Here is a 137,466-nt window from a genome sequence, read left to right as displayed (position 1 = left end):
CGTGTATTCGGAGACTTGACAACGACGGTTCATTTCGCTGCCTGCCTGCTCGCTCGTTGTGGTGCGTTATCCCGCACCCTTCGTTCGTCTGCGGTGTACTTGCCCGTGGACGGGCAGGTTTTCCTACTGCCGAGGTTGCGGCCGCCGACGATGTAGATGCTTGAGGTGCGGTCATGTTCGTCGGCGTCGAAAGGAGAAGAAGCCCCCGAACGCGCGCCGCCGTGTTCCTTTTACCGGCGCGGGGCCCGCAGCGCCCTGGGGTTGCCTTCCTTACAACTATGACGCGCCACAGCCAATGGGAGCCTCGTTTCTTGAAACTATGACGCGCGCCAGCCAATAGGAGCCTATCCATCACGTCGCTGCTAAAGACGACAGGCTTAGCTCCCTTCAGACGGGAATTTACATGCCGCTTAGCGCGGAATCAAAACGTGATGACGCCGGTTCGCTCCATGGGACAGTTGATGCTTTTCCATTCAAAATGAGGGGTAGACCTCAAATCATCTAGCACTGAGGTCTACCCACTATATTTTAATCAAAGCAATCAGTGCTCGGTGTCGTTTTGACGTCACCGCAACTCCTCTGCAGAAAGCAGACGACTTGCTCTCCACATACGTTCAGTGCCTGGCGAAAAGTCGTCTCGAGGCCTTCGCTTCCCCCGCTTTTGGCGACCGGGTGAGGGCGCCAGGCTAACAGGGTATATCATCATCATCATCAGGCGTAGTGTGTCTAGATTATAGAGTGTATCCAAATGCTCGATCGGGGTCACATAGTCGCGTTTGCAGATGAGCAGCGAGGAAGGGAGGCAAGCGTTCATCGCTTGCAAACGTCTCAGCCATTCCGCCCGCTTTTCTTGCCACGCGACGATGCTACGCATGCGCACTTGAAAACATTCTTTAGGGTTTCAGTTGCTCCCTCTCTTAAATCTAAGCTCTCTAAGTACGCGCTGTGTCTATGTGGTCTGCTTCGGGTGCCTCAGTCCGTTTTGCGGTTTGGTACTCGGAGTTTGACGACGACTGCCTGCGGTTCATCGCATAATTTGTTAAAATAGCCTACCGTTGTGAGCCCCGATGCAACTGGAATGAGAAATATAATTCTATAGGGCTTTTTTTTCATGAAGCCTCCGCTGGCAATGATTTGCAGCACTCCGACGAGAAAACTGGACATCGACTGGGACGTCGTTGCATTATTGCCAATGGTTTTAACATTGGCCCAACGCAACCCCATTGCGCTCAATTGCATGAGGCCAATATTAAAAACATATTTTTTCGCTTTTAGGAAATAGTATTTTATTTAAACTTTGGCCGTTTGTTTTGCTAGTTACAAGCTGCATATAGGCGTAAAGTACGTAGTTCTAGCCCGAATACTTTTTGATTTTCGCTTTGAAAACTGCATATTTTGCAACGCTTTTAAAACTGGCAAATAACAAAAATAACAAAAAAATCTGCTTTTGCTTTGAACATTTAGCTATTTTTTACGTTTGCTGATTTGTTTTCTGAATTCTACATTATTTAAGACCGTTGAGTATATATTAATGCGAAAGCCTTAACTGTCCCTGGAGAGAAACGGCGTAATCTGAGGGTGAAGCCGACGTTGTCGTTGTCTGTAGCAGCGATAAACGGTACCTAAATTCCCGGGAGCGAAACGGGACTTAATTCCCATTGGCTGCGACGCGTCATGTGGCTCCATAGCAACGGCGTCATCGTTGCAGAGGAGCCAGCCGACCTGCTGACTGTGCAGCGCGAGGGAGGGACGCGGGTATGCACTGGCCAACGTTACTAGAACACTCAGTTGGGAAACTCGCCGTCGAAACCTTGGCCGCTGGCGTCCACCGCGACCGAGCTAAATGCGACAACAGCGCCACTCTTTATCGTTTGTCCGTACTGCGGTCACCTTGAGCTTTTTGAAAGCCTGTTTTTGCGTAAGAACAAACGGAAAAGACTCTTTTTGCATTAAATTTATTGGAGTTCAGTACAAAAAGAGGGGCGCGTTATGTTTTTAAAATTTTTAGTTTGCAGGGTTTTGCGGTACAATAAATATTGTTTTTATACAACCATGCCTCAGTGGGGCTTTCAGGTAGCGCGTCCCGACCTAGGTGCATTTTAACTTCGATAGTACGACGCGGCGCGTCCGCCGGGGAGACGGGGGTGGCACCCCTGTAACCTCCTCCGCTGTACCTGTTCTTAAAGCCAACATAGAAGTCACGTGCAGTTCCTCGAGTGGCCGCTGCGGGAGAAATGGTGGCGTTGTGTTCGTCATTAGCTCGGTGCTCGGAGACAGATTGGAGCCACTTTTTCAAAACTGTCTCTATGGGAGTTTCCCAACTGAGTGTTTTAGTAACGTTGGCACTGGCCTGCCGTTAGGCCTAACCTTAGGCCTATCATTACGCATTGAAGTCTGACGTCGTCAACCGGTACGCGCAGCTGTTCGACGTGACGCTAGGACGTGGGTATGTGCTTGCCTAACGTTAGGCCTAACGTTACGAAAGTCGAACAAGCCTTGTGCAATTTTCACGACGTGCGCGTTGTTCTTCTGTTTCGTTAAAAAAAAAAAAAAGAAAACGCGACACGGTGTAGACACGTGTCTACCGGCAACTCTCTCCTCCTCCACATTTCTCCTTCCTTTCCATTTCAGTTTCGGCTTTGAGCAGTTGCGTTCGTTGAATTTATTAAAAACATACGTGATGCTGTGGCAAATATTGATTGGGTAGTGCTCTAAACCGTATTAAATCGCCTGTCAAAGTAATAAATCAATTCGTTTTGAGGGGTGTCAGTGTTCTTTTAAGCTCAAGGTGCACTTCTGCGATTTCGGCGTTCTAACGGACTCCATCGTAAGAGATCAGATTGTCGATGAGGTCAGAGACCATGAACTACGTAAGCGTGTCCTCGAACAGGTTGACCTGACACTCAAAGGAGCAAATTGAATCTGCAACGCCGCTGAACAATCTTCAGAACAGGCAAAGGCTTGGTTGAGTCAACCGTCAACACCCGAAGGCGAAGTAGACGCTGCAGAAAGATCACAGCGTACCGCGACTGAGATGTCAGAGGTGCAACCGGTTTCACTGACCACGCCAATATCCAGCTTTTGGCAAGACTTGCAATTCATGCCAACGAAAACATCCTTTCGCCATTTGTTGTGAGGTAAAGCCCCGGGTTTTGTTATGCGGTCCGCAAGTTGAGGAAGTACTGAGGCACACACTTAGAAAAAAGGGTCCGTAATGTCCTCTCTAAACGGAGGACCGCTCTTGACACATATGTTCCTTCCGAAAGGGAGAAACTTTCGTCCCTAAGCAGAGGAGCAAAAGTTCTTCCGTCGCCTCCATCTCAATCTGGCGGCCACGAATCAAGAAAGTCGAGCTCAATAAGACTTAGCAAGAACACTAGGTCTATTGTACGGAGCGAGAGGAGCAGCATATAAAAACGTAACACGAGCTTTCCGTGAACTGTATTTATTTCCGAAGCCGGCTTCCCCTGCAGGTAAAAAAACTTTCGTTTCGAAAGCGTGCAGTCACTCAATCTTCTCACCGTCAGCACTCCGATGTGAAACGGAGACAACCGGCACCCAGTTCGCGCACTTTATGTCTTACCTTTGCTATTTCTTGAGCCACAATTCCTTCGTCAACCATTGCGTCAACCGCACATCACGGAGCAGTGGTAAACCATTCGCCCGCAAAACCAAAAGCCGCTCTCAAAACAAAGCAAATCCGAAGCAGCCTCTTAGCTCATTTCAGCACGGTAACACACGAAATGATGGTGTAGCCGCGTAGACTAAAAGGAGGTTAAATTGCTTGCCACCAGATGGCAGGGTCAAGCAGAGTAATCGCAAGTAGATAGGCTATAGGTGGCGCTAGGTGCCGCCCATTTCATGTTCTACAGAAAATATTTTTATTTTCTTACGCCACCATTGCGCTTCGGGATCCTCTATTATACACAGATTTAGACACATTACGCATACAGGCATCAGCTGAACATACATTGAGCGCATACACATGCATCGCACATGCAAACATCAATAGAACAGCACACGAACCCGAACACTACTTCCAAGCTCTGCGTTTCCGTCATTTATACTGGTCGTTTCGAACGTACGGAATTTCTCGGTGAGCAATAAGAAATATTTCCAGCATGTAGATCTTTTTCCAGCAATGTCATACATCTGAGAGCATTTATAATGGCTCAGGGGATGAATCTCTTATTAAAAAGAAAACGCTCGATCATGCCGTAATTATTTGAAAGCCAATAAATCGAGCCGCTCCAATGCGGTTCCAAGCTATGAGTTCGTTTCTCCGCACAGCACTTCGCGGCCAGTATTTCGATTGTAGTGTTTGCTTCTCTATTTGTGCTGTTCGCGCACGGCTGCAATTGCCGTCTTGAATTAATCTATGTAGAACGGATATTCACTCAGCTGGAAGTGATTCTTCACGGGCAGAGGAATCGCTTTTCGATAAACTTGAATGCAGTCAAAGCCACGACTTGCGGCAGGTGTTAAGTGTACGGAGCTGCGCCGTGGCGAGCTCGAAAACTTCTTGCGCTCATCCCAGCGCGCCACTTGGAGGGCAGTTTCTCTAGGAACTGTAGTATAATTAAACAGCAACATAAAGGATAGCTTCTTTTTTCGATTTTACCTGTTCTTTCTTTTTTTATGCTAAAATTTCACTGTAAATATACGTACTTTCCGTCATAATTTCGTACTGTTCAAGTCTTTTCCCCAGAGCGTTTCTATGTTTTTCTGGCACCCCTGAGGACCACCCGAAAAGAGGGTAACCTTTCTAATTTGTGCTGAGCTTTGAACACTAAATTTGCACGGAACCTCTTTGCCACAAATATAAAGTTATGAGAGATTACATGGTAGTAAGTTACACACGCAATATTCTTCCCAACCGATTTTTCCACATGAGCCAGATTAAACCTTCCTAACACCTTGAGCACAACTCTAGCAATTACATCCTGGTGATGGCCCGCTTCCAAAAGACAAACTTTTGCAACTCATCAGCCTCTCTAACGAAATGCATACAACTTTATATTACAGGCGTTACCTTTCAAAGACGCAATGATACCCCTCTCACCCACTTTCGAGTGACAGCTGTTAGCTGTCAACAGAGGATTTGCTGATTCCTTGCCGTACCTCCAGCACAGGCTCTTTTCTGTGTGCAACAGGAGGTCTAAGTATTGAATTTCACCCTGAAGGCTACATTTTTCCGTGAACTTCCAATTCTGGCATTCGTCTACTATACACATTTCAACCGTCTCTACCAACCCTTCCACGAAAGCACAAATCAAAATGTCGACTACAGAGCGACGGGCAACCAAAGCTACACTCGACATGTACTGGACTACTGTGCAAACGTCAACATTCATCTCGTTTAAAGAAATCTCGGACAGCACTTTAGCAATGGACGATCCGATGCACACTTGCACTTTTTGATAAAAAAAGGACCATCAAAGTCCAGAACGGTGGACTCTAAATAAAACTTCAAAATGCTTAAAAATCTGTCTACATCAATTCCAAAGGAAGACTGAAACTTCACTAGATTATCATCACACCACAACCTGACCCTTATTAACGGCTCCGACATGGCCATGAAGTAGAATAAGTCCTTGATGTCCAAGGTTGTCACATCACACCTTTTCCCATGATGAGGATTCAATATTTCAATCAATTGCTCAGAGTTTTTAAGTGACAACGAACTGTAGAGCTCCACTCCTGTCAGATATTTCTGAATAAAAGCCGACAAACCCTTCTGCCAAACTCCATTTTCGTTCACAACCACACTCAAGTGAAAACCAGTCTTGTGGCCCTTCAACAGAAATTTCAAAATTAAGGTGGCTTGTGATACTTCTCCTAATCTCTTTATCACCGTCAAAAATTTACAGTCCTTAAGCACTGTTACTACCTTCCTTTTTGCTCTTTCAGGTCCCTCACATGCGCTTTAAAAAGTCTATCAACCGCTTCACAAGCTTTTGCTCCAAAAAAAGTCGTTCGCTGGGACAGCAAACTTTCCTCAATAGTCCGTTTGAAGCAAAGTAAACTCCTTCTGTTCTAGCTCCCTCATTACATTCCTGAACGTCTTACAGTTTACCCTGTCCATAAAAAAAGACTTATCTACTAACCTAGATACACTCCTTTTGGCTCATCAATAAAATATTTTTCATATTTTTTCAAAGATATTTCTGGCAATTTTTAACACATCACATGCTGTGTCCACTGTATAAGGTCTCACGTTAACGGAGATACCGGTCGTTTAGCCAGACAAGCTTCCGTTGTTGTTTTTTTGTTTTCTTTTTTTGACCAGGTGCTTTCCCGACAAGTTAAGAGGCTTTCCTTGGCGAAGAATTCAAACATTTGCTGCAGCGCATTCAGTTCGCTTTCATAAGGATGCTAGTACCCCTGTCAAACGGCCATTTTAAAGGCTTTTAGAACAAGCTCCATTATAAAATTGGCGAACCAGCGCACGCCGTAGTGCACGTGCGCACTCAACATCGCGAGCTGACTGACTGATTTTATGATGGGGCTTAGTAAAAAGGAGCTTGAAAAAGTCGTCTGACAGGGGTATTACACTTCCTTTCTAATTCCGCTTCATAGCGCTTCCCGTTTTGACGACAACACTAGATTATCATCACACCAGAAGGTGGTGTGATGATAATTTATTTAAGTTTTAATCCGCTTCTGGGATTTACGTAGAAAAGGTTTTGAGCATTTTGGAGTTTAATTTAGGGTTGTAGACTTTGGTGGCTCTCTTTTTATTCAAAAAGAGGGAGTGTGTATCGGGTCATCAATTGTGCCTGTGTTGTCCGAAATTTTTTTTAAACAAGATGGATGTTCACCTTGACACGGTAGTGCAGTCTTTGCCGAGTGGAGCTGTTTTTGTCCGTCGCTATATAGACGACATTTTGACTTGTGCTTTCCAAAAAGGGTTGGCAGAGGCGGTTATGGTAGACAAATGCCAGGATTTGACGTCCACGGAGAAAAGTACCCTTAAAGGCAAACTTCAGTACCTAGGCCTCCTGTTGCACATGGAAAAGGGCCTGTGCTGTAGGTACAGCAAGGAATCAGCAAAGCCCCTGTTGGCAGCTGATATCTGTCAGTGGAAAATAGTTAAGAGGGGTGTAATGGCGTTCGTGATAGATAACGTCTGTAAAAAATCCTGTGTGTTTTGATTAGAGGGGCTGTTGAGTTGCAAACATTTTTTTTGGAAGCCGGCCATCACAAGGATGTAATTGTTAGAGTTGTGTTCAAGGTGTTGCCAAGGTTTAATGCGGCTCCTGTGGAAAAACCGGTAATGAAGAATGTTTCGTGTGTACCTTACTACCATAGAATCCCCCATAACTTAATAACAATGGCAAAGAGGTTAAGTGCAAATTTAGTTAAAGCTCAGCACAAATTAGAAAAGTTAACTCCCTTTTTGGGCGGTCCTCACGGGTGCCAGAAAAAACATAGAAACCCAGATGTAACTTTTCATGTAGGAGTGGTGTACGACATTTCTTTGTGGTGTGAGTTTTCTTATGTTGGACAAACTGGTCGTAGTTTAAATGAAAGGCTGTTTTACATAAAAGGGCAGTAGAAGATAAGGCTCAGTACTTGGAAATCGCTAACCATGTTGTAGACTGTAATGGCGCTCAGCCTGAGTGGAGGGATACCCAGATTTTTCATGAAGATAAAGAAAATGTTAGGAGAGTTCTGAAAAATACCAAGCGTATTTTGACCTATGGCAGTTGCGTAAGCACACTGTCCTTTGCATTGGATAGTAAAATGAAAAGTTTTTGTGTCTGTAAGTTCTTGTTCTGAGGGCTTTCTAAGAATAGTAAGGGTAGTGTTTGAGTTGCTTGTTATGGCTTGTGGCTGGTCAGCCCTGAAACAAGGTCGTCGGGGTGGCTGGATGGTGTGAAAGGAGGGGGCACCATGAATCTTTTGGATCTGTCCAAGTGTCCGGCTTTCGGTGACTTAGTGGATTGGAGACGTGTTTCTTATTTGGTGTGAGGGTCTTGACGTATATATAAGAGCGTTCGTTGTACAAATAAACTAGAAGCTTTGTTTGAGACTTGTTGTTATTTCCGTTTTTTATCGATCCGTGTCTCCAGTTACTATGGAAATTCTTTTGGAATGGCGAACAATTATAATACATGCAAATAAATGTGTCGTTTTTGTCACAGATTGGCTCTGATATTATCTGATTTTGGTTATTTCGGGGAACGCTAGATTGTAAAGGTGCTTTGAGCCGAATTTAGATTTTTTGTAAACGAGAGAAAACAGTTTGTGCGGTGAATAAAAAGGGTAAATGCTACTTATCCTAAAGTCACTGCATTCTGGGAAAGTAGCGTCACTGTCTTTCCTGCCTGCTAGCCGAACACCTACAGATACTAACATAAATACCACCAAAACCTCTCAAGGTGATTGGCTAATCGGTCTCCATTGCTGTTGGGATCGCCATTTTGGCTCCTTCAAATCTTCGAAGAGTTTAGAGGGTCGTTCTTATCTAGCCGTGCCAAGATCACCACGGAGGATTGCCCTACTGAAGACATTCCTCGGCCAATGCAAGCGTCTTTGGCACTGCGCATGCAATCCACTTATCAGTAATGCCTATCTCCATGGATCGCTTGAAACTATATTGTTTTTCTTGCATCTTTCAAGAAAAGTAAAATTATTTTTCAGTTCCGGCAAGCACCGACACCGTATGTGGTGGTGATACGACGATGTACGATTGTATCGCCGGCGTGTAGATAGCTAAATGTGGGTATACAATTGAATATACAAGAATGAAAAGGTCACCAAGAAATTGCTCATTTCATGAGCTAAAATGGCGACTGTACAGAAAGCTTGGCGATACTTTCCCATTATCCAGCTACTTTACATTATATATCAACCTTTATTCTCAGCCTTTGTCAAGAATGCAGAGATCACAGTGCCAGTTTGAAAACCAACAAACCTCTATAAAAACTGACCAGGCAATGAGCCTGACATTCTTTCGTCTAGCTAAGTAGCGATTGTTTCATTCTTTGTTTTTAGCAGGATTTAGAAGCTGATTAGGTGGACATATCACAGCAGGTTTAGTTTTACATGTGGGGACTACGTATTCGTAAACTTAAAAACCGAAGGGGTTGGGAGTAGGCTGATAAAACGGTAATGGTTACAAGTAATTTTATTACTTTTAAAAGTAATCGAGTTATTTTTGTGATTACTACCTAGTAAAAGTAACAAAATGACTACAAAATTATCTACAAAATTAATCGAATACGAGAAATTTGATTACATGCAATAGGTACCGTACAAATCTGATCTTACTCCAAGAACATCAAATGGCCTCTGCGCGGACAGCTTTTGTGTAGTTAGAACTGCTGGACGCGCACAATCTTGGTGTTTTCTCCTTTAGCTTGAGGGGGTGTCTTCGGCCATGTACCGTCGTGTGAACTCGCGCGTCGAGACAGCAGAAACAGCCGTCTCCGCTGTCTTGGAAAATCCGGTGTCTTGGTGCGTCGGCGGCAGCCCTCTTTCTCGGCGCAGCCCGAAAGTGCGACAGCTTTGACAGCGCGGTGCGCTTGCGTCCTCTCGTACGGAGGTCTTCAAACCATTCGGGGAGGTTTTGGCACTAAAGGCGTACTGGCTCTTGCAAACGAGCGAAGTAAAATGTATTGCCTGAGGAAAGTATTTAGGCTCTGCCTTGAGCCCTTAGTGCTCTTGGAATGCAAGGAGTCCCTTGCGGTAAAGAGGATAGTATGTTATCGCACCCGCTAATCTACTATTGAATGTGCGAAGTCGTGGCGCCATATACTCGCTGTGCTATCCGTTGATGCGTTGTCATCTGCCCCAAGATGGTATTGTCACGGGTGGTGACCAGAATAACAATAAATAAACATCCGGCCTAGAACGTTCGGGGCGTACACTCTTAGAAAAAAGGGTATGGATAGTGCTCCCTTAGGGGAGGAACGGTCTTGTAACCTATGTTCCTTTAGAAAGGGAGAAACTTTCGTCCGTGAAGCAGGGGAGCAAAGTTCCTCCGTCGCTTGCATCTCAATATGGCGGCCCCGAATCGAGCAAATCGAGCCCAATAAGGCTTGACGAGGACGCTACGGCTCTTGTACGGGACGAGAGGAGCAGCAAATTAGAGCGTAACACGAGCTTTCCGCAAACTGTGTTTATTTCCGAAGCCAGATTCCCCCCCACAGGTACAGAAACTTGCGTTTCGAAAGCAGTTACTCAGTCTTCTCGTCGACAGCACTGCGATGCTAAACGGAGACAACCGACACCCAGTTACTTCGCGCACTTTGCCTGACTTTGCGTCTTACCTTTGGTGTTCCTCGAGTCACAATTCCTTCGTCAACCGCACGTCACCGAGAAGGGCAAACTCAATCCGGGAAACCAGAACCCGCACTCGAAAGAACAAACTCGAAGCCGATGTTTATCGCGTAGCGTGAAAGAAGGTTAAATCGCTAGCCACCAGATGGCGGGGTCAAGCAGAGTAATTGCAAGTAGCTCGGCTAGGTGGCGCTAGGTACCGCCCAATTCATGTTTTTACAAAAAATAATTTCCTCTTTTCAGAGCCACTACTGCGCTTGGGGATTCTCTACTATCACACGTTACGCTTATTTCATGCTTCAGGTGAAGATACATTCAGCACATACAGGGCTCACACAAATATGAATACAAGAGAACACCACACTAACCCGAACACTACGCCCGTGCTCTGCGTTTCCGTCTTTTATACTGGTCATTTTGAACGCACGGAACTTTTCGGTGACTCCCTAAGCAATAAAAAATATTCCGAGCATTTTTATTTTTTCCCAGCAATGTCATACCTCTGAGAGTATTTTGGATGGCTCAGGGGATTAATCTCTTATTAAAAAGTAAACGCTCGACCATGCCGTAATTATTTGAAAGCCAATAAATCAAGCCGCTCCAATGCGGTTCGAAGCCATGAGTTTGTTTCCCCACACGGCACGTCGTAGCCTGTATTTCTATTGTTTTTTCTATTTGTGCTGTTCGCGCAAAGCTGCAATTGCCGTCTTGAATTAATCTCTGTAGAGCGGATATTCACTCAGCTGGAAGTGATGCTTCACTGGCTGAGAAATCGCTTTTCGATCGATTTGAATGCAGTCAAAGCCGCGACTTGCGACAGGTGTTAAGTGTACGGAGCTACGCCGTGGCGAGCCCGAAAACTTCTAGCGCTCATCCCAGCGCGCCACTTCGAGGGCAGTTTCTCCAGGAACCGTAGTATATTTAAGCAGCAAAATACAGGGTAGCTTTTTTTTCAATTTTACCTACTATTGTTTTTTAATGCCGAAATTTCATACTGTAAATATACGTACTTTCCGTCACGATTTCGTACTGTTCAGTTCTTGCCCCAGAGCGCAATCGCTCTCGGGGACGAGACAATTCCGACAGTCACATTGGTCACTGTACGATAGCGATAGGAGCTTCTACTGTTCAGACCAGCGTTCCAACATGACTATCCGCACGTTGATCGATTGCACGTAATCCCTCAAGTGGTATTAAACTTTTTAATGTAAAGCGGAATGTCAACCTGCGACACCCCGCCCCCTCCGATCACGGCCCGACCAACGGCATCAATGCTCGACAGTTTACGATCTCATCTTGTTACACCACTGATACGCGAACACACGGTCACATCGGCGATAATTCCAGTCTTCTGTTCACAACCCACAACACTGCCATCACGATGTTGCAGCTATGTTGCTGACACGCACAAATACAGAACCACGTTGAACGCCGGTTGCACCCGGCATCGGAAAACAGAACCGAACTCAGGACGGAAGGCACCCAGGCAGCCGGCAGCAAAACCTGCCTGTCTTGGACGAAGTTCCTGCGGTTTCCATAACGTCGAAAACGTCGACACAGTTCCGCGTAGTTTCGCTACTCTAGTTCCGTGCCGCGCGACTCCCGCAATCCGGAGACGGCCATCCCCCAGTGTACTACGTGGCGCTGCTGGCACTGCTCCGGAACTTCGCTGTTTCTAGCGGCTTCGTTAGCTTGTTTGATAAAATTAGTGGTAAAAACGTTAATGCAACCGAAATGTTCTGCACGTTTGGACTAGAAGACGGAATTACAGGCGGCCTTCGCTGCCGCTGAAGCTCAATCAACTCAACAGCTATTTATTAAACAACGTGCGCGACCTGCTCGAAAAACGAAACCGAAAGAAGATGAGTCGGGAGGGCGAAAGCTTTCTCCCGTCTGCCTGGAGAAGGAGAAAAACGTTTCGTACCTCCCCTTTTCTCGTGTCCGCTTGGGGGCGCGTCAGTAGAAGGGAGGAAGACGCGCCGTTGCTACTTTCTTCCTCCATTTTTTCGTAGAGTGTAGAACATTCTTAACTAGGTGAAACGAGAAAGTTCTCGAACTTGCGAGAATGACAAGTAGGAAGAATAATGAAAAACACCTCTCTCCCAGGAATCGAACCCTGGCTCATCGCGTGGGAAGCAAGCACGATGACCGTTAGGCCACGGCCGCGCTGCCTACTTGGCAGCTGCGCGCGCGGCATTACCCCCCCCTCAAAAAAGTGCATCGCCCCGATGCAACACAAAACTAAACAAAGCAGATAAGAAGAACGGCAAACTAAAGCGTCATTCGGAACACATAAGGTCCGCAGTCCTATCGAGCGTAGTACGGCTTCAGGCGCACGACGTGGACGACTTCAGGTCGCGGTGGGCGGCGTGATGAAGTCCGTATACCGTCGGGCTTCACCTCGTAGTTCAGATCCCCGAGACGACGAAGTACTCTGTAGGGTCCGAAGTAGCGTTTCAGCAGTTTCTCGCTGAGACCGCGGCGGCGAATCGGTGTCCACACCCACACCCTGTCTCCGGGCTGGAAGTGGGCGTCCCGACGACGAAGGTTGTAGCGGCCAGTGTCGATACGTTGTTGGGCTTGAATCCGGAGTCTGGCGAGCTGACGGACTTCTGCCCGTTGGGCAACCACCTGGGCGTCGTCGCTTCCGTCGACAGCCGGTACGTGGGGTAACATCGCGTCCAGCATTGTCGTCACTTTGCTACCATGAACCAGTTGAAAGGGTGTAACCCCGGTGGTCTCTTGCACGGCCGTGTTGCAGGCAAAAGTGACGTACGGCAACACCTCGTCCCATGTCTTGTGCTCCACGTCGACGTACATGGAGATCATTTCGACAAAAACCCCGAGACTGGGACAGAAAAAGGGACGGACAAACACAAAGAAGATTCTTTGTGTTTGTCCGTCCCTTTTTCTGTCCCAGTCTCGGGGTTTTTGTCGAAATGTTTAACCACCACCAGCTCGTTTGCGCCCTTACCTTTTGTTCACATGGAGATCATGTCGGCGATGGTCTTGTTGAGTCTTTCCGTCAGCCCGTTGGTCTGAGGGTGGTACGCCGTGGTGCGACGATGGCTGGTGTGACTGAGACGAAGGTCTTCTTGTGTCAGCTGGGCCATGAACGAGGATCCATGGTCTGAGATCAGGACTTCGGGAGCGCCGTGCCGGAGGACGATGGATTCAATGGAAAACTTGGCAACTTTTACAGCAGTCCCGGGAGGAAGGGCTTTCGTTTCGGCGTACCGCGTGAGATAATCTGTGGCGACGATGATCCAGCGATTTCCCGACATCGATGGCGGAAAAGGGCCAAGTAGATCCATTCCGATCTGCTGGAAAGGTGCTGTTGGCGGAGGAATTGGCTGCAGGAGTCCGGCCGGCCTCGTCGGAGGTTTCTTGCGTCGCTGGCACTCGTGGCATGATCGTGTGTATAGGTGGACAGTCTTGGGGAGCTTGGGCCAGTAATACTTTTCACGGATACGGGCCAGTGTCCGGCTGTAACCAAGGTGTCCGGACGTTGGGTCGTCGTGGCAGGCTTGGAAAATCTCCTCCGGAAGATCGGTTGGAATTACCAGCAGTCACAGCGAGTTGTTGTTCCCGAAGTTCTCTTTGTTGAGCACACCTTGTCGAATGGCAAAGGTCGGCAGGGCGCGTGAAAAAAACACGTGGTATGGCACTTCCGCGCCCTTCCAGGTGCTCTATTAGTGCGCGCAGCTCAGGATCGCCTCGTTGACGTCGGGCCATGTCGTCGGTGTTCACTGCGCCCAGGAAACACTTGTCGTCATCGTCGTCGCTGCTGCCGGAAGGTCTTTCGACGGGAGCTCTGGACAGGCAGTCGGCGTCGCTGTGCTTGCGGCCTGATTTGTAGACCACGGTCATGTTGAACTCTTGTAGTCGGAGACTCCATCGAGCGAGGCGTTCTGACGGGTCCTTGAGGTTCGCAAGCCAGCAGAGCGAGTGGTGGTCCCTGACTTCACGGAACGGGCTCCCGTATAGGTATGGACAAAATTTCGTGATTGCCCACACGACCGCAAGGCATTCTCTCTCAGTCGTGCAGTAATTTCTCTCCGCCTGGGCAATGTCCGACTTGCGTAGGCGATGAATCGCTCGGTTCCTTCTTGTACTTGAACCAGTATACCGCTCCAAGTCCTGCATTACTAGCGTCCGTGTGAATCTCGGTTTCCGTATTCTGATCGAAGTGTCCAAGGACAGGAGGAGTCTGGAGTCTTCGCTTCAACTCGTCGAATGCCTGCTGCTGCTTCTCGGCCCATTCGAACTTCTCGGCGTCCTTGGTGAGGTTTGTGAGCGGTGCGGAAATCCTTGCGAAATCCCGAACGAAACGTCGATAGTAGGCACAAAGTCCGAGGAATCTTCGCACGGCCTTCTTGTCTTTCGGCGCTGGGAATGCCGCGACGGCGCGAGTCTTCTCAGGGTCTGGGCGGACGCCTTCGTTACTAACCACGTGGCCTAGAAACTTCAGTTCGTCATAGGCGAACCGGCACTTTGACGCCTTGAGGGTGAGCCCGGCGGTCTGTATGGCTTGGAGAACAGCTCGGAGTCGTCGCAAGTGCTCGTCGAAGTCAGTTGAAAAGACTACGACGTCGTCAAGGTAGACGAGACAGCTCTGCCACTTCAGCCCTGCCAGTACGGTGTCCATGACACGCTGGAACGTTGCTGGCGCCGTGCATAGTCCGAAGGGCATCACTTTGAACTCGTACAGTCCGTCCGGCGTGACGAAGGCTGTCTTTTCTCGGTCCCGTTCGTCGACTTCGATCTGCCAGTAGCCGCTCTTCAGGTCCATCGATGAGAAATATCGAGAGTGGCGCAACCGGTCTAGAGTGTCGTCGATGTGGCGAAGCGGGTAGACGTCCTTCTTTGTCACGGCGTTCAGCTGCCGGTAGTCCACACAGAATCTAAGCTTTCCGTCCTTCTCCTTAACCAGCACGACTGGAGAGGCCCACGGACTATTTGAAGGTTGGATTATGTCGTCTCTCAGCATCTCTTGAACTTGCTCCTGAATTACCTCTCTTTCTTTAACGGAGACTCTGTACGGCGATCGATGCACAGGGCGCGCGTCGTCCTCAGTAACGATGCGGTGCTTCGCAACGGCGGTTTGGCGTACCTTCGACGACGTCGCAAAGCAGTCACGGTATTCGGTGAGGAGGTTAAGCAGCTGCCGTCGTTTCGGGCTCGGAAGCTTAGGGTCAATGTCGAGCTGCGCTGCCGACGTACTGTCTTGCTGAGGCGGCGAGGTTTCGGCAGTAATCGTGGCGATTTCGGCGGCGTTTCGAAGTTCCTCGACGTGGCCCACGGCTGCACCTTTCGTGAGGTGTTGCGTTTCATTTCGGAAGTTCGTCACGAGGTCCACAGTCCGCCCATCCTGAAGTTCAGCTACTCCTCGTGCGACACCTATTCCTCTTCCCAGGAGAAATTGAAGGTTGCCTTCCAGGACAACTTCACTGCAGGTAGCTGTGTCGGCCACGACGGGTACGACAACACTTGATCGCGGCGGCAGGTTCACGTGGTCGGTGGCGACTCGTACGGCGGCTGACGCTGTTTGGGGTTTCTCTGAAGGCGGAACAGGCTTCCGCAGCGTCAGTCTGTTCTCACCCAGGTCGATCACGGCGCCGTATTCACACAGAAAGTCCATGCCAAGAATGACATCTCTGGAACAGTCTTGTAGAACGACGAACTTTACCGGACACGTCTCGCCGTGAATCTCGACGCGAGCAGTGCACCTTCCGACGGGCGTGATGAGATGTCCTCCTGCGGTTCGTATTTCGGGTCCATTCTATGGCGTCATGACTTTGCGAAGGCGGCAGGAGAACGTCCCACTCAAGACTGAGTAGTCGGCTCCGGTGTCCACGAGTGCTGATGCGTCGTGGCCGTCGATGACGACGTTTAGATTATTGAGCACCGTTGCAGGGGTGTCGTTTTGGTCTCTGGTAGCGCTCGAGTTGGGGGGGGGGGGGGGTCCTTTGACGTTCGTGGAGGATCTTGGCGTCGGTCGTTTTCGGCAACTCCACCTCCAGGGGTTGCCGCACCTCGTTTTCCCGGCGAGGAGCGAGGGGTGACAGGCTTTCACGTCGGGGTCGGTGCATCGGCGAAGCTGGACGTCGTGGCGATGGCGACCGGAACTCCCGGCGGGACGCGGGCTCGGGGGACTGAGGTCGTCGCAGGTACTCGTCTATCTCCCGAGGTCGTTCACCATAACGAGGGCGCGGGTCGTTCGGGTGGAACCCGCGCAGCCCGAGTCGTCGGTATGGGCATCGGCGGTAAGTGTGGTCTGCTTCCCCGCAGTGGAAGCACAGAAGGCGTCGGTCGGGCGTTCGCCACACGTCGGTCTTCCGGGGTACGCGGGGCTCCGTGCAGGCGTACTGGACTTGGTCGTCGTAGCGTCGGTCGTGCTGCGGCGCAGGAGACTGACGTCGGGGCGGCGCGACATAGGCGCGAGTAGGACGCGGTGGCCGTCGGGCCACTGCGGCTAAGTTAGCGTGGGTTCTTCGGGGACTGCCACGCTGATAAGAGCCTCTGGTTGGATGACTCTCTGCACCCCTTCCCGCACGACCTCGGCGATGGAGATCGAGGCGGGGCGATCAGTGTCGGGTAGAATTTTCCTGAGCTCTTCCTGGACGATGTCCCGGACAATTTCACGGAGGTTGTTAGGGCGGATGCGGCCCTCGTCGATTCGGGAAGATGCCAGCGTCGAAGCAACAGGCGTGTCGGCGAGTCGGTTGTAGTGGCTTGGCTCGGGCTTGCAGGGTACGCTCGATGTTCGTTGCCTCGGCAACAAAATCTTCGACAGTTGTCGGAGGGCTGCGGACAAGGCCACCAAAGATGTTTTCTCTCACGCCCCGCATGAGGATTCGTAGCTTCTTTTCTTCTGTAGCCCGAGGGTCGGCGCGGGCGCTCAGGAGGAGGACGTCCCCTATGAAGCCGGTGACGCTCTCGTTGGGGCCCTGAGTTCTGGTTCGCAGTAGGTCCTTGGCTCTCTCTCGGCGGTGGTGATTTTAGCCTTGAGATCGGTCTTGAAAATGTCCCACGACGTTAGGGAGGACTCATGATTCTCGAACCAGTGCTTGGCGGTCCCCTCAAGCGAAAAATAGTCATTGTGCAGGCACTGCTCGTCGGTCCAGAAATTGTGGCGGGCAGCGCGTTCATACTGGTCAATCCAGTCTTCGAAGTCTTCGTACTGCTTGCCTTGGAATGAAGCAACCGTCCGCGGTACGACGGGCAGGTAAACGACGGCAGGAGCGGCCGGGTGTCCGACTGGTTGGCCATCGTCGTCCTCCTTGTTTGCTTGGTCTTGGTTGGCAGCAGTCCGTATTCCGGGTCTAGGCCCTGGATGCGGCGACTTACTCGGGTCTCGGTGGTGTCTTCGTTGGGTCCTCGGGAGCTTGGGTTGGGACTCGTGCTGCGGGAACTCGGAGGGGTGCGCTGCACGGACATGCGGTACCCCGCGCCTCCACCAGAATGTCACAAGTGGTGACCAGAATAACAATAAATAAACAGGAAGAAATAAACGTTGAATGTGTCGAACTTGTGCCCAAAACAAAAAGGGAATAGAAAATAATAACAAAGCGTCGCGAGCGTCGAAGTCGGCGAGACAGCAGGGTCGAGCGCTGGGGCGAAAATGGTCCTGGCTCGCCACGCGGAGCGCCTTTTGTACCGGCGTGGGTTTCTGGAACATCCGGCCTAGAACGTTCGGGGCGTAGAACATTCTTAACTGGGTGAAACGAGAAAGTTCTCGAACTTGCGAGAATGACAAGTAGGAAGAATAAATAAAAGACACTTCTCTCCCAGGAATTGAACCCTGGCTCATCGTGTGGGAAGCAAACACGATAGGTCTGTTCGATTCGGCTAGAAAGTTCTGAACTAGTTCTGTCCGAGTTCAGAGGAGTGCAGGAGTCGTGCAGCGGCGGCGCAGAACCAGTGCAGCCACCGCGTTAGGACTGGCGCTGTGATCGACTTCCGGAGTACCGATAAAACGGATGCGCAAGACGTCGTCTGATTTTGCCGTCTGGCTGCGTCGCCATGGAATTTTGTCTGCTAGCGCTTGGATATTTGCGTTAGTTTTATATTACTTTTTTTTACAAAAATATTTTTCATGTATGTTTCTTTACATTACAAAGTGCGTGCAGCATCTAATGAAACATGTCTGCATTTTATATCGTCTTATTTCGTGCTGCGATCGCTTTCATAGACATTTCATCGACCACGTACCTGGATACCTTCGCGAGATCAAGATGACGATGCCCCGTCAGAATTTACTGGCCGCTGCAGTAGCGCTCATCGAAGACGAGAGCGACGATGAGCTCGACGACATCATCGCCCTCGCCTCGATTGTTTCGGCACGGACTGACAGGAACAGGGTTCCCCTGTACTACGAAAAGGTGATCGACACCTACTTCGATTTCGAATTTATGCGCTTGTTCAGGCTTTCGAGAGAGACACACGCGGAGCTGGCTGGTGGATATGAAGCTTCGGCGTTTTACCCGGATTCCGTTGGTGGACGACCGCAGAATTCGGCGGAGAAGACATTGCTGATTGTGCTTAGTTACGTAGGCACGAGAGCCACAATGTACCAGATTGCGGATCGCTTTGATATAACGGAGTCGTCCGTTCACCTCTGCATTGAAAGAGTTTTGAACTTTCTGAACAGTATCAGCGCACAAATAATCACCTGGCCTGACCAGGAAAGACGTCGGAGGAGCCAAGCCGGCTTCCTGAGGAAGACTAAGGGGAAAGGGCCCCACAAAACGATCGGGGCGATTGATGGATGCCATGTAGAAATCCTGCGACCAACAGAGTCTCCGAACTCCTACTACAATCGGAGCAAGTTTCATTCCATTGGTCTGCAGGGTATCTGCGATGATCAAAATCAATTCATCGACGTCTACATCGGGTTCCCCGGTTCAGCGCACGACGCCCGCATCCTGAAGGAGAGCCCCATCTTCGAGGACGCGGAAGCCAAGTGTGCGAGTGGGTACCTGCTGGGGGATTCGGCTTATCCCCTGCTGCCATGCGTCATGACCCCCTTCAAGTCTTCAAAAGCGGCCCTGCCGTCCTGGAAGACTACGTATAACACGAAGCACGGTCAACAGAGAGTGACAATCGAAAATACTTTCGGGCTGTTCAAGCAGCGATTTTGGAGAATGTACTTGGTCGACAGCGCCAGCATCAGACAGTGCTGCCTTGTCGTTATGGGCGCCTGCGTTCTCCACAACCTCTGTAATGCAGAGAGAGACTTTTTCGACGACCTGAACAACGCCCGCCCGCCTGACCAAGTCACCAACGACGACGACCACGCGATCCAACCGGACGACGCCACAAGGAGTCTCTCCGAGCGGATCCGAGAGGCCATTGCTAAGACCGAATGTTAGGAAGCGATATCTACACCTGATCCTCCAAAAATATTCTTTTTTTTATTTTGTGTGTGTGTGTGTGTGTGTGTGTGTGTGTGTGTGTGTGTGAACATACAAAGATGGTACTTGAGCTTTGGAAAATGAAGCGTACCGACTTCATGAAAACACGATTAAACAAAGTAACGGGTTACTTCGTTCCTTCATTTCTGCGTACAGTATTATTTTGATCCAATATCCTAGTACGTTCGTATACCAGAATACATATATGCGGGCATGCACAGGTAGTCAGTGCCAGTGACTCCTAAAACGTAACAATGTTCCCAAAGCTATTTTCAACCTAACAATCAACAAAACCTAAAATAAAAAAACAAAAAAAAACTAGATATGGCGGTAAAAAAAATACATGCTGCAAAACTCGGAAATAATTGTAAAAACTAAGAATGAATCGGGGGACTACAGAGGAGTGGCAAACAAAATCAGCAAGACAATTTGAACGAATTTATTCGTACGGCACAACTGTGCACCAGTCAAAATAATAACAAAAGAATAAATAAAACGGCCTGCGAAACAGTGAAACTGTAATCAAGTTCATTGAGGTGCATGAAGCACGTCTACTGTGCCGGCGCGCTCTTTTCGATTGCAGTCACCAGGCGCTCGAGAAGAGCCATCCGGTCCTTATGTCGTTTCTTGCGACTCTCCTCCATGTCGGCGAACACCTTGAGCAGCGAGCCCAGGGCGGTTTCCCTCTTTCTCTTGCTCGGTGTACCGGCCGGAGCACGCTGGTTTGAGGGCGGAGCCACCCCTAAGGCAAGGGAGGAGGGTCCTGCCTCTGTTCCTCGGGAGGTTTCAACCTCGGCGCTGAAACATTTTTTTTTTTTTTTATGTTACGTTCATTGTACGTTTCTTAAGTACTTACCTGGTGTCTCCTTCCTTTTCAAGCACTCTTCCCGGCGCCAACAACACAGTTGGTGAAATATGGTGCTCTTTCTCGAGGATGTCATGAAGCTCGCTAAACCACAGAAACAGCACGTTTACAAGTGATGACCTATATAAAAAAATTAGTGAACGTACGTACTCCTCGTATTCAAAATGCACCCTAGAGTGGCCCGACTTGTTGTTTTTTGATTTGGCGTTCTTGTACGCTCTCTCCAAGGACTTCCATTTGTTTTCGGCCTGGTCAGCGGTGACAACGCCGCCGAACTCTCCGACGACGGTGTCGGCCAGCTTGTGCCAAAGGGCTCGTTTGGTCCTAAACATGATGTTTACTACGTATTAGCATGTATTATAAAATATATCCTGACAAAGACATACCTGAAACCCCCCTTTGCTTTCAGACGCTCTTTTAGTTCCTTATAACAGCCGATAAACAACTTCGTCTTCGCGGCACTCCACAGCTGCCCGTCGACGTCCGTTGTGGGTGGACGCGCAGGCTGCAGGACAGTTGGGTCTGCGTCCGGCTCAGAGGCAAAGACGAGCGTAACTCGTTCTCCGTCTTAAAGAATAGAATGCGAACATTGTAAACATCGATGTATAATCGCGAGGTGAATGACTGGCTTAAGCAAGTCATTCACGAAACGTAAGCAAGGCTGCGTAAGCAAGCCGACGCAGCCCTCTTACGATTTTTAACGTATTTAATTCGAGCTTATTCCTACCTTCGGTAACGTACACCATCCCGCTTCCGTCCACTACGGGTACACCATTTTCGTCCACAAGTGGGAAGACTTCCGTTTCTAGGTTGTTGTGTATAACAAACATGCTTTAATGACCGAGCACAGCGAGCAAGAAAGAGAAGAGTCGTCTGCTTTCGTCGTCTGCTACTGCACGAACGCTGAACTGGCTTCGGAGCCGGTGCAAGCATTTCCGGAACTGGGACTGAACTCGTTCAGAACTAGGATGAATCGAACGCGCCAGTGCAGCGGTCGTGCAATTTCCGGTTGAATCGAATGCGCCAGTTCTTGCACTGCTGAACTAGTTCAGCCAGTTCAGGCGAATCGAACAGACCTGATAACTGTTAGGCCACGGCCGCGCTGCCTACTTGGCAGCTGCGCGCGCGGCGGTATGGTATAAGGTGGGGAGCTGCGCCTCACCACACGTGAGCCGAATGCACGCGCCGACGTCCACCGGTTTGCGCAGTCTTTTGTGAGTTACGTTTCGTCCTCCTTTCGTGGCGCCAAGCAACGGCGTCGTGATGTGGATCGCGCAGTCCGGGGTTCGATTCTCACTGAGCCGCTTGGTATATGTCACTTGTTACACAATTAAATTCGCGTAATAGACCAATCTCACTCACCGCTCATTCACACTGAAAGCGGATCCGCGTTCGCAAAGGGGTTGCGAACGCGATTTATAAAGATCCAGTACAATTGTACACGCACTCGATGACACCGAGTGCGCGTGACATTGTACTGGATCTTTATACAACCGCGTTCGGAACCGCTTTGCAAAAGCGGATCCGCTTCCAGTGTGAGTGAGCGGTTAGTGTTGGGCGCATGCGTGACGCCGCGATAACTTTAGTTCACAGCATACTTGGGTAGTAATTCAATTAATGTAATTTAATTACCTTCTTTGGTAATTTGTAATTGTAAATAATTACTTTTGGCTGAAACGAATTGTGATTGAAATTTAATTACTTTCTATGGTCAGTAATTGCAAAATTTTAAGTAGAATTACAATTACTTTCGCAAAACTTTGCGGCGCCGACGGAACCTCTCTGAAAGCGTTCGCGCAAGCGGCCTAGGTCTCGGTGAAACACACAGACACAAACTCACACACACGCACAACATAAATAGCGTCGCATTGTTTGTGGTTTTTTTGCTTACACTGCGGGGTGAGAGGCAATCCTCTTTGGAGCCTCCCTCAACAGCGCCGTGTAGCGCCGTCTGCGGTGCGAGCAGAAGATATTAGCCTAAGCATGCCAAAATAGTAAAAGAAAAAGATTGAGCTCCAGATTTCAGCCGAGGTTGGGAAATTTAATTGTCTGTAAAGTTATTTTTCTTTCTTTTTTGCCAGTTTTTTTTTCGTCCCTCTTTCAGTACTTCACATATCTTATCTTTGTAATATTTTCAAGTTTTTTCATATAGGTTTTCCTTCGGATAGTATTTGCATGAGCGCTTTGGAGACTGACCTCGCACCAGTGAATATTGTCATCAATGATCGGGGGCCCCGATTCGGTACTTATATATTTCTGAGCCATTATGAGCTCAACTCAATGTAAATAATTTACAATACCATGATATTTGTATGTGAATGTGGTCGTATTAGCGCATGTGAACTTTACTTTTATATTAACACATGTAAAATATTCCTATATGACTAATTGACACATTTTTATTTGCCTGGCTAACTAAGGTTTGTCAACGCAATTTGTTCTTTAGCGATTTGGCATCTTGAGCGTATCAACTAATTCATTATTATTTATTCAAAATATAAGAACCTAGTACTTCATTTCCCCACACTGTCAAGTTCCATCATGAATTTAACAAAATTCATAAAAAGAAAGTACAATACGTGAACATTTGAATAAGGTATGAACAAATACGTTGCATTCTATACAACTCGTTTAAGGTCATATGGCTCAAGTTGGGTCGCTCTATGAAATAAGTAATTGTAATGTAATTTCATTACTTTTTAAAAGTAATTTGTACTTGTTATTAATTACTGTCGACATAGTAGTAATTGTAATTGTAGTTAAACTACTTTTGAAGCAAAGTAATTGTAATTGTAATTAAATTACCCTTTGGAAATAATTTACCCATGTATGGTTCACACGAGACAGACGGCCGTGCACGCGAGGGCTCGTGCCTTAATTCTCGAGCTCTACACGCGCAGAGCTCCAGCGAGGTTGTCGCATGTGCAGAAAGACCAAGGTTCCTTCGATGCATTGCGGCAGCGATGACGTAGTCAAACTGGCTGGTGAGATCGGTCTATTAAGAGCATGCAGAACTAATTATAAATTCCTTGTCTTATGACACTTATGCACAACATACTATGGGCTGTTTGAGCTTTATGTTGCCTTGGCAGGTGTATGACGCTTCTTCGTCACAATCGAGCGTGACACTTTTCGCTTAAAATTTAGCCCATAAACACATTCTGTACTAAAACAAAGTTCGTTTGTAGTGCGTCCACCCTACCGGCGACGATAACGGCTCTTGAAGACGGGCTGGGACTGGACCCTCACCTGGTGAGGCTCCTTGCCCCTGTGGGCGTCACCTTCAACATGGACGGCGCCATAATCTACATGTGCGTGAGCCTGCTCTTCTTTGCCCAGAAGAACTCGGCCACGCTGGGAACATGGGAGTACGCGCTCGTAGGGTGAGGAAGATGTTTGGTGTCTGAAAGCGTCTTGTTTCCAATGGTTTGTGCAGAAGGACATCTCCCGTTTCGTGGGGAACGGGACTTTTCTTGTTTCCGTTCACCATCGGCCGGAAACGATTTGCGTCCTGCTCTTTAAAGCGATAAATTTATAGAGAACTCTCCAACGTTTTTTTTTCTTTTTATAGAAGTGTAGAGACGAAAAAAAAAAAATGGGGAGAAAGACGACAAGGGGGGCGACGAGAGCATGTGGGAGCAACGCTAGAGGTCAGTTCGCTTCCGGCTAGAGAGAGGAGGTCATCCTGAGTCGTTTCTCTAAAAGGTATGTTGGGGTTGATTGGTTGATGAGCGCCTTGGTTTACAACAGCAGGAAAAGACAAGGACAAAGTAAAGAAGAGACAGGCGACAGCGCAGCGCTGTCGTCTCTCTCGTCTTTGTCTTTTCTTGCGGTTTTAAAATAAATCGTTTCTTTCCTTAGCAAGTAAAATATCTTTTGCCGCATCTTTTTGTTGATGGGTGACTTCCTGGGAGGCAGTCAGGGTTCGGCCAGATCTGACCCCAAAAGCCCAACAGTTGCAAAGCGCGAACAGACGAGGATAAAAACACAGAAAAAATTGTGGAGCTCTTGCACTTCGCGTGAAGATGGAGGACCAGCGAAGCTGTTATCTTGACGGCATCTAGGACAATGCCTAGAGTAGGACGCCTCGAGGACGACGACCAGAAAACGACGTCTAAAAAGACCTCAAGGACGACCTCAAAGGCGACTTCTAGGACAACCTCGAGGGCGATGCCTAGAAATGATAACAAGGGATCAAGACCTCACTATCTAATAATGCCAAGGAAGGCTGACTCACGCTGGTTGTCCCCTCTTTTTTTTATTTATTCATACTTGCCACGACCAACGGGGAGTTAGTTTTTTGTCGACATGTGAGGACGCATTTTTCTCAGACCCTACCGTATAACAGCTTCGCTGTAAAAGCAAAGGAGGAAACTCACACACACAGAGCACTTCTTCGTCACTTGTCTCTTCTTTTTGTCCTTTTCTTTTTTGCGTTTTTGCTGGTAGTATAAATCGCCAACTCGCTTAAGCTTCAACAGGCCGTGTGCGTGCCGTCGCCATATCACACGGCCTGTTGGTGTCGCGGCACATACATGTTCCTCCAAAACATTAGTGGGGAAATTGACGTAACAGCTAGAGTTCGTGGTGTCACCTAAGCTGACATGACGTGGTCACGGGGCGTAATGTCACGGTGTCACGTAACTTGACATCACGACGGTAGGTAATGTGTCGTCGATATTTCTCCTCTTAATTTAGCAGGAAGTATACCCGCTAAATTCCGGTAGAAAGTACACTGTTAGCGAAAATGTAATATTTCGCCTGTTTACACCCCATTTTCACTCGTTAGCATATTTTTACACGCTCTGCTAGTGATAAATCGTCAAAAAATTACTTGGGGTAGTAAAAATTGGTGTTTCGGTTTCGGTTTACACGACTAGGCGTGTAAGCAACACTGAAAACACCCCAGCCCAACACCCCAAAACGTCGAGCGCCATGTTGCTTCTGCCTTGAAGCGGTACGGCGGACGTAGCAGCCGAAGGTGAGTGTTTGATTTTTTTTTATCAAGTTTGTATAGAATGTAGCACGTCTCAGATTTTTATTACATGACATTCAAGAACGTTAGATTTGCTTTGAGCAAGCCGGCTCAGGCGTTAAGCCCGATTCACACAACCGGCGTTTAGCCACCCCGTCGATTGGAAACGACTCGACTGCTCGCCGGTTCTTTTGCGCGAGCTTTCGCTCGGGCGCTGTGAACCCTATGAAGTGTGGTGCTCAAAGCTAGCACAATTAGGCACGGCTAGCGTCCCGGTGGAAGCTGCAGAGAGCGGAAACCGAAGACGCCGTCGCATAAGAGTGGCGAAGCCGCGATCCTGCGCTGATCGTTGTCCCGCCGCTCTCTCCGGCAATATCGACACTTCGCTGCTGGGTGTCTCGTATTTCGACGTTTTAGAGAAACTTGGCATTGGCAAGCGCGAGGAGTCTCTATATCGTTTTCTCCGTCGCCTGCGTGGAGGAAACACGGTGGCGATAGAAACATATGCTCATGCAGTCAGTCAACTTGGACAATCCCCCTGTTCCCTCAATCCTATCGCGTTCTTTGACTGCGTTTGTGACAACAACGTTTCCCCAGTGTGAAAGCTTTCAGTCACAACGGGCTACAAACTGGGTTGTGCATTGCATGTAGCCCTGAGGGAATTCTTCGCCGGAGACACCAGCACATTAGTTTCATTGGTAAGGTGACCGGCCACTAACGTGTTTGGCAAATGAAGCGATCACGGGTAAGTAGAAATGCAAACAATGTTGAATGAATATTAAGGTGGTTGTAGCCAGAGCCTGCCAGTTTAAATCAACCTTTAACAATATAGTCTGCGGTAACTTCTTTTTGCACTTAGGATTGCAATTTTAAACACAAAGCCACTCCACATAGCTGTCGAAAATCGTGTTAACAACAGCAGTCATCGTCCCCGGTTCGGATGAGCGAAGCCTTAGCTTGATGAAAAGAATGGCGGTCTATACTCTTGGTTGTTTCAATCACAACCTCGCACAGCTGAACACACAAACAAATCAAGGAAATATATCCCACGCTGCCTTGCAAATCACAGCACACAAGCAGGGTACATAGCAGAGCAGAAAACACTGGCAATGAGCACACGGAGGCATGCAGCTTCCTTTCTTTTTCCCTCGGCGAATGATTGGTTTGCTGCAGCATTCCGTAAGCACGTCGACATTCAAAAGTTGAGCCTGATCTGTCTTGCAGTGCCTTGCGGAACGGCAAGTATCGCCCACCATTCCACAAGGCACTGCAGGACTCACAAATGTGTGAACAGTGCTTTGCAATAAAGGCCATGATCGGGCAGCAGGTGCCCATCTAAAGACATTTAATATTGATTGGCATTGAACTATCCTTTGGGCTTCATCACGTAGCAAGCATGGGTGAGGTATAATTCAAGAACATTTAATGTTCCACGAGTTTAATACGTTGTGGTGCTTTCCCATCTGTTTCGGTGTCACGGAGTGGGGTTCAAATTAATAAAAATAATTCAATGATCCACTCTGAGAATAAACGAGAAATTACGGGAAAAGAACAAGAGAGCTAAGTTCGACCATTGACTAGCGCTAGGTCCACGCCTGGTGTATAATCAGTAGAGAAAGATGATGACACAGGGAGGATAAGCAAACAAAAGATTCGATTTAATAAAGTGAAAAACTAAGCTGTACACGGCAATAGAGCACTCAACACAAACCACACTCCAGCTCAAAGCTATGGAGCCCTGCGAGCCAGAAACTAATACTAAAAAGACTCGACGCTCATAAAACCGGAATAAGCCAACAAAACAGTGACGAAAACCCGACACTAACAACGAGAGCAAACCGAGATGGAGCTCGAACGTTACCGCTACACACATGGGATAATCCCCCAAAACAGTCGCGACAGAAAGTAGCACTGTGTAAAAATCTTCCCAACATTCAACAATTCGTACTTCAGAGCCAGAGAATGCAGTAGACAAGTCCTAGAAAACCAGGCTTAGCTTTCCGGTAGGTGCCGAGTCCAGAGCAGTCAGTAGTCTGGAGTTGTCGGCCGAAGAACGGCGTCTCGAAGTCCAGTGGTCCAATTAGAGGCTTGATGACGTCGACACCGCGCACCACACAGCCACACACGCTTCAGCACAACAAACTCAAACACTTGTCCGACAGGCAGGGCAGAAGCCAAAAATTACACGTTCCAAGACTCATCTGCAGGGAGTAACCACGTTGAGTAGCGACCCGGCCAGCTCTGGGGTTGGACTACCTTCTTTGTTCCCGAACCCCCTTTTATAAGCTCGTCTACCGACCAACCTCCCGTTTCCCCGTCTTTCGGGTCAGTCAACTTTCAAGAAAAACAAAGCTACACAGCAACGACCCAAATGGCAAAACCTATTACATTTTTCAGACAACCAAACATATGTGCCCATCCATTACCCCGTACGAGTCCAAAAACATCAATTATCGCCGATACATAGAACACGACAGGCGGCAGACTGAGCAAAGCCGCCGCCTTCAAAAAGCGTGCTAGCCAGCGTAAACATCTTTGTATCCCGGCGGCGCCCCTGCATGTCAAATCGGCACCATACGCGAGCCAGCATACGCACCCCTCCGTCCGCGAGGTCAAAGCCACAAACTGTGACCTGGGATGATCTACGTCGCCCGTTAACAAAAACCCATTCCGCAAACGAGCAAATTCGTTAGGGACTTAGAAAGGAACTACGACGGGACGAACTGAGATTAAAAGTGGCACCACACTCCCCCTTTTTGACCGTACCAACACTTAAAGTGGTCCAAAAAAAAGATCATAAAAGTGTTTAAAAAAATGAAGAGAAGCCTGAATTTGTGACACCCGGTTTCTCCATCCTGTGTTTTTTTTGTGCTTTTTCTATTACGAAGCGAGACATTATTCCAGCCGTAGGCACCAGATGTAATTCCCGTCTGCGATCATAAGATTATAGGATCCTAACTGCCGGCAGCTAAGTGTCAATTACATCCGGCTTGTGCATACAGTGCAACATCTTTTGCTATTCAGCCGATCATCACTTTACAGCCTGGGTATCTGTTCTTGTAAACGACAGTAGTGCTACATGTTAAACGGCTCTAAAGCGATAGAGCAAACTCACATCTCATTATCTTTTAGCTGAATAAACTGTTTGTTTGGTTATGCTTGTTATCCAATTTTTGTTTTAAATTTAATTTTCTCATATAAACACCTTACATTATAGAAAAAAAATCTTTTTATAGTACGGAGGTGTCCATATTAAGAAGACATGACTGTATCATCTTTGAAACTAGTTTGCCACAGCCAGTGTTATAATATGTATTGATTTTTTATGCAGTGCCTGCCTTTCCTTGCCCCTTGTGAGGACGACTGAGAAAGCGACTTTGCGCCACAACGACGGATGGCAAGTGTCCCAAGTGTCGTCACCTATAGTGGTCATGTGCTATGTGTTCGCAGCACCGTGGAGCACTTTCAAAAGGGAACTTTCGCCATGTGCACAGTATGGCCGTGTACAATACGGGGCACGTACAGTCAGAAGAATTATGAGAGGGAACATGCGGGCGCGTGTCACTTGGTACAGGCAGAGCAGCCTAGCAAGTGTAATGCTTGTGCACTGAGGGGCCCTGGTTTGAAGAGCCGAGGCAGAAGTTTCAGCGGCGGTGTCACCGCCCTGGCGGCTTGTCGCCGAAGCAGAAACGGGGTTAGCTAGCTTTGCTCGTGGCTGGCTTTGTGTAGTGTGTGTAGACCGGGAACGTAGGCTTATGAACTTCGGCAACAAGAATACTACACGGCTTTGGTGTTTTGGTACGAGCAACAAACGTGACACTATCTGCTACGACTAGCTACGACCACCCACCGCAGCGGTGAAGGCATCCAAGAAGCAGAACCTGTGTATTACGCCGTTGCCGTAACCCAACAGTGCTCATTTGTCATGGAGGGCTTTCCGCCCAGAGACTTTGCTCGTCACTGAGTGTTATTTCCCGTGTTTCTCTTTGTGTGCGCAGTGGCTGGACGGGCCTCATACAGCAGTTCTTCAGTCTCAAAGGTGACTAAAAGTTGAGGGTGGATGGACTTGCAGCAATCCCCTCGGTTGGTGCGTGTGACAGAACCTTTGTACGGCATCATCGGGAGGATGCTGTTGTGAGTTAGCAAGTTGTCCAATTGTATGTTCATTATGCTAATATTTGAAAAGGCTTGTTTAAAAGGATGCTGGATCAAAATTTGGATTTCATAAAATAAGGCCGCGGAAGCTTTGAATGGGAGCTCTACAAACTCCGAAACATCACTCATACATTAATATCTCAAACGGATGGCCGTATTCTTGGAAAGGAAAGGGCACAATCAAACAAGAAATGTGACATCATACTTCTCCTGGTACACTTTAGAATGAGGGGAAGCGGCCTCGCTTCTCTCATTCCCGCTTCGGTTCACCTGCTTAAGGGGATGAAGCCTAGAGGAGAGGGAATGAGAATCGCGACATCACATGTCTCGTCGGCCTTGTTGAATCCCACATGTTTCCAAAAATACGGCCATCCGTTAGAAATAATGCTCTATGTGTGATGTTTTGGGGGTTTTGCAGCGTCCCGCCTACCGCCCCAGTGTTGTTTTGCAAGCTTCGAATTTCGGTTTAGCGTACCTTTTAATATGAATAATTGTGTCATCAGAATGTTAGAACATGTCAGTTCTACACAGCTACTCTCAAACATTTTCGAGTGGTCTCGCCTGCCAGATTCAAAGGGGGGGAAGGGCAACATGTACATGTTTTTATGCCTACAGCACAAATATTTCCTATCATGCAGTCTAAATAGCTGTCAATCGACAGACTGGGTAAAAGAGTGAGCACAAACAAGTCCAACTACCAACAATGCTGTCCATGGCGAATCTTGGACACCATGTCTTACGTTATGTGGCCTCAGCGGTCTTTCTATAGTTCTTTTCATTGTTGCCGGTAGAGCAGCTACCGATAGGGGGGGTTGCGAGGACGTCAACTTTGAAATGCAGTTTCTTCACATAATGTTTGCACTTTGGGAAGTTTCTACACATATACCTTGAAGTCGCTATTGTACGGATGAAACAACTTTATAAGAGTGTCTATGAAAACTTGGGCAGGGTTCTCTTTAACGTGCCTGACTTACAACAAGGCTGTCCAACTTGAGAAATTTCACTGGTGGGAAGCTTATTTTCATATAAGAATGGTGTACTTCTTCACAGCACTGTATGTATCCAACAGAAACTCCAGATGTGTTCAATAAAAGTAGCATTTGCTAATATTGTGTTTTCTGTGTATCTGATGCACTAGGTTGTATTTGTTTTGAACACTTGCTACGTTTAGGCTATAAAAAATAGTCTAAATTTTATGCCGACAAGCTTATTGAAAAAGAAGTGTTCGGTCTGAATAAAAGATTCCAGAAATTACACTAAAATAAATTGCTACTTGGGGTAGCAAAAATGGTGTTTTACAGTCGACTCATTATTTCAAACTCCAGGGCCCGTTTGCTCGGAAGCGCTAACCGCGGCTGAAGTTAGCCGCAGTACCTAGGAGAGGGATTTTCAAATCACGTGACTGGCTCGGTAGGGATGCGGGGAAGCGTGGCGGTGCCCCGGTGAGTGAGCGCCGCACGCTTTGGAACTAATATGTCGTAGCTGCAATACCGGGCGCGTTAGTCAGCAACGAATGGTGCAGGAGGCTTTCGCTTTGCCTTACCTCACTTCATGACAAAGCATGAGCAAGGCTCTTGCCGCATTTTTTAGATAGTCTTTCGACTCTGGCCATTCCTAAGCCTAAATGAATGTGGCAATTGTCGGCTTAGCAACATCTTTGGAAAGCGGATTGTCTTGACTCTATCGGTCGGGTATTGATTGCACACAAAAGCAAACAGCATCCCTATAGACCTTTTTCTAAATTACCCAAGCATCGAGAAGAACGCTGGAAGTATAATTCTGCGGTCTGCGCGCACTGGCCTTCCTCTTATAAAAGATTCGAAGTAAATAATCATAATAAATATTTGACCAACGCACGTGCAAGACAAAATTTGTTTTAGACTTTTTGCTTTAGAACAGTTACTACTTCAGACGCCAGCACGTGCAACGCGTGTAACTACACTTGTAGCATGCACCTCGGTGCTTGGGAAATTTAGAGAAAGGTCTAATATGGTCTATTGGGACGCTGTCTGCTTTTGTGTGCTATTAATACCCGGCCGATTGAGTCAAGGCAATCCACTTTCCAAAGACATTGCCATGCTAACATTTATCGCGTTCATTTAGGCTTAGGAATGGCCAGAATCGAAAGACTATCTAGAAAATGCGGCGAGGTCATATGCTCATGCTTTGCGATTTAAGTGATGTAAGGCAAAGCGAAAGCCTCTGGCACCATTCATTGCTGACTAACGCGCCCAATATTGCAGCTACAACGACATATTAGTTTCAAAGCGAGCGGCGCTCACTCACCGGGGCACCGCCATGTTTCCCTGCATTCCTGCCGAGCCAGTCACGTGATTTCAAAATCCCTCTCCTAGGTACTGCGGTTAACTTTAGCCGCGGTTAGCGCTTGAGCAAACGGGCCCTGGAAGCCACACACTTTAGTTTGAAATATCAGAAGATTGAATTATCAAAATTCATCTAAATATTGTCACGAATAAAAACATACTTCTTTATTAAACTTAAAATCAGTGTGTAATGCGCCGAACTTGTGCTGAGAAACATAAATTAACAAAGACTTTTGATGGTGTCGAAAGGACAACTGCCTCACGCAGCCAAGCGAAGGTACTTTTGTAAGCGCGTGAGTATCTAGAAGTTTCTGAGCTCGAACAAAAAAAATTTAGAGTCGTCTCATCATTCCAGTCACGCAAACAATAGAAAGAAGGACATGCGCTGGCGGGGTCAGCGGCATGCGAGTCGATCACGCTGCTGACTCGGCTATTTGCACGTGGCATTACTCCCCTCTTGTGAAAGACTCATCGTCTTTATGCAACACAAAATTAAATTAACAGCTTAAACAAGACTAGGTCAAAATAGAGTCTCGTAAATAGCAGATTTTCACAGTCCTACCGAGCATACCTAGTTCAGTTGAGTCGGAAGACGTGAATCGCCTACGGGTCGCAGAGGGCAGCGTGACAATGTTGATGTGCCATTGGCCAACGACTTACAACTTAGGTCTCATGTAGCGAATAACCTTGAGGTCGAAGCACCACTTTAACAGTTCCTTGCTGCGACGATGAATTGGTGTTTAGATTCACAGTGGGTAGCCAGGCTGAAACTGGGCGTCGTGGTGACAAAGATTGTAGCAGTCATCGTCGGAAAGTTGTGGCTTGCATCAAAATGCGACCAAGCTGGCAAACTTCCTCCGTTCGTTGAGTGACATACCAGGCGTCGTCGTCCTGTTCGTCTTCGTGACAGATACCACACTTGCCGTGGGTATTGTCATCGGGTTCATCATCAAGGTCGCCGTCAAGTTTGTAGTCGTGGTTGTCGTTAAAGGGCAACTCCGGACCATACTTTCAATTTTGGGATTATGACTGTTTTTAGTGCAGTCGGCGTCCCTGAATTGCAAGGTGTAATTTTTTCCTCGTTATTGTGCGTAGTTTTAAAGATATGGACGCCTCAAAGTTTTGTTTGGGGCACGGCCAACAAAACCGAAACTAGCCGCTCGAGGCCCTGTCAGCACTAGAAATCAGCCGCTATGTGAACGTGACGTCAGGAACGTTCTCGTTCAACGAGTATGCAGGTTGATCAGCAGCTACTTCTGTTGCGCTAGCCGTCTAAAGGTAGGAGGTAAGCTGATTTTATTTTAATTCTGTATATGTGTTAGTTATCCAGCACATGTAGGAAGAGTTAGTGCGTATACCCAAAAGCTAGTGACTGGAAAACCCGTAAACTCGTACAGTGCCGTACTCGGCGGCCGCTGCCGCCGTGCGTGTGCCATGCCGTACTTGTCGCTAGTATACCCAAAAGGTAGCGACTGGAAAACGAGTGAACTCGTTCAGTACCGTACTCAGCGGCTGTCGCCGTGTGTGCAGTCTTCCGTACTCTGTCGCTAGGCCTAAATTGTCATCGGGGCTCCGTGGATGGAGCGGCGTTGCTCTACGACGCGCTGCCAGTGAAGTACAGTACTGGGGGCCCTCTCGCTTTCGCGCTGCGGGTCAGTAACAGACACGAAGCTTTGAGGCTTTCCGGCACGGGCTGCTGCGTTAGGGCTGTACATGTCTGTTTTTGCATTCTTTTTTCCTTGGGCGCGTAAAAGCCAAAGTCCACTCGTCGAACAGCGTTTACCCACACCTTCTTCAATTTCTGGTACGTTGGAAACTTGTGAAAAAGCACCTCCGGGTTGTGCAGCGGGTTGTTTGAGCAGCCCACAGCACTACAAGTTCTACTCGGCATCCTTCGAGGAACAGCTGGGCAGTCTTGGGCGCTACGAGTTGCTCGCTAAAACCAGTCTTTGAGTCCTCACAAGCAAATAAACAAAAGGCTATACCGAAGCTACACGGGCTACAGATAAAAGCAATGGCTAAACATGACAATCACAAGTCCAAGTAGCGGTGGTAGCGGCTCAAAGAAGCGCACTCCGCGTAACGCTTGGAGGAAAAAAAGAACGATACTGACGTCACGGCCCAATGTTGCTTTAGTGATCGGCAACCCGCTAGCCGACCGCCAAGGTGCAGCGGCTCGCGGCGGGTCACATTTTTATTATCGGCATTAGTTGAGAATGCGGCACCCCACGGACGTAATATTTTGGCTGGGGTCGTATTTTGTGTCACTACAGCGATACCAGTAATTTCTTTAATTTCGAGTTTTGGCCGGAGTTGCCCTTTAAAGTCATCGTCCGGATTGTCCTTGGATAACTGTCAAAGCCGTAGTCGGGATCGTCTTCCATGAAATTGTTTGAGTCTTCGCCTGGGTCATCATCAGCGTCGTCATCAGTCTCGTCACCACGGTTGGTTGTTGACATTGTAGCCGGGTTTGGTCTTTGGAGTTGTCGTCCGTTTCATCATCAGCGTAGAAGTCGTCATGATGTTTTCGTCTAAGTGTGGTAGCCAGGGGCTTTGTCAAGTTCATTGTCCGGGTCGCTTCCGAGGCCATAGTTGAGGTCGTCGTTGGTGTCAGAGTTGGAGTCGTCCTCGGATGATTTCAAGGACGTCGCCTTCACGATTGTCGTCTTCAGAGTTATCGTGTTCACAGATGGTACGCTTTATGGGCATAGACTGCGTTACCCTGCACATCCACCAATATGTTATGAACAAAAACAAACTTGATTAATAAAACTTCAGATCAATGTTAAATGCAGCGAACTTGTGCCGAGAAACATAAAGTAACAAAGACCGCACATACTTTGACAGCGACAAAAGGACGACTGACTCGAGCAGCCATGCGAAGCTCTTTTTGTAAGCCCGTAGGTATCTAGAAGGTTCCGAGCTCGAACAAACAAGATTCTCGAGTCATCTCAAACATTCTAGGCGTGCAAACAAACAAAAGATTCCCCATTCCACCCAACTCCATTGTAGAGAATTGGAATTTTCTAATACTAATTCCATTCCTTTGAACTCCGGGAAAGGAAAAACTGGGCCCATTCCCACTCCTGGAATGGCTGAAGTGCTGCATTCCATTCCTCTCAATCCCTCCCAATTGTGAAAATGGCACTTGACAGCTAGTACTAAGTTACCGGAAAATAACGTCGGCGTAAAGCTGGCGTTGTGAAATGCGTAGACAACTGCAAAATTCAAAACCCTACCCGCAATCATTGATTTTACTAAGTTGAGCTTTGGTCGCACACAGCACTAGTGGCAATTGGTATGGGGGCACTGCAGATATTGATCGCACCACCAGGTGTAAAAGCCTCGTAACAGAGAGGAAAACTAAGTCGCCCATCTTTTCCACAAAAGAACCGTATATGTCCTCCACTTTTACGAGATACATAATAAGTGAGGAGTCACGTGTATTAACGAAGTGCGGGCGGTGTGACATTGTCCCTGCCTGGTGGCCTGCAACTGGTGCTGTAATCACACATGGTCCCAACAGCCTTATGGTTGCATCTCGCAGCACCAGGAACGACACTTTGGCTGTGTTCCAAATCTTACCCAAATAGATCCGAGTTACTCCGGTGGGTCGTGTCACGTGACAACACAGATTGAAAAGTGCTGGGCACGGGTAGTTTTTGGAACGCTGAGGTGCAAAACCCTTACCCTGGATTAAGATCGAGTAAATTGCCCTTGTCAGCCTACAACTCTACAGTTTGGGTTGCTTCACTGGGGTTGCCACTTTCATCCTCGAAAGAACATAAGCAGTCAGATAACCAAACCGTCAGTTACCTAAGTGCAATAATGCCGTTTCGAAAGCCCCTTTGACGGCATCTAAGCAGCTCGCATTAGAACAAAGCCTATTCCATTCCTACTCTATTCTGGGCAAAATGTAACTACTAATTTCATTCCCATTCCATTCCAGTGCTGCCACCATTTTATTTGCATTCGATTCCAGGGTTGTGGAAGTGCGGAATCGTTCCAACTCTGGAGTGGCAACTCCTCAACACTGGTGATAGTCACCAAGGCACCCAGTTCAGTGTGAATGCTGTCCTCACAGCCCATCCAAAGCTGTTATTACTGTAACAAACTCCAGTACGACGAAGTAGTTGAATTCGGAAGCCTGTTCTGCAGATTTGTACCTTGCATTGTTTCTGGTATTTTTTATTTATTTTGTATTTTATAATGGGCAACAACCGTTGTAATCTCGGTAGGGTTGCCAAACCTGAAGGTTTTATCATCGGTGCACTTTTAAATAAATATATGCCACAGCCGCAGCTCAGCGATGAGCACTTACACTGCGACTTAGGTGTTTCGTAAGTATTCATTTTGATTGCGCGATAATGATGTTTGTCTTCTGTTAGAATTAAAAAAACCAAAACAATATTCAACATGATGGATAATTTTGGACACCCGCGGCATGTGTGATCTGAGCATTTGTTCTTTTCATCTGAAGTGTGTCTCTTGCTTACTACCTATAGAGTATACGATGTTGTGGACGGAAAAGATGCTGCGACCGACTCCGAGCAATAAAAACATTCTGTTTATTCTCATGTCGTTGAGCTCGTGGCGACGAGTATGAGTAGCACTGTCATCTTTGGCGATGCCAAGGCTGAACCGATAGACTGCCGCAGAGCTATCGCCCTCAGCTCTGCACTGTGAGGAATGGCACGATTTTGTTGAAGTGATTGCGGCTCCAGAGAGGTGTCGTTGCTGTTGACATGTACCGCAAGCAGGATGACATACTAGAGAGCAGGAAAGAGAGCGTTTGGAAGCCGTGCATGGTAGTTGACGCCGAGGTCAGGAAATGAGGCAGCAGACGGGGGAAATCGACCCTGTCGTGCTTTCAGTCCGGCTCGATCAGTTTGGAGTGTACAGCCTCGAACTGAAAAGGGGATGCCGGCCGACTGCGGGGCCGATGCAACATCCCCTAAGATGAGGAACCGAACTGAGAGCGAATGCCTGACATGGCAACGATGAGGAGACCCTGGTCGGCTAGCAACATGCCTTGTGAACAGTGTGAAGATGTCTATGAATATTCACTTGCCAAGCCGGTGGGGCAAGCAAGGTGGTCGCAGCCCATTGCTGGGAGATGCCGGTGCTAGATGCGACAGAGCAGAGGTGGTTGCGGAGGCGCTGCAGATGTGGAGGCTGAGAAAGTTGAATATGTGCCTACTGCATTTTCGTCCGAAAAGGCAGAGCCATTGCCGTGCCCTTGGCCACGAAGAACATTCCCCTGGATAGCAGGTGCTCGGAGTCAATCATCATGTCCAGGTCACCAATCTGTAGCACTTTCGATCTTGAGGACGGAAGAGACGGTGCAACAGACTCTGAGTTTAACTGTGAAAACATTCTCTTTATTCTCGTACCGTCAAGCTCGTTCCGACGAGTAGCTTGCTTTTATACACTGCAGTCATTAGCATTATAGTTGATCTAAGTATTTTGCAACACTATTAATACGGCAGATTGGGCGAGTTGGTACGGCATAATTACGAACCAGCACACAGGTAGACCAGTTACTCAAAATCCAAATACACAAAAATATACACTCGCACAGCGCTGATGTGAGTTTTTTGTGTTTGGATTTTTGGTAACTGTCTACCTGTGCGCTGGTTCGTAATATTGCAACACTGCCGTCTTTAGGCGGTGTGGAGGCTGAACCGATGGACCGCCAGAGGCCCATATCTGTATCTGTTTCATATACTGAATGCCTTTTTGCACGGCTCTGTGTTTACTTTTGTCTTCCAGATTTTTACTGCTCACTTGTTTTTTTAATTTTATTTAGAGGATACTACTGGCCATTGAAGGCCCAAGTAGGAGTGGGGTACAACATATGCATTCACACACCTACAACAACAAACAAATAACACGACATTAAGAGGTTTACAACAACTAACCAGCAAATATACAGGATATATATATTTAAAAGGGGGGGGGGGGGGGGGGGGGACGGCACAGCATGCATCAAGCAGCATGTAATTCAATCATTTGTAATAATAGATGTGAAATTTAAAACTCATATTTAAGATTGAACATTATCAAACAAATGTGAATTTAATTAAGCTATAAATTTTATATAGACTGTTACTTTTTATACAATTTTGTCTAGATTTGTCAGGATACAATCTGCAAGTATGCATAAAGTAACTGGAAAGTTGAAAGAAGCAAATTAGAGATTGCAAAACCTATAGCTTCTCAATAGATATTTTTTTCCCAGAGTATTTACGTGATAGTGCAGCTGAAATAAGGCTCCTTTTTCAGTTTTTTTTTTTATTTGAAACACCTTAAAAATACATTGTTTTCTAAGATTTTTTTTTTATTATTATTATGCTTGGAAAATTAAGTTACCGATTGTGTTCAGTTTATTCTAAACTATTTATATGAAATTCCAGAGTGCTTTTGTGCATAACAGTGGCTAGATAAGGTTTTTATAATTTCTGATAAAACAAACTGACTAGTTTCTCTTTAGTGACCGTTTCGCCAAGGTGACTGCAGAACAAGTAACGGATCCCGACGTCAAACTGCAGGAATTTGAGATATATGTTTTCTTAGCGAATGCACGCCACTGTTGTGACATATTTGAATATCCTTATCGCTTGCTTGGGCTCAGCGGGTAATGCAGGTCGGCACTAGCGTGAGTATAAAGGCTGAACTGCATAAAGCGATTTAGCGAGCGACGGCGACAGCGACGAGTCAGCGACGTATTACAAAGATTTCTTACTATCGCTCGTCGCGTCACTCGGTTTTTGGACTTCTAGAAAACATCGTTCCGCTTTCATGCGGCTTGCGTCGTCGCGCGAGTGACCGAGCGTCAGCGAAGCGGGTCGCCGTCGCTGTTCTCGTCGCTCGCAAAATCGTTTACATTCGGTTTATACTTCACGCTGTCAATAATATCGACTCGAGCGCGCATAATTTCATTTCCACGGGAGCGCGTGTAAATCAAACCCTAAACCAAGACGGGGGCTGCAGCCAGCAGCTTTGAGAGCGTCATACAATGGATTATAGTTTGACACAAGCAAGCACACACTTCGCTAGCGCATTCCAGCCTTGAGCGCTCGAACTTCCGAAAACGAAACCAGATTTTGCTACATTTTGGCTAGCTCGAAACATTTTTTTTTAAATATAGCGTGTCTTTTAGCTATAATCTAGACTAACAGAAATGTGTAACTTCCCAAATTATATTTATGTCGCCGTACTATATAAGTAATAATTGTGTAATATCGTTACGTTCGTATAAAATACGGGGGGTGTCACCGGACCTTCGGCTGAAACAAAAAGTCTGCTATATATACCGAGCGGGTTTCTATTGCAATTGAGTAGGAGTGTCGGGTTGATAGTGCCTCTGTTCGTTGTTTGTGTATGTAGATGCTTGTATGTTGATCTTGTGGTATGTGCTGTGATGTATGTGTTGGTATGCTGCCGTCCGTGTTCGCGCGTGTCACTTCCTCAAATCCCAAAATGTCCTTCATTTTTGTAGTTTTCCGCATACTCACTAGGTGGCGCAAGCAGCCGCCCAATTTTATTTTAGCTTTGTTTGTACATAGTCCATTTATGTGTAAAGAACCACACCACATAGCTACAGTCTAGTAGAAAAGTAACCGCGTGTTTAATGGCGCATAGCGCCGGCGTTCAGTTCGTCCTCGTTAGCTGGCCGTTTCGGTAGCCGATTCGTACCCGGAAAGCCGCAAAATTTGCGTACACACGAGATATGAGTGGATACTGTGGATACGTCGAAACGTCGCGTACAACTTTGCTCGCGGTAAAGAGGTGAGCGGGACGTCGGTAACGCCGGTCGGGTAGGGTCGGTGTCGGAGCTATTCGTCGTCGCTCGTGGCAAACGGGCTTTTTCAATAAAGTTCACGTCTGTGGTCGCGAAAAGATAACTGCTGTGGAAATTACCCGGCGTCGGTGACAATGCAACCGGCTTGAGGCCTCGGCGATCGGCTGAACCGCCACGCGAACGAGACCTGCTCGATGGGGAAGCACGCTGCTGGATGCAGTCGATGGTCGCTCCCACTGTCGCGTAATCGCCGTAATGGATACGGCGTCGGCGCTTGGGGGTGAATGCTTGCGGTAGTTCAGCACGTATGGACGATTACGAACGAACACGTGCAAACTACGCTTTCGCTGCGGCGAAAAGCCGTGTAAAGCGCTGGGCCTCGCTCGTAGAACCCGTCTTGCGTCAAACGGCCGCCATTGTAAAAAAACACCCCTAGACGTGTGATTGCAGAACGAAGAACACGTTCAAAGATGTTCATTTTACACGAGACCTCGGGTGCAAACGAAATACACCGAGCCTCGCGTGTAAAACGAACACCATTTGGGGAGTCCGCCCTGGGACAACGGTTTACACGTCCAGGGGTGTACTTTTTCGCTGTGTGTGTACTGTTCCTTTTTAACTCAATAAGGTGATTGCACCTTTATTGCATTCGAGAATTTATGTAAAAATAAATTCCCTACGTGGATTTTTAGCGCTTCTTTGTTGGCATTTTCGTGAGCGTGCAAGCACACGCTGGCATCTGCCACACTGAAGGCGCGAGCATAGAGCGCTTTGGGATCGCACCAAGTTACCAAGAGAAATCCGCATAAGTCAGGTGATACTGGTCCAGAGCCCAGGCATCACAGACACGTTTAAAAGACGTCGAAAGAGCGTGATGACGTCAGAAACCACATGCCGAAAGAACGTCGAAACTATGAACGTCGGGTCCCTTCGACGTAATATGGAAAGGCTAATGTCTGGAAAAAACGGTGGATCTTATGTCAACATAACGTCTCACCTAAGGACCTTAGAACGTCGAGTTCACGTCTGAATTGGACGGGACGTAAAGTGATAACGTTATATCAATGGTGACACAATGTCCCATTTAATGACCATTTAACGTCGAGTACTGTAAAACCCTTAATGTTCGCGAGCCCTCAATTTTCGCGAATTTCACGAATTGAAGAATTCGGGAAATTTAAGGGCGCGCGAAAATATCGGCCCTTAAGATTTTCAATGCAGGCGTCTGGAATTCGCGAAATTTAGTGGTCGCGATTATGTCATCTGTGACCGATTCGCGAAAAATAGGGGCCGCAAAAATAAAGGGTTTTACAGTATACCTCTAAACTGAACGGGATGTCAATTGAGAACGTCATATTAATGATAACATAACGTCCCATTTAACGACATAAAATGTCGAGCGCACGTCTGTGATAACGTTATGTGAACGTTGAAATAACGTCCCATCTAACGACCATAAAACGTCCAGCATACGTCTAGACTGAACGGGATGTCAATTGATAACGGCCTCGATTTGGGTCACCGTGGAGAAATGGAGTGAACCGGATCTGTCTTCGTTGCTCCAAGGTATATTCGCGGAATCATGTGTATTCGGATGGAATAGACCATTTACTAAATCTCCCAAGCGCCCCGGCCCGCAATCCAGGAAACGGTGTTCCTTGCCTAGTGATCGGCAATTTCGACCACTTCCATGGTTCAACTGTTTTGGGTGTAATTCGGAGTCACCCTAAACAAGCGTCCTATAGTGCCCAAGGACCTGTCATAGGACTTTTCAGATTTCTCGTCAGTGACAGCGTTTTCGATACTGTGCATGCTGTCCACCTGTCAACTTGGCTCAGCTGCAGAAATCCCTTACATCATTATCATTCTCTTACAGCTTCAAAGACGCTGATATTAAGTTAGAAAAGCTAAAAATGCTATAAACAGCCCCGCTGACTCCGAGCTAAATCCTGGTTTTTGTTGCTGTGAATTCTCCGTTTTTAAGCAATTTCTGCTAAAACAAAATTCTCGAGAATGACAATATTGTAAGAGATTTCGGCAGCTCAGCCATGTTGGAGGGTGGATCGCATGCACAGTATGAAAAATACTAACATTGACGAGAAATTTTAAAAGTGATCTGACAGCACCTGGGTTCTATAAGGCGCTTATTCGGGGTGATCAAGGTGTTCGCTCAGACACTTTTGGACGTCTCGCGCTCAACGTTCAAAGAACCTCCCGAAAAAGAAAGAAAAACGTAGAACTTACATTGAATAATGTTTAAGACGTCAAGGTGTTGCTCAGGACATGGTTGGTATGTCTCGTGCTTCAAGTTCAAAGAACTTCCCGGAGAAATCGTAGAACTGACGTCTGATAATGCCAATGACATCAAGGTGTTGCTCAGACATTGTTGGGAGGTCTCGCGTTCAACGTTCGAAGAACCTCCCCCAAGAAAACGTAAAAATGACGTCGAATAATGTCGATGACGTCAAGGTGTTGCTCAGGACATTGTTGGAGCGTCTCGTGCTCCACGTCCGAAAACTTCCCCCGGAGAAAACGTAGAACGGACGTCTATTATTGCCAATGACGTCAAGGCGTTGCTCACACATTGTTTGAACGTCTCGAGCTCAACGTTTGAATAACTTCCCGGAACAAACGTAGAACTGACGTCCAATAACGTCGATGACGTCAAGTTGTTGCTCGGGACATTGTTGGGACGTCTCGTGCTCGACGTTCAAATAACTTCTCAGAGAAAACGTAAAACTGACGTCGATTAATGTCGAAGACGTCACGGTGTTGCTCAGGACATTGTTTTGACGTATCGTGCTTTTTATACAAGACATCGAACGGATGTCGATTACTGTTGAAGACGTCCAGGTGAAGCTTATGACGTTGTCACTACGCCGCGTCTTTGACGTTGTCGGAACCTCTCCTGTAAACGTACAAATGAAGTCGATAAAAAGTTTGTTAAGAACTTCGACGTCGCCGAACGTCTAGGACCTTATCTCGAAGTCATCTTGACGTCTTGTGCTACCTGGGAGATGGCAGTAATGACATTCCTGTAATGTGATTACAGTAATTAAATTACTTTTTGGAGTAATGAGTAATGTAATGAATTACTTCTTTAGGCTAGTAATTTAGTAATGTGATGATTCACTTTCACACAGTAATTTCAAGAAAATTACTCAATACTTTTGAAATTACTTTTGTCCTAAATGAGAAAATTCGTTTGCAAGCTTTAAAGAAAAGAGAAAAATTATTTTGCGTGGTGAAATGTTGTGAAAGAGCATTAGTGAAAATAAACGACAGCCACCAGAGCGCAAAGCCTTGTACGAAGAGCTGGACAGACGCGTAAACAGGGGCTGGAAAGGCGAAGGAGAAAAGCTTACGTGTGGACATCGCTGGAAGGCAACGGCTTACGAACTCCAGGCACGACAGATTCATGGCGTCGCGTCATTACGACAACACTTTACTTTGTTCATCACTCAGCTGATATTGCGGTGGAAGGTACGAGCTAACCATAACTAATCAAGCAGTTTCCTTTATTCACTTGTCCGGTTCGTTTGTCTGCGCGTGTGTAAGAACGAGAGCGTGGTTACGTGGCGAAAAATTGACGCGTGACTGCTCCAACAAACACGTAGCTTCCACCGTTCATCCCTAAGCTGACAGTGCGTCAGCTTAGGGATGAACGGCTCATAGGCTACAAGGCGACGGGCATATCACCAGTGAGTTACACATAATTCAAAACCTGAGAGAACAGGACAAACAGAACCCCAGCCTTTTACTTTCGACAAGCAAGGTCAAACCGTAAGCTTCGACCATTGTGAACAACAGACGACAGGAATAAATAGTTAATTCAAAATGCCTTGTCGAAGCCTCAAAACGTTTCGTGCGTCCTCGAGCAAAGCAGGTGCCGCTCACGGTATGCCTCGCTGCCTTCCCTTCGGAAGTTCATTCGGGAAGAAGCCTACAAGCAGATATCGCCGACGTTTGTTGGGGAAGTACACAATTTCGGAAGCTCGCGCCATTCCTCAACTGGCGACGTTTCTGCTTAGCAATTATCCATGTCCTTTGTGTGACAATGCGCAAAAACTTGGGCTCTTCGGGTGTTTGAGAACAATGCCCCTTGAAATGAATGACCGAGAATAGGTCAACTATACTCGGCGACAACTTTCCTTAACAATGTAGTGGAGAGTACTGGCACGCGTTCTTTCTCCCATTTTGAGCGTTGGATAAAGCTGTGCGCGTGCTCTCCTCCTCTCCAATGCATTGCTAAGAAAAGTTGTCGCTGATTGTAATTCTCTTGAGAGAATAGTGTTAAAATGATCCGAGGCGGAAGAGAAACGTTTCACGTGAAGACTCCTTGGCAAACTGACACGGACTACAACTTCTAAATCAGGAAGACGGAAACATGTAAGGAACTTCAGCGTGAATGAACAGCAAAATTGGTGAGTCGTCTGTCTTTCTGAGTCACATCTGAAGAAGCTGTTCATCATGTTTACCACTTACGTCGTGTGCGCCAGCAAAACGACTGTTAGTATGGTTCACTTTGAGGCACATAAGGCTGTTGCAGTGTAAACAGGAATCTCTGAGTTTTAGTACATATAGACCAACTCAACTCTTTGACGTGACATCCCTGGGGTGGCGCTGCTGTCAGCACTGCGCATGCGCAGCGCCTCGCTCCTCCCGGATCTAGTTCCTGCACACGCGGTGTCTGGACAAACGAGGGTTTGTTTCGTAAACACTGTGTTGGCGTATACGATAAATAAAATGAGCACGAATTAATGCGTCAATAGATTCAAAAGTAATGTCAAAGTAATTTCAAAGTGATTTCACCACTTTTGGAAAGTAATTGTAATGTAATATCATTACCTTCAGTCTGCGGTAATTTATAATGTAATTTAATTGCATTTTTGCAGTTTTCACAAAAGTAATTAGTAATGTAATTTAATTACATTTTGAAAGTAATTTTGCCACCTCTGTACTGGTCCTTCTTGCTGGCATTGCAGGGCCCTCTTCACCCCCCCCCCCCCCCCCCCCCCTCCGCTACCCCGTCCCCCCTTCTGTAGACTATTATGACAATATAAAAGGAGCGCTAAGAGCACGTTCATGGTAAAACATATGCACCCGTATTCACCAGGCGCGAGTAGTGCCTGTTTAACCACTGACTAGCGACGTCATCGACTAAAATGATCACGTGGCAAGCGATAGTCGCCGCTAAGTGAGCGCTTGGTATTCACCGGTCGTGTTTAGGGCCTAGTCGCCCCGTCCGACTAAGGAGTCGACTAACAAATCTTAGACATGGGGTAGGGCTAGTTTGGCCGGTGTTTAGCGGGCGACTAGCGGCTTAGTGCCATGGCCGACTCGTATCACCGCTGACCGCCAGCGCTATAACAAAGCACTTACTGTCTCGGAACGCTGGGGGACATATCTAGAAAGAATCGGAGGAGCAAATATTGACTAAATAGCCATGTTCAACGGCCAGAGACATTGCTAAAGCGATCTCGGCAGGGCGGTGGACGGCGCGAAGAAACGGATTTACGGGCGCTTCCATATTCGTTTATGTCGCTGGCAATGCGGCTTCCGTGTTTCTCCCTGGCGTTGTTTTGAAATTTTTCGTTGTAAAACTCTGTCTAAGACAATATGTCTCTCATTGTAACTTTGTTTTTCTGATAAACATTTAAATATTAGTTTTTATAGGATAAAATACCCATTTACGCAGCGGCGTTGAAGTTCGCGTGCCCGTGACCTATCTTTTTGTGTCACTTCCGCTTCTTAGTTCTGACTAGATAGTCACCCGCTCGCTTCGCGCTCGTGAATACCGCAGAACATAATCGCTCGTTAGTCGCGGATTTCTCGTTTAGCTCGCAACTACTTAGTCGTGCTACTAACCTTAAAACGCCGCTAGTTAGCCGCGCCTGGTGAATACGGGTGATGGTTTTGCCGCTTTCGCGGGACATACATACTACGTCTAAACAACCTGAGGACGTCTAAAGAGCCATGTATTTTTACAAGATGCAGAAAAACAGTGACGCCACCCTCCGTGTCTGCTTGCAAGTAGGTATGAGAGCTTGTCGATATCACATGTATAAGATACACCGTGGAAGCACAAGACGCCCCTAGCAAGAAGTTTGTACGCTCACGGAGTGCCGTATTTTTCGTACTACACTCCGCACTCGGTGTTTTGTCCGCTGGAAAATATTTTGGATGAAAAAAAAAAGCTTTTCTTTAGATTCTGCGCACCTGGTGCATAGTCCGCACGTTGTAGGTAGTCTGCACCTGGTACCCAGTCCACGCGTTACACGTCTCATAAACAGCATATTTCCGCAAACCTCTGTTTTATTAACTTAAAAAAGTAGTGTGTAGCATGCATTAATCATTATTTACAGATTATGTCGGTGACAAAATTCCTCACGTCTCGTGAGAATCGACGACCAGGAAAAACAAATCCTGGGATAGTCCGCGCCGGCAGATTGTCCGCAGGATGTAGAATTTCAACTTTTAAACATGTATAGTCCACTGAATATGGTCTGAAAATATGATACCGGCTAGATTATCACAGCTCACTTTGCGTTTTTATATCGGCTTATGGGAATCTTGACACTCGTAAATGTTCCACAAGAAGCATAATGTAACGAATCTTTCTTACAAATCGACGTCAACGATACTGCGGATGACCAACGTAGCTTCATGTGCATAGCTGCAAGCCTGGATGCGCCGCCGGTGGCACAGTCATCTGTAGCCGTGACGCTGTACCTTCTACGGGCATTGAACATCGAGGACGCAGACGTGGGCCTCCTTCTGCTTACAGACTGGATTCTGTGAGGACACTGATTCGACTCCGTGTTCTTCACTTCCTTAGAGCCTTCCGGCACGTTTGCTCAAAGCTGGTAAACCCTAACCGCGGATAGAATGCACCCGCGTTTCCCTACAACGGGGTAATTTTGGTCACGTGAGCGGCAGAGTATGGACGCCGGGGCAAAGTGGTACCTAGCGTCCGACAATATGGCTGCTACGGCTACTCCGTACCAGCCATATTGTCGGATTTTTTTTGTCTTTACATTTATTTTTACAAAGATGAGTTGTTCATGTGTCACGAAAATGACATTTCACACAGAGTCTACAGCCGGAGTCGACGCCAGCTCGCCCACCCTCTGACTTTATGCTGCGATCAGCTGAGTTAAGCTGCTGCGCGACGGCGAGCGTGCTGTGGGGCAGAGCTACGCTTGACTGGGTCACGTCAAGTTCGATTAAGTTCGACTTGACGTGACCCAGTCAAGCGTAGCTCTGCCCCTGACGAGAAGGTGGTCGAACTTGACGTCAAGTTCGACCACCTTCTCAAGTGAAGGATTTGTTTCATTGAATGGTGCAGTCAGTGGGACCTTCAAAAATAATACTTAGGTGAGAGCTCAGATGTTTCACGAGCAACTTGGTACGGGATACCACCGCTATCAAAATGTCGTGTCAGCAGATCTCTCGTTATAATCAATATCCACCTTTCTTTTTTTCACTATTAAAACCTACCTTGAGCCGTAATCGCATGGTGGAACATTGTATGTTTTAAACGGCCGCATCTGGCGAGCGCTCGAAGAGCAGCCATCGGAGAGTGCGGTGCGTCGCGGGGAATTTGGTGTCTCCAGCGCGTTCGTGACGTCATCTTTCACTTCACGAGCAAGGCTACGGCGTGGCTGGCGCGCTTATGAGTAGGGTTCCGTGTTTTCGCTAAATATCGATAAACCTCTAAAATTAACCTCCGAGTCGGTTTATTCATATCCGGGGAAACATTCAAGCTTCACGGGGAAGACGTTTTTGACTACAGCTTTTTTTCCGAGTCACCCGGAACACAGACTTTATATGCACTGTCCTCCAAGCTGCTCTTTTCTACGACAGTACACATTATATTGGCGGGGACGTTTTCCAAGCATATAGGGCACGTGTATCATTCCAGAAGGTAGTGGAGTTGAATGTGCGAGCACTCCTGTTTTCGACAAAAGCACTGATAAACCCCGGTTCTTCGTACAAAACCAGAAAATGAAAAAAAAAAAAAAAAAAAACGAAAACGTTAAATTTTTTGGAAAAAAAAACGAAAAGAAGCACCCCGATTCTGCTGAAGCAATAAACCCGTGAAACACGGAAGGCTAGCTCTGAGCTTTCCCACTTGGTAGCGTCAACGGGCTGCAACCTTGAAATCCGAGATGCCCGAGGTCTCTTGACCGACTCGGTAAAGACAAGCGGAGGCGAAGTCTGTTACCTGCGCCCTAAAACTAAACCGACCGCCTCGTCTTCCCGGTCTCACCCCGTCTGCCCATCTTCCTTCTTACTCCCCAGCCGAAGGAGTTGAACTGGCGCGACAGAGAAGAGAAATCCGTTTCGGCCAAGTTTGACAGCCTAAGCGCGCTTAGTCTTTGACGCAGCACTTCCGCGGTGCGGGACTGCTTTTTGGGGGAGCTCGACGTAACTATATTTTTAAGTTGCTTGAAAAACATGCTCGAGGTGCACTTCGGTAATTGCTTTATTCGTGTCAAACAAAAGTTTGGTGTTTGTTCTAACAAGAAATCTGGGTCTGTTGTGCTGCCACAACATAGTTGACATTTCGACACTAAAATAGGCGCTATAATTTTGTTTCAGTACCCGTTAAAAGCACGCACTAGTTGATACACAATGAAGCCCGTTTTTGACTCTCAGGTCGTTTTAATTAGCTTGAGAAGCCAATTAAAAGTGCGCAGACGGTTATCATACTGCCAATTTTGTGTTCAAGATAAATTAATTTGTGTTTTACCATTACGCAATTGTGTAACGTATTTTGTATGCTCGAGCAATGCCTATAATAATAAATTCCGATATATAGAGATTTGTTTAGTAATCATAACGGGAATGCACTTTTCCTAATTACGGCATATTTTGTGTCAATAACGTATTTCACCGCACGGCGCAAGCAGTTGTGGCGCTATTCTGATCTAGGCGCGCTACAATATATTTTATTACACAAGCGTTTCAAAACGAACACAGTAAAAAGAGGATACATATACATAAACTTTGTTCTCTTTATGTCTACTCATTCACGTGCCGTACATCGGATTATAGTGATGCACCGAGAAAACGGTAGGGCGCACACATATATTCGTAATGGTGAATTACTCAGGCGGAAGCCCACTGATACCAAACAACAAGACTCAAGATTCATACGCACGTAGCTGGTAGTCTATTTTATGGGGGTGCGCAACACTGACGCATGCGTTTCGTTGAGCCACTATTCTCCGCTTCACGATAACTTGGCCAACTGTGGAGGCTGTGGCTCCCCGACCCAATAAAGGCCTGTTCACACATACAGCGGAACGCTAAGTTAGCGCTACGTGAGCGCTCCAGGGAGCGCTCATGTGGCGCTTCCAGCGCGTGACTTCGTTCTAATATAGCGCGTGGTTAGCGCTTTAGTAGCGCCTTGTTAGCGCTCCAGTAGCGCCTTGTTAGCGCTCCAGTAGCGCCGTGTTGCGCGTCATTAGCGCTCCTTCTACCGCGGTGCTGCGGATTAGCAGGTGCACTGCGGTTTCGGTTCCTGTGGTTGGGTGTGCATCAGCAGCACCATGGCGGACATGTGAGATGCTCAAATATAAATGCGACAAATGCTCTTACATACGCGAATTGTGCATATCTGTGTGGACGGCTTAACTCCCAGAAGAGCCTTCTGGGTGCGCGAAATCTTTCGCCACCAAGATACCGACGGGTCCCCGGCGAACCTTGTTCCTAAGCTGAGGGACCGAGACACAGAGCTCTTTCGAAGGCGATCATGTTTACCTGCGTGTCCTTGAAACCAGCGTCACACATATGGAATTGAAAGATATGAGGTCGTACCCAATCAATTAGTGGCTCAGAGTCCATGACTCTGGGTCGCCTGCCCGACCCTCTGCTTAGAGAGCGGCTCTTTTACTTCCTCTTCTTTCAATGCCAAAGGAAAAACAACAACAAAGGAATCGCCGTGCACGCGCTATTCCGCAGCAGCAAGCACGGCACAAGGGGCGTGAGAGCGCTAACAGAGCGCTTCTGTAGCGCTAACAGAGCGCTAACAGAGCGCTTCTGTAGCGCTAATGGAGCGCTAACAAAGCGCTTCTGAAGCGCTAAAGGCCTGTTCACACATGGAGCGGAGCGCTACAAGCCTAGCGCTGACCTCGCGCTAAGCGCGTGCTGACGGGGGCGTTCACCAGCTTTGTGTCGCACCGTCAATACTGTTGTTCATGGCAGACAATAAGTAGCAGACGACGCGTGAGAAGCGCTGCATTAGCGCTTCGCTGCATGTGTGAACCGGCCTTTACAGAGCGCTACATCACGCGCCAGGAAGCGCCACATGAGCGCTCCTTGGAGCGCTCACGTAGCGCTAACTTGGCGCTCCGCTGTATGTGTGAACCGGCCTTAAGGGTGCCAGAGCAAGGAGCGCAACAGAACTCCTCGAGGCGACGGAGTCCTCGTTACCGCCAGAGTAACAGCGCCATCCGCGACAAAAAGTAGTTCTAGACATTTTCTTCTTTTTTTTTTTAAGTTTTAACGGCGATTGAAGTTGCATGATTGCATTTCTATCGACACTACGCTACACGTCACGAAAGAAAGAAAAAGAATGTTACTTTCTAACGATATTAAATTCGGATCAAGCCTTTTCCGAGGACAACGTGGCTTTTGAAGGTCGTTTGAACGATCGCAGCCCTAGAGGCGTATTCACTGGCGGCCATAGCTGTGCGCGCGACTGCTGACGGCGAGCTTCCACAGTTCTTTTTCAGCTTGCATTCCACACCATCAAGCTTGCCGGTCTTAGCAGCCTATTAATGTGACCTCGCTCTAAGCATGCGCTTTAAAGAGCACCCACAAATATGGATGGCGTCCAGTGAATACCCCCTATAGCTCAAAACGTCGTCCTGGCATTAGCACCCGCCACCGATTCGCGGTTAAATTGAGCGCATGGTTGTCTCATGAACTGTTCCTGAAGAGCTCGCTAATCTAGCGAACTACAATGTTGCGGAGGTGGACGTTCATCCGAAGTTGGTTGGTTTTGCAACAGACGACAGCCGGTTCCTCCGGGCCTCGCATTTGGCGCAGTGGCACAAACGCTCCCGTGACGTGGTGTGACGTGCCTCGCTCCGACGCTCTTATTGGGTCGCGGGGGCCGTAGCTTCCACAGTTCGCCAAGTTATCGTGAAAGGAAGTATAGCCATGGTTCACAGAGAACGAATAAACCACCGAAATGGACGAAGGACTGACATTCAGTGTTCTTTGCGAGTGCCTGTCCTTCGCCCATTTAAGTGTTTTATTCCTTCTGTGTGAACTATAGTTTCTCCAAGGCGCTCTTCTACGGGCACCAACCATGGTTTGGGCCTTCTTTTTTGTTACGCGCTTCGGTGCGTGAAGTTTTGTACCGTCACCACGGTAACAGTAGGAACTGCTGTTCGCATGCACAGGTCTCGGCGAGGAGGGTATACCGGGTGTTTTAGCGCAAGCTTTAACAAATTCCTACCGGTAGTGAGTTTGAGAAAAAAAAAAATCTTTTCGGAAACAACCTGCCAGCCAGCGCAGACCTCAGGGATTGCAAAAACATTTTAATTGGCTAAATAATCATGAATTAAAAGTAATTTTTATTAATCATATATTTAATTAGAGAAAGCAAATACCTGGTTACAGACCGACACGCGTCGAGGCTCTGTTTACCAAAACGGCCGGAAGACCGCGCATGCGCAGAAGCTATGTAGGCGGAAGCAGCCAGGCTCTCCCTGTTTCTGCCATTGCGTTGTGTGGCATGCGCGCCTTGCTGACGTTATAGAGACGCTTCTAGCTTTATTTGTGCGTCCTGTTTTCTGCCAACGTATGTCGTATGCTATGCCCGACTATTTGAGCTCTCTACCCGAGCCTGAACGGCCGCGGTATCGGACAAACTCTGCATGGACGGCGTTGCCTTAGAGTCTTAGACCATCCGTCCGCCGTAAATAAGGACTGCTTGACTTCCGACGTGAAGTTGCTGCCACCGACGTCGGTGGCTCACGTCGTCGTCTATTTAGTTGTTTCGCCAAGGCAGTTCATGGCCCACACGGTGCAGGCGTACAAGTCTCTCGAGGCCTGCTATTACTTCGAGCCAGTTTCCGCGCTGCCGGCGGGATCAGCAGACTGCGGGAATGCGGAACTGTATTTATTAATTGATTAAATAGACTCAGCGTCCTTCGAGTCAAGGTATTATACTTTTCTTGCCACCATAACCACACGACACGACAAGCGGTAACACTTTGTCCGTTCTGCCGCCGATCTCCTTGCGCTTGGTAGCACTGGCGTAGCGATCCACCGACGAGCGCTTGGCCGCTGCTTTGTGCGCGAACACCGAAGGAAAAATGACCGCATTACCACGTGGTGTATGATGTTGATTGGGGCGAAACTCTGGTGGGTGCTGATGATACTGATTTCGTTCATAGGTAGTGCTAATGGTGCTGATTTTTTTTTTTTTATGGCTTATAAGTAGTGCTCAGTTCCGGTTTGCCGTTTCGACTTCATTATTACTACTTTATGGTTGGTGAAACGCAAAGCCAGTGGTTATTCTAGCGGATCAGCTTGGATCCGCTAGAAGCCCTGGGTACGGATCTCGACCGCTTAAGTCAACGGTCCATGTCAGAAAGAGAATGTGTGGTATGTATCGTGGTTATATACGCAGTTGAGCATTTGACCGCAACGCCCTCTCGTCTATTAACGTTGAGCCAATGCATGCAAAGTTTAACGCGATTATAAACGCATTCGACCGCAGCGCCCTCTCCTGTATAGACATTAAGCGGCTAAGTGCAACGTTTCATTCATGACATCCCCAGCCCTTGAGTTACTACCACATCTCAGAGCTCCCTTTTGGTCCCGCAGTCGTGGCCGAGGGGTTAAGGCGATGGACTAGAAATCCATTGGGATCTTCCCGCACAGGTTCGAATCCTTTTCCGGGGAGATCCCAATAAATTTCCTGTGCGACTGCGCAAACTTTTTTTTTCTTTTCTTTTTTTAAGAAGACAGATGGGATGGCAATCGATGTGAGCTCGGACGCCGGACTGACAAGGCTGGACCCTAAGGAGCTTCGCCCTTAAAAAATCGGTGTGGTCATGATCAGACGACGGTTTCCCTGCACATAAGCAAGCCTCAGGACGGAGGTTGAATTGGAAACCGCACTTGCCATCAAGAAAGTGCTTGCCGCACAAATTGTCGTCCGCCCGAGGCGACCATTCTTTTTAATCGACGGGTATTATCCACCTTCAGCGCCTTTCAGAGTCCGCCGGTAACTTGTGGAAAAACACCACGCTACTTTTGCTGTACCTCTCGGTGCGATTAACGGCTACACAGCTTTCCGGAATGCTGAAATGCTCTGACGCCCATGCGAAACGTGCGCCCTTCTGCCCGCACCACCCCGCTTGGGCGCGATCGCAGCGCCGCTGCAGCTCTGTGACGTCAAGCCCGCGTGTCGGTCTATAACTATTAACTTAATTGACGCCATCCGAAATCCTTTAATAAGCTAAGTTTAGCAATACTTAAAGCAAGTCTGAAGCGCTCTATCCTGTCTCTACGTTCTTCCTCCTTTAGCTTTGCGCTAATTTTACCAAGAGGTCTGAAGCACGGGAGTGCACTAAAGTTACCACTCGCGCAATAGGCAGAAGGCTGGCGATGTAAAAATGAGCATGATAAGCATTTCATTCATAATTAATTCGTATAGTCGGGTCGCCGTAAAACGGCTAACCACCCACAGCCTTCATATAGTCCGGGATTAAAGTGATCTCCAGACATCTAACCCCTAATCCCGAAGACGATTTTATTATTCCGGGAATTTCGAAGACGAGTTTCTAACTTCATCAGTTCTGTGTTTGTTACAGAGACCGAATGGCGACGGCGGTGAACGTGCTGGGCGACGCGGTGGTTACCGCTTCAGTTCAGGAGTACAGCAAAAGCGACTTTCGATCCAGGGACGACGTTGATCACGGACACGTCCAGGACTGCCATACTCCCCCACGACAGCTCTAACGTTTGTCCTGTTATAGTTGATTCTGTGACGATTTCTGCTACATATTGTGAATGAGACACAATTAACTATTTATTTCACAATAAAAATGCCTACATTTTTGGTATATCCCGAAAGAGTTCTGAATGCTTAAAAATGACGTGCTGCTTGTTTCTCGAAACGTGGGCCAAATCGTTCCTGAAAACAGTACGCATCGCACAGGAAAACAGGATGATATTGTAATGGTCTCTGCCAAAGGCATTACGTAGGAAAAGTAAAAACGCTCGGCATACTTAGGTTTTTCATTTACTTTTGAGTAATCATTATTTTAATGATTAATCTTAAAGGTGTGCTCCCAACCAAAAACACTTCCTGGGAATAACTGAAAACAACTAAATTCATGTACTTTACAAATATAAAACAAACAAAACGTCTAACAGCGTAAAAAAAATCTTAATTGGGACAGGTTTTGTAAGCTTCGGTTTTCTATCAAAACGTATCTCTGCGCTGGCGGTCCTGTTTGTCTATTCTAAAAAAAGCGATCGAACTTCGTCGTGACGTCGCCGGTGGGAGGAGCTCCAACTTCATCACCGGCCAACTCCACTGGGGAGCCAACTTTATCGGGACTTCGGACAACAGAAACGATTAAGTTCAGACTTCGTGGGGAATTCTCCATGACAATGTCCCTACACGGAATTGTGAAACACCGAGTGAAGGGAATTGTAAAAATATTACCTTTTAAAGTTTGAAAAACGTAGAACCCGTTTTATTTCAAATAGGATAAGTTGAATATTGTTTGCACCAATGATGCATTTTACTTGAGTGGCAATAGTAATTATTCGCATGAACTGCAGCCGTTTGTGAAGATCGGGGTCTTGACAACGTTGGAAAAATCCGGATTCAGCAGTTTGCTCAGTTTGTTGTTGACACGACCAAGTGTCTTTTGAGAGTTTGATTCGGAACTATGACCACTCCGATAACGCCGCCAAGAGGAGGAGGCTCGTGGCCCGTGTCTCCGCGGGGCAGTTCGCTCTACTCCTCGACTACCTGTTGACGAACCCTGTCCTTGTAAGGGCCGCCACAGAGAGTCCGCTATCCAAAGAAGAGCGAACTTCCCTGTGGGACATCATTGTTCGGGAGCTAAATGTCGAGGGCCCGTCTGCAAAAAGCCGGGTCGAATGGAAGGCGTACTGGAATGCGCGTGTGTGAACGGCACGACGACGGGACTTGGACTGTCCGGTGCTACCCAGTGGACCGGTGGGAGTGTCGACCCCGTCCCTTCGCTAAGCGCTTAAGAAAAACGGATATTGGCTCTCGTGGAGAGAGATTCCTCCCGAGGCTGTGGGGGGAAGGCGCCTGGCACCGGTGTCACCTCGACCAAAGCCACAGCCTGGCCCATCGGCTGGAGCCATGGTAAGTACTTGGCATCGCAGGTGTAGGTAAGGTACTATCGGGGAAAAATGAAATGCGAACAGAGGAGCGCGTGGCTCTTGGTACAGGCTGCGCCGCCTGGAAGTGAGCCTAGAAGCGAGGGTGCGTGGCCTACTGCGATGCGTTCACGCCCCTCCCTCTGCGCTTCCCAAGCTTCAGCAGTGCGCCTCTTGGTGCGCTGAAAGCTATCACCGCTATCTTTGCTGGCTCAGCGCGTGCGGTGCAAAGAAGCTCGCCCCACTCGCCGAGCAGGCAAAGATAGCGGTGGCAGCTTTCAGCGCACTGAGAGGCGCACTGCCGAAGCTGGGGGAGCGCCAATCGAGGGGCGTGAAAACGTCGAAGTAGGTCACGCACCCTCGCCCCTAGGCTCACTTCCAGGCGGCGCAGCCTGTACCGCGAGCCACGCGCTCCTCTGTTCGCGTTTCATTTTTCCCCGATAGTACCACAGTGTCTGACCTCGTGATATGGGAATTGTGAACGGAAAGCGCAGTATCTGTTGTTAGGGCTGACGAAAATGCCACAGTTTATCCTGACAACTGTACCTTCATAGGTACAGTTATTACTGAATATACCGTACAGTACATCGACGCATAACTGTGGAAGAACAACCCAGTTGATGCACTGTTTTTCTAACTCAAAAAATGTTGAACATCTCGTCTTAACATAAACAAATATAGTGAAAAAACAGGGGCAAAAACAAAGAGGATTGACAACGTAGAAACTTCAGTTGCACCCAATATACAGGACTCCCCAGCAGATGACAGCGAGGCCGAGGACACGCCAAAAGCGGCACTTCTTATCGAGGTGGCAGCTTTGCCGCCACTAAACGGTGCGAGGAAACGCAAGTTTACATATCTTGAAATTACATGAGAATGTGCTTCGTGTTGGCAGTGCACCATCCATGTACCCTGGCTCCTCGTCCTGTACGAGCACGGGCTGGGCAAGCGTGCACGGCCAATAACCTGCTGGCCACACACTAGCAGCAGCTGGCTGCCGAGCTTCAGCTGCTGGCCGCAGAGCAGGGCATCCGTGCAGCACTGGAGGAGATCCTGCGGTTGCAAAGAGGTACAACCGAGGCGCTCACTCACCTAACTAGTTTAAGTATTTTTTTTTCTGTTCGGAGAGCTAGGAAAACTTAACCTACGCAAAGTTCTAATTTTCTGACAAAATGTTTGCAAACAACAGGCACATAATCTACAGTTCGCGATGGTATTGTTTTTGTCTTTCATTTTTGTTTTATACGAGCTCCTCTGCATTTTGCCGAGTGATCAGTGAAAACCGTGAAGACAACCTGCTATTTCTGGAAAGAGGTTCAGCTTGTAAACACTGAACAGAGCGGTGCACTATTAATGTGAACAAGCAATCGCAGAATTCTCCTGTTTTTTCTGAGAATCGAAAAGCTGTCATCAAAGTGACTATTGCTACGGAAAGTGCTTAATTGGTTTTATGATGTAGGCGGTAAACGTTTGTGCGCTGCCCCCTAATGCTCTTGTAAAGTAAATGCAAATATGTGCCAATGACATGTTCGCACTGACAGTGTTGCGATGTGTAAAGGGGGCTGCAATATGAGCAGGCACATCTAGGGTTTACAGTACAGAACAGAATAAAAGATTGAAAGCAGAACCTACCGCCACGAAAAAACCAAACTGTGGCAGTTCTCTAGAATCTTCTTTTTTACAGCTTAACACGCATGGAGCTGCCTGCATAGGATTTTCGACGCTCCGGCCAGAATGTTTGTTCAAGTTCATATTGCCGCCACCTGCACAAGTTCTTACACCTATACAACACAGCACCTACGAAGTCTGTTCAAAACTTATGCGACCTGAGTTTGTTCCACGGAAACAAATTAAGCGCTTCCTGCTTCCTCTGGAGGGGAGGTTAAGAGAACATTAATGCGCATACGTGAATTTTACCAGGCCCCCAGAAAATGCGGGTCGTGGCTAGTCAGCCCGAGTGAGGAGGTGTAGTCAGCGCTCGTCAGTTTTTCACGTGACTCAAATCGAATTTCTTTCAGCGTCATTTTTATCTTCGGGAAGAGTCAGGCATCACAAGGAGTCATGTGGGGAGAGCAGGAAGCATGATTCTGGCCAAATAAACTTTGAATCAAATAAGAGAAATAAGCTGGTGCATTGTCATGATGCAGCCCCATCGTGTGCAACTTCGGCATGAAATTCGGAGACATTCTCCGCAGATCCCAATCCTCCTTCACCATTTTAATATACCCGAGCCGGTACTTACCTCAGCCGCAAGTTCGTCAATGGCGCTGTGCCGGTCCAGCACTTAGTAAATTACCTCGTTAGTTTCGTTTGTTGAAGGCCTTCCAGAACGTGCGTCGCTTCCTACCGATGTGCGGCCATCTTTGATCCGGTTTTACCACTCCTTAATTTGTGTAATGCCCATGGCATCGTTGCTGAACGCCTCCTGAATCTCTCCAGTTGTTTCCGCTCCAGCTTGGAAACTCTTCTTTCCAAGCTGGAAACAAGAGTTTATGCAATATCTCTGTTTAAGTCGTTCCGTCAATTTGAAAAAAAAAAAAAAAAAAAACGGCGAGCATTTTTTGCATTTTTTCACTCAGAGGCTGACTGCCAGCGACTCAGAATTTCTGCGGTCCTCATAAATGCGAGCATGCACATTAATGTTCCCTCCACCTCCCAACCAGAGGACGTTGTCCGCACTTTATTTGTTTCCGCGGAACAAATTCAGGTAGGATACTTTTAGACCCGAAGCGAGGAGGAGGTGACCAGGCGGGATAGAAGGGCGCCGGCACGAGAAAAACCGGTTTCTTCCCCGACTCGCCGGTAAGCATCTGCTCGAGAGCAGCCAAGTTTTCCGAGGGAAGATACAAATGCAGGAAGCGACATCACACCGAAATCTGTTTTTCGGTATTTCAAAAAGAGGGGCCGTAGTGCGTTTGCGTTGCGTTAAAAAGCATGTTTTACGATTGCCGTTTTTAAATGTTATAGAAATGTCGCCTACAAAGCTTTCAAAAGAAGCAAGGAGGTGAGCGCGGGAAATATAAACGCCAAAAATAAAAAGGCGCGAGCGCGCGCGGAAAACTTTTTTTTTTTTTGCGATGCGGTTTTTTTTTTTTTTTTGCGTGTCTATGACTATAACTTGCATCGTTTTAGATAATAAAAAATAATACGACCTTTGGGGTGTCAGTGCCCCTGCAAGCTCTTGCTGAACGAGAGGCCTCAAAGTGCTTATCCAAGTGTGCCTTCGTCCATGTTCAAATTCTTGCTGCTGCAGGCTGGATATAATGCAAGGTAAAGGCAGTAACATGCCATACACTACTGCGGGCCACACCATTAACCATTTAGCTAGCATGCTGTTCAAGAAGGCATTCTACTTCTCACTCTGTTTTCAGGCTGTGGAGGGACTAGCGGCTGCTAGTACCCGGCAGTCTGCGTCCCTCACGACACTTGTGCTCCACCTGATGGGCGTCCGAAACCTCCGCCCCCAATTTGAATCATAACTGTCTCCGGAGGCCATTTTGTTTTGGCATTTATTTATTCTGCACACAAAAAGCATGCTGCAGATGTTATACAAATTCCAGATCTATTTTGTTATCTATCACAAAGTCTTTAAAACTGAAAGAGTGAAACATACCTGGTGCAGGTGGCAAGACATATCATACGCTTGTATTTGTGCGTGACTTCATGTCATGGTTGCGGTACAGAAACAAAGCCGACATGCACGAATAAGTTTTTTGTGTTGATCATGTAGAGTGAGCCAAAATGTAGTCCTACGTAATTTTGACTTCATCGTACGAAGTCTCAATAGTTAAATTGTTACGAGTATAAATATGAAACCAAACGCTAAATTTCGCAGAAATAAATTTCCGACTCCCCCCCTTTTGTGCGACGTCGGAACACACGTAGAGTCAATATCGCAGGCGTTGAACAACTATGTTACGGGTGTTCAACAACAGTGATCAAAACACGGAGAGAAATAGTCAGAAATCTCTTTGCGTGATGTGATGTTGGAGCTTTCCGTGTTTCCGATCAAGAACGCCGTTTATTGGCGAACCTGATTTGAGCACTTCCAAAATTTAATTACTCGTGGCGTAAGGGATAAATTTAAATATTGTGCGGAGTGTGTTTCTACAGTCACTGATAACCAAATTAAATAGTTTTCTTGAAGAAACAATATCTCCGGACAATCACTTTAAAATGTAGTCTACCAATAAGGAGAAATATTTTACGCTTGTGATAATTTGTCCTTAATATGATAATTATACTGTGACCAACATGGATAGAAAGGTACTTAAAAAGTTAAGAACGACATAGGTGAAGGAAAGGTGCAAACAATATTAATTGGCCCTAACTTTTCTATGGCACAGTCTGGAACGTGTCTACATATCGTGCTGCCGCCCAAGACTGGGGGGTGACCACATTAGGTTTCTTCTGCGACTGGCATGGGGGCAAAATAGGTGGGCACATGTATTTTGCTTCATGGCTGTGCAGGGTAGCTCCGGTGAGTGGGGCGTGCTCGGCGAGTGTTGGCAACCACCTTTCTCACTTTTTGCTGCCGCCTTGCCAGCCCCCTGTCTCTCAGGCTCCTGGTGTCGGTGCCACTGTCGCTAGTGTCCAACTCTGAGTCCTCCGAGTCGGACTCCTCGGACGCGAGGGGCTGGGTGGAGGCTCTCGAACCGGGCTGTACAAGCACACATTGTGCACAATGGCACATGCCGTGGCGATGTCGCATGCCTGTCCTGATCGTAATGCAGTGCGCGGTACCTCTGCAGACACCTGAATCTGTTCTTCAACATGCCTATGCGGCGCTCCACAATGGAGCGTGTGGAACGATGCCTCTTGTAGAGTTCAGCCTCAGGTCTGCACAGCGGGGCTGCCAGGGATCGGAGTGAGAAGCCACGGTTCCAGGGGATAACCGCTGCTACCTGCGCACAAAAATGTGACGAGGTTTGACATGAATGTTTAGGCAGAACTCCGAAATGACACTTGTGTTAGAGACTTTTAGGGCTGATGCAGCCTCTATTTGTAGGGTGTTATGACATGTCCAAAGAACCTGCAGTGCGAAAACTCACTCAGAAGAAAAAAAGAAAGTATTTTACTTGCCCCGCCAAAAACATGTCTGTATCATTGTGATAAACAACAAGAGCACAATGTGCTGCTCCACATTATGTCTCGTAACAGAATAATGTATAAATAACGCTTGCACAACATATTCTGTGCTCTTCAGGTTTATCGGAATGATTAAGGCAAGTCTTCAAGTTTCACGGCCATAAAAAGAAACTGAAAAAAAAAAAAAACGTTTTTTTTTGAACAGCTTAATTTGGACAAGCATGTCGAAAAACAATTTTTCCACAAGAAACAAAATTATTTACAGCAATATTTATTGCGTGAGACCGATTTTAGTTTGCGGCTATTTCGTCCGTTTTAAATCGCGCGCCACAAAGTTGGTGTTCCGTGACATTTAGCTCCAATTGGCTGCTATCCTTCTCATTGGCTAAGAGTTTGATCGACAGCTTAGATCTTCGTTGTTAAGCCTTTGTTATATGTTGTAATTTCCTTTTGAGCGGCATATTTTACGTTGAAAGAATAACGCATGTAATGAGAGTTATTATTTTTTTTACAAAAGGTTTACAAGACGGGCACTTCCGTTTGGATTCATACAAACAAAAGCTTCGCCATTCTTTCGTGGCCGCCGAAGTGTCTGCTCCTGCCTGCCTCGCCTACCTCGACTAGTCGTTTCGCCGAAGTGATCAGTGTTTCGTGTTGACCCAGGTGCTTGAGTGAGATTTCCTGAAGTGAAGTGGTGTGTGTTGAGCAGCTGTCGCCAGTGTTAGTGATGGGAAGCGACACGGGATTTTTAGCTCTCATAGCGCGGTTTGTAACTTCGGTTTTCCCCTTTGCATTCTTAGCGTATTTTCTTTTTTTTTTTTTACTTGCGCGTGTTAATGTCGGTTTTTTGGAGATGTCAGCTTCTGCAAAGTGCTGCGCGATGATTGATCGCGACAGCGAGTCTTCCAGCAACCACGTCACCCCGAAAGATCTCAAGCTCAATGCTATTTGGCTGCAGGCAACCGGGCGTTCTCGTAGCGACAATCGAATCCAGGTATGTTCTCGTCATTTCGCTCCGGAGGCCTTCGAGATTCGCACTGGGTACACCGAACGTCCGCGACTGAGGCAGAGCTGTTATGTAAAAGACCTGACACAGCCAGGTTATTACGTAACAGCTGTCCGGAGAAGCCTTCGGACGTTCAAGTTCTGCTTTAGACGACAGATCTTTTTTCTCGGCTTCCGAATCACTTTACGTAATTATCGTGAATCTTGGCTTGTGATTACGCCTTTGTAGATCATCTTACTCGTTTTGCTGGAGAGATGCAAACGACGGGGCATAACAAAATCGTTTGCATATTCCGCATACCTCGCAAACGAATTTCCCCAGTCCTCTTGCGAAACACGGTGTCCGCACCGTCCTGACTTCCCAGTCTTTTACCTGCTTTAAAGCAGTTTGTACCTGCTAGTAGGAATGCCTACTGAAACTACAACTTGGGGCAGTGCCAGAGAGCAAAGAGACAAAGTTTGGCAAGCTTGGTCGCCCTCTCCAATTCCTGAACTCTCAAGTGATTGTACCGTAATAAATGCACCAACGCCTCTTCCCAAAATAAAAAAAAACACTATGTTTACTACGTAAAAAATGGTCTCAGTTCATACATCTGTGGGCAGGTAGGAAATCTTGCCCAAATTAATTCACACCGCATGATGAGCGCTTCAAACTCGCACGAGATTTACATGAAAATATCGGCGGTGACTTAAGTTTCCCTGAAGTTGTATATAACCGGTCGTTTGCGGGACCAAATCATTTACTTGAGCGGTGTGAGTCGTTGTGCAAACAGGTCGCTGTGCAAACGCAGTCTAACAGCACGAAGCATAAAAACGGCAGATTTAGGACAACAATCCGGAGCCCATTTTTCAATTGAAACGACGTAATTTAGTTGAAAACTTCCTACAACTTTTTACTCACGGTATGCGTCGGGAATCTTCCAGATTTTGAAACGAAACTAAGGAAGATGTACTTTTAAAAACGCTCGCTGCCACAGCTCGCGGTGTTTCATCGGACCAGCTGGACCGGATTAGCTGACGATGACGGGACTGAACCAGTTGAACGTCAACCCCACAACAACCAATTTGCTCTCCGTGTTAATGTGGGTTTCTACTTCCAAGCACCGCACCACACACACCACTAACGTTTCAGTTCTTTGTCGCATCGCAACTTCCTATTATGAAAAACGTATCTGCGGACACGCTTGGAGCACCTTCGAGGTAGGCTTATTTTTTGCTTTTGTACGCTTCGAAACTGTCTGCAGACAGGTATTGTATGACCCATGGGACAGGACCGTGATACGAGGAAGAAACACGCCTTGGGCAATGCTTGCGGGCTGTCTTCCGTATAATGTGGTAGCAGTGTAAACGCGGTTTCGAGTGAGTCGCAATGGCTTTCTGCTGCTCCGGCGCTTGCGTTAGTATCAATCTTGGAGGAAGCAGCATTTAGCGAAGAAGCATCGACGAAGAAAATTTTATGTTTTTCTTTGTTCTTTTGTCCAACCCTTATACCCTATCTAAGGCAGTGTGCCGAAGAAAAATGTATGCAGTGCCAGGCTAAGAACTTAGTAGACGATCCGCCTCCATCATGCATTCGTTGCCTTTTGCCAGCTTTTGGATGCGCGTGCTACGAAAAATTACTAAAGGCGGACAGCTCGTGCTAGAGTCGGAGCATTTACTGTGTTGTTAACGTAGCAGCTTGGGCGAGTTGGTTGCTCATTTTCACACACACTACAGCGCACTATAACAAATAACACTCGCTCCTTACACACGAAAAATAAAGCAAAATTCAAACAAACCGCGCTGACTAACAACTCGTTTTTATATATACTTTGTCTTCTTCTACCTCTTGCACTACCGAATTTCCCGAATCACGCGCACCGATCTCCTAGACGCCTAACATTTTTTCTATTTTTCTGTCAGGTGTAAAAATGGTGTACTAATACAGTTTTTATAATTCCTGGCGATATGTCCAGCTTCAATAATTTCTCTAGTTATATGGTTACTATTCCTACCTAAAATTGTACAAGATGACACGTGAACGTTGCACCCACAATCACGGCAGTGTATGCCTGGATGGTCAGAGTTACTCCGAGAAGTACCGCAGGCCTCCTCTACATCTACCAGGAGGGTGGCTAAATATCTACAAGAGCTATTTCTTTTGCCTGCAGACAAAGAAGGAGGCTTCGCTGTCATGCACCAAGATATGTTTGGGACAAAATCCATCTCAGCGATCGAGTCAGTTTTCCAATGTCATGAAGATGTCTCCCTGAGTAAGGCCGAAAACTATGATAGGCAATTGTGCCAGTCGTATGTACTGAAAAACCTTTGCAACCACATCGATCGTAACAAGTTGCTAAGCCTCAGTGTATTTTTCAGTGGCAAAACCCAAAAACCCGGTTACTCCTTCAGAGTTATTGTATCCGAAAAGGGAACTTGGTAGAAATCACTCGCCCCTTTTCTCAAAGAAAAATTAAATCTTCTTACAATTGACGGCCCTTTCTTAATTAGGAGTTCCAACGAAGTCATCTAATTCCTGGCACAGCAGAGTTATAATCACCTAGAAGCTTTTTCCATCGACATAAAAGACCTATACTACGAACTGCCCCAGGACAGCCTTTTGCGACGTGTAGAAGAGAGTATTGATTCTTTTGGTGGCATAGCCTTCCAAAATTCCGCGGGTATTTCCGAAGACAATTTCCTACATCTACTCTCGGTTTATCTACACTCGACCTTTATTACCTGGAAAGAAAAAACTTCTCTACAGAAGAAAGGTGTTTGCATTGGGTCGTGTGTAGCTCCAGTGCTAAGTGATCTCTATCTCGCCCACCAAGACAGACTATTGAACAATTGGCTTGACTCCCCCAGAGTTGCTAGAGTATTTCGGTACGTTGACGATTATTTGATCTTTCTTGACCCCGAGAACAGCAATTTTCTAACCACTGTAGCCGGCGTTCTATCAACTTTTAAAAATTGCCTGAAACCATTGGAAATTACTCATGAGCTTCCAGAAGAAAGATCAATCCGATTCCTAGATCTCAGGCTCAATTCCCAACACACTCATATATGCTGGAAATTTTTTTTTTTTTTTTTTATTTTAAAATTATTAATTATTAAAAAAAAAAAAATATGCTGGAAATATGAGCCAAAGGGTAAAAAATCAATTCATCCGTTCAATTCGGCACATTTTAAGCTGGTAAAACGAGGAATCGTAAAATTATGTTTAAACAACTCTCTTCAAAAATTCTGTGAGCACTCTATTTCAGTAAGCTTTGATGCGCAAATTTCAAGGTTAAGATCCACCGGATGTCCCATCTCGTTATTCACATCGACTGCAGAGAGCATCTTGAAAACAAAAAAATAAGGGAACATCTGTCACACCAAGAACCAGAGATAGAACCACGAGACCTGTCGTTCTTCCCTACTTCCACAGGTTCTCCCATGGCATCGAGATAATCGCTAACAAGTTCAACATCAACGTCGTCTCCTCTGCACCTAATAAGCTTGCCAACTTGTGCAAACAAGTCAACTTGCCTAATTGCCACCGAACAGTAAGCTGTACCAAACAACATCAGAACAGCTTCGTTGAGTGCGCCGAGGAAGTGGTGTACTCATTTCCCTTTTCGTGCGGGAAAGTGTACATAGGGCAGACCGGACGATGCCTTAAAGGGGCCCACCAACAGTTTTTTGACCGGTTTGAAGTTCGCGCTTAAACGGAGCTCCATGAAAGCAGGAACACCGAGGAAAAAAAATATTACAGAAATTCGCGATATTTTGTGAGTTATTAGCAAATTAAATATTGCAGAAAGCAACTTTAAATAAGCAAAACATTACGCTTCATGACGTAAAATGAAACAGTTTAGCGATTGGAGCAAAGCGGTTGGCCAATTGGACGCGAGTTTGGTTGATAGCCTGTCGGCCCGGTCGGCTCGTCGGCCATTAGGCCTAGCTGCAACCATCGTAGCTTTGGGATCGGGTTGACATCATCGATAAATTTAGCGGGCTTATCAGATTTTGAGTGCGGATCTGGGCGTCGCGCCGTACGAGGACACTTCACGCAAGCGCCGCGTCTCTGCCTCAGTCCGCTTCGACAGCCGCGGAAGACTCGTCTCCCGCAACTGCGCCACCGGAGCCACCTCGGCGAGTAGGAGGTACAAACTGGTGAGCGGCACCGTTGGGTACCATATAAGCTGGATCCCGTCGCCGCACTTCACTCGAACAGTGAAAAGTCTGTCACAGCACTAAAAGAAAATAAGGGTTCTCCTGGCTCCTCTTACTGCTTTTAGTTGACCGGGACCAGGGGCGCACAAGGAAAAATACGATGCGCGCTGTCTACACGGATCACTTGTCGTCTGCTCGCGATGGTACGTCGCGGACGCCGCTGGGAGGCGCGCATGGCGCTCTGACGAGGCGTACGAGGCGTTGTTTTCACCCTTTTTGAACTTTACTTTGCAACTTTATTAGCTCTATTAAAATGACTTGTTAGAGAAATAATGACGGTTAACGTGTGATATACTTTATTTCGCTTCAAAATTCCTGGGACGGCTCTCGCCAATCACGAAACCCAGAGAATGTGACGTATAGTGAAAGGGAGCGCCGTTATGCGCGCGCATTCGGCACCTCACGGCGCCACCGTCGGAGGAGGGGTTTCCGAGTTGTCAAATTAAAATACGATGCGCTAATATTTTCAAACTCTTTCGTTGTCCACTGGGTTTCCGGGACCACTAGGGTGTAGAAACCGCAAAAAAAAGTCGACGCTCAAATACTGTTGGAGGGCCCCTTTAATAGAGAGTTTTAGTAAATCGTTCCCATGACTCCGATAACGATACCCGATACTCCGCCACCGCCTCCCTTGCGCATGCATAGTATTGTTATCGGGGCTATCGGAGGTATCAGAACGATCTACTAAAACTCTCTAATGATAGGCTCCGTGAACACAAAAATCAAAAGCAGTTGAGCTAACTCTGGCCATCTAGGCATACACTGCCATGATTGTGGGTGCGACGTTCACCTGTCTTCCTGTACAATTTTAGGAAGGAATAGTAACCAATTAATTAGAGAAATTATCGAAGCTGAACATATTGCCAGGAATTATAAAAACTGTATTAGTACACTATCTTTACACCTGACAGAAAAGACAAAAACATTTTAGGCGTCTGGGAGATCGGTGCGCGTGATTCGGGAAATTCGGTAGTGCAAGAGGTAGAAGAAGACAAAGTATATATAAAAACGAGTTATTAGTCAGCGCGGTTTGTTTGAATTTTGCTTTATTTTTTTTTTGTAAGCAGTGAGTGTTATTTGCTATAGACGCTTTACACACGCGCCAGATTGAACCGCCATAGCCGCCCTTCTCTTGTCTTACCGAGATGCCGAGCCACTGAAGCGAGCGTTGACGGGTCTTCACAAGGGCCTATGCTGGGCACAAGAACACAGTAGCATCTAAAATGGCAGTAACCTGTCCTGCTGTGGTAATCTTGAAGTGAAGCGAACGGAATAAGAGGGAACAAAAACTGAAGGTCAGTTATGGCGGCGCCCATGCACAGCTGCTACAAAGCGTCTATAGTGCGCTGTAGTGTGTGTGAAAATTTACTGTGTTCTTGATCGTTCACCGACTATAGGATTGCATTGTTCCGGAAGTAAGTACATCCCGCATTTGCTGTTCAATTTAAGTTTGTATTTTTGTTATGTGAAAGGCAAAGACAACCAACATCTCGAGCACTTTTCGGGCTAAGGTTTTACCGTCCTTGACACTTTCGCTTCCAGAGCGTCTGCTTATTGTTGGAAGAATATTTAAAGGGCAACTCCGTCCGAAACTCAAAATGAAATAAATTACTGGTGTCGCTGTAGTGCCACAAAATACGACCCCAGCCAAAATTTCACGTCCGTGGGACGCCGCATTCTCAACTAACGCCGATAATAAAAATGCGACCCGCCATGAGCCGCTGCTCCTTAGCGGGCGGCCAGCGGGTTGCCGATCGCTAAAGCAACATTGGGCCGTGATGTCAGTATCGTTCTCTTTTTTTCCTCCAGTCCGGGCGTTGCGCGGAGTGCGCTTCTTTGAGGGGCTACCACCGCTACTTCGGTTTGTGATTGGCGTGTTTAGCCGTTGCTTCCATCTGTAGCCCGTGTAGCTTCGGTATAGTCTTTTGTTCACGTGCTTGTGTGGACTCCAAGACTCGTTTTAGCGAGCAACTCGGTGGGCCCAAGACTGCCCAGCTGTTCTTCGAAAGATGCCGAGTACAACTTGTAGCGCTGTGGGCTGCTCACACAACCCACTGCGCAACCCGGAGGTGCTTTTTCACGAGTTTCGAACGGACCGCAAATTGGAGAAGGTGTGGGTGAACGCTGTTCGACGAGTGGACTTTGGACTTCGGCTTTTGCGCGCGCGAGGAAAAAAGAACGAAAAAACAGACGTGTACAGCCCAGCACACGTGTGTTCTGGAGCCGCGACCCACGCCAAAGAGCCTCAAAGCTTCGTGTCTGGGACTGACCTGCAGCGCGAAAGCGAGAGGGCCCACAGTACTGTACGTCACTGGCAGCGCGGCGTAGAGCAACGCCGCTCCATCCACGGAGCTCCGATGACAATTTAGGCCTAGCGACGAGTACGGAAGACCGTACGCACGGCGACAGCTGCCGAGTACGGCATCGAACGAGTTCACTCGTTTTTCAGTCGCTAGCTTCCGCGTATACAGGCGACGACTACGGCATAGCGCACGCACGGCGGTGGCCGCCGAGTACGGCACCGAACGAGTTCACGGGTTTTCCAGTCGCTAGCTTTTGGGTATACGCACTAACTCTTGCTACAGGTGCAAGGCAACTATCAGCTTACCTCCCATCTTTAGCTGGCTAGCGCAACAGAGGTAGGTGCCGCTCGGTTTGCGTACTCGTTGAACGGTAATGATCCTGACGTCACGTTCACATAGCGGCTGATTTCCAGTGTTGCCGGGGCCTCGAGCGGCTATAGTTTCGGTTTTGTTGGCAGCGCCCCAAACAAAACTTTGAGGCGTCATATCTTTAAAACTACGCACAATAACGAGAAAAGATTACACCTTGCAATTCAGGGACGTTGACTGCACTAAAGGCTGTCATAATCCCAAAATCGAACGTATGGACCGGAGTTGCCCCTTAAGTGTCAGACCTTAATTAGGAACAGTTGAAATGAAGATTGCTCACGGATACCTGTTCCCTTATGGTTTGAGTTCAAAACGTCTTTAAAAATATAAATTGAAACACTCAAATCTTCTTGCCTTTAGCATTTTTGACGAGGAGGTGGCTCATCAGCTGGACAGATTGCATCATAAGTTTTCGAGTTTTCAGGGTTGGGGGGCTTGGGAGGCAGAGTGAGGGCAGCGACGTCGGTGTCGAGATCGCGGGGAGTAGAGAGGGGAAAGTCGGGGTGCCTCTCTGATCTGTTGAGACGAGGGGTGAAGGAGGTGCCGTAGGGATGGGACATCACCTCGTCCGAGGTTCGCGAGTTTTCACGGCGTCTAGTAACCTTTTTTTGTATGGCATGAAACACGAAGTGAAAGCCTTCGCATTTTCAAACTTCTTGGTGTTAGCGTGGAGTGAAAGACGTAACACGGAGGGAGCTCCTCTTCAGGTTCGTAGTGGCGTGGAGTGGAGAGGTTAGTGTAGGGGTAAGGTGTGGCGTAATATTAACGTGGGGTAAACAGGCAGGCGTAGGGGTTCAGTGCGGTCTTTCTGTCGAGGTTTAGGTAACTGATGCGCCGCTCGCGTTGGTGTAGGTGACACGGGTCGTGCCGAGTGTACTCGTGGTCTGGAAACTCGCGAGACCGAGCTAGAAACCCTAATTTAGAGTTTTCACCAGGTTGTTTGTGTTCTTTTGTGACGTCCTTATTGTGATGAGGCTTAACTTCTAAATACCCAGCGTTCAAGCAATATGGGGGTGATATGTCTTCTGCCTGTAAAGACTGCGGCCATTAGTTTCTGGGATATTGTCGTTCAAGTAAGCATGAGGGCGATATGTTCTCTATTTTGAAGTCTGGGACCATGGGCTTCTGGGCCGTCGTCGCTCAAGTAAGTATGGGGGCGGTATGTCTTCATCGTGTAGAGATTGAGACCTTTAGCTTCCGTGCCATTGTCGTTCAGGTAAGTAATAGTTCGTTTTATTTCCATCAATGTACATCAATGGAGGAGACCAAGGAAAAACGTCCGTGTCGAGACAGCTTGACAGGTCCTTGGCCGCCTTATTAACGAAACAGAGCACATTGGGGCGAAAGTCATTACGCAAGGATAGCAGAAATAAATTATTCAGTCATATTAGAAGCACTCACTACAAAGAGAAATAAGCACACTCTTATGGGCGGTATATGTTTATATTCTAAAGACTGGGACAATAGCATTCGGGCTAGTCCGTCAAATAATTATGTGGGCGGTATGTCTTCATATTGTGAAAACTGGGATGATTATACTCCGGGCCGCTGTCGTTCAAATAAGTATGCGGGCGGTATGCCTTAAAAGTGTAAACGCTTCTGCCATTAGTTTTTGGACCGCTGTCGTTCCAGTAAGTATGGGGGCAATATGTTTTGATCCTGTAAAGCTGATGCCGAGTCATGTCGAACGAAGAACGACTGCAGAGCACAAGCCTAGTGGCCCATTTTCCACCAAGTGCACCTACGAGAATCTGCAGCACAGAATGCGCGAGCTTCTTTCACTGGGCACTGTCAAAGCCGTAGCTTGCCACAAACTCGCTGTAGTTGTACACCAGCTCGTTGGTGGGGATTCAAGAGCTCCAAAGCTGGCTCGCTGTCGTAATTGCCGCAAAGTTCGTACGTTGTGCTCTGATATAGGGGGTGCACCTTAATATTCAAATGTGTCATTCAGTGAGGGTCATTACTACTTAGCTACCATAATATCAAAGCCTTCAAAAGAAATCTGGTAAATCTGGTGAAATTTGTTGGTAGATATATGCGTCGCTGTTGCTGAAGTCAATTGAGTAGTGTTTGTTTAAACTTCATCATTTAAGAAAAATGACCTCCCTTCTTTGCACCCTAAATTGGAAAAAAAGAAGTGTAGAAACAATGATCTATCGCAACTAGGAAGAAGAAGAAAACTTACAAAATTAATACAGACCACTCAGAATAACACTGTGAAACGTACTTTATTGCGTAAAATGTCGGCCGTCGCCTCAGCGCGCGTATATACGCGTGGTGGCGGTTGACTTGGTTATTGCCTAATCGACTACTTCTCGTATGGGACGCACTTCTCGGGAACGCGGACTTGCTCGACGTGGGGCGTGGTCTCCAGATCGATGGGCAGCTTGCCCACGTTGCCAAGCTTGCGGACCTTCTTGGTCAGCTCCTTGGCCATGGAACTGCTGCGGTCCAAGCAAACAAATGGCACACTCAGCTGGACGCTTCCCTTTCCCTTCTTGCAGCCGGGCTTGCAGGACGGCACGGGCACCTGGCTGTAGCAGATCATGCCCTCGTGGTCGCGCATGATGGTGCGTTCCTGGAAGCACTTGCTCTCTGCAGATGACACAAGAACAAAAATATAAATAATTAGGTTAGACTGAACGCCCCGCAAAAAAACCTCATTTATAGGCGTCGGCATCTCACTCTTCTGAACACCCGTAAATAACTCATGTTATTTCTTTCCAAACAGGACTGACAATTCGTAAGCAAATCGTGAGCGGGATAGCACGCTTCACTATTAAAAGTCATATAGTATTCTTTGACGATAATAAGCCCGGTAGAAGGGAAACAAAGGACAAGGAGGACAAGGACAAACATTTGTCCCCATTTTTACCCTTCTCCACAGATTATTGTAAGCCTTCTTGTCCAGCTCGCTTGCACTTTTGAATTAATCGCATTATCATCATATTATTCACTGTTGTAAATAGGATAGACCATTCTGTATTTAAAGAAATGTTCGAATACCCACAGAGCAGGTGCGTGTAGACGTATGCATAGATAATCTGTACAAAGGAAAGTTAACTTCTGCTTGCATAAGTGATGCCTCCCTCCCGCTTAATTCGGTTCGAGACGTTCTTCAGAATAAGACAGAAATCATGAAGCGCCTTACCTTCAGTATCCTCGTAGTATTGCTTCATCATCTGACCCGACTTCAACTCCTCCGAAATTTCGGAGCGCTGGAGGTCCTCACTGGGGTAACGAGGAGTGAAAGGCGTGGCGTAGTGGTGCTGCTTGGAGTGGTGGTGGCGAGGAGTGAACGGGGTAGCGTACGGGTACGGTGTAGAGTGGTGGTAGCGGGGAGTGAAGGGAGTGGCACCAAGCTCCTCGTCGGATTCATAGTGACGTGGAGTGAAGGGAGTGGCGCGGTGGTAACGGGGAGTGAAAGGCGTAGCTTTGTAGTGGTGGTAGCGGGGAGTGAATGGAGTTGCACCGAGTTCCTCTTCGGATTCGTAGTGACGAGGAGTAAAGGGAGTGGCGTGGTGGTACCGGGGAGTGAAAGGCGTAGCTTTGTAGTGGTGGTAGCGAGGAGTAAAGGGAGTCGCACCGAGCTCCTCTTCGGATTCGTAGTGACGAGGAGTGAAAGGAGTTGCGTGGTGGTAACGGGGAGTGAAAGGCGTAGCTCTGTAGTGGTGGTAGCGGGGAGTGAAGGGAGTCGCACCGAGCTCCTCTTCGGATTCGTAATGACGAGGAGTGAAAGGAGTGGCGTGGTGGTAACGGGGAGTGAAAGGCGTAGCTTTGTAGTGGTGATAGCGGGGAGTAAAGGGAGTGGCACGGAGGTCCTCTTCAGATTCGTAGTAAAGGGGAGTGAATTTCTTCGCCTGGTGGTGGTATCGTGGAGTGAAGGGAGTTGCTTTGTAGTGGTGGTAGCGCGGAGTAAAGGGGGTGGCACGGAGTTCCTCTTCGGATTCGTAGTGACGAGGGGTAAAAGGGGTGGCGGCGTAGTTGTACTTCGTGGAACCGTAGTGACGAGGAGTGAAGGGAGTTGCGCGACGGTACTCCTCAGACTCGTAATATTCTGGAGTAGCGTAGTGGTGGTGCTTAGAATGCTCGTAGTGGCGTGGGGTGAACGGGGTAGCGTAGTGGTACTGCGTAGAGTGATGGTGGTAACGCGGGGTGAACGGTGTGGCGTAAGGGTACGGCGTAGTCTTGTGGTGCTGTGGGTACTTGTGGTGAGGCAGCAGGTGTTCTGGGTGGAACCAGGGCAGGACTCCGTCTTTGACTTCGTCACTGTTTTCCTCTGGCAGCTCGTGGTGGTGGTGTTGGTGGTGGCCCATGACGTTGAACCAGGAGCGACCAAGGTGCGCAGGGCGGGCGGCCCAGGTGGCGAGGAACGCTCCCTTGAGCACCTGCAGCTGGCTCAGGGTGCTCAGGACAGAAGGCACGACCTCGTGGCACTGGGCGCCGCCAAAGCCGTAGCTGGCCACGAACTCGCTGTAGTTGGACACCAGCTCGTTGGTGGGTGTGAAGAACTCAAAGGCTGGTTCGTTGTCGTAGTTGCCGCAAAGACCGCACGTCTTGCTCTGGTACAGAGGATGCACCTGGAATTGAAACGTGGGGTGTGACCATCGGCAGTGTAGCCACTCTTTCGTTCCCGACAGCTGACATCAGTGAACGTAAAAAAATATATCAGCGCATCAAATAAAACTTCCAGCTTAATGACAGATAATAACTACACATCAATGTGGAGCGTTCCGTGTTCGTGTCGTCTATAAGGTATAGTAAATATAAAAAATACGCAACCTTGATGATTTGAAAAAAACTTGTTTATTGTGAAACTTTTTCAATGCAGCCACCACATCTAGATTCAAAGGTTGCAACGGCAGAGGCGCGCCCGGGAACCGTTCAATGTTCTCGAGAGCGACTGCTGCGTTGCATACAATAACTTTTACATCTTTGATACTATTGTGAGTCGTGAACAGCTTGCCCCCGTGAGGCGCGCTTTGTATCCTATAAATCATTTCCTAGGTCATACGATCACAGTAACGCAGGCAAGTAAACTAATCCACTGTAGGGTACTGCTATCAACATTTCAGCAACAAATTACAAAGCTTGGCAGATGCGGTATCTGTTCGACACCAACGTTCTCGGACACTTTCTTATGCCGGTAGCACCAGTTGTCCACTGCAGTTGGTGCGAGGCAGCATTCTAATATCCGATACAAAAAACAATGTCCTTATTTCTACTATCCTACCCCTCACTCCTACATGTTGCTTTATTAACATCTTTATCGCGACGAAATTGGAGAATTCTTACATCAATGTATGCCTCAATTTTGAGCCCGTTTAAGCGGAACTTAAATTTGTTAATTAATAAAAATTCCTGTATAAGTTGAAAGTAGCCAGCCCAGCCTGAAGGGCCTATCTGGGCACACAGGGAATAACTACTGGCTATTGACCTCCATTATACTGATCTGCGTTTTACGCGCTAAATAGGGAGATATAATTGTATATATATATATTTGTGAATAACAATTAAAAGTTGAGAACACACTAAAAACTGCTTACGTGTAAGAATGCGAAAGCATTCGATGCGCATCCCTACAAGCTGCGCGCCACGTCTTCCTTTCCCACACTGCGCTCCGGCGGTGACGTCACGCTCCCCGACTGCGCATGCGCGCCACCCCCCTCGGCTCAACAGCTTCCGTGACCAAGCATCTGCGTTGCTGTGTTTTTCTTTGTGTTTTACTTTTTTTTTTCTGATGCGTGCCCGCTTTCACATTTAGTGGCCCGGGCGGCTTCCGTGACGAAGCATCTGATATGACGCGTCGCAGCCAATGGGAATTTCTGCCTCAATTCGCTGCATGGGCTTCGCTCCGTGGGACAGGGGAATTTAGGGGCTGTCAATTTAGGTGCCGTTTGGGGCGGCTTCAACGCCGGTTCGCTCCATGGGACAGTTAATGCTTTCGCAATAATAATAGGCGAATGCAAACTCAAGGATAGAACAAAAGGTTCCGTCATCCCATATCTCCAGACAATATTGCTCCGAAATGTATTGTCATGCGCTTTGGTTCCATTCCATTAGTAGGCCCGTAAGGACAGCATATGCAGGAATCTGATTGTCGCTGTCCCTTTTGTGGAATATCGTCTAGTCTGTCGTTCACACACATCGTCGGGGATTTTAGTTAGCTTTTGCTTTTATTTGACTAAATATCCTGTGCGAAATCGTGTTGCGAAATTGGCCAATAAGCTAGTTTCTTCAGAGCTTTAATAGGACCTCACTGTAAAAATTCTAACACAAGGAAAGCTCACTTACCGGTGTGTGGATCAGAAGTACAAAGTTGGCCTTTTAGTTTTTACTTGGGCTCGCACCAATGGTGATTGTTTGCGGACATAACTTGGTGTTATATTTTTTACCTTTCTCAGTGTTACTAGAATATGCTCGCAATGATGCTATAGTTAGAAAAGACGGCGATGCTTCGTAAAGTTACGCAGAGTGGAGAGTGGCTAAAATTGGTGTTTCTGCCGTCTATGCGACGTCTATGCTTAGTGACGTCGCAAGGCTGGGCTTGTGGTTTCCGATATAAAACTTTTGCGTAAAAAAACATATTTTAACCTAAAAAAACATGAACGGTAACCAGTCAGAGGCTACTGACGCTTGGGAGATTGAACTTTGAATTTTTAGGAATGCTTTATTTCGCTCCAGTGAATGGCGCACACATTAGGAAGCTCAGCCATGAGCAGGGAGAATTATCTTGAACGCACATTGAATATGCAACGAATATGCTTATCAAAATGCAAACAGTATGCCAAGGAGGCTTTACATATGGACGCGGACGAGTTATTTCAAAATGCAACATGTCGCAATCTTTGCCGCACGAGAGCGTTATTTCAGTTGCAGAAACACCGCGGCCACAAGAGTTTTGTCACGGGATCACGAGCCTTAGTTCCTCTGTGGTGTACAGATGGCAAATGTCAACCATCTGACCTTACAACCACGCTTCTTTTATGCTAGTAGTCAACAGCATTTTGGTGTCGGGTCTCCGGTTCACGCGCGCCCATCTTGGTTCATAATCTACCAGATACAGTTTAATATTTACTTCTATGTGAATATCCCTTTATAGAAATTTCTGTGGCAGAAAATCCGAGGTTGTCCTAGCTTGTTGTCTTACAAGAAGGAAGGCGCGGACAGCAAAGAGAAACAATCGAATTGGTCTAGCGCTACTACGTGCAATGAATCGTGAAGTTAATTTTGCTTAAAAATAGTTGAGCAGTTTTTAATTTTTTTTTCTTTGTGAGTCTAATATAGTTTTACATTGTTCCTATGATTTTTCTAACGACTGATGATGAAACATAATTAAAGATAATAATAATAAACATAAACATTTTAATTGAAAAACTAGATTAGTCGGATTTGTAATAGAGAACGCAATCTGAAAATTGGCAATTTGTATCCGATTTTTATTTGACGCATAAAGTATCTCGCACACATCACTGCTAACGACAATGCAAAAAAAAAAACTATCGCATTAATACGCACGATGATCCATGCAACATACATTTTATTACGATCACACACCGTACACCGCGTCAAAGTCATCGTGTGTGTGTCTGGTCGTCGCGGCGGCGTGGGCGACAGAACCTAAGCACCTAGATCTTGTGGGGCACGCACTTCTCCGGCACGCGAACCTTCTCAACGATGACACTGGTTCCTACGGTGGGCAGCTCGCCAACGTCTCCGGTCTCGCGGACTCTTTGCGTCAGCTCCTTAGCAATGGGACTATCGCGCGGCAGACAGGTGAAGGGCACTTCGAGCTGGGTGCTTCCCTTCGCTTTGCGGCAGTGGGCCTTGCATGTGGGCACAAGGAACTGGCTGTAGCAGATCAGGCTCTTGCGGTCACGCATGATTGTGCGGTTCTGGTAGCACTGTTCAACTGTGGGCGGGGAGAGAGGGAGAGGGGAAACGAGGATTACGGATGGGACTCAAGATATTGTAACTCTATAAGTTAATAGCCTAATTGGTTAAATATTCGTAAAAAAAAGCAGCGCGATAGACAAAGAACTAGTAGAGCAATGAATAGAACAAGTGCTACTCTCAATGAACGTTTTAAAGAGAAATGTTTTTGGTACGCAAGTGCTGGCACGTTTTTGTTGTAGACCGTGTGACTACGTTCCCAAGTGAATCTTTGAAGATGCCGTCACGTAATCTTGTCCCCTTTCGTTATTATCTAAGTTTGTGTTCAATGGATCAGGGTTAGCCATTTATTTCAAGATTACACCGAGTTCATATTTTTCTGCAATGTTTTGCAGTGTTTTTGTTTACGCGATGTTTACAAGTTGACGGTACTATAAAATACGAGAACAATCAATAAGACCAGTGAGGTTAATTTCTTGCTAACTTTGATGTTCGGAAAGAGGCTACTGCTACACCAAAGGCACAATTCGTGTAATCATTACCTATTTTAAGTGTCGTTCACATACATATAGCTAGTTTAAACAATGCATCTAATTTGTCACTATCGTGAAAGAATACACGTTGGTACGAGGCACCTCACAAAAAAGAGCAAGCTGCTTGTGTGGATAGGTCTACACCACTTTGACGAGCAGAAGCGTAACAAAATATATTATTCGCGCTCCTAAGAAATCTACAAGCATAAGAAACGCGTTCTCCTGTACGCATAAAATGTAGTAATAAACAGTATTTTGTGTGCAAGATCTTGGTTTTGTGAATTTATCGCTATCTGCATCAGTGCTCAGTACAAAGTAACACAAGCTATAGTATTTTTTCCAGTTCGCAAGAAACGCAATTAAGACGTAAATGTCCAGTTATGCCTAGTTTTACAGAAAAACCTAGCAAAAGATTATTACAATATTAAAAACAGCCCGAGTGGCGGAGAAAGCAAAGTAAAAGCAGCACACAGTACGGACGCATTTTGTATATTAAGAAGATATATCCTGAACAATATAGCGTTGCACTGACCTGGGAACTGGCGGATCATCGGGCCGGCTTCGATTTGCTTGCTGTCGCGAACCCCCATCTTGGAACCGTATTTTTGGACACCGTCCGTCTCCCAACTCTCTTCCTTGCTCCACTTGTAGTGACCGTGGTTCTCACCGGAATGTGGAGTCACGTAATAGTGTGGCACATACTGGGCGCCATAGGGTGGGGAGGTGTGTCCCGGATACGAGGGATAGTGATGCGGTTGCTGGTGATGACCCGGATACGTATGTCCCGGATACGGATGTCCCGGGTAGTGTTGTTCCGGATAGGGATGACCCGGGTAAGGGTGATGAGGGAACTGGTGGTGGGGCGGGTAGGGCTGCTCTGGGTAGAGGTGACCCGGGTGATGGTGATGGGGGTGATGAGGAGGGTAAGAATGTGGCGGGTAGTGGTGTCCCGAGTAAGGGTGATGAGGCGGGTGTGAGTGACCGGGCTGCTGAGGGTGTTGGTGAGGGTGCTTATGACCGTGGAAATGTTGAAGGCTGGGATCCTGGTCTTCGGGCGCCTTGTGGTGCTGGTGGTGATGATCCATTACTGTAGGGTATTTGCGCTCCGGTGGGGCGATGATTTTGATTCCAAGGTTACCGCGAAGGATTTGCTTCTGGAGTGCGACGGCTAGCAGAGAAGGCACGGACTCCTGGCATTGGGAACCTCCAAAACCGTAGCTGGCAACGAACAGGCTGTAGTTGAACACAAGCTCGTTTGCAGGGGTGAAGAACTCGTACGCTGGCTCGTTGTCGTAATTGCCGCAAAGACCGCATGTCTTGCTCTGGTACAGTGGGTGGACCTTGAATTCGAGTGTGCAAAAAAGCAGCGTCATTGGTTATTCGTAACATTGTGAGCTGTCAGAGCCATGACATGTCGCGTCTTCGTATCTAGATTGTAATTAATATAGCCCGTAATAAATTATACTGCAGCATACATATGGCATTATTCTTACAAAGCATATCAAATTATTGACGATGAACGTCAAAATTCGGAGGCCAACTGGTGAATTAATGCTATATATAAATACCCAAGATCGGGAGTATTGTTGGATAGAAGGAGGAGAAAGTTTTTGGAGATGAATAATGGGGTTCAGTGAAATGACATTGTAGTGAGGGTTTATTCCTTTGTTGCCCATGCATGTAAATAGGGGTCAATCCGTGGCAGTTGTTTCTTGTTGTGCTCATTGTTACCTTGTCGCGAGTAGGTTGGCAAACTTTGAGGAAGTGGTTGAATGTATAAAAAAGAGGATATAAAACAATATCCGTTGCCGTGTTTTAGGACGGTATGTTTGTTGTCCGTTATTTATTCCGATTCTCGGGTCTTTCCGTGTGAATATCAATTTTTGTTTGTTTCTCAGCTGTCTAAGACATTACTGCATGCGTCAGTGCATGCATCAAGGGTCCCAAAGGTAGCGTCCGCTTGACTGCTTTAATATTTGCGGTCAGTCTACATCTTACCATTAAGCGAAAGCATGCAAGCCTTAGATTTATACCAATAAGTAACAGCAGCATATCTGATCAGGTATTTTCATACGTTTGATTATGGTTTGTGTAACTTTTCACATAAAATCAAGAAACATATTTCCCTGCGCAACTCTTGGCTTTGTACAACGGAATATGTACAAAACCATCTTCCTTGTAGGAATGTGGTAACGGTCTGCTTTATTAATTAGACGATTCCTACACATTACTTTGCCAAATTCTGTCTGTGCGTGATGCAGATCATTAACTTTTGTAGCCCGTTCCAGTCTTCAAGGAGAGGATTACTTACTACGTACTTCTGCGCTCCGCCACGAGTTACAGTAGAATCTGCTTTGGCGTTGCCGCGTGTACAACTCGGCTATCAGAATGGCCGCACCTCTCTAGATACTCACCCAGACGTAGGCGTTCACTCCGTCGAACACAACCTTGAAGGTCCTCAGGGTGTTGGTCAGCTGGACCACAGGAGGGTCGTGGGGTCCGCTCGTCGGGTACACGGTAATGAAAAGCTTGTGGTAGGCCTTGTAGGGCAGCACGACGTCCTTGTACTCGGTGGCCACGTACGTGGTGCCGTTGACGGTCAGGACAACCTCGGCCTTGTACAGGTCGGGCGGTGGGAGCACAACAACGGTGTCAAACAGTTGCAGGGTCAGTTTCTGCAAGAAAAAAGGAAAAAAAAAACGCCATTGTAGTCACTGACAGAATTGGAACGGCAGGACGTGTCTTTCGAACGCCCAGCCACTAGCACACCCTTCATGCCTCCAGCCGTGGTGTGGCAGCGCGCGCGGGCTCGAGGTGCACGAGGCGTTAATATGTTGTCGAAGGAATGAAGCCTGCCGTTGTCACTTTGTCAGTGACATATGTAGCTTACGGCACTAAAGCCGATCAATTCAAGGGTATACATTTACCGCACATATGACAGGATGTATATTAAACAAGGCACTTTGTGAACTGTTCCTGCGTTGACATATCTTTAACTCATATATTATTGGTTTATGCTTACATTGTCAAGACAACAACGAATACTTGATTTAGAGGACTCATGATTTACATCATAAGACGCCGGTTATACCGACACATCAAATTTACTTCCGTCAAAAATTAATCGAGAATCGGCGAACCACTGTATGCTACAAAAGTGGCCAAAAGTAATATCTTAATTCATAAATAGTGTTTCAGATCTGGAGTCATGTTCGATACATATTGTGTGTTATTTATTCACATCTTCCTGGACGACTTTCAGACAGCGACTCTAGGACCTTTTGTTGTAAGTCCGTGAAAGGGCTCATGTTGAACTATATTAAAGTCCAACCGTATCTTTGCTATATTCAAAGTAATCGCAAAAATACTAAAATTTCTTGTTCTAGACTTACTGTAGTTCAGCTAGATCTAGAAAAACCGCTATTAACGATTACGAGAGGCTGGACAACGGTTCAGTCGCTCTCAAAAAAGTCACGGCGGCGAGAATGTTTTCTTTTCTGTGCTTGCAAGACCATGTTTATGAGTTCTGATTGTACCGCACCTTGGTGCCGACTTCGAGGTCCAGGGGTTCAAGGACGACCGAGAAGTCGCTCCTGGTTGTGCAGTCTCCAGTAAGCAGGTACTTGCACTCGTCCTTCAGCTCAAGAGGGTAGCTCACGTTGTCGTACGTGCGCAGGTAGTTCTTGCCAACGCCGCAGGGCACTTAAAGGTAAGGAGTGGGATCAGGTTCACGGCAGGTAAAAACTTGACTTTTATATTTCTTGAACAACGGAACTGACTGTTCTTGCTAGCTGAATAATTCGGCGGCTAGGGCGTTAGTCGCACATGTTTTTGTTTTTTCTGCCCTCGTTTTTTTTTTAAATATTTTTCCCGCAGTTCCAAGTGGTACGGAAAGTTTAGGCGAGTATTCTCATTTTTGCTCATACATTTCTAGGGACGAAGGCGCCAGCGACGTAAGGTTTTTATGTTCTCAGAAAAGAAGCTTCCCAAGCGATTTTAGCAAACGAGATTAACAATACTGCGGTTGCTTTAATTTTTGCAGTATTGATTTTCTACAATTATAAATATTAATCTGCAGAGGTGTGACTAATAAAGTGCAAGCGATTGTTTCTAATTTTTTTTAGAAAGAAGTAAAAATAATCAAGAACTCTGAACTGAATAAATTCCTACTCTTCGAGATTCAAAACCATTACTACAGATCTTGATGCGTACTGGGTACTCTAAAGGAAATCTTGTATAGTTTAATATGTAAAGAAGCACGCTCGAAACTTAATTGTACATTTAGGTAAATAGACAGACAGTGCACAGACTCAAGGGCTACATGCGAAATCAAGGTTTGGACACCTGCTTGACTTGGAGATACAAAGAAAGCTGGTATACACTCGAGGGCATTACAGTGTACTCACAGTAAGGGAAGCCGTTGTAGTGGGAATGCAGGAAACGGTCATAGCCGGACAGCAGCAGGTTGGGCGAGTAGAACTCGGAAACCTTGAGGTTCTTGACGGTGAGCTTCTCTCCTGGCAGGACGACAACTCCGGAGCCGACGGTCACGAAGGGGTTGACGTGGCTCTTGTTGAAGTAGAGGGTGAACTCGGGCTCGACCTGGTGTGTCAAGTGAGGCAAGGCTTGGAAGGTGACGTAGGGGAACAGCTTGTACTTCAGGTAGTTGAGGGATTTGAAGGCGTACTTCTTCAGGACAAGATCCTCCTGTTGGGCGGGAAATATGAATAAAACATTAACCGATATTGATGAATGCGGTTCATCGTAAAGATTCCCCAAAATACAAAATTTTGTGATCTTGATCAGGGCCACTTAAGATGGATACTACGATATGCACATTGAAGTTTACCTATCTTCAGAGGGCAAGGGGATGGCAGAGAAGTGTCGCTCGTCAAATATTGAGTTCTCATACGCATCCCTGTTGGCTAGCCTTAACTTATTATTGAATTTCGTAGGGGTATATAAGTATTATGTCCGAGCCTCACCCATAACGTAAGCTAAATAGCAGCGTTTTTTGAAAGTGTGCTTAATATTCTGTCGCATAGGTCGTGCTGATAAAATAAATGTGCTTCGGCACTGCACAAAAGGCTATACACGCTACAACCACAAGATCGATAGAATATGTTCAACGTATATACCACTTTTTACAATCGCCAGCATTTGCTTCATACTCGGACTTAAATCAAATCACGCCTTAAAATGTACTAGGGACGTCTCGAAAGGCTCTCGTGCATCCATGGCCTCTCTTCAGACGCCTCGGCGTGCTGCCTCGAAACAAAGCAATCACATAACGGTCCTGAGATAGCTTTCCTAATGACGGAACCTCTCCAACGTATGTCATCTACTTACGGCAAAGTGCTGGGGCACCTTAACGTGAACCACTTGGTGGTTGAGGTGGGCGTCGAAGGTGGTTGCCAGACGGCAAGCGTAGCTGACCGCGAATCCGTTGTGCTGGTCTTCAAGACACTGGGGCACGAACCACTTCAGGAGAGGTGCGCCATCGTATCCGTGGACGCCAAGGACTTGCTCCTCAGTCTTGGTGGCATTGTACTGCAGCGGCGACAAGGACACAGTAACATACTAGGTTAAATATTTGGACATCTATCGATTACGCCACTAATTGTGGTCACTCGTGGTCAGAGGACCACGAGTAACGGCAGGTGTTGTGAGAAAATATCAAGCCCTCCCTGTTCATGGAAGCGAATGCATTGATGAAAAACTTACGGTGACTACGATGGGCTTGGTGAGGTCGTCTCCGTAACGGATGTAGAGGGTGGCGTTAGCGACGTCCTTTCCGAGGAAGGAAGGCACATAGTAGAAGGGGCTTGGCACGACGGGGTGAGTCACGTTCAGGAAAAGAGACAACTGGAAAGGCAAACGAGCATTAGCTACAATGATTTAATTCTTCAGCTGTTCGTTTGAGTGAGGTAGCGCTATTGTATATCAATAATGCAAAACTTGCATTTTCGGTTGCGAAGTTGATAAAAATTTATAAGTTCGCTTTCAGTGCCGTATATTCGTAGTATACTTATCAGTTATGCTTTTAGGATGTATCTTGTATAACATTACCTCCGCAGTATTTCTTTAAGCTTAAAAAATATCCTTCAAATCTGAACAACATATGCTTCTGCGTAAACTTGCCCAGAGTACGTCTTTCAATGTTCTATGCTTTCTAACGCCTATTTTTTGTTATTTGGTGGCTTTCACAATTTTCAAACATTATTAATGAATGAGACTAGACAAGATGAACCGAAAATTGTCATAAATGATATGGGTTGACATTTTTTTTGTGCCATGTGCTCGCACGCAAGTCTAAAATTATAGATCGAACCGCACGTTGGCTAAAGTTACAGCAGTGGTAAACTGAGCAGTCATGGGGTCAATTTCGCAATATTAAGTAATTGGTTGGGGATTATATTTAGAATGTGGCACCAGGATCACAAACTACTTTCTTCCGAATATTTTGGAGTTAATCCTATCTAACACTTTTGTCTAACAGAAGTGTGCTTAATTGAGCCAACATACCTTTGGAAGGAAAGTGGTCTCCACATCGAGGTAGAGCTTCCTGGACGACTTGTCTAGGGTGCGAAGGCCAACGTAGTTGAGCTGGACTCCCTTCTTGACGGCTCCACCGTCCTTGCCCTCCAAGGTAACCGTAAGAGCGTGCTTGGTGTGTGTCTTGTTCAAGAACGTTGGCACGGTCCACTTGTACTGGGTACGATGCGTCTTGGGTGTCTTGTGATGCGACTTGTGGTGCGTGTGGTGGCGCGTGTGGTGGTGGGTGTGGTGAGCCTTGCGGACCTTGGAAAGAATCGGCATTCCAGAGATTTCTTCGTAATCCTCAATGGCTTCCACGTACTGAGCCGGGAACTCCCAGTGATGCTCTTCCTCCTCGTGGTGCTCTTGCTCATGGTGGTGCTTCTTGCCATGGAAGGGGTTAACCCTAGCAAACCAGCTGGCCTCCTTGGCGGCGTTCACCTCTGGGTACAGGCCTTCTTCCTGGTGCAATGTCGCCTCAACCAGTTCCTTGAGGTTGTTCTGGTACTTAAAGGTGGCGGTCCACTGGAAACATAAAGCGATTCATTGAATTACCGCTGCAATATCTAACCTTATGACCATCAAGCATGGACCTCAGCTTTTAAGTTCACCAAACATACCTCAGTCACGGGGTCAGCAGCGTATGGCTTCACGTCAACGCTGAGGACGGTGTGCTTGTAGGTCTTGCTTGAGATCCATTGCAGCAGGGCGTCCAGACGAGTGGTACCTTCTGGAAGAACCTTGTAGAGCGGCGGCTTGGACCACGGCTGGTGGCTCACAGCGCTCACATCCACGTTCAGAAACTCGCCGCCGTAGGTCTTCTCGTACTGCAAACAGGATGATAACTAGTTGGCTAATTTTGGGAAATACACCCAGATTTAGAACAGAAAATAACCTGTTGTGTCAATTAAAAAAGTTCCTATAATTAGGTGGCCACTCACGATTCGGATCGTGACATTGATCTGTTAATTTTGTAATCAATTACTGTTTTTGCTTTATATTAATTAAGTGGAATTTTTCATCGTGCCTACTTAGTTGACATAGCTGCTCCACTTGTAGAAAACCTACAGAGTGTCAAATAGGTCATCGTGCAGTAGCCTGCCTGCCTGCTCTTCAGTAAACCTGAGAGGTTTACAGAACGGATAACAGGAAATAAGAACTACCAAAATTGAGCTGCGAAACATGAGCAGTCAACTAGAGTCGTGGTGTGCAAACGCGCAAAGTCGGCGTAAGTGCGGAGTTTATCACGGGGACTCCATATTTAAGCGACCAAGAAATACAAGAGTTCATTTTGAAGGCTACTCGTATGACGATGTTAGCTTCCTCTGCTACTTCCACCTTTCCAGCGTTGCTCATTTTATTTATGAATTTCTACTGCATTGATAAAGCAATATTGCACCAATCCTACGTTTCACTGTGGCTATAAAATAGGAGTGTAAGGAGGATCGGGTACGCACGGTGTAGGGCACGGCCATGCTCTTGATGCACTTGCTGTATTCCAGGAAAGGAGTGGTCAGAGGCTCGAAGATCTTGTTGGTGGTCAAGACGTGCTCCGTGCACTTGGCGCTGAGGAACACGCGTCCGTAGTGGGGCTTGACAGACACCTGCAACTGCTGGGCGTCTTCCTTGCTGTACTCCACTTCCACGGTGTGCTTAAAGTTGAGCTCCTTGGTGTCGGTCAGGACGACGGTGGGAGACGGCGTACCGACGAGGTCGGACACGAACACGCGGACCTGGTTCGTGGTGAAGAGGCTGCGAGAGTAAGGCGTGGACGTTTTTTGGTATGCTAGATAATGTAAGGGCAACGCCATTGATAGCTCCCTTGGCTATGGGCCATCGCGAAAAATTACGAGGTTGTTTTTTCTTTAACGTTCACCCAATCACACGTCATTGGGGTGTGATCAGATGAGCTCTTAGTCTTCAGGTGTAAATGAGGCAGCGCCTATGACTGCAACTGTGTTTTGGCAGACGTAACAACAATTAGAAATTCTCGGCTGCTTAAATATGCCAGCACTCGCATATATATGGCATATGCTCTGCTTAGAGGTGCCTTTCTCCAAACTTTAGCGAGTACGTAGGAGCACGATACACGCCAGCTGCTTCGCGTCCTGATATTTTCCGTTTTAGCTTTCTTGCGTTTTTTTGTGCTTCTTTTTCCAGCGGTGGTGTGTCTAGTTTAGGAGCTTGTAATACGTTTTAGAGTACGAATTCATTAAGAAAACGGCGCTTCAACAAAAAAACAAATATCGCGCACTTACAAACAAAGGGACATTGTGGTTTTATTACACAAAATAAACTACCGAAACATGTTGTTTGTTTGTTTAAACCATTAAATAAAAAAACCACACCCTAAAAATTGCCCACTTTATATTTTGCTTCCTTTGATCACTTTACCACAAGAAAGGCGTAGATTCGGGATTCTCTGGCACTCCATCATACTTTTACACACAGAGGGACGTGCTTCCAATAAACAAAATTATCCGTGTTATAAATGGTGCAGGTACAAATCATACTCTTATCATCGCCGGTTCTTTTTCTCGAAGCGAGGCGCAAACTAGGCTTACCTCGGGTGAACGGTTCCGGTGAACTTGGCGCTGACTGGGAGGAGGCTTCCCGGAGCGGTCTGCAGGCTGAGGGCAAGCTTGTCGAGCTTGAGCGACAGCAGGACTGGGTGCTGGATGGTGTGCACGACGGGCAGACCCACGGGGCTGGGCTCGACATGGTACAGCTGCTTGGGCAGCACCAAGCGCACGAAGTGGTAGGTGAGACCCTCCTGGCCGACCTTGTGAACCAGCTCAAGAACTGCGGTCCGGGAAAAGACGAACCGAAATATTGACACGGTGTTGCGTACGCTGTCGTTTCGTTCCTGGATCTACAGTCAACAGAGAGTTGTAAAGTAGGGGAGCCTAAACGCTTTGCGTACTCCAAGCAGCTTGGAGCATCGCACTGCACATTCGCAGTGAAACGACCCGAAGCTTTTTTGGGGAACCCAGAGCCATTCAGGACCCCTATTTTAAAAACTCTCCACTGACAAAGCGCCGTAGCTTGGAGCACGCGAAGCGAAAGTTCGCGCTGCTGAACCCAGAGGTCCTCAATTCGATCCCCGGCGAAGATACTAGGCGCCCACTGAGGCTGACTCACTTTCCGCTCTCTAAACATACCCACTGCACGCAATTTTACACTGATATCTCAAGAGACGCGGGTTCTGCCATGTCCCGAGCATCTCATTATCGGCCCGCGGCCAATAATCTTACGCCGTTATAAAAAAAGAAAAACATAAAAAAAAAACGCCGGGGAACAAATTACGAGCAAGGAGCGCCACCTGTGGCACATCTTGCGTTTCTCCGGTGGTCAGTGATTGTAGCTTCTTTCTGCCTTTTATTATAGAGCCGCGAATAGCTCGGGAATTGTTCTAGTTCTACCAGTGCCTAAGCTTTTCAAAATTGCGTCTTTTCGTAAAAAAAAAACCTGTAGTCGGTGAAAGATTAAGAGTTTCTACTTTAGCAAAGCGAACGCTAAAGAGGATGGCAACCTCCTTTCCAGCATTCGCTCTCCCAAAGTGGAAAGAAATGGGATGAGCTTTTCCTGAATCCCTGAATTATTAAGCTGCCATCGATCAAAGTCTTTTTTAATGAAACAATTTTCTAAATGAGAAAATTTGAAAAAAATAAATATAGTCACTTAAAGGACGACCGAGCAAGGATGAATACGAGCCTATGACTATTAAGAAGAAAGTAATCAACCGCGACTATGCTACCGATTGTCGCTTGGTGTAAAGCGGCGTAATTCCCTCTGTGGACGCAATTGTCATTTCGATAAAGTTACATTATATCCAGGAGTATGGCTGATATCTTCGTTATCTACAGCCAGACGATTACGCGGAAATTTAGAAGCCGTTTATTTTATCCCCGGTCATTTTAAAAGATTCTAGTTTGATTCTTTCATTTTTAATGAAATTAAAATTAAAGTTAAATGAAACTAGCAGCTGTGTGTCCTATCCTGTCCTTTTTTTCTTTGTGTTCTAGTTTAATTCTAAAGCTGAAGCTGATATATTTACATTTTAAAGGGGCTGCGCAGGAATATTCTGATGTAAGGTTTTTCATTTTACACGAGCTTAATGGCAGTACTGGAATCCAAGTTCACTCATACTGAGTACCACTGACCAAGAACCGTATTTGTTAAGGTGTAATTTCAAGGATAAAAGCGGACGTTTGCTATTGCACTCTCCTTCGAAAAACCTAATGGCGCAGTTCGGAATTAATTGATTGCGTCGTATATATGTTTAGACAGCTGGAAGTTAGTCTGCCTCAATGGGCGACCTGTCTCTCAGCTGTAGATGATAAATTTAGCCAGTGCGGTACAACCACTCGTAGAACCTGAGGTCTGTAACATGCAAGAAGCTGCGGTGATACGCGGCCGCATGCCAGTAGGATGCTGCTCCCCATCGAAACGGTCAGGTCGGGGATTGAACTCGTAGCTCGGTGTCGCGGCGTTGCCGCAGTTTCCCGAGTGGCAATGTTAGAACGCAGTTCGTAAATTAAACCCGAGCATTGAGTAAGAACTCGATTTGGGTTCGTGATAATCAGTAGCTCCACAAGCATTCTTGCAGCAGATTGTGTCCAATCGCTCCAATGACGCTTTAGCCGAACCCTAGCGATGTCTGAAACTCAGTGCGTGCCCCGTGTTTTGCCAACCCAAACACGTGGTTATGATAAACATGGGCGGCACATAATCGACTCCATATAACGTGGCCGCTTTGTCTGGTTTCGAGTTGGGGGGGGGGGGGGGGGGCGATTTATTATGATCGGTACTAGCGCAATGTTGAACCGCGCTTTGGGCTTGTTTTGGACGCTGACTTTCGAGAACGATTAACTCGGACACTCACGCTCCTTCTGCAACTCGTGGAAGAGCTCTTCGTCGACTGGGAGGACAGCCTCGCCGGTCAGGAACTGCCAGAGCAGGACGGCCTTGGGGGTCTCCACCTTGCGTGGCTCCACGTTCAGCTGCAATTGCGAGGCAAAAAAAAAGGCCCATCGGTTACTAAGTTCGAAGCTCTTGATTGATTATCGACAATGCTGTTTGATGGGAATCTCCAGACAGATCGCTTCATAACCGTAAGAACGCATGCGTTACTGAGACGTGAAAGCGGAGATGGGTACATGACGATATTGTGGTGCTTTACAATTTTAAAAATGAAATGCGTCGCCTTGATCTTTAAGCAGCGGAAGGTCAGCCTAGTTTGATGTACTATCAACTTGTGAATACGCTGTCGATGGGTGATTTGCCTAGTTCAGCACGATTTCCATCCCTGTAAGTATAACGCACTCCACACCGTAGTGATTACAGGAATGCAGGGCGGTACACTGTTCCTTCGTGCCCGTCAGGAGTCGTAGTAAGACTATATTTCTCTTTGCCTTAAGTTCGAACGCAGTCAGCGCTACGAGAATATAGGACCCGTCAAACAGCGTTAAAAAAGCGAAATACCGGACCTTCCTTGTACATGATTCTTTCAGGGATGAAAGAACACCATGTTTATATGTTTTCGACACTGTTTGATTGGCCCCATCAGCTCGTTGCGTTAGCTGCGTTCGGACTTAAGTCGAAACAAAGAATGGCGGTGTTTTTTGTTCTAAATATTTGTTTGATTGGTACGTTACCTCCTTGAAAAGACTGGTCTCGCGGGTGTGGTGTTCGAAGTGCCTGGGGGAGGTGTCCAACTCTCCTTGAAGGGCCAGCACCACCTTGGTGAGCAGACCATCATGTCCGAAGACGTCGTCCAAAACCTTCTCGCCTCCCTTCAGCAACAGCTTGCCCTGAAATGACGTCAAACCAGTTGGTCATAACATCAAACAAGTTTAACAAAGAAAAAAAACTGGATTAGCTGCTATGTATTTGCATTAACAAAATTTGAATCTCAATACCGTTTAGACGTAAATAGTTATTTGTTTATTGAAAGTTTGTAAGTATGTCGCATAATTTAATACGAAAATCATTGGACAGCTATTTCCGTTAGGAAGATTTCTGGGGTTTTTAGAAACCAGTATGGTGGCCGAGGATCTAGACATATTTTGCTTACAACACACATAGGATAGGACCGCATACATAAACTATACCTAAATAAATAGTAGCACTGGGAAAAGTATTTTAGAAGAGAATACAAAACACAGCAATCGAACTTTTTTTTACCTATGAGACGCTCCCAGCAAACTGCAATTTCGCATTGATCACCACCGCGTTTTATTGCCGTCTTTATTTTGAATGTTAAGCCAAACAGAATCCTATAGTACTCCCACAGACTGCTTAGATAAAGCGTGGCTTGTTTTAAATACCATTAAAGACAAATATAAATATAAAAATGCGACCAACCGAAAAACACATTTGCTTATAGCATGAAAAGCTAAAGATATAGCTCAAAGTTTCTCTGCACGCGTATTTAAGAGTTAGTGCTCACGTGCGAATCTCACCTATATCCCTCGAACTAATTGACAATTATTTTGCTTATCATGTGACGTTCGTCTTGTGTTCCGCCGCCATGAGATATTAGTCTTGTCTAGACCATTTCAAATAACGCCGTTTATTGCAACGGCGCCGTGCTTACCGAGAGCAGAGTCTTGAAGTAGGGGCCGAGGTTGTACTTGATTCCATGAGAAAGGTAGCTCGGGAAGAACGAGGTGTTGGTGGCAACCTTCTTGAAAAGACTCTCCAGACCGAAGAGGTGCTCGGCTGTACATACAAAAAGCAATAACACCCATGTTACACCTTTCCTGTCTGGACTGGTTTCGTAGCATGTGGTTCTGGGTATAGCACCTATCAGGTTAGGAATTCAGTTTAACGCGACGGCGTTAACGAACTCTCGTTGCAGAAAAGCCGGCCTTGGTGGCGTGACGCAAAATCCTGATTGGTCGATGGGGTCATGACGTCATATCAAACAACTCACAACGCTCACGTGAAACGTGACGTCACGCGTAGAATGAAAGTGATTAAAAAACGACATGTATTGCGAATTAATGGTCGCCGCACGTTAAAAATGATTTTACTTTAAAAAATAATTAATTTGCCCTAAAAACTATTTGAAGAATTTTTGTCAGTACCCGAAACCACAACCCTTCGGTTGCAAGGCACGCTTGCATGGTGAATGAGAAAACTATGCGAAGTGGGCCCGATAACGTTGTCGCGTTCCAGTCTAAAAGGCGAAGCTTAACCGTCCTCCAAGCTTTTTTTCTCTCCTGTACAGACTTTTCAGGTAAAATTTTCCTGAATTTCATTGTGCGCAAGTTTTCCTATGTAGGCTACTGCGCACTTAAGTCTAAACGAATGCTTATTGAATCAGCTTCGAATTTACTTGGCTTATGTATGATAGTGTGATCCACATGTCTTTGCATCGTTAAACTGGTTGTTTTGAAAGAGGAAAATTAGGAGTACTGGTGTGCGTCATTAGAGACACTCTTTCTTAATGTGAGTTATATTTTGAGAGCTTACTCAATAATTTTTTCGGAAGTACTTGTAACAAACACAAATGCTCTTTCCAATTGCAAGTAACTATTATGGTTCATTGTGTATCCAAATCTAACGAATCTTGATGCATCTAGTGTCCTGTACAAGACTTTCGAGGCAAGCATGAGCCTAAAGGAGCAACCGAGAGTGTACTCGAAACACATAATTTCTCAGTAGTGCCAGGTTTCTCGATAGGTTAGGCCAACACTGATCTAGGCAATAGGGCGACCAGCATTTCCCGAAGTTTCGTGCAAGAACCTTATAGGTGTTCACTGGGAAGGCGCCTAACTATGAACGTATATTCATAGTTAGACCTAAACGGTGAATGACTTTTAGTGATTCCTTTCCACGTAAGCGCGGGCTGTATCAGTCTCAACACTTTTGGGGTATTCGCTCATAAAGAAATAATAGACACTGGGTAAATAGAAAGACCATACACAACCGTAAACTGAATCGTTCTCGCACAAAGGCCGCTGCTGACTTACCGTTGTAGTACGTGTGCTTGTACAGGTGAGCGAACCTCAAGCCGAAGTCATGAGGCTTGAGATGGGTGAACACTCCACGAACACGGCTGGCCCTAAGGCAAGAAGTGGAGACACCGATCTTTTACAAACGAAAAATCTTACATTTGCATCTTTCATTCCTCATCGGAGATTTTTTTTTATTTGTGTTACGAGGGCCTCGCAGTGTTCAAGAAACAAAATTTAAACAAAAGTTGACATTTTTTAGTTGATTGAGCAGTAGCATTAAGTGACCTTTGTTAGCCTTGGTGTGAATAGCAAAAAAACCTTTGTGTAGAAATATATTGCCATTAATTACACCGTCTTTTACAGCGTCAGATGCACTGGGCTTGTAGTACTGGGCGACAGTCGTGTTGCTGAAAACGAACGGATCAGGCGCACGCTAGTCGCAGGTGGTTTCGGTGCCAGAAGAGGTCGAGTGCAGCGGGGATACTCTCGCCATTTCGTTGATACTAGTCCCGCTGAAAATCATGAGATCGCGCCTTTCACCGCTAGCTCTATCTCGCCTTCGGTCGCCGCTCCCTCGGCGCTCTAAGCCTTTTCGCGCCGGAACAAGCAGCGGCTGCTCGACGGCGTTAACGCGCCCGTGACAGAGAACGTCGTCGATGTGTAAGTGCCGACGGTCTTACCCTGGGTGTAAGAATGAAACGCGTTCGCGTCAAGATTGCGCTGTGAGTGAAAGTAAAGTGGCCCACAGAAGCGAATGGTTCGAAGCGAGGAAGAGAGGACGCTAGTGCGACCAAGCAATTTTTGCAGCGCGTCTGCAAGAGCGTGTTTGATAGTAGCTGTTCTTTGTGTGGTCGGTTGTGCTATACGCGAGACGCCGCGCGACGCTGCGTCACCGGAATCTCTAGTGAATTACGAAACAATGTCATCGAGATGTCACACCAGTTAACGCTGTCCATTCGCATTACGTCGCGTAAATGTCCGCGCATTTGTTTTTTTTTTTTTTTTTTGTTAACGAGTCTTTATGCATATGGCTGTTTAGCAGACTGATGTCTTTCTACAAGCGCCTCTAGAATTTAAAATTTCAGGAGATGGTGAACCAATATTGATCGTACTGCTACCTCAAAACATGACTTCAAGCGCAAGCGCGCGGCGTGTTACCGTAATGTTCAAGCGATTTTCTAAAGCTGCCTATATTCCGTTCCCCAGTAAGCCGACGGTATGGTGGAAGCTATGTTCTCTTTGGACGAGTCATACGTCTATATTTTGCCACGTGATCACGATCCCGCCCTTACGCACATACGAAGGGCGGGTCAAGTGATGAAAGGAAGGCGGGTGATTGGACCGGCGAGCACGTAGCTTCCACTGCACTGTTAGCTTGGGGATGAAGGAGGAAGACGTGTTAACCTAAACTCGCATGCCTTTACATTAGACCAAAGCGAGCACGCTACTACAGAGCACTACTTACAGAAGGCTGTTGACGGGGCGCTTGTCCTTGACGATGGACTTGAGGGCAGTGTACACGTAGGTTCCGAACTCGAGGCTAAGGTCGGTCTTGGCAGCGAGGACGACTTGCTGCAGGTCCCACTTGGCGGGCACAGTCTTCAGCCAGATGTCAAAGGCCAGAGTCCTCAGGTCGGTCGGTTCGGTGGTGTTCAGCACCAGGGTACGGACGAGCGGGCTCACCTAGACGGTCACAATGCACACGCAAGTCAAGAAATGCCGATGACATTGGGACATCATGGTCGACGTCTTGAACAATGTCCACAGCGGGAATCGTACTCCCCCCCCCCCCCCCCAAAAAAAAAAAATTGGCGGCGTCCATTATTTCTAAAGTTCTAAAATGCGGGGAATGCAGTACTAAAGCGGTAATCGTTTACATTTTGCTGAGAAGACATTTGACAGGCGTTTCGGAGGGTGAAGAAGCTTTTTCTTTATCATATTCCCGTTACATTCAGCTGAAAAATTATCTTCACATGATGCCTGGGCACGTCACGTGGCGTCCCTTTATCCGCGAAATTTAGCGGGAAAACAGAACTGGGTTGTAGGTGAAGTCAGGTCTCTCGCTACATTTGGCGGAATACTGCTTTTCTCTGTTTGTCACGTGACGTCACTTTTTCCCCGCTAGATTTCTCAGGGAAAACCTTGTTGTAGTGGCGTCATGCGATGTTAGTTATCACGCCCAACTTATTGGTGAAATTGAATTTGTGTATACGTCCCGCGTCGTGAATTTCTTCGCTGTATTTAGCGGGAAACCGCACTGAAAGAACGGAAAGACAAATCTCCGTTGAACAGCGCTCCCACTCTTAATACACAGTCTGCTGACGCTGCCTTCAGCGTTCCTTGTGAGACGCTTCTCAGACATATGTCACACAAAAAATGCTTGCAGACATATTCGAAACACGTACGAAGCAACCATTCTTCGAACGTGCTTGTGAATATCATGCCTGCAGCGAACATCGTCTCGTCTGTGTGATGTAGGACCAGTGGGACTGGGAATTTAGGAAACATTCTATGCTCTCAAGACGTTTCTCACCTCCTTCGGGTAGTACTTGACGACGTGATCAAGAGCGAGCAGAGCGGCCTTCTTCACGAAGTAGACGGATTCGAGGTAGTCCTCGTCCTGGCTCACAAGCCTGTACAGGTTCTCGGCGGTGCCGTTCACGTAGGCCAGCAGCACGGGCAGGACCTCGGGCTTGGCGAACTTGCCGAGGCCGTGCAGGTAGGCCACGACCTTCTTGAAGTCGTCAGTCTGCTTCAGTGCCTCGCTGATGGTCTGCACAATAAATAAATGCGCGCGTTAAGCATTAAATCATAGGTCGTCCTTTTTAGTAAGCGTAACCTGTATATTTTTACGTCCAAATTTGATAGAAAGAATAACGTCTTTATAATTTATCTTATGCCGATTGATGAACTGAAGGAAATAATTTGTATTTTACAGTGATTTTCTAGTTCTACTTGAAACTGTTCCAACAGACTTATATCATGGACTTTGGAACTTGACTGTGCATTCGCTTATGTTCGCCCAATTCCTTGTTTGTTTACAGGATTTCCTTAACCGTGCCAGTTTTGTAGCGATAAAACTTACGCATGTCTCAATCAAAGCACTAACATTCAGCAAAGTCTAAACAAACGGTTATTTTCTTATGCACGTTGCATGTAAATACTGAAATGCTAATAATGTACATAATGCTTAATTACTAAGCAACCTAAGACCAATCATTTACATTGTTTTCAGGTTATAGCATAACATGACAATGTAAAATGCCGACTGCAGCTATATTGGCCTAATGATTTTCGTGCTTACCAGAACGTACTGTTTCAGGTCCTGGACAGTGCACTGTGCGCCCACGGGCAGATAAAGCCTGTGAAGCGGAGCATGTTGCTCAACTTCGACCAGGTATCCTTCCTGAAAGATCAAAGTCGCCCGGTTGTAGTTTCAGTGATGGACATCACAAACCGAGCACCCTACACAAACATGAGTACACTTCACGTGAAAGCAATTAAGATAGCGAAAAAAACTAACTTCTGTGAATAAAGCTTTCAGCCGTCATAAAAAGTGAACTCCTAATGAAGTAACAAGTCATCGAAGAAATTCGCGCAGGCTTACGCGGTCATTCAATGCGCCAAAGGACTTCTTGAAAAAAAAAAAAAACCGTTACTACTCAAATTTTTACAACGTGTATTCTACACGAGATTTTTCATCCCTCATTGTCTTTTATAAGTGATTTAGTGGTGGTTTTATGCGTTACTTTACTTTTAATTACAAACAGGGAGGCACAATATGATTTTATTACTCAACATATTTTATTCAAATACATTTCATCACATTAAACTTTCTGCACCATGTCTTTTATCCCACAAAGTGAGGTGTTATAAACCCGCACTATAGAAAGCAGTTACCTTCTTTATTTATTTTTTATTTTTTTAATAAGGCCCTATTTTGTTCATGGAATGAAACAATATACGATACCTCGTACGAGGGGTACTCGACCTCAGATGGGCAGGCCTCGTTGACAAGCTCGCCCAAGGTGTGCAAGAGCGTGGAAAAGACAAGAGGGGGAAGGACTTGGCTCTGGCCCAGGGCGAACTCCTGCAACAAACCACGTTGGAAATTGTTCAGCAATCATTGCTGCTCTACTGTAAACATCATGCAAGATGAAGGCTGCGGCTTCTAAGGATCAAGAAGAGTCCAGAGCTGGGGCATCACATGTCTGCCAGACAACCAGCGCTCGGTTGTATTTTTTTTTATTACCTTTCTTTCCTTCTGTATTCAGCCGGTCTAACCCAAAAAATACATGTGATGCCTCCGCTTACTTCTGTAGGAGCTCATATCATCGCAGAGATATTTTGGTAGCACACGAACTTTTTGGATGCTGTTAGTTACCTTTAAGTGTTATGTTCCTTTATTGTTGCGTTTGAATATTGCATAAAAATAATGTAAAACCAACAACTTAAAGAGTCTGCTGTTGGTCGAATTTTGGTTACCCTACACAAATAAAGGTAGCGCTAAGGGCAAGGGCGATTCGAAGACACAGACACGGCGTTACCTTTATTTGTGTTTTATATAACCAACTAGCCCTGTCATGTGATCTTAGTACAATTTTTTTTTCTATAATGGGCCCTTTTCCGTGTTTCTCTCTGAAACCCATTTCCTTTGATATTGCACTTCTGCTTTATCTTCCTTTGATTTTTATGAAAACCTCAGTTGTGAATAAGCGCTTGTCCGTGTCTGTATCTTCTACTTGCCCTCGTCTTTAGCGCTACCTTTACTTGTGTAATGCATAACCAACGAGCCTGTCATGTGATCCTAGTAAAATTTCTTGGTTACCCTGTCACAGGTCAAGAGACCCGAAATACATATACTTTAGGTCTAGAAGACTGGTGCCCCAAACTGCTTTAAATGTGCTGTCACAGCACATGGGCTACTGAGTCTTGGCGAGACCTACCAGGAACTTCTCGATTGTCTCCTTCTCGGGGTAGGCCTTGAAGGCAGCGACGTCCTGAAGGACACGGGCAGCTTCGTTGCGGGTCAAGAGGTTCTGCTGGAGCAGGTACAAGACAAGGTCCAGGGAAGACTTGGTGCCTGCCTTGCCGATGAGGTCAACCCACAGGGACCTGAGAGACGGCAAAAAGCATGGATTAGTGTCGGTAAATAACCAGGTAAAGTATCGCGTAGATTACTTGTCTGGAATGCATACCCACGTTTGCACAACATTCTCGCTTAATTCTTTTTTAAATATTTTAAACCTTTCTTGCAAGATAACTTGAAGGCAAATACGAGCATAGCTAGGGCCTAACCCTTATTGTCGCAGCAACTTCCTTCTAACCAGACGCTCGGATATTTAGGCTAGCTCGTATTACATATTTTCAACAGGTGGTTAAAGTAGTGAACTTTTAAGAACTCTGAATTTCCTCGTGAAAGTTCTCAAAGCGGAGAAGTTTGTATTCTTACCTCTACAATACAACCAAGACAGCTTGTTTTTTTACACGGTGCAAGGCTTCTAGGCTGATTTTATGACGCACGGTAAATACATAGTTACGCCGGCTACAGTAAAAATAAATATTTTAGTTTGGGAAACAACTTTTCTTAAAATACATATTAGAATTATTAATTTCACGTGAACTAAATGATACCTAAGGCATTGGGTCCAATATCCTTGTTGCTCTCGCCCCTCCGAGATAACTCGAAAACCTAAGTTTAAAGAAGCTTCAAATTCGCATTCAACATTTCGACAAGTGAGGCTTAGCCGAAGTGCCTTTCAGCTTACTTCTTAGGCAAAACGTTTCTTACCGAAATACTGGAAACCATTAGGACAGTCCTGATAAGATTCCTTATGTTGTCGTCTTTTGTTTGGACTTGCCAAAGATGGCAAACTATTTCTAAATCTCCACTTCAATTTCAGTCTTTCTGTGTAATGTGAAGCCAGCCCTCACAATGACAACAAATGAACTTAGTAACCGTTAGGGCGCTTGCGATGTGCTTACCTGTGGACCTGCTCGTGGGGAGCGAGCTCAAGCACGGGCCTCTGCAGGAATTCTGGAACGGTCTGCTTAAGCTGTTCGAGGTTAAGGACGGCAACGGTCTTGACAAGCTGAAGCAAGAGGCCGGGAGTCTGCTTGGGCTCCACAGTCTCATCCTCGACTTCCAGGGAGACAAGTTCGTCGACGACGGTGGTCAAGGCCCTCTGGAAAACTTCAACGGACACTTCTTCGGGCGTTTCCACAAGCAGGCTGTAGACCGGGAGGTCGAAGTGGTGGGCTGTCTCGGGTAGGACAAGTTCAAGAGTCTGATAGGTCTGGACAGGGGTGAACTCTTCGAGCTGAGGTCCATCGACGTGAGCGAGCCATACTTTAAGGAGGGTCTTCACGACGACCTTTCCGGTGAAGACGTTCAGGACGTCCAAACTCTCGGTGTAAGCGCTCTCCAGCACGTTGTCGCTTAGGTTGTAGTAGGACACCTCGTGAGCGGTGACCAGGGTGTCGAACTGCGGTACAAATAAGGTAATATTATTCGTAAGTAAACAAAATAACGCAAGCAGCAAGATGACGATGTTGTCATTATGTTCCACCCATGCAGATTGCAAGAAATTTAAAACCCTTCCTTGTCTTGTTCACGCGCATACTACTGACTGTTTATCAGTCTACACCATTATCGTATACGGTTACTAACTTTACAATATGCGAAAAAAATTTCCAAAAATAAAGTTTACAGAAATAAAGTAATCGAAATGTTCTGTCATATTAGAACTTTCAGAAGTTTGAACTTCTAAACTTGTCAAACGGACTGGTCTATCGAACTTCATAATTATATAATCAGCGAATAAGACAGGCTGAAACAATCTCCAAACCGTTCCTGGAAGTATAAATAGAAATAAAAGATTACTTTGGGATTTACAACATCTGCAGTTTACATATATGAGACAACAATTACTCTAGTAGACCCATTCGGGGCTATTTTACATTTGTATACAACAATAGTCTAGTAATGTTAAAATTTTTGGCAGTTTGAAACATCCTAACCCAAACTTCTGTATCATTCATAACAGTGAAACTAAAACCTCTGAGACGTTCAGCACTATTGAACCATGGAAAATCATGCCTCAACAGCAGTTATAGATGTTCGTCCCCTTTCCAGATCAATCTATGCAGAAGAATACTTATAATCTGCCACACCCGATCTTTCTTTTTTTTCCTCTGTTTGACATCTTGTAAAACCCTATTATATCTCGATTTTTGAAATAGTTTCAACGAATGGGCCCTAACCTGAATGATCTAGCCCTATCTTGCACCAACGCTTCTTCAAAAACTGGCAGGTGTGTCTTAAAAGCATGGGGAACAATTTGTAGCCCCAACTGAGTGCATCGTTACCATGATCCTCACGTTATCGTCCTATCTACGAGAAGTATAGAGGGTTTCTCGGTACATGTTACACGCCATTCCTGCGGCATCGCGGCTTTACGTAGCCGATTAAATATTACCACCAGCGTTACTACAGCTAGTTGCACCTTAATATACTCTGATTAAGCTTCTTCCACAGGGCCCTCCACGTTTTACACTTTAGCAGAGCGAACGCTGTAAAGGTGGAAACCGCCAATCATGGCGGGCTGCGAGATTTGTGGGAGGGGCTTGTCCTGCTCTTCTTAACCTGCAACAGATTATACTGGCAGCGATGGCCTAAAGCATGGCTACGGTATGCGGAGAGCAAGTTGTCTGCTTTCTGCACCGGGGTTGCGGTGGCGTTAGAATGACGCCGATCTCTTATTGGCTGATTGAAAAAAAAGAGTCGGTAGACCTCAACACATCTAGCGTTAAGGTCTACCCGCTATTTTTTCAATCAGCCAATAAGAGCTCGGCGTCATTCTGACGTCACCGCAACTCATGTGCAAGAAGCAGACGACTTGCCCTCCGCATAGGCAACGACAGCCTGAGAAACGTGGGGCTTGTACCAAGAGTCTTGTTATCGCTTGCCATCCAATGAGACCGCGACATTGTCCCAACGCCAAGCAGCGAATCACGAAGCGTGAATCATAAAAGCCAGGCCTTTGTTAAGCTGTCTTCGGCTATAGCGCTTAGGAGACACTCACGGGCTTGTAGCCAACGGGGCATCCGACGGTGGGAGAGGCCTCGTACTCTGCGGTGTCTTCCTGGTATCCCGGCAGGAAGTTGTTCGGGAGGTGCTTGTTGCACAGGGGAGGGTATCCCTGTACCTCGACAGAGTCGACGGTGTAAACGGGACGCGTCTTCTTGCAGTCGTCCAGGTACTTGGTCTTGGTGACGTTCAGGACGTTGACCCCGGTGTAGACGTGAGCGTCCAGGGACTGCAACTCGTAGTTGACGCGGCAGTATCCGCTCACTCCGTCCTAGGTCACAAGAAATAAGTACGCGGAGATATAAGGGAATCCAGCCAAACGCCATTTGAAGAAAAGGGGTGCAGTCGTCTACGAACGTTCGCCCCGGAACGCTTTGTTGCGTCACGTATTGCAATGAGGCTTTTCCCGTAGTTTCGTCATTACCTCATGTGTGCTTGAGTCGTTGCGGACTTGTGCGGTACTCATTACAAGTATTTAAATTACTTGTAATCAATTACTTTTATAAGTAATTCTTGTAACATTCTCATTACGTTTTTTGGGTAGTCATCACGAGAGTACCTTCAATAATTTCAGAAGTAACCATTACTATTTTTTAACCTTTTCCCCTCCCTCCACAGTTTTCGAGTTAGCGACTACTCATACAGTCACCCACTGAAACTGCAGCCAAATGTCCACTTCATTAGTTTCTAAATCATGTGAGCAGCAAAGAATGAAACGATTGTTACCGGACTGCACAAAAATAGCCCAGGCTTTCTGCCTGGTTAGTTTAGGCAGTTGTTTCGTTGACTTTTCAGATAGGGCTGTGAAGTCCGAGTGCTCTTTAAAGGCTTTTCAGAACGAAGCTTGGTAGTTAACGTAGCTTCTGCGTTTTATACATCGTTCAAAAACTCTTCTCATTACCTCACAAGAAAATCTACATTCGGCTTAAAGCATCTCTACACTTTCGTACCCTCACCCTTTCCCCCAACCCACCCCCGATGACCAAACCAGATAATGTAAAAATGCAAAAGCTAAGGTGTGAAACAAAAGCGCAACTTTTTTGGTCACATGTAATGTAAGAGGTCGGCAACACACAAGAATTCATCACTTTCTGAACTCAAGTTTTGAGTGTTTTCTTCGTAAAGTTGCGTGGGGGTGGCACAAGCGAGTGCGAACGTTCCTTGGAGCAACGAAGATAAATCATCTTTGCTTTATTTAGTTGCTGTGACCTAAATTAAGTTCATACAAAGAAGCGTTTTACCTCTAGTTAATAACTGTGCCCTTCGATTCCACAAATGCCCTACCATTGAAACATTAAACCAAGCCCCAAATAGGAAGGTGGTGTAACAAACATTGTGGATTGACACGATCGGTAGCTTGTAATACGGTGATTATAGTCCAGTTATAGCACAAAATGCCCCTTTTTAAACCGGCAGAAAAATATGAAGTTTTGAAAATTTAAAGTAATCAGAAAAGTAAAGATCCCTTTTTCAAGCAATGACCAATTACTTTTCCACTCGCATAACCATGTAATCTAATTGAATACTTTTTCAGCAAGAGTAATAGTAATTTTAATAAATTACTTTTTGTTTGTAACGTGTAGAAGACTGTGTCATTCCCACCAGCCCCCTCTTTCTATCGATGAAGAGGATGTGCCGTGAAAACGCGTAACGTTGCTGACAACCAGTAGCGTCACGGGATCTGGTACGTGACGAAAAAAAAGGTGATGGACATAATTCTTAGCTACGCACGAAAGCTTTCAAAAATCAATTCTCAATTTTTTTTCTTAGAAAGTTTGGTGGCACAATTTGAATTACCCCGCACTATGACAAAATCATAGTGCGGTATATTATCCCGTACTATGACGAAATCACGATACACTCGACAGATGGCGTCGTACCTCGTAGTAGGACACCACGGCGGGCAACTCCTGGAAGGTCTCGGGCTGGCTCTGGAGCAGAGTCAGGACGGCCTTGTACACGTTCAGAGCTCCCTCTCTCACCTCCTGGGCGACGCCGAACTCGACAACCTGCAAAAGAACAAAGATGATTAAGGCGCGTTTGATCGGGTGCGCGAACAAGGAGAACCAAGCTAGTTCAAAAATTCGCGCGTCTATTTCTGTTTGTTGTACTGTTCTCATTAATACGGAATCAAGGTATTGTTGTTTCGGTGTTAAGACTTCATATTTTTAAAAGTAGTTTTTCGTAATTACTAAAATTGGCGTGGGTCGCACTGTGAATCGCTGCAATATTCACTTTAAAAAAATCAAAGTCACCAAAGTTAAGCAGATAACACCGACGTTTACAGTTGTTATGCTGAACGTTTGGTTATAATGTTCCCAAAGTGAACAAAGCCCATAGAATAGCTCAACTTATCTGGATGATGATAACTATATACCAACTTTTCATTGAAGCTGAGACGATTAATTCTAGGAAAGCGGAAAAGACTGCATTAAATCCTCTGGAACGCAGTAGCAATTCTTTTATTCTTGTGCTTTTTGTGCTCTTTGTGGAATTCGGACTGTTACAAGGATACCTTATTTTCATTTTTTTTGCAAGTTTTGCTATAAATGAGCAAACGCGATATTGTAAGGCTTGACTTTTGCACAAACTTTCTTTTTACGTTTGTCTTTAAAAAATAAAAAAATAAACTATTCAGACGGACAAGGGCTTATATTTCCGTTACTAGATGCTCATGTTTGTAGTATTTTAACTTGTTAAACGTTCTTAAACGTTTTTGTTTCTAGACTAACTGAGACAACAAGCCACCATCATCACATTTGCTAAATTACCCAAGCATATTGAACAATTTTGGTTATGTAGGCACACGCCCTACCAGCCTCATCAGTATAAACGATTCGGTATAACTAAACGAATTAAGGCGTGGACGCCGGCAAATGCCAAGATGCATTTGCTTTAGTTTTTCTTTTCTTTTTTTCGCTTTGGAACAGTTACTACTGCAGACGCCAGCACTTTCAGCGCGTATAACTGCGATCGTAGCATGTTTTCTGGTGGTTCGGTAATGTATGTTAACACTACTCCCTGGCATTACTTCTCGCTGTGGTCATTTTGGGGGGTGCTGCAACATACGCAGCATCTACCTTTGCATCTATTATTTTTCCAATTTTTTTTTACTATTGATAGTATGGGGTACAAAAAGCGATGAAACCCGATACAACGGCAAGAGGCCGACGTGTTCTGACGTCAACATGGTGAGCCGTCCTTCATTTGCAGTTCGCAAACAACTCCCCAGAAGTCGCTCGTTACGCAAAAAAAAGGTCTTCACCCTATGCCTACCGAAGACAACATAGATTTAATAAAGTCATTGGGTTTTAGAGACAGCGGAGGAAAAGTGGATTTCAAGACTGTAGAGATTACCAAGCAAAGAATAAGTGAATGGTGGCAGAAAGCGAGAAAAAACTAGGTATTTTCTTATTAACTGATGGCGAGGGGTTTTTGATTCCTCACTTTCTTCGCAGTGCGGAGTGAATATAGATTTCACATTTAAATATTCTAAGCTTAAATGTAAAACAAAATGGCTAGGTGGCGTAAGCTACCGCCCGATCCAGAGGGCTCAGCCGGATTCATCCATCCATCCATCCAGGTCCCCCGAGCAAAAATGTCTACTTGTGACCCGATTCGTCCGACCCTGATTATGCTTGACCTTACCTTGCCCTGTTTGAGCGAGAACCAGACGGGGTACTGGACGTACTGGAAGTAGTCCACCTCCTGGCCGAACAGGCTCGACTCATAGTGGGGCTCGAAGTGGTGCACGTCTCCGAGGACCTTGTCGAACTTCACGAGTGTGAAATTGAGGAACTTGGCGACGTAGTCGGTTTCTGTGAGCTTCTGGACCGCGAGGTCTCCTTCGTAGGTGAGTGCGGGGCCTTCGGTAACATCGAGTTCCAGGGTCTTGAGGGTTACGGTACCATTGACCTTGTAGACGGCGCTGCCGCTGCCACGGGACGTTGGCACGAGTTCTGCAGCACGGAACAGTCATTGAGAAGATTAGTCACAGCTTCGTTTAAGTCGCAGTCGCACCGATCATACATCGTTCAAAAGACAGGGTGTTTGCTACACACATGATGAGAGACTTATCTGTGAGCACGCCTCAAGCGCGTTCAAATCAAATTTGCTTCGCACACATGCGTGCTTCAAAGATATCTGCAGATAGTTTTTTATGGCGAATGTGAGTAGCAAACACCCTGTCAGAGAAGAAAGAAACACGCATGTCGCAGTGTCTGGAGACTGTCTTTTGAATGATGCATTAGCAGCCTGACCGTGGCTGTTAGGTGTAAATACGGCGTCTTTTTTTAGATTTAATCCACAGCTGTCGAGGAGCATAAAAAGGGCGTTCTTGCTTACTAATCCCCAATTTTTTCGGGTTTTTCGTCTGTTTCTTGTGTGCGGTGTAAAACATGGCTTGACATGTTTTTTCAAGATTAATTAAAACATCTTGGTTTTTTCCGCAAAACACAAGGAAAGCAAATTAAAACATCTCTAAAGATTGATCTTTGCGAGTTAGACGGGATTGTTTGTGGCTTGTTTCATTGCCTTTAGTTCAAGCGTGCGTTGAAGAAACAATCAACATGTAAAATGTCTTCAGGTAGAAAGGAGACACATATGAGGACCGACAGTACCTTTATATTTTTAAACATGGACGTAGGATGATAATTTGGCGTGTCCACTTTCAGTTAAAGTTACGTCAAATGTACGGAATTGGTGTTTTTGTATCGATGTTTGCTTTGAAATGAGTTGATGACGTAACAGCGTATTCGTTTCGTTGAAGACATGATATTTTCGCATTAATTGTTACCATAATTTTAGCTTTAGAAATGCAAGTTTTAATTATGTTTGAAAAAGACATATTGATAAAGACTTACCGAACAGGAGCGCATTGGCCGTAGCTGGAGGACATGAAAGGAAACAAATAATACTTATATGGAGCCGTATAAAAAATGACATCATACACGAACATAGACTGATAAGTAATTGATATATAAATGAACGAAAGAATTTATGAGAGAAACTTTTGACAGAAAGAAGAATTTAGATCCTCCTGGGATCTTTGTTCACTAGCTGCAGGGGCTTCGAAAGCCCTTCAAGCTTTATACGATTGTTGTGTTCCCAAGGACTCAAAATCTAGACTTAGCAACAATATCACGAGATAAGTTAGATGACTACACAGACATCGACGATTGAAGTTAATCGAACAACTCGAGTCCTTTTGCGTTTTGTTGTATAGAATATTACGTGACTTCTAAAAAGAGAAAACCGTTTAAAATGCTAAGTGTTCTAAAGAACTTTAAGCTCAAACGATGCACCAACCTCCCGGAAGAGTGTGCAGGCTAACAGGTGGCGGAAAAGAAAACCTTAGGCTTAACAGCGATTACGCGACAGATGATTGACGTCTACAGGAAGAGCGACCATTGATTCTCAGCGAGTAACCCCAGTCATGTTGGGTTTTTTATTGAGTAGAATGTTGCGTTACATTCAAAATTAAATGAAGACGTATCAATTACGAGAAGCGTTGGATTCGAAAGAATCTGGGCCCAAACGCTGTACAACTCTCCCCGTTCACCCTTGGGGCTTGCAGAGGTCTAAACCAATGGTGGTTGTTTAAGTTAAACCTACTCTTGGTTTCTTCTGTGTTTCATCGTCAAAAGCATAAATGATGCCTTATTTCGAAGATTTCGATCTCCAACCATCGCAGCAACATTACCGAAGGCCGACAGCTTCGCGTGCAGCTGTCATCGATATCTGCCGAATTTTTCCAGGGTGAACAACCTACGGTAGCGACCATTCAAGTGAAGCAAGCACCCTATTCCATTACGCATCATCGTTAAGGAAACATTTACGGAAAAACTTTAAGAAGCGAGAGTTGCTTCATTTCCACGATTTTTGTCTGACCATTGAAAGCAGCGTCGCCACAGACGGACGGCTCTGCGGGCAGCTGCCATCCAAGTCTAGCAATATCTCCGGAGGTTAGGTCACCGACGGTGGCGACCGTTCCAGTTAAGCGAGCACTCCATTCTCTTTATGTTTCATCGTCAAACAAACGTAGACGGAACGCGTTCGAGACAGCGTCCATCGGAGTCTAGCGAAGAGGGAAGGCGAGCGGCGGTGGGCTTCCTTACCTGCGACCAGCAGCAGCGGAAGACCGCAGAGGACGCGCATCCTGGATCGAGTGAGCCGGGACGACTGAGCGTGCTGCCTGGACCCAAGCGGGAGCCCCCTTATATAGGAGCGGCTCCCTCCAGTCCGGCTGCTGATACAGGGCTGACACGGCTGCTGTCCACCTCAGCAGCCGAGATTACCGAAGCTGCTGCTCCCTGCGAGCAGGCCGTGCACATCGCCCGCTGCTTGACCGTAAGGGGTTTGCACGGACGCGCTATCCTCACCCGGGGACGAGTGGGCAGTTGGGCTTCTCGTTATTCGAAAAGACGAAGCAAACATTTTATTTTTGTCGAAGGGATTTGGGGCGTATATGCCCGGTGCGACATCTTTGCGAGGATAAACGTGGGTTAATCGATCTTTAGCAAGGTGTGTAGTTTGGAAAGTTGGGGCATTATTAGAATAAATAAAATAACTCGAGAAACTACATGAGGACACTAAGCTGCTTGTGTCTTCAACGTTTCTCGGTGTTTTCTTTTCCGTTATTTTGTTTATTGGGATAAAGGATATTCAAGCTATAATTCTTCGCAAAAAGTTTGAGAGGCGTAGAATTCGTTGAATGTGTTTTAACCTCGCCGATTTTCTGAAACTTGGGACTTTTGGATGTGTTTGGTACCTTTGACTTTTTGAAGATTTTAAATCCTTTTAATCGCTATTGACGTCTCGGACTTTTTGTAACTACCTAATTGTTTGAGTTCATGGGACACACAGAGCGCTTTCTGAGTCTAATTTCACCACTAAATTTAGTGGGAAATTAATGTCGCGAATTTTTTTAATATCAAAGTGTTTTTTGAGCGCTGCTCTAGAGCGCAAGACTAATCTATAAACAAATTGTTCGTTGATATTAACGTGCATCTGTGCGTGAAGCCGCCGTGTAATACTCAGATGCAGGACGTGCACGATGCATGCAATTTTTGTTAAAATCCGGATTACCACGCAGAGATTACGCGCACTAATTTACAGTATAGTTGAAACTACTTCACTATTTTTAAATCTAATCGTGGAACTATAATTGTGGTTCGGTTGCTGTCCAAGGTCACGGACGGCGTTAGAAACGCAGAGCGCGTTGTGTATTCTTGGTTCCCAGCGCAAAAGGTGGCGACACCAGCAGAATGCCGAACGGCGAATCACAAAGCAAGAAAAGTGAACTCAATACTCCGCGCCCTGAATTTCTAAAGCAGTGAGTCACTATGCTAGACTAGCACTAACAACTAGATTTTTTGATAAGACTGCGATGGCGCAGGCGAGCTGGTATAGATTTATTATTTCCTTGAACCACCTGAGACTGGGTGGAGACTGGGTCCCCTACACTTTTGGTTCTCCTAGTTCTCCACCCAGTCTCAGGTACTTCAAGAAAATGTTAGATTTTTCTCTGAATATTTCGCAGTAGATAATGTCAATACATTTAAACATAACTTAGTTCGCGTTTAATACGAAGTTCAAGGGGCAGCGATCTATAATATAGTTTTCACTTTCATCGAGTCAAAGTGTTTGACCCATGTGTCGCTGTGTCTGTTTTCTTCAGACCTCGTCTAGATGTTAACAAGACGCTACGCTTCTCAGAAAGCGCCGGCATGAAACATTGTCACACGCGTTTAAAAGGGTGGCTTTCCCGGAAATAGTTTTTCTGTAAAGTACACATGTGGTTCTTCAAATTTGTTCCAGTGACATAAACTAAAATTGTACATCATGCTTTTGTTTTATTTTTAATTATTGCACCGTAAATGAGCGGAAGAATTACCACATTCGATACGAAAGTGTTTTTAGCTGCTCGTGCAACAACAACACATCAATAGGACCTTTAAAACAGTTTTTTTTTAATTTAAGCCTACGCCATCCTTAATAAAGGCTTGCTTGTAATGGCGGACACCTTCGCAACAGCCTAAACAAGAGAAAAGATACACTCCAAGGAATTTGAAGCGTCTAGTTGCCCCTCAAACACTCACGAGAGCCAATCGTTATAATGAAGAGAGAAACCTCCACAAATTACGAAGCTGAAAATGTTTTTAGGCAGACGTTTTTTTTTTTACGAAGGCTATATCCGCTTATTAAATTAAGACAAAACTCGTTTTCTCACTCAGCCCTTAGAACAGAACAAGTCCGCTTGAATTCTCTGCCCATAGCCAAAGGCGATTCTCTCTTTTCCGGTGCCTCAGTAGCAAGTTTTAGTAGACCGTGTTTCCCCCTCCGCTAAGCCCCTCCGCTACCCGGAACTCTACAGCCAAGGCCATCGGTACGCAGGCGCAGTGGCGGTCTTTTCTCTTTCCAGGCGTTTGATAGGCCACCAGAGCTTTTCCAGGAAGCACATGGCGTCTATTATAGGATGAATGAATGGATGATTGAAACTGGCTTATTTTGGACGGTAGCTTGCGCGAGTAAAGCCGAGAAGCATATACACCTCTCCACTTTAAAATTTGGAAGAAATTTTATTTCTCGTTAAATCATATACCTCACCAGTTTTGCGCATTATCACGATAATCTGCACTTGTTTATTTCAATCTTCAAGCCTATTTTTACTGTGATTTTTATTCCCTCTTCCGTCATCCTCGCCAGCAGAACTTGGCGTTCCCGCCGTGTCGGTTACCCTTAAAGAAACAGTGAAATGAAGAAACAAATTGAAAGGCCTAAATATAAGTTTTTTTGTTAGCTTTTTCACGGTGAACAAATTGTGCATTTTTAACGTTGTTAGACGCAGTTTATATGGTAGGTTACTGCCCGCTCTAAGCCCCACCCAAAGATCAGTGGCAGACTTGTACCGTACGCATTACAAGTAATCAAATTACTTGTAATCGATTACTTTTTGGAGTAATTTTGTAATCAGTTGATTACTTTTCTCAGGCAGTAATCACAAGAGTAATCTGATTATTTTTTGAAGAAATAAAAATTGCTTCTAACCATTACTATTTTTCCACGGAACACCCCCTTTTTTCTAAAATGACAGAAATAAATTTTTTTTTTTTTTTCGAACAGAAAAAAAAAAAAAAGATCTTGGCGAATTCGTAGGAAACGAGGTGAACCCCTTTGCATGTATAGTTTCTGTGGAATATCTTTTTTTTTTTCGAACTGCGATTGGGAAATCCCAAGAAAGCCCCATTGCGTCACAAAGGCTGTTCAGGGCGAAGTTTGAGGGAGCAGAATGTAGCTTTGTAAGTTCTTCGTTCAAAGTAGCCCCCTAGCACACAGACACAGAAATTTAAAAAAAAAAAAAAAAAAACCATCCTGCTTACGGTACTTACACGCAGTCCATAGAGGAACCAGAACCGAAGAACGTCTAAAGCGGATGCAAAATATAACAAACCGAGCTCAAATACACGTCAAGACCCCACTATTTCCCCTGCGTGGTCTTTGTGACAAGCAGGGTCTCGAGTTTGGAGGTATACTAGTTCATTGTTATGAGCTCTAAAGATGGAAGTCTTCACACAATAAAGTAATCGGAAAAGTAACGGTTACTTCTTAAAGTAATGCCCAATTACTTTTGCTGTCGAGTAATCAAGTAGTCTAATCGAATACTTGTTAGCCAAGAGTAATAGTAATTGTAATCGATAACTTTTTTTTTGTAACGCGTACAAGACTGATCAGTGGCCCCGCCTAGAGTCACTAAATGCTTCCAGAGTACCGAATTCCATTCAGTCCACTTACCGGAAGTCAATCCCACAGAATCCAGTTCGGACTGGCTGGTTTAGCACGTGGCGACAGGTGTCAGTCGGCCATTTTTCGGATCGGCCCAAAACAACAACAAAACGCATATAAAACTTTTCCGCGCTACCACGGCTGCCGCGCGTACGCACGAATGGGAGCTCTGGTCATCGATGAGCTAGGACCGAACGGTTAATCCGTTAATTCTCTCTAGGTTTTTTTTTTTTTTAATTATTATTAAGTGCAAGTTAATATGGTTCTCCAAAGGAGATAGCAGGCTCCGGTTGCGCCGGTGCTCCGTTTCAAACTCTACGCCTCAGACGCTAAGCGTAACACTGGACTTCGATATATTTCGAGGTGAGAGAGAGAGAGATACGAGACAGCGATGAGCATGTCACGCACCGCTCGGAAGGAAAGAAATAACTTTAATAAAAACAAACCAGGGCCGCCACGGGCCAGAAATTTGGCTTGAAGAGCTCACGCGAGAAGGAATACCACACTAGCTGCGTTCGATTTACCTGCACCTCCTGCACCAGCGCAGTCAAGTGTAGGCAGTCTACTTCCGGTATGTGTATTTATATACCACTGGAAGTACACCGCCCTGTACTTTCCTGCACCGGTGCAGCAAGTGTGGGTACATTGAACGCAGCTATGTGTACGCGCTTCGCTTCGACCGCACAGGGCAGCGCCATATTGTAGATCGCGATTGCTGCGCCACGACTCGGTTCCGAAACAAAGCTTGGAAGTTTCGGTACTCTGGGAACAATCAGTTACTCTATCCCCACCCACTACTACTGGATTATCTTGGCTGCTCGGCCGAACACGCTTGCAAGCCTAACGTCTCCTAGAGTCACTGGATGTCCCCAGAGTACCGCAACTACGGTCGCTGAAACGCGTCTCCGACTGGTGTGATTCCTGAGTCCAAAAAAGTGGTCCCTCGATTTCCGCCTGATGACGTCATAGAAGTGTCATGCTGTCGCCGGTCGCGACCCTGGTGGTGTCTCAGCAGCTGTGGTGGACGTGGCAGGCGCCTGTTCTGCTGCAGGTCGCTCCCCACTGTGACAGTGCACGGAAGCTACAGCAGCAGGACGTTGGGACGCCTGGGACGCCGTGATGACAGCGACACTCGTGTTGCTTTTCGCCAGCATTTCTACGACCAGCCGCCAGGATCGCAACAGGCTGCAGCATGACACTCCGGCTTCTGTGACATCATTTGTTGGCACTTTGGGACAACTTTTGATATATGGGCGGGATAGGACGCTAAACACACCAGTCGGAGACGCGCTCCAGGCACCATACCGAAACCTCCAAGCTTCGTTACAGAGCCAAGTCGACCGAATCGCGGCGCAGCAGTCGCGATCTCCAACATGGCACTGCCCTATGCGGTGTAAGCGAAGCGTGTAGCGTTCGTGCTCGTGTGAGCTCTTCAATCCACGTTCCATGCCTGTGGAAACACTTGTTTGTTTAAAGTCCTTTCCTTCGTTTCGAGCGGTGTGTGACCCGTTCCTCGCTGTCTCGTCTCCCTCTCTCATCTCGATTCAGATCGAAGTCGAGTGTTAGGCTTAGCGCCTGAGGCGTAGGGTTTAAAAGGCAGCACCAGGCGCACCGGAGCGAGCAAACAAACCGGCAATATTTTTTGGCGAACCAAATTCGCGGCTACTTGAGATTTTAAAAAAAAAAAATGTGGCGAGTATCAACGCATCTTTCTTTCGGTCCTAACTCATCCGTACCCAAAGCTCCCACCCGGGGGTACCCGCCGCACCCGTGGTAACGCGGAAACCTTTTATATGCGTTTTTTGTCGTTTTTGGTCGATCCACAAAATGATCGACTGATACTAACTTCCGCCACGGGCAGTGGTGTACCAACTTGTTAAGGGTGACGATGTGGGTTAGTTGGTTCATACTGACGAAGAGGCAAACAGCGCACAGAAAACGGGGACTAAAGGAAAAGCAAACAGGACAAGCGCTGACTCTCAACTGAAATTTAATCACATGAAAACAAAACAAAAAAAACAGCAACTCCCCCCATGTCACATGATACATTCACCACGTGTCCAAAAACACCATCTCTTTACTACTCAAGCCCAGTGACGTTTGGCTTACGCAGTTCGCGCCTGCTTTTATAATTGCATGCGCCTCTAAAATTTCTCGATTCACTCTGTCCCTTCCATAGCCAATCATACCCGTCTTACTGAAGATAGGTTCACACCCACATTCATGACAATGCAGTGGCAGATGCCCCCCTACAGCTCCCACCACTGATCGCAACGACAAGTCATGCTCCCGCAGTCTGTGATTAACACATCGGCCCGTCTGACCGACGTAGGCTTTCCCACACGTTAGTGGAATCGTGTAAACAACTCCCACCTTGCAAACAACATATTGATTCTCATGCTTCACCGAGCAAGCGGGGCCTTTGTCCTTCTTATCGGCAACTCTCGCACAAAGTTGCGCCAGCTTACACGGAGCGGAAAACACCAATGGCACATCGTACCTCAAGGCAACTTTTTTCAAGTTGTGTGAAATTTTATGGAGATATGGTATTACAAGCGGTCTCTTATTTGGCCTTTTCCTCCGGGGACGGGGTTCCCCCTTGAGTTTCTTTAACAAACCCTCCGCAACGCTCAATAAAACCAAAGTTGGGAAACCTGCCACTGTCAGTCTCTCAACCTGCCGGGAAAAACTATCGTTAACCACATGATGACATGACTTCTCGAGTGCAGCTTGTAGGCAAGACAAGGCAATGCTTCTCTTGACCAGCTTAGAGGGCAATGAATCATACGGAAGAAGACGCTTCTTTGAGCGTGGGTGATAAGACCAGCAAACGTGTTTAGCAATGAATTCTAATCTCAAATCCAAAAACTGTAGGTAAGCCCCATCCTGAAGTTCGTGAGTGAAAGTGAGCCCCTCCGAATGATGTGCGAAAACTTCTAAAACAGACCTCTGGGGCCCTAAACTCGTCAAAGACAAAGTTGGAGCCCAAAGTTCGCGGAGCGCGCTCACTGGACGTCGGCGAAAGAAGCGCGAACTCATCGTCGTGATAAGCCAATCAGTGCGCTCCTTCAACTTCGGCCCCAACTTTGTGTTTGACGAGTTTAGGGGCCCAGGACATCTGCCTCACATATGCCCTCCAAACTAATAAACACAACCAAAAAGTCATCCACGTAACGAAACACTTTACAAACGCGCTCGTCATCCAGTCTTCCCGAAATGGCCCTATCGCCCTTGGCTAAAAAAAAAAAAAAAAAAATTTAGCCGAGTGCGATAGGGCCATTTCGGAAGGACTGGGTGACGAGCACGTTTGTAAAGTGTTTCGTTACGTGGATGACTTTTTGGTTTTGTTTGTTAGGTTGGAGGGCATATGTGAGGCAGATGTCCTGAGGTCTGTCTTAGAAGTTTTCGCACATCATTCGGAGGGGCTCACTTTCACTCACGAACTTCAGGATGGGGCTTACCTACAGTTTTTGAATTTGAGATTAGAATTCATTGCTAAACACGTTTGCTGGTCTTATCACCCACGTTCAAAGAAGCGTCTTCTTCCGTATGATTCATTGCCCTCTAAGCTGGTCAAGAGAAGCATTGCCTTGTCTTGCCTACAAGCTGCACTCGAGAAGTCATGTCATCATGTGGTTAACGATAGTTTTTCCCGGCAGGTTGAGAGACTGACAGTGGCAGGTTTCCCAACTTTGGATTTATTTGAGCGTTGCGGAGGGTTTGTTAAAGAAACTCAAGGAAGAACCCCGTCCCCGGAGGAAAAGGCCAAATAAGAAACCGCTTGTAATACCATATCTCCATAAAATTTCACACAACTTGAAAAAAGTTGCCTTGAGGTACGATGTGCCATTGGTGTTTTCCGCTCCGTGTAAGCTGGCGCAACTTTGTGCGAGAGTTGCCGATAAGAAGGACAAAGGCCCCGCTTGCTCGGTGAAGCATGGGAATCAATATGTTGTTTGCAAGGTGGGAGTTGTTTACACGATTCCACTAACGTGTGGGAAAGCCTACGTCGGTCAGACGGGCCGATGTGTTAATCACAGACTGCGGGAGCATGACTTGTCGTTGCGATCAGTGGTGGGAGCTGTAGGGGGGCATCTGCCACTGCATTGTCATGAATGTGGGTGTGAACCTATCTTCAGTAAGACGGGTATGATTGGCTATGGAAGGGACAGAGTGAATCGAGAAATTTTAGAGGCGCATGCAATTATAAAAGCAGGCGCGAACTGCGTAAGCCAAACGTCACTGGGCTTGAGTAGTAAAGAGATGGTGTTTTTGGACACGTGGTGAATGTATAATGTGACATGGGCGGGTTTGCTGTTTTCTTTTTTTTTGTTTTCATGTGATTAAATTGCAGTTGAGAGTCAGCGCTTGTCCTGTTTGCACTTCCTTTAGTCCCCGTTTTCTGTGCGCTGTTTGCCTTTTCACCAACTTGTTTTCTGAGTGGGGGGGTGGTGCCCTTCGTATCCCTTGGGCGCCGCCGGCCAGTGTTTCTCTGAGAACTGGAGGGTCAAGTGCCCCCCTTGCCCCCCCTCCCCCCCCCCCCCCCCCCCCCCCCGCCCCCCGGTTGGTACGCCCATAGCCACGGGCCAAGCCAGGCAATAAGAACTGGATTCTTCGGGATTGACCTCTGATAAAAGGACTGAGTGGAATTCGGTACTCTGGGAACATTCAGCGACTCTAGTGTATCCCTGTCGCGACGTTCGGTCGGTCTCGTCTGGCGTCCGACATCGCCTTCTAGTCATGCGGGCAGCCGCGCGGCAGCCTCCGGCATCACCTGCTATTCAACCGTTTAATAGCCTTTCAACCGTTGAGTAACAGGTATCGCCTGCTATTCAACGTTCGTCTGCTATTCAACCTGCAATGCTCACAAGACGCGACCATGAAAGCGGCGTATAGTCTCCCAACATGCACAAGCCACGTTCCAGTACAAGCGTCTGCAGCTTCTGTCGATGTGCGGTAAAAGGCGACCGAGAGGACTAAAAATGTCAACATAATAAATATGCAGTTAATTCAGCTTTTCTGTTCTAGTTGTTGCTTTTTCGCGTGGCATCCACGAGCAAGTTCTGCTCAGGTTATGACACACTGTTAAAACGCGACTTAAAATATTAACTATTGAAGGTCAGTTGCGCTGCAAGACTTGAAAGCTTCTCTCCTTTCGAAGCGAGATGACGGGATCATACCCGTACAAACTTGTTGGGATCCGAACGCCCGATTGCCTCCGGCCAAAGGGCTCGCAAATTCATACCTACGCAGGTATTTTCTCGGTATTGAAACCATGATCGCATTCACTACGGTTGCACAATTGACAAAGTAGCGTGGCTGCTTTTACGGGAACCAACATATTTATTCACACTAAATTACAAAATAGCGCTAAGACAAGTACAGACGACGAAGTGGACAGGACTGGTGCTAACTCACAACCAGTGTTGTATGCGTTACCGAAAAAAAGTAACTAAATACGTTACTCGTTACTTGCAAATAAATGTAACGCGTTACCGACCTACGTTACCTCAAAATAAAAGGAACGCGTTACCATTACCGTTACTGATAAAAAGTAACGCACGTTACTGTTGCATTACTTTTTATTCACGAACTAAAACATTTGCTGTTTCGACGTTTGATATGTGCGTAAGCGCCATACCTAAAAGATGTCTATGCGGAAACTTAATTACCCTCTGATTTTTAGGGTTTCACCCGAATACTTAAAAGAAAAAACGCGGTAGTATATATGAAGCTGATTTATAACATGGAAAACGGGAAAAGGAATGACACGAAGGTGTCATTCTCTTTCCCAGCGGGAAGCGAAACGCAGGCTTCGAAGCAGGAATCTCCCAAATCCACCCGAAGCCGGACCTCTTTGACCTTCCAGCCGAGGCGACGGCGGTAGCGAGGTCAACGAGCCGCGGGAGAAAGCAGGTGGCAGGTGGCGTGTGACGTCAAATCTGACGAGCCCCGACGTCAAAGAAATGTGGAGGACAGCGTCATTTTTTGACTAAGGAATTTATGACGGGGCACTTAAAAACACACAAAAAAAAATTAAAATTTAATTTTTTTAAGTTTTACGAAGTAAAGTAACGTAACGCAATTTCGTTACACGTTACTCAAAATAAGTAACGTTAGTACGTTATCCGTTACTTCTTTGGAAAAGGAACGAGTACGTTACCACGTTACCAAAAAAAGTAACCCGTTACCGGTAACGGCGTTACTTGTAACGCGTTACCGCCAACACTGCTCACAACTGACGGTTTTTTATGCAACGAGAGAGAAGAACGTGAAGGAAGTGCCTGGTGTTGAAAAAGGAAAAGAAATAGTTCTATTTCTAGCCGGGGCATTCTAAGAAAGTCTTAAGTATTTTAGTCCTAATAGTTTATTAGTTTTAGTTTTATTAGTCTAACAATCTCCTTTCTTAGAACGCCCCGGCTAGAAATAGAATTATTTGTTCTCCTTCTAGAGCGCAGCTCTTAGGCGCCCGTTTCCGGCTTGAGCGGCGTCGCCGTCGCCGTCGCCGTCGGCGTAACCGTGAGGTCACGTGACCCCCCCCCCCCCCCAGGTCACGTGACCGCAATATCACGAGGGAGGAGGAGGCAGGAGGGGTATATCCTCCCCTCAGTACCCTTCCCTACTCCTCCTCATGAGCTGCGCTCCAATTCGGCGTTACAGGGAGTTGTAAATGGTCCAATTCGGCGTTACCGGGGTCACGTGACTCCCAGGTCACGTGAACCCCCAGGTTACGGCATCGCAAGATCACAAGGGAGGAGGAGGGGTATACCCTCCCCTCAATACCCTTTCCTACTCCTCCTGATGAGCTGCTCTCCGATTCGGCGTTACAGGGAGTTGTAAACGGTCCAATTCGGCGTTACAGGGGTCACGTGACCGCAACATCACGAGGGATCACGTGACCTGGGGGCCACGTGATCCCCAGGTCACGTGACCCCCCAGGTTACGTGACCGCAAGATCACGAGAGAGGAGGAGGGAGGAGGGGTATACTTTCCCCTCAATGCCCTTCCCTACTCCTCCTCATGAGCTGCGCTTGAATTCGGCGTTACAGGGAGTTTGTAAACGGCTTTCAATATTTTTTTTCGAAACCAGCCACTTCCTTCACCTTCTTTCTCGTTGCATAAAAAACCGTCAGTTTTGAGTTAACGCCTGTCCTCTACACTCCTTTGTCTCCCCTTGTTTTAGCGCTATTTGTAATTCAGTATGTATAACCAACTAGAACGCCAGAAAATTTTTATATAGTTCTTTATTCACCATCAGTACGCGGAAACCAACGAGGTAGAGGGCCTTAGAGTGATCAACTAATACACCGTTCATCAGGCAAAAGTGACCCCCGATTGGCCGCCGCCATGTTGTACAATTTTGACCACTAGACACGTGACCAGGCAAAATCTATGACGTAACCAGACCAAATCTCTGGCGTCAACGATAAGATAGCAGCGCCCAGTGCGTGTCGGAAGCGTTGTGGGCGTTGATCGGAGTGTGTGGATTTCGTGTGCGGAATTCGGTTTTTCAGGATTTTGTGTGCTCTCCCGCGTAGGAATAACGTGAAGTACGAGGGAATGAGGCTTTTCTTTTTTATTTAATTCAGAGTAAGCCAGATTTGGTCCCGTGCTTCTCGTACGCGCTCGGATCACTACCTCGGACATCGCTCGGTCGTTCGAGTTTAATTAAAATATCCGCAATCGTTAACCACGGGAGCTCCTCGATAATCACTGTGTCGAAGGATACGTCGAACCCATCCGGAACGCGGAGTCTAAAGGTATGTAGGACGTGACCAGAACACGGAGTTCTAACGGTACGGCGGACGTGCCCGGGCAATTTTCTTAGCTCGACCGTCAAGATTCGCATTTGAAGCAGCGAGGGAAGTGTTGAAATCTCCAAACTGCTCGGTGCTGAGCTAACTACGGACCACTTCACTATGTGATCCGTAGTGACGTGAAAAAGACCGACGGCGATCACTCCGGGCGGACGGCGGCTCCCGGCCGCCTGCCTTCTGTGAAGGGGCGACAGTCGTGTAAGCAGTACTGTACCAGCTTCTCTTATAGTTATGTTGTTCTCGAGCAGCTTCCCGATCACTAAACCCCGCAAACGCGTGCCGAACTTTCAAAAGGTGTCTGCCAACCTGGAAAGCCTTGAACTCCCAGGGAATTTCGGATCATCTGGGAAAGTCAGGGAATCATTCAAAAAGTGGGCTAAATAAGGGAAGACGACTAGTGAAAGCGGCATGGCGGTTGCTCGTCGGCACGGCCATGCTGAATGACATTGCCGAAATGTCATCCTTCGACTCAAAAACTCAAGGAATTTGATCAAAATAGTCAGGGAAAAACTTCAAAAAGCCGGGAATTTGAAATCAGTAGTTTGTTAGACACAATGTTTGATTTTCTCGGCACTCCGCGCGTTTTTACACACGACAGGCACACGCCCGTGTATCACACGGCAGGCAGGCCAAGCGGCTGCCAGCCACTTATGCAAGGTCGATAAGACGCAAGCGTGGAACGCTTTCGGACTGCTGTAAATACACCAGCGGGAGCGTCCGGCCGCAGTCCGACTGCCCACGCTACGACACCCGACACAGACTCCGCGTCCTGGGTACGTCTGACGTATCTTTAGATTTTGCATCCTAGGTACGTCAGACATATATCTTTAGACACAGCGCCTGATAATAGTAGTGAATAGGGTCACGTTCAGTGCGCAAGTCACTTTATTGCACTAGGAGAGCGGAATTTCATTCCCGTTGCGCAGGTAGTTCCCGAGCTAGGCATGCAGTTGAAGACTATGTTTCACTCTTTCATAAAGCAAGCTTTGCGGGACCCCTCCGCCTTTGTGCACCCATTCGCAGGTCGTGTCGCCTTTCCTCATGTAACTCCCGCAGGTTCAGTGAGTTGCCGAGCCACTGCAGCCCCGGCGTCGCTCGGTACATACAAGAGGCGGCTCACGTCGGTCGTCCAGCAGCACACTGGAGGGACGCAAAGCTAGCAGCCTCCTTGGTGCACGCAAGACGAGGCTGAGCAGAGCTCCAAGCTCTTCTGACGCACATGTGCACTCCAATGAGACCGGTGTCGCACCCTGATTCCTAGAGATGTGGTCGCACTGGCAGTCTTGTTGGTCCTTGGGGGCCGTCGAGGAGTGCCAGAAAGCAAAATTCCATCCTTCTTGCGCAGGTAGTTCCCCAGCTAGTCACTTCCTTGACAACGTCGCACCCTCTCTGGAAGCAAGCTTCAGGATGCTCTTGTGCACCCATTTGCAGGTCGTGTCGCCTTTGCTCACGTAACTCCCGCAGGTCCAGCGAGTTGCCGAGTCGCTGTTGCCCCGGCGTCGCTGGTCGTGCATCCTGGTCCTGGTCGTGCATCAACCACCGCTGCCCATTTCCGCAAAGTGCTTGGGTGTGGTAGCTTGACGTGCTTTCGCAGAAAGCTGTATGCCTTTGCCGAGTAAAAATGGAGCGTGAGGGCAAACTTGCGCACATCCTGTGTACATGCGTTTTTGTTGCGCCTGACTCTTTTTAAGACGAGGTTGCGCATTGTGTTGATGAATGCATTGTCAAGTATGTCAACTGATGGCTTAGGAAGTCGTGTCCTCAGTTCACGAAGCAGCGTGTTCAGCTTCCTAATCCTGGCCGTCTTCCGATTGATCTTCTTCTTTGCCTGTTTCAACAGTTTCCTTGCCTTCTGCAGCTTTTGCCTACTCGTGGCCAGGACCCTGTGCAGTCGTGGTGACACAGCTGCGTACGAGTGGTCACCGAAGGAAATGTTGCGTCGCATGAACACAGCTTCAGGGGGAGTCTCTGACGTCGTAGCCTGAGAGGGGGAAGTAACCAGCTCCAGTCTTCAGGTACTTCGGGCGACTAGTTGCACAATTTGCAAAGGTGTGTCTCTTGTATCTGAAAGTGGTGGTCAACGAATCACTGGAAAAGTGGCATCTTTGGGATCAAGTTGATAGGTTCGAGTAAAACATTCAGGTCCTTTGCAACACTTTCAACCACCACCATTATAATAATTCCATGGCATGTTGTATGCTTTTTACAATCATTCAATCATAAGTGGGTTACGTGTTTTCAGTATATACTGATATACATAAAAATATGACCTCCAAACGATTTTTCTTGAAATCGGCAAAAACCGAAAGAACCCGAATTGAGCTCGCTTTGAAGAGAAATTGCTCTTTCCACGGCAGGGAACCTTGATAAACTTCTGTACTTTTGTTGAACCACAACACCGACCGCACTGAACTGTCTGCGAGGCTGCTATTTTTCTTTGGAAATTGTTTTTATGTGCTCCATTTAGCAATGAATAGTGCATATCATGTTGTGTCTCCTAGAAACGCCACAGATATGCATTTGCTTTTACCACATAAGTACCGTGACACTCCGAGTTTTAGTCGATATCAAAAATAGACACCGAAAAACTCAAAATTCGAGAGAACAAATAAGCACCAAAAAATCACCCCCATTTTTAAAAAAAATAAAACTACGAGAGCACCTCAGCTTTCTTTCATGATGTGAGAATGCGTGAGCATTACCTTTGGCCGAGTTATATTGACGTCAATGAGCAAGGTTGACGCAACGAATAGCACACTAGTTTTGCAATCATGAGAGTATAGGTTCGAAACCAGGGCAGGGGATAATTTATTTCTAGGTTTATTTTTTGTTCGATCACGTGATTAATAATTAAGTCACGTGACGAAAATGATAACGTGAGCACAGCTGTTTGTTTTTCTTTTATTTTCTTTTCCCTTGGATTGCGTCGCATTGATCACGGCATTTGGACACAACTTTTGGTTACGGCTTTTGGCTGCACCCTTTGATCACGGCTCTTTTTTTGCTCACTGAGCCAGGTAATACTCACAAATTAAAAAAACACCCTAAACATGGAACCCTATTCATAAGCCAGAACTCCCAGCACCCCCTTTTTGTGGGTCAGTGCCAGTTCTGGCCAACGCATAAAAGGTGTGGTCACATATCACACTGCACAGTATAACCTGCCAAGAATGCATGCCCTGGCACACAGTCTCGTGGAATACAGGCAGTCTTGAATGTCACCGCTCGTTGTTCTGCTGGCAGGTCTCAACCTCCAGAGAGGCAGCCTGGATCAACGACTGATCAGCCAACCCCAGGAGAGGCCCAAGCTGCTGCTGGTTCTGGAAGCAGTGTAAAGCTGGTTACTTCCCCCTCTCAGGCTACGACGTCAGAGACTCCCCCTGAAGCTGTGTTCATGCGACGCAACACTTCCTTCGGTAACCACTCGTACGCAGCTGTGTCACCACGACTGCACAGGGTCCTGGCCACGAGTAGGCGAAAGCTGCAGAAGGCGAGGAAACTGTTGAAACAGGCAAAGCAGAAGATCAATCGGAAGACGGCCAGGATTAGGAAGCTGAACACGCTGCTCCGTGAACTGAGGACACGACTTCCTAAGCCAGCAGTTGACATACTTGACAATGCATTCACCAACACAACGCGCAACCTCGTCTTAAAAAGAGTCAGGCGCAACAAAAACGCATGTACACAGGATGTGCGCAAGTTTGCCCTCACGCTCCATTTTTACTCGGCAAAGGCATACAGCTTTCTGCGAAAGCACGTCAAGCTACCACACCCAAGCACTCTGCGGAAATGGGCAGCGGTGGTTGATGCACGACCAGGACCAGGATGCACGACCAGCGACGCCGGGGCTACAGCGGCTCGGCAACTCGCTGGACCTGCGAGAGTTGCGTGAGCAAAGGCGACACGACCTGCAAATGGGTGCACAAGAGCATCCCGAAGCTTGCTTCCAGAGAGGGTGCGACGTCGTCAAGGCAGTGACTAGCTGGGGAACTACCTGCGCAAGAAGGATGGAATTTTGCTTTCTGGCACTCCTCGACGGCCCCCAAGGACCAACAAAACTGCCAGTGCGACCACATCTCTAGGAATCGGGGTGCGACACCGGTCTCATTGAAGTGCACATGTGCGTCAGAAGAGCTTGGAGCTCTGCTCAGCCTCGTCTTGCGTGCACCAAGGAGGCTGCTAGCTTTGCGTCCCTCCAGTGTGCTGCTGGACGACCGACGTGAGCCGCCTCTTGTATGTACCGAGCGACGCCGGGGCTGCAGTGGCTCGGCAACTCAATGAACCTGCGGGAGTTACATGAGGAAAGGCGACACGACCTGCGAATGGGTGCACAAGGGCGGAGGGGTCCCGCAAAGCTTGCTTTATGAAAGAGTGAAACATAGTCTTCAAGTGCGTGCCTAGCTCGGGAACTACCTGCGCAACGGGAATGGATATCCGCTCTCCGAGTGTAATAAAGTGACTTGCGCACTGAACGTGACCCTATTCACTACTATTATCAGGCACTGTGTCTAAAGATAGGTCTGACGTACCTAGGATGCAAAATCTAAAGATACGTCGGACGTACCCAGGACGCAGAGTCTGTGTCGGGTGTCCTAGCGTGGGCAGTCGGACTGCGGCCGGATGCTCCCGCTGGTGTATTTACAGCAGTCCGAAAGCGTTCCACCTTGCGTCTTATCGACCTTGCATAAGTGGCTGGCAGCCGCTTGGCCTGGCTGCCGTGTGATACACGGGCGTGTGCCTGTCGTGTGTAAAAACGCGTGGAGTGCCAAGAAAATCAAACATTGTGTCTAACAAACTACTGATTTCAAATTCCCCGACTTTTCCAAGTTTTTCCCTGACTATTTTGATCAAATTCCTTGAGTTTTTGAGTCGAAGGATGACATTTCGGCAATGTCATTCAGCATGGCCGTGCCGACGAGCAACCGCCATGCCGCTTTCACTAGTCGTCTTCCCTTATTTAGCCCACTTTTTGAATGATTCCCTGACTTTCCCAGATGATCCGAAATTCCCTGGGAGTTCAAGGCTTTCCAGGTTGGCAGACACCTTTTGAAATTTCGGCACGCGTTTGCGGGGTTTAGTGATCGGGAAGCTGCTCGAGAACAACATAACTATAAGAGAAGCTGGTACAGTACTGCTTACACGACTGTCGCCCCTTCACAGAAGGCAGGCGGCCGGGAGCCGCCGTTCGCCCGGAGTGACCGCCGTCGGTCTTTTTCACGTTACTACGGATCACATAGTGAAGTGGTCCGTAGTTAGCTCAGCACCGAGCAGTTCGGAGATTTCAACACTTCTCTCGCTGCTTCAAATGCGAATCTTGACGGTCGAGCTAAGAAAATTGCCCGGGCACGTCCGCCGTACCGTTAGAACTCCGCGTTCTGGTTACGTCCTACATACCTTTAGACTCCGCGTTCCGGATGGGTTCGACGTATCCTTCGACACAGCGATTATCGAGGAGCTCCCGAGGTTAACGATTGCGGGTATTTTAATTAAACTCGAACGACCGAGCGATGTCCGAGGTAGTGATCCGAGCGCGTACGAGAAGCACGGGACAGAATCTGGCTTACTCTGAATTAAATAAAAATAAAAGCCTCATTCCCTCGTACTTCACGTTATTCCTACGCGGGAGAGCACACAAAACCCTGAAAAACCGAATTCCGCACACGAAATCCACACACTCCGATCAACGCCCACAACGCTTCCGACACGCACTGGGCGCTGCCATCTTATCATTGACGCCAGAGATTTGGTCTGGTTACGTCATAGATTTGGCCTGGTCACGTGTCTAGTGGTCAAAATTGTACAACATGGCGGCGGTCAATTGGGGGTCACTTTCAGCTGCCAGTTTATCACTCTAAGGCCCTATACCTCGTTGGCGGAAACGAACAAATCAAACCATATCAACCAAAATAAGAGAGTTTTAGTATATCCCCTTTAGGGGGAGCTCCACAGTGGCTCGTGCCGTTACTTTGACGCATGCATTGAGCACGCGCCCGCTGGTTCTGCTCTCCGTAGCGTAAGATCTACTGAAACTTCCTCTAGTTGACGTGGGACGATTGACTTAGGCCAGCGCTACAAAAACAAGCACCCGCACAGCCCTTCTGAAGACGCGGACTTGTGACACTTGTTTGCAGTAAACTACCATGTAATCCCGAAAGATCCCCCATCCCCGAAAGGTAACCCACCCCTATTTTTGGGTTGCGTTGCCATTTTCTTTGAAACACCAAAAAATAGCCCACTCCTAGTAATCGTAGCGTTCGGGTCAACGATGACCTTGGTGTAAATGGGTCTAGTTAGCTGTGGCGAGTTATAAGCGAACATTCCTGACTGGGAAGTAAAGTCATCTCTGATTCATTGTTCCTCGCCGTGATAGCATGTTTGACCGCGACACATTTTCTAAAAATAGTCTTTTTTCAACTTTTCCTGATTGCACACCGAAGTTTGCCCACTCCTCTTTTTACCCCAAATTTCTAGCGGCCTTAGGTGGGCTATCTTACGGGATTTTACGGTAGGTCGGTTGGGGACATCTTCCTCTAAACACACCGGTAAACGCAGAATGATTCCCACTCATTAAAGCAAACGAGCTCGACGAGATACGCTCGTTGAAGGCGCCGCAAACTTTGGCAGCCTTGTTTCGTTATCGTTTGAAACCGAAGCGGAAGGCCAATCTTGGGATATATATTTTTTTAAACAATTATTACTCTATCTAGATTATTTGTTTTTTAAACATAAAAACAATGTTGACAAACATACTTTTACCGTACGGAGAAACTACTTTACAATGAACATTTCACAAGTCAAACATTTCTCCAACAAATGAGAGCCGATAACAGAGTGTCTGTGACAGGTGAAGAGTAAAATGGAAGCTCCTCCCACCTCTTTGCACCTTAGCAGAGTAAAGGCGAGAGGGAAGGGCACCTCCTTTCCAGCGTTCGCTCTGCTCAAGTGGAAAGAGATGGGAGGAGCCTCCACTTCACTCATACCCTGTCCCCGACCCTAGTTAGCTTAGCATCGCTCGCTAGGGGCGGGGCTTGGAGCAGAGACCCCCCCCCCCCCCCCCCTTAGTCTACGTCTAAATGTGCAAACATTGCAACAAAACAAACAAATAATATTCGTGGGAATATTGCGTTGTTCAATTTTGTTGAAACAGTTAAAACCAATCTGGATTAACATACAAATTGTTGTGTTTATACAACTCAACGTACATTTGTTTACCTAAGTCACGTTTGACTTACCTGAATCGAAAGGTTGCCGCGAAGTGTGGTAGGACCCCTGAAAGGTACCCGTGGTTGGTACAACTGTGCGTCACAGCATAAAACGTTCAATCGTAGTCGCACTTTTGAAATAAGGAATTAATTATAGTTCTTAATAGAGTGAAATGGGAACATCGTCGCTATATATAAATATAGTGAAACATAGTTTACGATATACGTTTCACAATATATCTGATGACGACACCGCTGAGCTAAAATCCATAATATTCGCATAATATCACGAACGTTTTAGGACAAGTCCTTTCAGACTACCTTTTCTAGAAACAGTGAGCGACAATCACAACGTTTCTTTTCGTAACCAACATTGCTTAAACTCAGCACCGTGATGCAGGGGAGGAATCATGCAGAGAGGAGTGATAAAAATTGTTCACTCTAATCTGTACGAAACTGCGTACTCCATCGAAATGGCACGCACCTAAGTGAACATTTACTTGCACGGGTACAAACTGGCATTGCCTGGCTGATGATGTTTCTCTATGACAAGATGCCTGTCAATTTACTTTCCATAAATTATCATCAGTTTTGCTAACTTGGTTGTTTTGTGTTAAATATAACGAAGTAATAGTTCATGCTCTACTCGACATAATTAACTGTTCACTTTCTGAGTCTGTGTGCATAGTCGTCACAGTTTCGCCACGCACCCTTGTGTTACTATGGCATACGGCACATATGTGTCTATCATTTGAAATCTAGCTTTGTATGTCTTTGCCCTTAACGCTGCCGTTCTCAGTTCAGTCGATAAAGATTTTTCCTGTGAATTACCAAACGCCTGTTTCTTTCTGTCTTATTTTTGTGGCATGTGTATTGCTAAAGCAGATTAAATTTGCTTTCTTCCCTCCAACATTTCCCTCCCGCTTATTTTACTAATTTTCTACTGCACCATCACTACTGGGAATGCAAATAAATTTAAACTTCAGGGTTCGGTTCGTCTATTTCGTCAATAAAAAATTTCGGGCTGGCACACTTTTTGTGCCTACAGTGTATCCTTCATATCAGTTAACATTTGTTCAAATTTAAATCTACTGATTTCTCGCTGCTTTGAAAGAACAACCAACTTATGTCGCACCTTATTCCCGCATTCGGTGTGTTCCAGTACGATCCTAGTGCCAGTGTAACCACGGTCTTCAGTCGTACCTCTGATTCTCATTGTACCGGTAATCTCACGCATACTTCCACATTGCCTAAACATAGTCTTGGCATTGTCACCCTTTTCGATATACCTCTGACCACTTTCACGGAAATTGATATTGCCTATCGTTTTTCTGATAACTTTAGTTTCTGCTGCTATGGCTTTAAAACTGCCGCTGCAAGCGAAAGCTTTGAAAAAAGCACAGATTTATTATCTGATTTTACTGTCGACGTCACAGAAGTTATCGACGCCATTAGAAAAATAAGGCCCAAGTTCTCGACGGGGAGTCACGGTACATCCAGTTTGAATATTAATGCTAGTTCTGATGTATCCACTCCCCTATCTATCATGAAAGGTTGAACCCGGCTTTAATCTCCACTCCTACCCGTTTCGATCTGGATGAACATCGTACCGGAGTGGATCACTACTCCGTGGTGCACGTTAAAGACTATAGGCTAGCGGTTGTACTGCACTGGCTGAATTGCTCATCTAGAGCTGAGACACCAGACGCCCGTTGAGGCAAACTAACTTCAGGCTGTATAAAAATTCACACCACACATTTTTTTTATTAAGGGTATTTTTCTGGGTTGTGAGAGTCATCTATGCTTGTACCCATAATCAAAGCTTGTAATCTGTCACTAGCTAATAACTATACCATTTAGTTTCGTTATTGTTTGGATTCTCGAAGGTTTCCAAACTGGTTATGACTAACAAGGTTTATAGTTATCTCAGTCACAAAAATAGCCTTGTTCAGCACAATTTTTAAAGGAAGAGTTCGTAAAAACAAGTTTACGCTCATTTAAAAAAAACGAACAAGAAAAAAACGAGCATGACACACGAAGAAGGGGACAAAAACAAAACGTCTCAAACCGGTTTGTGTTTGTCCCGTTCTTCTTAAGTTATCTCCGATTTTTTCAAAAACATGTAACATCAACCAACTCGCCTGTCTACATCTTTTTCCTTGAAGTTTGGGCTCTTTTCTAGACTTCACTGTACCGATAGTCACGAACAGAGACCACCTCGAGGCAGTATATTTTGACCTGAGTGTCGAACCTGAATGTTTTTCGGTTCGGTTCGCGTTCGGGTTTACGACATTCGGTTCACTTCCACTTCAGTTCCGGTGGACAAAAATAACGGTTCAAAGTTCAAACCGGTGGGAACCGCTAAATTGTTAATATATTTCCCTCGTTGTTATGTCAATAGACACTGCTTTCGCTGTGAAACGAGTATTCTATATAGAGTTTTGTCGTTTCTAATATTCGTCTTTATATTAAAGTAGCAAAAATGAACAAAAAGTTCGTTATTTAATTTTGAAAAAGCAGTAAAATGAAATCTCGATTAACATAAAAAAGCGTCGAGTTTATACAACTCAACAACCATTTGTTTATATCAGTCACATATATTTTACCTGAATCGAAAGGTTGTCGCAAACTGTGGTGGGTAGCCTAAAATACCCGTGATTGGTACAACTTTACGTCACAGTATAAAAAAGTTGAAGCGTGGTTACGCTCTTGAAATAAGCAATTAATTATAGTAAATATTATCATGGTGGTGGCAAATCGTCGCCATTTATATAGTCCTAAATATATTTGATGAAATACGTTTCACAACATATTGATGACGACGCAACTGAACTAAAAGCAATATTATTTTCAAAATGTCAAGAAAGTTTCAGAACAAGCCCCTTCAGTCTGCCTTTTATAGAAACACTAAAAGGCAATCTCACCGTTTTTTGTTTTTTTTGTTCTAATTAACGCTGTTTACGCTCAACACCGTTATGCAGGGAAGAATTGCGCGGAAAGAAGTGATAAAAATTGTTCACTCTAATTTATGCGCCCCTGCGTGCTCCATCGAATGTGACCTAAAATAGCACGTACGTGTACCGAAGTGAGCATTTTCTTATCCGAGGGTAAATTGGCATAGCCTGGGTGTTGAGGTTTGTTCTCGACAAGATGCCTGCCAATTCAATTTCCGCATAAGCATCACTCTTCCTAATTGACGATTTTTCTTATAAACAGTACACATTATCATTTTATGCCCTTCTGGACATGGCAGCTACTTCAGCGGACCTTTTCTGACGGTTTATGTGCATCGTCGTCATAGTTCCGGCACGTGCCCTTTATGTACTTTGTTATTGTCAGCCCACAGTCACGAAATGGCTTCTCATCACATAAAGAGGCAATAACATTTTTATGTCTGTTTAGATGTTATATATAGGTGTCAGAAACACATGATAATTTAAATTATCCTAAAAATCAGAAATTCGTTAAAGGCTCTTCCGAATCAGCTATACACGTGCCTATTGAGGATGAAAACGTTGGAAAAGGTTTGAAATAATTTTTCAGATAATTTGGGGGTGCATTTATTTTTATGTATACCTTTAGGGTGATGGGCCCTTTACTTAAGTTTTCAAATCTTCTCCACAGTAATTATATTTTTTATTATCATCAATAAATTTGACTGTATAAAGCTCACATAACCGCTTGATACCGACACGGGAGGAAAATACTCGAAAATACGCCTGCTGGATTTTTTCGTTTGCATTTTGGCAGTGCGAAACACAGGGTCACAGTGTTTGCCAAATTGGACTTTCTGTTCACATGACAGATCTAAAAGGAAACACACGAGAGGGGCAGAAAAAGAAAGATAATAAATGGCAGTTAAAAAAAAACGAAATTCGATACACAATTTTTATTGAAAAGAGAAAAACAAAGATGTAATGATATTCCTAATCACACACGAATAGCGTGAAGAACCGACAAAGGTCCTTATAATCTCAACGTAAATCGCCTTAGAGAAACGACTTGCATGAACTCAAAAATTCGCGAGATACTGCCTTGGGAGGCTAATGTAACGTTCGGTTTTACGTGCACTTGTTTTGGATCCTCACTTTACGACTTTCTATCGCGTTCTATCATTTGTTTAGGCTGCTAGTATATGATCGAAAGAATGCCACATATACTTTACTACTTTACAATTTGGACATCTACTTTGCTAGTGTTGCGAAAATGCCATTTCACCAGAAAACTGAACTGTTCAACACGGTTTGCACTTGACGTCTTAGTACTATATCCTGGTAATCATTGCGATTCGTTCTTGCTCCGAAAATAAAATCTGTTGGTGCAAAATGCGCATTTCGGAATGTTCGGGCTCAGTGCAAGCCACGAATTTGAAAGACACAGGTAGGCCCCTTCCGAAAGTCCCTACAGGAAACACTGCAACAATACTTAAAAAACAAGCGAGCTGGTGGTGATTCATGGTAACGAAAACCCGAGACTCACGAACACAAAAGAGGACGAACACAACACAACGTCATTCTGTTGTGTTCGTCGCCTTCTGTGTTCCTGAGTTTCGGGTTTTTATTACCATTAAACACTGCTCGTTTTGGGACAAAGGGAGACTCCGTTTTGTCAGTATTCCTAGACTAAAATAAAATTGATGTGGCAACTTCTCAAGACTACTAAGGCTGTGCTCTGAAAAACCTTATTCGTAAAAAAATTTATTTTTTTGAGTTTCATTTTTTTTTTTATCGTTACCACGAAATTCGAAATATATTCAGATACTGTGTTTCCGAATTGAACAATATTTCACAGGCATGTGTTTTTCGAAGTTCCTCGGATTTATGTGAAAACTCGTAATCCCACCGTAATTCGACATTCCCTTCGCACGGAATAATGAGCGCATCCGGGAAACATAAATACGCGTTCACATTTGCGACAGTCGCGCCCCCGAGCGACTATGCTCCGTTCACGCCTGAGCTGAGACTACACTGGAAGCTACGTCGTCGTTGCACCAATCATTCGCCTGTCTTTCGCAACGTGATCACGCTCTCGGCCATACCCACGCGCGGAGAGCCGGGTCAAGTGGTGAGAAGGAGGCTGCTGATTGGTCCGGTCGGCACATAGCTCCCACCGTAGTTTCAGCTTAAATTGTAAACGGAGTATAGTGACATGTGACAAGCGACCAGGACTTTCACACTGCGGGCGAGTCACCACCGGCGAGTCGCTTCTCGGCTCGGAAGCCTTCGGGAGCCGCCGTCGATTCCGTGCACTCCGTCACAGCTCGGGTTTGCGTTTCGCTGTTGTCTCATTTTTGTTTTCTCACAGCTTCAGATGAGCTCGTTGTTGCCACATGCAAAAGACTCGTTACGTTGGCCTGGGTCCTATGGAACCGTACAGCGAAGCAGAGTCGCTACATCGGCGTGCACTCGCTCGAGTTATCGCGTCACAGTATGCATAACTGTCAAGACAAAAGTGGCACGGATTGGCTTCCAGGCCGAGTTATTTTTCGAGCGCTCGTTCAAATCGGGTTGCTTTGTTTATAAAGAAATGGGTATTCTTTAATAGCGTTGTGCGCCGCGGAGACCTCAGGGGCTTTGTATCCACGGTCGCTACCGCGAACCGAAGCGTTGAATGGACATGTTGGTTGCTTCTCTCCCACAAAAGTTCGGCGTGCCGGATGTAAACAAACGCGAGGCGTACCACACGTCACTTCCGAGGCGCCTGTGATCGGTTCAACCGCCTGGCGACTCGGCGAATAGTCTCAAAAATCGGTCTGGAAGCGACGGCTCCAAACAGGCCGCTTTTGCGACTTGCGACTATTTCTTTTGCGACAACGTTTTCGCCCGACAGCTGCGACTTCCATTGTGAACGCGCCTAAAAGTGAATTTTTACACATTTTGATCACAACTCGACAACTCGACACCATGTCGTATCGCCTCGCCGACCTTCGAACAGCTCGGTACGAGGCTTAAAATGACCCCGCATCCCGCCGATTCTTTCATAGCGTTCTACCGTCAAATTCTATTGGCGCAATCTCTTTGGTGGCTTGCACAACATCGCTAATGCAGATATCTAAGCAGAAATGATGCCAGGGATCAAACTCCTCCGAAAAAGGCAACGCAGAAAACTTCTCCGGATCGCTCGACGCGCTCCGCCACTTTCCCACGGATCGGTCGAAGCCGCTCGGCGAGCGCTCCACCGGCTCCACATCTACAAGCGGCACATGAAGTGGCCGTTCGCGATTCACGAGGCTCACAGGAATCCGCTGGGCGAGCGCTCCACCCGCTCCACATCTACAAACGGCCCATGGAGTGGCCGTTCGCGATTCACGAGGCTCACAGGAATCCGCTGGGCGAGCGCTCCACCGGCTCCACATCTACAAGCGGCACATGAAGTGGCCGTTCGAGATTCACGAGGCTCACAGGAATCCGCTGGGCGAGCGCTCCACCGGCTCCACATTTACAAGCGGCACATGGAGTGGCCGTTCGCGATTCACGAGGCTCACAGGAATCGGCTGGGCGAGCGCTCCACCGGCTCCACATCTACAAGCGGCCCATGGAGAGACCGTTCGCGATTCACGAGGTTCACAGGTATCGGCTGGGCGAGCGCTCCACCGGCTCCACATCTACAAGCGGCCCATGGAGAGACCGTTCATATTTCACGAGGCTCACAGAAATCCGCTGGGCGAGCGCTCCACCGGCTCTACATTTACAAGCGGCACATGGAGTGGCCGTTCGCGATTCATGAGGCTCACAGAAATCCGCTGGGCGAGCGCTCCACCGGCTCCACATTTACAAGTGGCACATGGAGTGGCCGTTCGCGATTCACGAGGCTCACAGGAATCCGCTGGGCGAGCGCTCCACCCGCTCCACATCTACAAACGGCCCATGGAGACACCGTTCGCGATTCACGAGGCTCACAGGAATCCGCTGGGCGAGTGCTCCACCGGCTCCACATCTACAAGCGGCACATGAAGTGGCCGTTCGCGATTCACGAGGCTCACAGGAATCCGCTGGGCGAGTGCTCCACCGGCTCCACATTTACAAGCGGCACATGGAGTGGCCGTTCGCGATTCACGAGGCTCACAGGAATCCGCTGGGCGAGCGCTCCACCGGCTCCACATTTACAAGCGGCACATGAAGTGGCCGTTCGCGATTCACGAGGCTCACAGGAATCCGCTGGGCGAGCGCTCCACCGGCTCCACATCTACAAGTGGCACATGAAGTGGCCGTTCGCGATTCACGAGGCTCACAGGAATCCGCTGGGCGAGCGCTCCACCGGCTCCACATTTACAAGCGGCACATGGAGTGGCCGTTCGCGATTCACGAGGCTCACAGGAATCCGCTGGGCGAGCGCTCCACCCGCTCCACATCTACAAAGGGCCCATGGAGAGACCGTTCATATTTCACGAGGCTCACAGAAATCCGCTGGGCGAGCGCTCCACCGGCTCCGCATCTACAAGCGGCACATGGAGTGGCCGTTCGCGATTCACGAGGCTCACAGGAATCCGCTGGGCGAGCGCTCCACCGGCTCCACATTTACAAGCGGCACATGAAGTGGCCGTTCGCGATTCACGAGGCTCACAGGAATCCGCTGGGCGAGCGCTCCACCGGCTCCACATCTACAAGTGGCACATGAAGTGGCGTTCGCGATTCACGAGGCTCACAGGAATCCGCTGGGCGAGCGCTCCACCGGCTCCACATTTACAAGCGGCACATGGAGTGGCCGTTCGCGATTCACGAGGCTCACAGGAATCCGCTGGGCGAGCGCTCCACCCGCTCCACATCTACAAACGGCCCATGGAGAGACCGTTCATATTTCACGAGGCTCACAGAAATCCGCTGGGCGAGCGCTCCACCGGCTCCACATCTACAAGCGGCACATGGAGTGGCCGTTCGCGATTCACGAGGCTCACAGGAATCCGCTGGGCGAGCGCTCCACCCGCTCCACATCTACAAACGGCCCATGGAGAGACCGTTCGCGATTCACGAGGCTCACGGGAATCCGCTGGGCGAGTGCTCCACCGGCTCCACATCTACAAGCGGCACATGAAATGGCCGTTCGCGATTCACGAGGCTCACAGGAACCCGCTGGGCGAGCGCTCCACCGGCTCCACATTTACAAGCGGCACATGGAGTGGCCGTTCGCGATTCACGAGGCTCACAGGAATCGGCTGGGCGAGTGCTCCACCGGCTCCACATCTACAAGCGGCCCATGGAGGACCGTTCGCGATTCACGAGGCTCACAGAAATCGGCTGGGCGAGCGCTCCACCGGCTCCACATCTACAAGCGGCCCATGGAGAGACCGTTCATATTTCACGAGGCTCACAGAAATCCGCTGGGCGAGCGCTCCACCGGCTCTACATTTACAAGCGGCACATGAAGTGGCCGTTCGCGATTCATGAGGCTCACAGAAATCCGTTGGGCGAGCGCTCGACCGGCTCCACATCTACAAGCGGCCCATGGAGTGGCCGTTCGCGATTCACGAGGCTCACAGGAATCCGCTGGGCGAGCGCTCCACCCACTCCACATCTACAAACGGCCCATGGAGAGACCGCTCGCGATTCACGAGGCTCACAGGAATCCGCTGGGCGAGTGCTCCACCGGCTCCACATCTACAAGCGGCACATGAAGTGGCCGTTCACGATTCACGAGGCTCACAGGAATCCGCTGGGCGAGCGCTCCACCGGCTCCACATTTACAAGCGGCGCATGGAGTGGCCGTTCGCGATTCACGAGGCTCACAGGAATCCGCTGGGCGAGCGCTCCACCGGCTCCACATTTACAAGCGGCACATGAAGTGGCCGTTCGCGATTCACGAGGTTCACAGGAATCCGCTGGGCGAGCGCTCCACCGGCTCCACATCTACAAGCGGCACATGAAGTGGCCGTTCGCGATTCACGAGGCTCACAGGAATCCGCTGGGCGAGCGCTCCACCGGCTCCACATTTACAAGCGGCACATGGAGTGGCCGTTCGCGATTCACGAGGCTCACAGAAATCCGCTGGGCGAGCGCTCCACCGGCTCTACATTTACAAGCGGCACATGGAGTGGCCGTTCGCGATTCACGAGGCTCACAGGAATCCGCTGGGCGAGCGCTTCACCGGCTCCACATCTACAAACGGCCCATGGAGAGATCGTTCGCGATTCACGAGGCTCACAGGAATCCGCTGGGCGAGCGCTCCACCGGCTCCACATCTACAAACGGCCCATGGAGAGACCGTTCGCGATTCACGAGGCTCACAGGAATCCGCTGGGCGAGCGCTCCACCGGCTCCACATTTACAAGCGGCACATGAAGTGGCCGTTCGCGATTCACGAGGCTCACAGGAATCCGCTGGGCGAGCGCTCCACCGGCTCCACATCTACAAGCGGCACATGAAGTGGCCGTTCGCGATTCACGAGGCTCACAGGAATCCGCTGGGCGAGCGCTCCACCGGCTCCACATTTACAAGCGGCACATGAAGTGGCCGTTCGCGATTCACGAGGCCCACAGAAATCCGCTGGGCGAACGCTCCACCGGCTCCGCATCTACAAGCGGCCCATGGGGAGACCGTTCGCGATTCAGAAGGCTCAGAGTAATCCGCTGGGCGAGCGCTCCACCGGCTCCACATTTACAAGCGGCACATGAAGTGGCCGTTCGCGATTCACGAGGCTCACAGGAATCCGCTGGGCGAGCGCTCCACCGGCTCCACATCTACAAGCGGCACATGAAGTGGCCGTTCGCGATTCACGAGGCTCACAGGAATCCGCTGGGCGAGCGCTCCACCGGCTCCACATTTACAAGCGGCACATTGAGTGGCCGTTCGCGATTCACGGGGCTCACAGAAATCCGCTGGGCGAACGCTCCACCGGCTCCGCATCTACAAGCGGCCCATGGGGAGACCGTTCGCGATTCAGAAGGCTCAGAGGAATCCGCTGGGCGAGCGCTCCACCGGCTCCACATTTACAAGCGGCACATGGAGTGGCCGTTCGCGATTCACGAGGCTCACAGGAATCCGCTGGGCGAACGCTCCACCGGCTCCGCATCTACAAGTGGCCCATGGGGAGACTGTTCGCGATTCAGAAGGCTCAGAGGAATCCGCTGGGCGAGCGCTCCACCGGCTCCACATTTACAAGCGGCACATGGAGTGGCCGTTCGCGATTCACGAGGCTCACAGGAATCCGCTGGGCGAACGCTCCACCGGCTCCACATCTACAAGTGGCACATGAAGTGGCCGTTCGCGATTCACGAGGCTCACAGGAATCCGCTGGGCGAGCGCTCCACCGGCTCCACATTTACAAGCGGCACATGGAGTGGCCGTTCGCGATTCACGAGGCTCACAGGAATCCGCTGGGCGAGCGCTCCACCCGCTCCACATCTACAAAGGGCCCATGGAGAGACCGTTCATATTTCATGAGGCTCACAGAAATCCGCTGGGCGAGCGCTCCACCGGCTCCACATCTACAAGCGGCACATGGAGTGGCCGTTCGCGATTCACGAGGCTCACAGGAATCCGCTGGGCGAGCGCTCCACCGGCTCCACATTTACAAGCGGCACATGAAGTGGCCGTTCGCGATTCACGAGGCTCACAGGAATCCGCTGGCCGAGCGCTCCACCGGCTCCACATCTACAAGTGGCACATGAAGTGGCCGTTCGCGATTCACGAGGCTCACAGGAATCCGCTGGGCGAGCGCTCCACCGGCTCCACATTTACAAGCGGCACATGGAGTGGCCGTTCGCGATTCACGAGGCTCACAGGAATCCGCTGGGCGAGCGCTCCACCCGCTCCACATCTACAAACGGCCCATGGAGAGACCGTTCATATTTCACGAGGCTCACAGAAATCCGCTGGGCGAGCGCTCCACCGGCTCCACATCTACAAGCGGCACATGGAGTGGCCGTTCGCGATTCACGAGGCTCACAGGAATCCGCTGGGCGAGCGCTCCACCCGCTCCACATCTACAAACGGCCCATGGAGAGACCGTTCGCGATTCACGAGGCTCACGGGAATCCGCTGGGCGAGTGCTCCACCGGCTCCACATCTACAAGCGGCACATGAAGTGGCCGTTCGCGATTCACGAGGCTCACAGGAACCCGCTGGGCGAGCGCTCCACCGGCTCCACATTTACAAGCGGCACATGGAGGACCGTTCGCGATTCACGAGGCTCACAGAAATCGGCTGGGCGAGCGCTCCACCGGCTCCACATCTACAAGCGGCCCATGGAGAGACCGTTCATATTTCACGAGGCTCACAGAAATCCGCTGGGCGAGCGCTCCACCGGCTCTACATTTACAAGCGGCACATGAAGTGGCCGTTCGCGATTCATGAGGCTCACAGAAATCCGTTGGGCGAGCGCTCGACCGGCTCCACATCTACAAGCGGCCCATGGAGTGGCCGTTCGCGATTCACGAGGCTCACAGGAATCCGCTGGGCGAGCGCTCCACCCACTCCACATCTACAAACGGCCCATGGAGAGACCGCTCGCGATTCACGAGGCTCACAGGAATCCGCTGGGCGAGTGCTCCACCGGCTCCACATCTACAAGCGGCACATGAAGTGGCCGTTCACGATTCACGAGGCTCACAGGAATCCGCTGGGCGAGCGCTCCACCGGCTCCACATTTACAAGCGGCACATGGAGTGGCCGTTCGCGATTCACGAGGCTCACAGGAATCCGCTGGGCGAGCGCTCCACCGGCTCCACATTTACAAGCGGCACATGAAGTGGCCGTTCGCGATTCACGAGGCTCACAGGAATCCGCTGGGCGAGCGCTCCACCGGCTCCACATCTACAAGCGGCACATAAAGTGGCCGTTCGCGATTCACGAGGCTCACAGGAATCCGCTGGGCGAGCGCTCCACCGGCTCCACATTTACAAGCGGCACATGGAGTGGCCGTTCGCGATTCACGAGGCTCACAGAAATCCGCTGGGCGAGCGCTCCACCGGCTCTACATTTACAAGCGGCACATGGAGTGGCCGTTCGCGATTCACGAGGCTCACAGGAATCCGCTGGGCGAGCGCTTCACCGGCTCCACATCTACAAACGGCCCACAGAGAGACCGTTCGCGATTCACGAGGCTCACAGGAATCCGCTGGGCGAGCGCTCCACCGGCTCCACATCTACAAACGGCCCATGGAGAGACCGTTCGCGATTCACGAGGCTCACAGGAATCCGCTGGGCGAGCGCTCCACCGGCTCCACATTTACAAGCGGCACATGAAGTGGCCGTTCGCGATTCACGAGGCTCACAGGAATCCGCTGGGCGAGCGCTCCACCGGCTCCACATCTACAAGCGGCACATGAAGTGGCCGTTCGCGATTCACGAGGCTCACAGGAATCCGCTGGGCGAGCGCTCCACCGGCTCCACATTTACAAGCGGCACATGGAGTGGCCGTTCGCGATTCACGAGGCCCACAGAAATCCGCTGGGCGAACGCTCCACCGGCTCCGCATCTACAAGCGGCCCATGGGGAGACCGTTCGCGATTCAGAAGGCTCAGAGGAATCCGCTGGGCGAGCACTCCACCGGCTCCACATTTACAAGCGGCACATGAAGTGGCCGTTCGCGATTCACGAGGCTCACAGGAATCCGCTGGGCGAGCGCTCCACCGGCTCCACATCTACAAGCGGCACATGAAGTGGCCGTTCGCGATTCACGAGGCTCACAGGAATCCGCTGGGCGAGCGCTCCACCGGCTCCACATCTACAAGCGGCACATGAAGTGGCCGTTCGCGATTCACGAGGCTCACAGGAATCCGCTGGGCGAGCGCTCCACCGGCTCCACATTTACAAGCGGCACATTGAGTGGCCGTTCGCGATTCACGGGGCTCACAGAAATCCGCTGGGCGAACGCTCCACCGGCTCCGCATCTACAAGCGGCCCATGGGGAGACCGTTCGCGATTCAGAAGGCTCAGAGGAATCCGCTGGGCGAGCGCTCCACCGGCTCCACATTTACAAGCGGCACATGGAGTGGCCGTTCGCGATTCACGAGGCTCACAGGAATCCGCTGGGCGAACGCTCCACCGGCTCCGCATCTACAAGCGGCCCATGGGGAGACCGTTCGCGATTCAGAAGGCTCAGGGGAATCCGCTGGGCGAGCGCTCCACCGGCTCCACATTTACAAGCGGCACATGGAGTGGCCGTTCGCGATTCACGAGGCTCACAGGAATCCGCTGGGCGAACGCTCCACCGGCTCCGCATCTACAAGCGGCCCATGGGGAGACCGTTCGCGATTCAGAAGGCTCAGAGGAATCTGCTGGGCGAGCGCTCCACCGGCTCCACATTTACAAGCGGCACATGGAGTGGCCGTTCGCGATTCACGAGGCTCACAGGAATCCTCTGAGCGAGCGCTCGACCGGCTCCACATCTACAAGCGGCTCATGGAGAGCCCGTTCGCGATTCACGAGGCTCACAGGAATCCGCTGGGCGAGCGCTCCACCGGCTCCACATTTACAAGCGGCACATGAAGTGGCCGTTCGCGATTCACGAGGCTCACAGGAATCTGCT

The 137,466-nt window shown here is 47.3% G+C and overlaps 3 protein-coding genes across 4 annotated transcripts; 1 reads left to right on the top strand and 2 right to left on the bottom strand.

Moving 5' to 3' along the window:
* Positions 1-18,563: 18,563 nt before the first annotated feature.
* Positions 18,564-19,661, top strand: LOC120845995 (putative nuclease HARBI1; the record flags this gene model as incomplete). Its single annotated transcript, XM_040217566.3, has 1 exon — positions 18,564-19,661. A coding segment is annotated over one exon (1,098 nt), but the record flags the coding sequence as incomplete, so codon positions are not given.
* A 593-nt stretch (positions 19,662-20,254) lies between these two features.
* On the bottom strand, positions 20,255-20,900 carry LOC115319947. Its single transcript, XM_040217567.2, has 3 exons — positions 20,719-20,900; positions 20,560-20,652; positions 20,255-20,501 (listed from the first exon to the last, which is right to left on the bottom strand). The coding sequence occupies exons 1-3, from the start codon at positions 20,898-20,900 to the stop codon at positions 20,255-20,257; spliced, it is 522 nt and encodes a 173-aa protein (XP_040073501.1).
* Positions 20,901-70,393: 49,493 nt separating this feature from the next.
* Positions 70,394-105,396, bottom strand: LOC8042050. 2 transcript variants are annotated; one of them, XM_029980018.3, is made up of 26 exons: positions 105,317-105,396; positions 104,063-104,086; positions 102,849-103,159; positions 101,081-101,209; positions 99,196-99,471; positions 97,097-97,596; positions 96,058-96,226; positions 95,082-95,201; positions 94,416-94,517; positions 93,645-93,884; positions 92,577-92,794; positions 91,127-91,218; positions 89,746-89,870; positions 88,805-88,960; positions 88,033-88,150; positions 85,712-85,949; positions 84,605-84,899; positions 83,768-83,974; positions 83,136-83,672; positions 82,335-82,475; positions 81,960-82,160; positions 81,017-81,317; positions 80,152-80,312; positions 79,025-79,285; positions 71,336-72,764; positions 70,394-70,779 (listed from the first exon to the last, which is right to left on the bottom strand). In XM_029980018.3, the coding sequence occupies exons 1-26, from the start codon at positions 105,354-105,356 to the stop codon at positions 70,493-70,495; spliced, it is 6,678 nt and encodes a 2,225-aa protein (XP_029835878.3). In that variant the 5' UTR covers positions 105,357-105,396; the 3' UTR covers positions 70,394-70,492. The 2 variants fall into 2 exon arrangements, with proteins under 2 accessions (XP_029835878.3, XP_029835879.3); XM_029980019.3 differs by lacking the exons at positions 70,394-70,779; positions 71,336-72,764 and adding exons at positions 75,705-76,096; positions 77,143-77,950.
* Between the last annotated feature and the right edge of the window lie 32,070 nt (positions 105,397-137,466).

The sequence above is a fragment of the Ixodes scapularis genome, unplaced genomic scaffold (assembly GCF_016920785.2).
Source record: "Ixodes scapularis isolate PalLabHiFi unplaced genomic scaffold, ASM1692078v2 PGA_scaffold12__126_contigs__length_90152505, whole genome shotgun sequence".
NCBI classification, from domain to species: Eukaryota; Metazoa; Arthropoda; class Arachnida; order Ixodida; family Ixodidae; genus Ixodes; species Ixodes scapularis.
The sequence above is the reverse complement of the archived record's forward strand: the minus strand, read 5'-3'. Positions and strand labels throughout refer to the sequence as shown.

Bases quoted from the DNA above. Each gene is read 5' to 3' on its own strand.
- LOC115319947 (XM_040217567.2), bottom strand. From the start codon at position 20,900: ATGTTTAGGACCAAACGAGCCCTTTGGCACAAGCTGGCCGACACCGTC. The intron at 20,653-20,718 runs GTACGTACGTTC...TCTGTGGTTTAG, and splicing joins GTGCATTTTGAATACGAGGA to CGAGCTTCATGACATCCTCG. The intron at 20,502-20,559 runs GTAAGTACTTAA...AAAATGTTTCAG, and splicing joins GAAAAGGAAGGAGACACCAG to CGCCGAGGTTGAAACCTCCC.
- LOC8042050 (XM_029980018.3), bottom strand. From the start codon at position 105,356: ATGCGCGTCCTCTGCGGTCTTCCGCTGCTGCTGGTCGCAG. The intron at 94,518-95,081 runs GTATCGTATATT...TTGATCTTTCAG, and splicing joins TCGAGTACCCCTCGTACGAG to GAAGGATACCTGGTCGAAGT. The intron at 83,673-83,767 runs GTATGTTTGGTG...TTATGTTTCCAG, and splicing joins CTGCTGACCCCGTGACTGAG to TGGACCGCCACCTTTAAGTA.